Genomic DNA, 144,179 nt, shown 5'->3' with positions numbered 1-144,179 from the left:
CAATGGGGAGATGTCTGGTATCGAGCTCAGAGGAAAAGAGATCACAAAGGTAAAAATCCCTTGGTCTAGCTGTGGAGAAGATACACTAAGTGCATAGAGAATATTTATAAGGGACACAAGGTGGGAACAACTGTATAGACCAGCTAGATGTAACAGATATCTGCAGCCAATATTAACATACTCACTGAACCAAGAAGACCTAAACCAACTAAACAGGCCTATTTCAAGCACTGAAATAGAATTGGCAATAAGACACTTTCTGCCTAAGAAAAGCCAAGGGCCAGATGGATTCACACCTGAATTCTATAAAGTCTTCAAAACAGAGCGCACATCAATACTCCTTAAGCTCTTCAACGACATTAAAAATGAAGGCTCTTTGCCAAACTCATTCTATGAAGCCATTATAACCCTCATCCAAAAACCAGACAGAGATCCATCAAAGAAAGAGAATTATACACCCATTTCCTTGATGAATATTGATGCAAAACTTCTCAACAAAATACTGGCCAACCGTCTACAATAACTCATTCAAAAAAATATACACTACGATCACACAGCATTCATCTCAGGGAGGCAAAGCTGGTTCAAGAGAGGCAAATCAATTAATATAATTCAACACATCAACAGGAGCAAGGACAAGAATCACATGATTGTCTCAATAGATGCAGAAGAGGCATTTGACAAGATCCAACACGCATTTATGCTAAAAGCTCTGGAGAAACTAGGAATCCATGGAAAATTCCTCAGTATAATAAAGGCAGTCTATGCCAAACCCACAGCTAGTATTATACTTAATGGCAAAAAAGCTAAAGCCATTACCACTAAAATCAGGAATGAGATAAGGATGTCCACTCTTTCCACTCCTCTTTAACATAGTATTAGTATTCCTAGACAGAGCAATATGACAAGAAGCAAGCATAAAGGGGATCCAAATAGGGAATGAGGACGTAAAACTATCCCTCTTTGCAGATGACATAATTCTGTATTTAAAGAACCCTATAATCTCCACTCCCAAGAGTGGAGATGCAAGAATCAACATTGTGAAAATGATAGTCTTGCCAAGGGCTACCTACAAATTCAACATAATACCCATCAATATCTCAATGTCATTCTTTAAAGAAAATGAAGAGGAAATCCAAAATTTCATATAGAATAATAAAAGACCCCGTATAACAAAAACACTTCTTAGCAGAAAGAACAGCGCTGGAGGAATTGCAATACCAAACTTTAGACCCTATTACAGAGCTATAATATTTAAAAATCCTGGTACTGGCACAAGAACAGGTCTGAAGACCAATGGAATAGAACTGGGGACCCAGATATTAAAGGAGAGACCTATGGCCAACTAATTTTTGACAAGGGAGACAAAAAAAAACAATAGAATGGAAGAAAACCTCTTCAACAAGTGGTGCTGGCAGAATTGGTTAAGCATTTGCAGAAAACTAAAGTTGGATCCTTCTTTGTCACCCTGCACTATAATTAACTCCAAATGGATCAAAGACCTCGAGGTAAAAGCCAAAACACTGAAAACTTTACAGGAAGGAATATGAGACACACTAGTCCTCCTTCGCACAGGTCGAAACTTTCTTAATAAGGACCAAGAATCACAACAAATCAGAGAAAGGCTGGATAAGTGGGACTGCATTAAACTGCAGAGATTCTGTATGGCAAAGGACATACCTAGTAAATTAGGAAGCCTACAGAATGGGAGAAGATCTTCACTAACCATACAACGGACAAAGGCCTCATATCTAAAATATATCAACATCTCAAAAAATTGAATCACTCCAAAACTGATCTCCAAATAAGCAACCATCCCATCAAAAGATGGGCCAAAGACTTAAAGAGAGTTTTCTCTGAAGAAGAAATAAAAATGGCCTATAGACACATGAAGAAATGCTTCACATCTGTGGTCATAAAAGAAATGCAAATCAAAATAACTCTAAGAATCCACCTCAATCCAGTTAGAATGGCCGGGATTAATAAAGCTAATAATAACAGATGCTGGAAGGGATGTGACCAGGAGGGATCACTACTACACTGTTGGTGGGAGTGCAAACTCATTCAACCACTATGGAAAGCAGTATGGCAGTTCCTCAAAAGACTAACCATAGAACTCCCCTATGACCCAGCAATTCCACTACTTGGCATTTACTCAACCATCCAGAAACAAGGGCATACTAAATCCACTAGTACAACCATGTTCATTGCAGCACTATTTAACATAGCAAAGATATGGAACCAACTTAGATGTCCCTCAGTTGATTAGTGGATCAACAAGGTGTGGTATTTATACACAATGGAATTATTACTTTTCTTATCTTCATATATTTTACCTTATTTTTTTCTAAACTTTGTACTTAACCACTTTACCTTTTCTATCACCTTAGGTCAGCTCTCCTCAAGCTATCCCCTTTCTTCATTACTATATTAATCTTACACTCCTACATTACTCTTTTCTTACCTTCCCAATTATCTTTCATATTATTTTACTATCTCTGGCCTCTGTTTATACTTCAACTCTTATAATGCATGGATCTACAGTTGATGTTTCCTGAGCAATACTGTGTATCAAGGTGTTCAATTATACTCCAGGTCCAGAGTGACTTAAATACAATAGAGAATGTTTTGAGGGGTTTAAGTTTTGGTTATAAAATGGTGATTAGTGGTGGTATTAGATTTATCTGTAATTAAACAAAGAGAAAGAAAGTGTGTTAATACCAATCTAAAATTGTGAACAACTGTTGTTTGGCCAGCTAAAGAGGGCTAGAATGATTATATCTTAAAAATTATAATCTTGTTTATTATTAGTCTTGCTCCCATTTTCAAAAGGGCAGAACAAGAGACTCAAGAAAAATGTCACATCAAGGAATACATCCCAAAATAAACAGGCAATGGAGCAGTCAATGGCAAATCTAGAATCTATGTGCTATACAAATGCAATTGATAAACATCATTAATGAAAAGTGTGAAAACGGACAGAAAAAGATAAGGGAGGAAGCAAAATCTAAACAACAGTAAACGATAAACAAGGTAATATGTGAAAAAAAGGAACCCATAAAGAGGCCATATTAAAGGTTTTAAAGAAAATTGGACGAATTCATAGAATCTACAACAAAAAAGCTGACCAAACTCCAACAAATGTCCAATGAGAGGAAAGCAGCTGAGCTAACCAATCAAATGAAAATCTAGAAGTTAAAGAAGTCCATACATGATCTAAAACAAAAGATTCAAGGCATCAAAAATGAGCAATTAGAAGGAAGGGAGATATAGAACAAAGTAGAAAGTTTTGATAGCAGGATAGACAATGAGGAAGACAGAATTTCTGGGGTTGAAAAAACATAGGTGTTATGAAGAAAGAACAGAAAATAAGTCAAACCAAATATCGGAAATATGAGAGAACGCTTCAGGATGTCCAAGATGTAATTAGGAAGCCTAATTTAAGGATAATTGTATTGAGGAAGGACTAGAGAAACAGGTCAATGGTATTGGAAATATACTTCAGAAAATCATCTCTGCGAACTTCCCAAATATCCAGAATGGTAGGCCCATCCAGATATAAGAAGCTTTTAGAACCCCAAACAGACGTGATCAGAAAAGGACATCCTACCACCATATTATAATCCATACAAGATCAATAGAGACCAAAAAAAGGATCCTCAAACAGCCAGGGAGAAGACAACAATCTACAAAGGAAAACCAATCAAAATAACCACAGATTTGAAAGCAGAGACTATGCAGGCAAGCAGAGATTGGAAAGATATATGTCATGCCCTGAAGCCAAATAACTACCCACCAAGAATACTGTACCCAGCTAAGCACTCATTCATAAGTGAGGAAACAATAACATTCCATTCCAGGGAAAAGCTGCAACATTACATAGCAACAAATCCAACATAACAGAAAATTATCAAAGATGTCCTACACATTGAAAACCAACACAAACTTAATACTCACAAAGAAATGAGACCTAAAAATCACACAAGCTAAGTACCACAAGAAATGTTAAGCCACCGTCACTATGGGAAGCTTTTAAAAATGGCAGGAACTAGTAAATATTTTTCTATCCTAACTCTAAATATCAATGGACTTAACTCTCCAATTAAACGACATAGATTATCTAGTTGGATCAAAAAGCTAGGTCCCTCGTTCTGCTGTCTTTAAGAGACATATCTTACTCCCAAAACACAAATATTTTTTGAAAGTGAGAGGTTGGAATAAACTCTATCAAGCTAACGGCCCCCATAAAGAGGCTGGAGTTGCCATCCTCATATCAGATAAAATAGACTTCAAACTAAAATTAGTGAGAAAAAACAAAGAAGCTTACTACATACTACTAAAGGGATCTTTCCTCCTGGAGGAGATAACCATCCTAAGTATCTACACACCTAATCCTGGAGCTCTGAACTTCATCAAGCAAACTTTACTTTCACTGAAAACATACATAGATCAAAACACAATGATTGTTGCTAATTTTAACACAACACTCACCTATGGACAGATCAACCAGGCAAAAACTCAAAAGAGAAATCTTAGAATTGAACAACTGTTTAGACCAACTAGATGTAACAGACATCTGCATGTTATTTCACCCAGCAACAACACAATACACGTTTTTCATTCTGTAGCACATGGAACATTTTCCAAAATAGACCACATTTTAGGGCATAAAACAAACTGGTGCAGATTCAGAAATACTGGAAGTGTTCCCTGCACTCTCTCAGACTACAAGGGCATCTAATTGGAACTAAACACCCATCTCCACCAATGAAAGCCTTGGAACTCATAGAGATTGAACAACACATTATTGAAACACCAATGAGTCATCAAGGAGATCAGAACAGAAATCCTACAGTTCATGAAATTTAACAAAAAGCAGCACACAAAATACCAGCTCCTTTGGGACACAGCAAAGGCAGTACTCAGAGGAAAATTTATAGCTCTGAGTACCTACAATAACAGATTGGAAAAAATCACAAACCAACAATTAAATGTGTCACGTTAAGCTCCTGGAAAAAGAGCAAGAAACCAATTCTAATGCCAGTGGGAGGAAGCAAATATTAAAATCAAAGCAGAATTAAATGAATTGGAGTCCAAAAAATGTAAATAGAATCATCAATACAAGGAGTTTGTTCTTTGAAAAAATTAACAAAATTGACAGACCCTTAGCAAATCTTACCAAAAAGAGTAGGGATCAAATCGAAATAAACCAAATCACAGATGAAAATGATATCACGACAGAAATTTCCAAGATCCAGAGCATCATGAGGGAATATTATTCAAAATTTTATGCCAACAAATTTGAGGATCTAGAAGAAATGGATGAATTTCTAGCCAATAAGAACCTACCCACACTGAACCACGAAGACCTAAACCAACTAAACAGGCCTATGTCAAGCACTGAAATAGACATGGCAATAAGACACTTTCTGCCTAAGAAAAGCAGAGGGCCAGATGGATTCACAGCTGAATTCTATAAGCTCCTCAAGCTTTGCACGAAATTGAAAATGAAGGCTCTTTGCGAAACTCATTCTATGAAGCCAGTATAACCCTCATCCCCAAACCAGACAGAGATTCAACAAAGAAAGAGAACTATAGAACCGTTTCTTCTATGGATATTTATGCAAAACTTCTAAACAAAGTACTGGCCAACAGTCTACAACAACTCATCAAAAAAAATATACACTATGATCAAACAGGAATCCTCACGGGGATGCAAATCTTGTTAAACATATGTGAATCAATTAATATAATTCTACACATCAACAGGAGCAAGGACAAAAATCACATGATTGTCTTAATAGATACAGAAAAGGCATTTGACAAGATCCAACACATGTTTATGCTAAAAGCTCTGGAGAAACTAGGAATCCATGGAACATTCCTCTATATAAGAAAGGCTGTATAAGACAAGCCCACAGCTAGCATTATACTTAATCACGAAAAGCGAAAGCCATTCCCTCTAAAATCAGGAACGAGACAAGGATGCCCAATCTCTCCACTCCTTTTTAACATAGTATTAGAATTGCTAGCCAGAGCAATAAGGCAAAAAGCAAGCATAAAGTGTATTCAAATAGAGAAAGAGGAAGTGAAACATTCCCTCTTTGCACATGGCATGATTCTGTATTTAAAGAACCTTATAGACTCCACTCCCAAGGTCCTTGAGCTGATTCAAAACTTTGGTAATGAAGCAGGGTATAAAATTAACCCTCAAAAATCAACTGCCTTCCTATATGCCAACAAAGAGTGGAAAGTGGTATAATCAGGAAAGCATCTCTTCACAAGATCCTCAAAATAAAAAAAAGGTACCAAGGAATTAATAAAGAATGTAAAGGACCTTTTTGATGAAAACTTGAAAACCCTGAAAAAGGAAATTAAAGAGAAATGAGGAAATGGAAAAACCTCCCATGCTCCTGTATTGGCAAAATCAACATCGTGGAAATGACAATCTTGCCAAAGGCTAGCTACAAATTCAACGCAATATGCCAATGTCATTCTTTAAAGAAATAGAAGAGGCAATTGAAAATTTTGTATGGAATAATAAAAGGCCCCATTTTGAAAAAAAACCCTAATTAGCAGAAAGAACAGAGCAGGAGGAATTTCAATACCAAAAATGTCTTAATTACAGAGGTGTAATAATCAAAACAGCTTGGTACTAGCACAAGAACAGGTCAGAAGACCAATGGAATAGAACTGTGGACCCAGATATTAAACCACAGGCCTATGCCCACCTAATTTTTCATAAGGGAGCAAAAGAAATAGAATGGAAGGAAAACAGCCTCTTCAAAAAATTGTGCTGGCAGAACATTTTAAGCACCTGCAGAAAACTAAAGTTGGATCCTCCTTTGTCACTCTGTAGTAGAATTAAATCGAAATTGATCAAAGACCTCGAGGTAAAAGCTGCCACACTGAAAACTTTTCAAGAAGGAATAGGAGATACACTAGGCCTCCTTGGCACAGGTCGAAAATTTCTTAATAAGACCAGTAATATAAGAAATCAGAGAAAGGCTCAATAAGTGGAACTGCGTTAAATGGCAGAGCTTCTGTATGGTAAAGGACATAGCTAGCAAATGAACTAAGCCTACAGAGTGGGAGAAGTTCTTCACTAACCACACAACGGACAAAGGCCTCATTTCTAAAATATATCAACAGCTCAAAAAAGTGAATTACTCCAAAACTAATCTCCAAAGAAACAAACATCCCATTAAAGGTGGGCCAAAGTCTTAAAGAGAGTCTTCTTTGAAGAAGAAATAAAAATAGCTTATAGATACATGAAGAAATGCTTGACATCTCTGGCCATAAAAGTAAAGAAAATCAAAGGAAGTCTAAGATTCCGCCTCACTCCAGTTTGAATGGCCAGGATCAGAAAACTAATAACAATAGATGCTTGAAGAGATGTGGCCAGGAGAGACCCCAACTACACTGTTGGTGGGCATGAAAACTCCTTCAACCACTATGGAAAGCAGTAGGGCAGTTCCTCAAAAGACTAAACATAGATTTCCACTACTTGAAATTTCCCCAATTGTCCAGAAGCAAGGAAATACTAAATCCACTAGCACAGTGATGTTCATTGCAGCCCTATTTACCATAGCAATGATATGAATCCAACCCAGATGTCCCTCAGTTGATGAGTGGATCAACAAGATATAGTATGTTTACACAATCGAATTCTATGCTGCTGTCAGAAAGAATGACATCACCCTATTTGTAAGGAAAAGGAAAGACTTAGAAAAAATCATATAAAGTGAAGTAAGCCAGACTCAAAGGAACATAGGCTCAATGTTTTCCCTCATTTGTCCTAATCAGTAGAAACCTTGGGCTCTCCTAGCAGAGATTTGCAATACAACAAAATGTAGACAAATAAGGCCATAGAGTATGATGCTAAATGTAAAGTCTTCCAGGATATAGAAACAAAAGCCATATAGGGAGTGATTGTTGTCCTTAATATACTATGTTATGTCTCATCTCTATTGCTGTCCTTTGGTTATCTCATATTTTTCAATATTTCACCTTGTTATCTGATATATTTTATATGTGCTTAATTGGTTATTTGAAATTGCATAGGGAAAGGGGGTAATAAAGATGAGCGGGACATGGGGAGGAGGGTCAGCAAATGGGGATGAAGACATGAGAAAGGTCATCAATATTTGTGAAGCAATGCACATTCTATATGGTGAATCTAATGTAACCCTTCTATTAATTATAATAAAATATATGAAGGAAAAAAAGGTCGATGTCATTCTTTCTAATGGCAGCATAGAATTTCACTGTGTATAATAATACACGTCTTCATGATATAATTATTTGTGTATAATGATTGGCTCTCCTCTGGCTTACTCTCCACTTGTTCTAGAGCCAATCATCTACTGAGGGGCATCTTTGTTCGTTCCATATCTTCGCTAGGGTAAATAGTGCTGCAGAGAACATTGTTGTGCTAATGGCTTTAGTATGACCTTGTCTCTGAACGTTTGGATAAATGCCAAGGAGTGGAAATCCTGGGTATTAGGTGAGCTGTGTTTTTTTCTATTGAGTAACTACCATATTGCTTTCCATAGTGGTTACAAGTGTTTACACCCCATACCAACAGTTTTGAAGCGAAGACTACTGGCAATATCCCTGCCAGTATCTGTTATTATTAGATTTCTTGATCATGGCCATTCTAACTGGAGTCAGGTGGAATCTCAAAGTTGTTTTGATTTCCATTTCTTTTATGGCCAGAAATATCGAGAATTTACTCTTTTGTCTATTCATATTCATGGGCTCTTCTTATTTTCTCTTCAGAGAAGTCTCTTAGTCTTTGGCCCATCTTTTAAATGGATTGTTGCTTCTTAGAAACTTTTTGTGGAGAGATTCAATTTTTTAGCTGTCACTATATTTTTAGATATGAAGCCTTTGACTGTTGTATGGATAGTGAAGTTCTTCTCCCACTCTGGGCTTTCTATTTAACTTGCGAGTTATGTCCTTTGCATACAGAAGCTCAGCAATTTAATGCAGTTCCATTTGTCCACACTGTTAACTTGTTGAGTCCCTGGGTCTTGATTAAGAAAGTTTCAACCTGTGCCAAGGAGATCTAGTGTAGCTCTTATTTCTACTTGTAAAGTTTTCAGGGTATCTGCTTTTACCTCAAGCTCTTGATGCATTTGTAATTCTCATGCAGGCTGACATAGAAGGATCCAAATTTAGCTTTCTGCAGGTGCTTAACCAGGTCTGCCCGCACCAATTGTTGAAGATGATGTCTTTCTTCCATTCTACATTTTTTGGCTTTCTTATGAAAGATTAGGTGGCCATTGGTCTACTGGTTCCTTTCTGGGTCTTCAGTTCTATTCTCATTGGTCTCTAGGCCTATTCTTGTGCCAGTATAAAACAGTTTTGCTTAGGATAGCTTTGTAATAGGTTGGTATTGATATTCTTGAAGTGCTGTTCCTTCTTAGAATACTTGCTAGAAAGGATCCAATTTACTTCATAGAATAATAATTTTTAACTTTTGTATATTTTGATAATGCACCTTTGTGGCCTGTAGGCCTAGACATTCTAAAGAATGCTGGTAATGATTAATATATCTGAGAGCCTGAGTGTGAATGTTACACCACTCTGTCTGCCTTCACTCTTTCTTCTTCAAAGTTTCCAAAGGAGAAATTGTTATGAATACTGTCCCTGCAATACAAGAGAATGTTGCAGATTTATTTGTAAGTACCCTGACACTTGGATTGAAACAAAAATCTTGTACTTGCATTGCTAACCTATGAGCACCAGGATAAAGGATCCATTACAAAAAATTTAGGCTATCTTCTGGTGAGGCACATAAGGCATGTGACACTGCTCTTACTTGGACAAAATATGAATGAAACATGGGCATGGATATCCTGTGTTCATAGATGGCAGTGTGGTTTTACTGCCTCTGGGAATCTTCTGTATTTCTTGGCTTGAGTTCCCCTGTTTCTGCTACCCAGTCCAGCTCTCCTTCCCTGTTGAATTTTCTCAATTCAATTGCTTTTGTGATTAGCGCACACTTACTCAATGGTAGATAATAGCAACCTCAGTTCTCTTGTCCATAGTTCACACTTTCTGTGTCACCTACCATTTTTTTGTAATTCTATGAATTAGAACTTGGACATTCCCCTGGGGCATCATCTACATACGACATTTGGATATGCTATTTGAAAGTTACTGAACATGTCCATGGAGACATAAAACTTGGATTGCAGAGTTTGCTAGTGAGTTGGGCCGTTACAGATACCTGTGGCTCATTTCTGCTGGGGGCTAGAAACAGCATGAACATCTGAATATTCGTGTAAATATCAAGAATTTAGTCATTGTACCTCCAAATCAGCTGGGTTCTTAATTCCTCCTGTTCCAAGGTTTCAGAACCACAACAGTACTTAGACATGGTTTACAAAAACGGTGGGAATGGGCTTCAGGTAAAGCTCAGACTGTCATGGTTTCTTCATACAGATCAAAACTTTACTGTGCATATTGCATCAAAAAATTCCCAGTTTTTCCTTCCTGTAACTGAAGTTTTATGATATGAGAATAAATTATTTACATAATCTTGTCAATCTTCTCATCTCTCTTATGCAAAATTTTAGGCAAATGAATGAATATTACATATTTATATATATTCACATATATATTCATATATATCCAAAGCTCATGATTTTGCTCATTGGTAAATCTTGGTGAAACGATCTAAAAATATTGAAATTTGCATGCCCCCAAATCTTTTGCCAAAGATATTGCAAGATAAATATTGTAGAAGAAATGTGCAGGTCTGATTTCCTGGTCATGTTGGTATCTAGATTGTGTGTGTGTGTCTACCATCAACATGGCTGTTCATTGCTATATGCCTCTCTGAATGATGTGAGATAACCATGGAAGACAGTTAGCATGCATTCATTCAGCTATCCTCCTCCTCCTGTGTGAATCTCTAGGAGCAGCCTGCAGCTCTAGTGGTTCTGAATCATCAATACCATCCGTGGATGGCAAGAAGACCTTGTGCTTTTCCCCAATATTTTGTTCTTTCTGCTCTAGCAACACAGGATCCTATGGCATTTCATTCCATTTCACATTAAGCCTGAGACAAGCTCTAGATGACTGATAGTGTTTCCATTCCCTACTGCCTGTATAACTGAACCACCATCTCTGAGGGATAAGACATCTGATTTGTAGTGAAAGCTGCTGCCAGCCGTATGTGCCTTTGTCATTGTTGTCTTGTGTGTGGTTTTCCCTTCATCTCTGCCCCTACTGTGTTCAGAAAAGTCAGACGCAGATTTCCTTCAACCTGAAGCTCTTGATTCCTGTCCATGGTGGGCCCATTGTGGGGCCTGATTTTTAGATATGATCCAAGTGAAATTCTTATTACTTAGCTGATAAAACAGTATACCTCCATGTTATATTCAAGGGAGTTTCTCTGGGTGTCAGTCATGTTGATGTTATTCCTACAGGTCTGGGTCACCATGACACACATATATGATACTCAGATCACAAGTGTAATGTGCCATTGGTTCCCCTTGCTGGGTGAAATACTGAGGATAATGACTAAGGATTCAGTGATGTGTGTGGACTATCCTGCATGATCAATCCATATACTGAGAAGGTATTTTTCACCTTACCTGAGCTCCACACCTGGCAGTCTCTGGGACATTTCACAGGTATGCTCTTTTATGTGTATGGAAACACATTGGTTCTTCCTCAGTAGATCTCTGTAGAAACCTGATGACATTTATTCCCAATGGAAATCATTACTTGATGATGATCTATAATGCTAGAACATGATGATGATCTATAATGCTAGAAAAAGAGAAGTGGTAGCAATCACATTGTAGGTGCCAGGTAACACTTACTGAAGTACACTCCTAGTTGGGGTCTCATTCTCTGTTTTCTTGTCATCATTTTTGTGTTCATTCTTTCTGAGTTCTTAACCTTGTTGTCATCCTTGCATTAAACATTTGTTTAGAGTTGAAAATATTTTTAGTGATTTCTGACTATAATTATTTGTATGGTTGTGGATGGATATGCATTTGTGGGGACTGAAGTCAGACTTGGAGAAGACAATTTTCACCTTGATGTCTGGAATTGAGTCTGTCAAATTATTAAATTGAATTGTAACTTACAGATTTGGCAATACTTTTAGAAAGATGTAAATGTTGCAATGAATCCTACATTCACTTTCTGCTGATTTGCATAAGTAAGGCCATCTAAGGAGCTATGATGCTTGATGGCTGTGCATTCCAAAAACCTTTTTGGAATGAGTAACTCATACTACTCCTTCTTTTCCCTCTTGAATGAGTGTAGGACTGTCAGATTAAATTTTCTCTGCCTAAGGATGCATTTGTAAGTAGATGAGGTACATCTATTTTAAAATGTGAAAGATGGATGTGATATAAGGGAAACTGAGGTATACCTGTAGTTCATAGAATCCAATATATCTCCACTAATTCAAGGAAGCCTTGTCCCCCAACCAGCACACTCTAGCAATGTTTCATATGGGAGTGTTGGAAAGAATTGAAGAGTTAATTCCACCCATTCCCGTAATTCCTGATTCTGGAGACATGAAGAACCAGCTGGAACAGGGAGTAGGTTGTCAAGAAAGATGCACTCTACTGCTTCCATCTGTCACGGAAGCCCTAATATACATCTGCCTTCTATGAGTCACAGCAAGCCTCTTTGTCAGCTCTAAGCACATAGACTCGGCTCTCCTGGGGATGACTTCTGTGTTCAAACTATTCTCAAGAAATTATTACATCTTTTCATACTAGATGTTTACGTCAGAGAAAGTTGGAGCACTTTTGGAAATAAACAGACTAAAGGATGAGTAAGTGTGTGTCCTGTTTCTGTTTCCCAGTTCTTGATCTGAACAGGGATAAATTGCATGTTTCCCTATGTATGCAACTAAAGTATTTCATGTTTCCCAGAGTGATCTTATGTGTATACTTAGCTTGATGAATTTATTGGGGATATGTAGTGTGGTATTTTTTTTTATCTCTCATGGGGCTTGAACTATGGGCCTGGGTATTGTCCCTGAGTTCACTTCAAGGCCAGTGCATTACCCTTTGAGTCACAGCGCCTATGGTTTTCTGGTGGTTAATTGGAGTAAGACATTCGTTCCTGGGCTGGCTTTGAATCGTGATCTTCAGCTCTAAGCCCCTTGAGTAGCTAGGATTATAGGCATGAGTCACCAGTACTTGGCTCTCAGGTAATGTTATCAATCCTCAAACTGAATATCCAGGAGAGATGGGCATTGTATAGCTCATGGTGTCATTTCATCTTCCATGATTATGGTCTGTGCATTGATTACCTTTAGATAAGACTTAGTTCTGTAAACATCGGTTGCATGTTTTTCTAATTAATTTGAAGTGCCTACCACAATGCTAGTAAAGAGGTTGGTCTTATAAATGGATCCAGGGAACTACAGGAAGGGGTACCAAGGTGATGATTCTGGTGTCAAGACTGATGCATTAGCCTATTGTTCTTGCTGCCATCAATGGGAATTCTTCCTCTCCTACCAACTATCTGCTGAAGAAGTTATTACCAATAAGAAATCCATTATATCATGTTTGGGTATCTGTGTCAAGAACTCCATGTAAATGACCAAGAAGCTCTTAGTTTGTGTGTATGAAATCTTGAGTGTCTGGGAGTGGGACCTCAAATTCCTTACAAACTGGAAACTTTCCAAACACTGGAGAGCAGGAAGACATTTTTGAGAGTATTCTCTGATTGAGGCATGTTTGGGGGTTCGGCTTTCTCAGAACCCTAAGTGAGCTAAAGTCAGGTTTGGTGGAGTTTGTGGGGGAAGATGCTTTTGAATGCTATCTTAATCTTTGTTTAATAATTATAAAGATTTAGGATGAGGTGCCATTCCTGGAAAATGATGTAGATCTATGTTTTAGATATGTTTTAGTCTACAAATCAATATAGTGTGGAATGTTGATTGAAATGGAACTTGTCATTCAGCACACAGTCAAGCAAGTCTTCCAAACCACTTACAGTTGTTCTTTATGGAGTATTTAGAACTTTGAGTGGATGAATATAAAACTAAACTTTTACTTAGTAGCTCATCATAAATCTTAAATTGTCATAAGAATTCTACATTGTTTTGTAATGACAACAGAGTATAGAACACAGCAAAAGAAGATAAAGCAAATAACACTATGGATATTGGGATCTAATGCTTTTCCATGAAACACTTCATGTTAGATCTCTGCTGCTCAGGATGTTTGTGGCTCTCCTAGAACTGTTGCCTCTGTGAGTGGCACCCCCTAGTGGTGGCAGGATACACCCTTCCTTTTGATATTAGGCTGGAGTTCCCTGCTCAGATCAGTGTTCTCCAGGAAGAGGAGGCTGTTGATGTGTGTCCATGTACCATGTGTGCTACAACTAGGAGGGGGTGATATATGAGGGAGAAGTTGATAGAAAACCTAATACTTTATCATGTGCACTATCTGGGGGTTGATTTACTGTTTTTTGACTCTTTGTTCGATTTCCTCTAACCTAGCTAGGTTTGGCTGGGAACCAGGGTTGGAAGATTAGGATCTCTACTTTCAAAAAATGAGAAAAATAAGCTGGACTCTCTCTCTCTCTCTCTCTCTCTCTCTCTCTCTCTCTCTCTCTCTCTCTCTCTCTTCTCTCTCTCAACAGGCAAGGACTGGGAAAGCAGGTTGTACATAGAGGTGAGGTTGAAGTTAGACTTGTGTGGGGTCTGAGCAAGAAGACAGAAGTGATCAGAATGTCTATTAGTTTTGGGGAGGAGAGGATTTTTGGTTAGGCTCACAGCAGAATGTTTACAGTGAGGCTTAAGTTGGATTGTCTTCCTTGGGTCAAGCTCATCTGTGAATATCTGGTGTCTTGCCTGATATTTGTATGTACCTGGGGTAATAGGGTGGGTGCCAATCCTTCAGATACCTCTGTTGAGCACAGCTGCCTTACCATGGCTAATAGAGCCACTGAAGTTACACTTAGGCACAGACTTTGGATGGTCTTTTGTGAATAATTGCAGGATAAACTGTGTCTGTTGCTCCTTAAAGCTTAGCCCTTCTTCCTGAGACCATTTGTCTTAAACCTTTGTAGACTAGGCATTTCAAATCTATGCAACTGGAACCTAAGTTGTACATCCTTGAATCGAGAATTTGGTGTCTGCCAAGTTATCTATTCATACTGAGTACAAGATGTGCCCAGGAGTATGTCTGACATTGTGACTTGGATTAAAATCATGAAGACAGAGTAGGGACACAACTCTAATCAGCCCAGAAGTAACCATGTCAGTGCTAAGACCCGTGTGGACATGGTTTGCCTGTAGAACAACTATCATGTTTTCATATATTTTATTGTAATTAATAGAAGGGTTACATTATATTCACCAGAGAGACAGTGCATTTCTTCACATACATTGATACCCTTTCTCATGTCTTGGTCCCCATTTCCATCCCCCCACCACAGCCCCTCATCTTGTCTTCCTACCTTCCCTATCTGACTTCAAATAACCAAATACTTATATATATATAATATATATAATATATATATACAATATATCAGATAACAAAGTAAAACATTGTACCAATATGAGATAACCAGGGACAGCAAAACAGATGAGAGATAACATAGTACATTAAGGACAAACATAGTACATTAAGGACAACAATCACTCATTATATGGCTTTTGTTTCTATATCCTGGTAATCCTTTCATTTAGCATCATCCTATATGGCCTTACGAATCTATGTTTTTTTCTATTGTAAATTTATGCAAGGAGTGCCCAAGGTTTCTAATGATTAGGACAAATGAGGGAAACCATTGAACCTATGTTCCTTTGAGTCTGGCTTAACTTATTTAATGATTTTTTTCTAAGTCTTTCCATTTCCTTACCAATGGGGTAATGCCATTCTTTCTGACTGCAGTATAGCATTGCACTGTGTATAAATACCACCTCTTGTTGATCCACCTATCAACTGAAGGGCATCTGGGTTGGTTCCATAAGTTTGCTATGGAAAACAGTGCTGCAATGAACATTGTTGTGCTAGTGGATTTAGTATGCCCTTGTTTCTGGACGAGTGGTTAAATGCCAAGTAGTTGGAATTGCTGGGTCATAGGAGAATTCTGTGTTTAGTCTCTTGAGGAACTGCCATACTGTTTTCCATAGTGGTTGAATGAGTTTGCACTTGATGAGTTGCTGAAGACGGTTGGCCAGTATTTTGTTGAGAAGTTTTCAATCAACATTTATCAAAGAAATGGGTCTATAGTTCTCTTCCTTTGATGAATCTCTGTCTGGTTTAGGGATGCTGGTTATAGTGGCTTCGTAGAATGAGTTTGACAATGAGCCTTTGTTTTTAATTTCGTTGAAGATCTTGAGGAGTATAGGTGTGAGCTCTGCTTTGAAGACCTTATAGAATTCAGCTGTGGATCCATCTGGCCCTGGGCTTTTCTTCGGTGGAAGGTCTCTTATTGCCATTTCTATTTCAGTGGTTGAAATAGGTCTGTTTAGTTTGATTAGGTCTCCTTTGTTCAGTGTGGGTATGTTAATATTGGCTAGAAATTCATCAGTTCTTCTAGATTTTAAATTTTTTGCCATAAAGGTTTGAAAAGTATTCCCTTATGATGCTTTGGATCATTTTAATTTCTGTCCTGATATTGCCATTCTCATCTATGATTTTGTTTATTTGGGTGTGCTCCTTCTTTTTTTGTAAGATTTGCTAAGGGTCTCTTAATTTTGTTAATTATTTCAAAGAACCAGCTCCTTGTTTTCCAGATGATTTCTATAGTTTTTTTTATTTCAATTCATTTAATTCTGCTTTGATTTTAAAAATTTGCTTCCTTCTACTGGGATTAGGGTTGGTTTGTTGCTCTTTTTCCAAGAGGTTCAGGGGAGACATTAAATTGTTGGTTTGTGATTTTTCCAATTTGTTAATGTAAACATCCAAAACTGTAAGTTTTCCCCTGTGTACTGCCTTCGTTGTGTCCCAAAGGAGCTGGCATTTTTTTCAAATAACCAGTTTTTATTTTTTTCACAGTTTATCGAAAGATTTTATTTTAATCGTTCTTATCATCCAAGTAGGATGTCATGTTCTTTTCATCTTGTCTTGGTTTTTATTCATGTATAATTGACAAATAAAAAAGTGCAGATATTCCAAGTATACAATGTGACATTTTGATAGAAGTTTTCATTGTGAAGTGATTATTACAGTCAGGTTAATTATCATATTTTCGCTTCACATGTTTTCCTTTTCTGTGCATGATAATTCTTAAGACTGACTCTCTCAGAAATTATGACCTGTATGATATGTTGTTATTAAGTACAATCATTATTGTATGTACCAGACTCCAGAATTTATTCATAATAGATCTCATAGTAGCAACATAATAATTTTATAGGAACACTGATGTACCAACACAACAGCTGGCCCTCACATACCATAATTAATAGGACATTGGTGTACAGGCTTGTTTTTTTATTAAAGAATCTATTGACATTGATTTTTACATCATATTTCAAATGACATGTTTAACAAATGAGTTTTCAGGGACGGAATATCTATATACAATAATTGGCATCTAGATTTTAGAACATAATCAAAATTAGACTAAGGGTTTGTATATCATACAAACATATTAACTTATGAAATAAAACATTATGTCTATAGAGTCATAGGAGTTTATGTCCATGTAGTAATGTTTATATTTCCAATACAATGCCCATAGAATTGGGTATGCCAATATTGAGACCTCACTCTTGTAGTGTTTGGATATAATAGGCACATATTAAGGATACCATGTGCCTTTTGTTCCTTTGGTCTTGACTTGTCTCATTCAATGTGATTTGCTCTAGATTCATCCACTTCCCTGCGAATGTCATTGTTTCATCTTGTCTGTTGGCTCTGTAGAATTTCATTGTATATATATAAACCACATTTTCTGTATCCATTCATCTGCAGTAGGGCATCCGGTTGTTTCCATCGCTTGGCTATTGTGAATAGTGCAGAGATAAACATAGCTGAGTACATGTCCTTATCGTATCTTGGGTTATGATGTTCAGGGTAAATGCCCAGTGTTGGTATGGCGGGATTGTAGGGAAGATCAATTTTCAGTTCTTTAAGATACCTCCATACTGGTTTCCAGAGTGGCTGGACTAGTTTACAATTCCACCAGCAGTGTAGTAGCGTCCCTTTTTCAGCACAACGCTGCCAGCATCTTTCATTGTCTGAGTTCAAAATCTTTGTCATTCTTGTTGGGGTAAGGTGGTATCTCAGGATTGTTTTTATTTGCATTTCCTTTATGACCATGGATGATTAACATTTTCTCATATGCATTTCTGCCATTTAAATCTCTTCTTCTGACAAGTCTCTCTTTAGTTCCCTTGCCCATTTCGTGAATGGTTTGTTGGGTTTAGGAGGGATTAGTTTCTTCAGTTCACTGTTGATACGGGATGTTAAGCATTTGTCAGATGTATTATAGGTAAATATCTTTTCCCAGTTGGTAGGGACTATGCTTTTATCTAGCAGAAAATTTTTATTTTAATGTAGTCCCATTTATTGAGTCACTCTCTAACCTGTTGTGACCCTGGGATTTTCTTCAGGAAACTTTTGCCTGTGCCTATGAGTTTCAGTGTCTCACGGTTTCTGGTCTGACATTGAGGTCTTTGATCCACTTTGAGTTAATCCTTGTGCATGGCAAAAGGCTAGTGTCAATTTTTTGTTTTCTGCATGTGGCTGCCCAGTTTTACCAGCACCAATAATTGAATAGACTGTGTTTGTTCCACTGTATATCTTTGGCTCCTTTGTCAAATACAAGTTGACTATAGGTATGTCGTTCTATTGCCATTGACCTCCCAGTAATATTTCCTGGAGTTGAAGACCTCGGCCTAGAAGGCGGTCAAGTGCATGGAGTGTGTAGCTGGATTCTCAAGCGCATCTTCATGGGTGGGTCCAACCTCTTGCATAGGAGGAGGTGGCTCATCTTGATTCAGGGCAGCCTCTTGCAAGGTAATGACCATTCAGTACTGGTTGAGTCTCTCCAGTACTCCAGGGACTGGAAGAGCACTGAGCTGTGGCCTCAGAGGGCCAGGCATGAAGGCCAGCACATCCCTACAACTCTCCAGTGTAAAGTCCACAGCCTTGAGAAGTTCCAGGTTTGGCTTCTTGTCTGTCTGGATCAGCTCCTGGTAGGTTTCTCTGAGGTGGCGCCTCTTCTGAATCATCTGGGTCTCCATTTGGCTGAGTTGCCCTAAAGCCTGTCTTCCTTGGCTGAAAAGTCTCTCTGTCGACCAACCGACCAACCGCATGAACAAACGACTGACCCACCAAGTGACTGGATATAAGACCAAACCAAGTTCAACGAGAATGAAAAGAGCAGATCCTACTGCTCTCACATTCAGCTGCGCTATCCAAGCTCCCAAGGCAGATGGTCAAAATGGGGTGGCCCTTTTTGCAAGAGGCCTAAGAAACCTACCAGCTCTCTTATTTATGCTGACATGCCAAAAGGCTTTCTATTCTTACCTTTTAGGCTTTTTCTTGTCTGGTTTCTTTGCTTCCTTGCTTGCTTTGTGGGTTCTGGGGCTTAAACTCTGGGCACCTTCCCTGAACTCTTCAGCTCTTGGCTACTGCCCTACCCCTGGAGCCACAGCCCAACTTCCCATTTTCTAATGATTCCTTGGAGGTGAGAGTCTCAGGTCCTGTAGTTGCCAGGCTGGCTTTGAACTGCAGTCCTCAGATCTCAGCCTCCTGAGTAGCTAGGATGTTCAGACTTGAGACATCCCTCCCCCAAACTGTCTTTAATCCTCCCTCCTCCCCCAACTCATTTCTCTCCGTCTCTTACTTTATGACTTTTCCACACAAGGTGGGCAAACTCGCTGGAAACAAGCATTGTACCTTGTGTTTCCTAAAGATAGCTGAGGGAGTGTATGTCATCGTATTGGGGCATCCTCCTACAATTTACTTTTTTTGTTTGTTTGTTTGTTTGTTTATTGTAATTAGTAAAAGGGTTATATGATATTTGCCAGATAGAAGGTGCATTAATTCACATACATTGATACCCTTTCACATGTCTTTGTACGCATTACCCTCCCCCCCACACCCCCACCTGTCTTGGTTTTCCCCCCTTCCCTATCAAATTTCAAATAACCAAATACAAATAAATTCAGTATATCAGATAACAAAGTGAGATACTGTAACAATATGAGATAACCTACAGTTTATTTTTGGAACTCCTTAGGAACCTCTGTTGGGCAGGGTCTTCGCCCCTTGAGCCCTGCCCTCATCTCACAAGTTATCACCATCCCAACTCAACAGACAGGGAAGAAAGAAGCACTACGGCCCTCGGGGCACTAGGGTCATCTCAGCTATGGGGAAAGCGTGAAAAGGAGGATCTTAGTCAGCTTTGTCTAGTAATGTGGTCCCAAGGAATGGGATCCAGCTAGGCAAGAACTCCATTACACTGGGCCAAACGACCGGAGCCTGTCTTCTCTTGTGTATTTGTAGGTTTCTTTTTGTTGTGGTTACAGTTTTCTTTGCTTTTCCCTTGGTGTTCCTGTTTTTCTGTTTAGGTTTGTGGGGGAGGAATCATTCATTTTTGGTTTTTGGTTTCATTTGGGGTGTGTTGTATTGTTGTTTCATTGTTGCTTTGTTTTTGCTTTTGTTTTTGGAAGAGGCTCTTGTGTTTTGGCATGGTGTCTTCTGGACTGTGATTTTCCTGTTCACCCTTTCCCCATAGCTGAAATGACAGGCCTCGGAGCCCCTGGCTTACCAGTTGGTTGAGTTGGGATGGCGATATCTTTTGAGACGGGTTTTCGGGTGTGGAATTCCCAACACCTGGAAAGGCTCTCCACTCACTGCAATGGGTTGCCCCTGTGAAATACGGGCCTGACCGGAAATTGCAGAGTGCCATTGGGGTATCTCCAGATAAGGAACTTCTTGGCGACATTCCAAAAGCTCACACTCCCACTGTCCAGGTCAAGAAAGACCCCAACTAGGTCCAGAGGCATCTCCATGTAGTGAGACACAAGTGGAGAAGTGGTGAAAAGACTGTCATAGGTATTGTATTTCATAGTTAAGAGGAGAAAGAGGTCCTGAGATTCATCCATGAGGTGCCCTGTCCCTACCACTGAGTCCCTGCAGACTCCTACAGCCCAGGTGGAAGAACCATTGGCACTGAGCTCCCAGTAATGTTTCCCCAAGCTGAAGACCTGGGCCCCGAAGGTGGTAGGGTTGATGGAGTGTTCAGCAGTTTTCCCAGGCATGTCTCCACGGGTGACTCCAACCCCTTGCGGAGGAGCGGGCGGCTCATCTTGATTGCGGGCAGCCTCTGGCAAGGAAATGCCCACTTGGTACTGGTTGAGTCTCTCCAGTACTCCAGGGACTGAAAGAGCACTGAGCTGTAGCCTCAGAGGGCCAGGCATGAAGGCCAGCACATCCTTACAACTCTCCAGTGTCAAGTCCATAGCCTGGAGAAATTCCAGGTCTGGCTTCTGGTACTCTCTGGATCAGATCCTGGTAGGTTTCTCTGAGCTGGCGCCTCTTCTGAATCATCTGGATCTCCATTTGGCTGAGTTGCTCTAAAACCTGTCTTCCTTGGCTGAGAAGTCTCTCTGCGTGCTGCTTTTCCTCCTGGTGGTGTTCCCAATCCAGCATTGCAAAAACCTCCTTGGTGGTCCCTCGGTACAAGTTCACATAGCTAACCCATTGAATGATGAGTCTCCTGTTCTTGTGGATGTTCCCCTGGTTTTCTTGTATCTTGTTCCACATGGTTTGCATCAGCTTGGAAATGGCCTGCTGCTGCTCTTCAGCAGCCCTTTCCACGGGATGGTGGCTGTGAGACTCGTGCTCCTGAGAGCGGGAGCACTGCGCACAGAGCAGTTCCTTGTCGACCTGACAGAAGATGTGCCTTGTCTCCTTGTGTGGGCCACACTTGAGTCCCTCCGAGCTCAGGAATCACCAGAGGCTGGCTTTTCAGGGAAGGGCCACCAGGCTCTTCAGAATGATGTTGGATTTGTGGTTTTAGCTTTTTGTTTGGTTAAGGTGAGTGACAGTTATCGGGTTAGGGTTAGTTTGAGAGTTCAGGTTAGTATTCACATTAGTTTTAGAGTTAGTCCTAGTTTTCAGGTTCAGTTTAGGTATTGGATGACTGTTAGTGCTCGGGTTAGGTTCGCATTTAGATTAGGGTTAGGGTTAGTGTTCGTGTTAGGTTTAGGGTAGGGTTAGGATTAGAGTTCAGGACCAGATTATTGTTCGAGCTGGTGTTATGGTTAGGTTTAGGTTTTTGGTTAGTATTCAGTTTATCTTAATATTGAGGTTGGGTTTAGGCTTTGGGTTAGTTTCGGGTTAGGTTTTGGGTTGAGTTTACTGTTAGAGTTAGGGTTTGGGTTTGGGATAGAGTTCAGATAAGGATTAATATTAGATTTAGGGTTAAATTTACAGTTAGGTGTAGGGATAGGATTAGGGTTTGGTTCAAGTTAGGGATAGGATTAGGATTCTGTGTAGGTTTTGGTTAAGGGTTAGGTTTAGGGTTAGGTTTCAGTTTATGTTTATGTTTAGAATTATGGTTTGGGTTCAGGTTAGGGTTCAGATTAGATTTGGGGTTTGGGTTATAGTTAGGGATATATTTTGGGTTAGAGTTTGGTTAAGGATTAATATTAGGATTAGGGTTAGAATTAGGGTTAGGGTTAGGTTTAACTTTAGGATTTGTTATTGTTCGTTTTAGGGTTCGGGTTCGGGTTCAGTTTAGGTTTTGGGTTAAAATTCAGGTTAGTGTTATGTTTAGAGTTCAGGTTAGACTTTTGATTATGGCTAGTGTTTAGGGTAGTATTAGGGTTCGGATTAGGGTTAGAGTTAGGATAGGGTTTCAGGATTGGGTTCAGACAAGGTTTAGGTTTTAGATTAGGGATCAAGTTAGGATTAGTGCTATGGTTTGGGTTAGGGTTATGGTTCAGATTCTGGTTACGTTAAGGTTTAATATTTGGTTCTGGATATTGTTAGTATTAGGGTTCGGTTTAGGGTTAGGGTTAACCTTGAGTTTTGGTTTAGTCTTAGGCTAAGGGTTACAGGTAGGATTCGGGTTAGTTTTCTGGTTAGAGTTACGGTTAGGGTTTGGGAAGTGGGTTATGTTTGGGTTAGGATTCAAATTTGGTTTGTGGTTAGTGTTAGGGTTCGGGTTAGGTTTACGGTTCAGGTTCGGGTTAGGATTAGGGTTCAGTTAGAGTTAGGATTCTCTTTAGGGTTTTAATGCGGGTTCGGGTGGTTAGTTTCAGGTTCCGGTTAGGGTTATGGTTAGGATTAGGATTTGATATAGTTTTCAGTTTAGAGTTATGTTTAGGTTTTAAATTAGGTTTCAGGTTAGGGTTAGGGTTAGCGTTAGATTTCGATTTCAGGTTTGGGTAGTTTAAGTTTAGTGTTCAGGTTAGTGTTAGGCTCTATTTAGGGTTAAGTTTAGGTTTCAGATTATGGTTATGTTAGGGTTATAGGTAGGTTTCTGGTTAGGGTTATTATTCAGGTTTGGGTTCATATTCAGGTTAGAGTTAGGGTTAAGTTTCTGTTTAGGGTTAGGATTCAGGGTTGATTTAGGATTAGGGTTCAGGTTACTGATAGAGTTCGTGTTAGGGTTAGGGTTAGGGTTTGTTTCTGGATAGGGTTAGATTTTGGGTTCGTGTTAGGTTTACAGTTAGGTTTAGGATTTGGGTTAGGTTTGGGTTTAGGTTTCAGTTTCAGATTTGGGTTAGGGCTAGTGTTAGGGTTCAGGTTAATGTTGGGTTTGGGATTTGGGTTCATGTTTGGGTTAGGGTTAGGGTTTGGGTTAGGGTTACAGTTACTGATAATTTTCGTGTTAGTGTTTGGGTTAGGTTTATTGTTTGGATTAGGATTAGCGTTCAGGTTAAGATTGATTTTCAGGTTTGAATTCATGTTAGGGTTAGGGTAAGCATTTGGGATAGGGTTAGAGTTCAGTTAAGGGTTAGGGTTTGGGTTCATGTTAGGGTTACGGTTCGCTTTAGGGTTCGAGTTCAGGTAGAGTTAGGGTTAGGGTTCAGGCTCAGGTTTGTATTACAGTAAGGGTTAGGGTTAATGTTACGTTTAGGGTTCGGGTCTGGTTTAGGATTCGCTTTAGTGTTTGGTGAAGGAAGGGTTCAGGTTAGGGATAGGATTACAGTTTAGGTTAGGGTTAGGGTTTTGGTTAGGTTTAGGACTACAGTTAGGGTTAGTGTTCTGGTTAAGTTTGGGTTCAGGTTCAGGTCTGATTAAGTTTGGGGCTAGGATTAGGATTTGGTGTAGGTTTCAGTTTAGGGTTAGGGTTAGGACTCAGGTTAGGCTTATGGTTAGGTTTAGGATTCTGGTTCAGGTTAAGGTTCAGGATAGGGTTGAGGTACAGTTTATGATTAGGTTATGGTTAGGATTAGGGTAAGGCTTTGGATTTTGTTAGTGTTATGGTTAGGGTTAGATTTTGGGTTCAGATTAGATTAGGGTAAGCCATAGGTTTAGTGATAGGATTAGAGTATGGGTTCACGTTTGGGTTATGGATAGGATTCGGGGTTGGTTTTGGTTTAGGGTAAGGGTTAAGTTTAGGGTCTAGAATTAGGGTTAGGGCTTGGGTTAGGTTTTGGGTTCAGGTTAAGGTTAGGTTTCATGTTAGGTTAGGATTAGTGTTCGAGTTAGGGTTCGGTTTGGGTTCGAGTTGTGGTTATGGTTAGTTTAGAATTAGGTGTAGAGTTAGGGTCTGGGTTAGGTTTAGGGTTAGGGTTATGTTTAGGATTAGGGTTTTGTTTAGTGCTAGTTTTCGGGGTAGTGTTAGGGTTAGAGCTAGGGTTCAGATTCTGCTTAGGGTAAGTGTTTGGATTAGGGTTAGGTTTAGGTTTAGGATTATTTTTGGGTTAGGGTTAGAGTAAAGTTTACAGTTCGGGTTTGGGTTATTGTTAGGGTTTGGGTTAGGGTTCAGGATAGGGTTAGGGTTAGGGTGAGGGATCAGGTTTGGGTTATATTTCTGGTTCAGGTTAGGGTTTGGTTTTGGGTTCAGGTTTAGGGTTAAGTTCAGGTTAGAATTAGGTTAGAATTAGGTTAGCATTTCAGTTAGGGTCAGGTTTGGGTTAGGATTATGGTTAGGGTTAGGTTTCCGGGTTAGGGTTAGTTTTTGATTTAGGATTTGGGTTAGAGTTAGGGTTTGGGTTCTGTTTAGGGTTAGGATTTGGGTTAGGTTTAGGTTTGTCGTTCAGGTTAGGATTATGGTTCTGTTTCAGAATATGTTTCAGGTTAAGGTTAGGTTTCTGTAAGGGTTAGGGTTAGGTTTGGAGTTTGGTTAATATTAGGATTTGGTTTAGACTTAGGGTTAGAGTTAGGGTCAGGATTTGGATTCAGGTTAGAGTTTGGGAAGTGAGTTATGTTTAGGGTTTGGGTTAGAGTTAGGGTTAGGGTTTGGTTTAGTTTATAGTTATGATTAGGGTTAGGGGTACAGTTTGTGTTATGGTTTGGTTTAGGTTTAGGGTTTGGGTTAGGGTTCTGTTTAGAGTTAAGGTTCAAGTTTGGGTTAGGATTAGAGTAAGTTTTCCACTGATGATTAGGGTTCAAGTGAAGGCTTGGGTTAAGGTTAGGGTTAGTGTTCAGGTTAGGGTTACATTTTGTGTTAGCGTTAGGTTTCAGGTTTGAGTTCAGTTTAGGGTTAGGTTTCAATTTAGGGTTTGGTTTTGGTTTCGGGTCAGGTTAGGGTTTGGGTTAGAGTTAGGATGCTGTGTTAGGATGCAATTTAGGATTACAATTAGGGTTAGGGTTAGGGTTCATATTCGTGTTGTGGTTGGGGTTAGGGTTAGGACTCTGGTTAGGGTTATGCTTAGGTTAGGGTTAGGGTTAGGATTATTGTTAGGGTCGGGTTAAGGTCAGGTTCACGTTATGGTTATGGTTAGGGTTGGGTTCAGGTTCAGGTTCGGGTTAGGGATAGGGGACTGCTTAGGGTTAGGGTTAGGTTTAAGGTTTGGGTTAGGGTTCAGTTTAGGGTTCTGGGAAGGTTATGGTTATGGTTAGGGTTAGGATTAGGATTATGCTTAGGGTTAGGGTCGCGTTTGGGTTCAAGTTCCAGTTAGGGTTAGGGTTTTTTACTGGGTTTGTTTTAGTGTTAGGGTTAGGGTCCAGGTTAGGGTTAGTGCTAGGTTTAGAGTTTGGGTAAGGGTTAAGATTAATGTTAGAGTTAGGATTAGTGATAGTGTTAGGGTTCGAGCTCCTGTTCAAGTTCACGTTCGTTTTAGGGTTAGCTTTTGGGTTCATTTTAGGGTGAAGGTTAGAGTTCATGTTAGGGTTAGTGTTCAGGTTAGGGTTCGGGTTTGGTTTCAGGTTAGGGTTAGGGTTCTGGTTTGGGATCAGGTATGGTTAGGATTCTGGCTATGGTTCGGATTCGGGTTAGGGTTGTTGTTCATATTAGGGATAAATTTCATGTTAGGGTTAGGATTCTGGTTAGGGTTAGCCTTAGGGTTATGTTTAGGGTTTGTGTTCAATTTGGGTTAGTGTTAGTGTTAGGTTTAGGATTAGGTTTTGCGTTAGGGTCAGGTTACATTTAGGGTTAGGTTTCTGGTTAGGGTTAGGATTACAGTTTCAGATTATGGTTAGGGTTAGGCTTAGGATTAGATTTTGGGTTAGATTTAGGGTTAGGTTTCAGGTTAGGGTTAGGGTTACAGTTTCAGGTTATGGTTATGGTTAGGTTTAGGGTTTGGGTTGTTCGAGTTAGGGTTAGGGTTTGGATTAGAGTTAATATTAGGGTCCGTGTTAGAATTAGGGTTAGGATAAAGGTTAGATTGCGGTTTCATATTCAATTTAATATTAGGGTTAGAATTTGGTGTAGGTTTCATTTCAAAGATAGGATTCAGGTTAGCCTTTTTGGTTCAGGTAACGGTTACAATTAGGGTTAGTTTAGGGTTAAGTTTCTGGTTGGGTTTGGTTTCGGTTAGGTTTAGATTTGGGGTTGGGGTTCACACAGGGTTAGGTTTAGAAATAGGGTTAGGGTTCTGGTTAGGGTTAGAGTTAGGTTTAGGGATAGAATTAGGGTTCGGTTTCAAGTTTGGGTTAGGCTTAGGATTCAGTGTAGGTTTTGGTTTAGGGTTAGGTAAGGGTTACGGTTAGGGTTAGGATTCAGTTTAGCTTTCGGATTATGGTTAGGGTTAGGGTTAGCGTTTTGCCTCGGGTTCAGGTTCAGGTTCAGGTTAGGATTAGGGTTAGTGTTAGGTTTAGTTTTGAGGTTATGGTTATGGTTTGGGATATTGTTAGAATTGGGGTTCCAGTTCTATTTCGGGTTACTGTTAGGATTAGGGTTCATGCTCAAGTAGGGTTAGGTTTTCAGTTCCTGTTAGGCTTAATGTTAGGGTTCAGGTGAAGATTGGGATTCAGATCAGGGTTAGGATTTGGGTTTCGATTTGTGTTAGGGTTAGGGTTCTGGTTAGGGTTAGGGAGAGTGTTTAGGTTAGTGTAAGGTTTGGGTTTCGGTTAGTGTTAGGGTTATTCTCACCGACAGTCCAGTAGAGTTTCATATGAGCCACATCCCCACCAGCATTTGTAGTTTTTGTTTCCTGATAAGGGCCATTCTAATTGAAATGAGGTGGAATATCAGTGATTTTTAGTTTGTAGTTCTTTTATTAGTAGAGATGTTGAACACTTCTTTAGGTGTCTTTTGGCCATTCTTATTTCTTTCTCACAAAAACAACCCTCCCCACCATAACCATACCTTGCAACCTCAATACTTCCATTCGATAGTCAAATTTTAACATCTTATTTTCTTATTTTATTTCTTCATTGTCATTGGGGAGTGGACATTTTAATAGTAAATTGGCATAAATTCAGACATGAGATACACTTTGTTCTCCTATAGGAGTCTTTGAATGTAGACATTTAATAGATGCTTAGGCATGTGGAACATAGGTTTACTTGGCAGAATTTAGACAAAATACCAAAGTTTCAGTTGGGAGTTTTTGCTGTCTTTTTTCTTGTGTCTGGAGTACTCATGGAATTTTGTCACTAGTTGATGAGAAAATATAATAAAGGACTTATTCTCTGTAAAAAGCTATTATTTATAAACACATATGTTTAAACCTATGTATTGCAACCTTTTAGAAAACATAAGATTTAAACTTCTTGTGTTTGAAATTCAGTACAAACTAAGCATCCAATCTTTGGCCATATACTCAGTGCTTCTACTGTAAATCTCTTCATTTCATCAAAGGAATCAATAGGGTTGAACATAAATTTCTCAGTAAAAACTTTATCATAATTCAACAATAACTAAAATCTGGGAGAGTAGTGAATGAAATATATTTGAGAGTCTCTGCTTAATACTGAATTATAACTGTTTTTTTGTACTTTAATAAGGATTTTCATGCTTCTCTTCTAAGATGTCAGTGTTCTAGTTGTATTTTAGTGGGGTAGGCTATCACTTGGGAGTAAGTAGAGAAAATACACTCTTCTTCTTCCCTTAAACCTAAAGGGAGAATAATAGAAACAAAATAGGTAAAACTAGCTTTAGTAGTTGTTACGCACAAGCAGATTGATTGCACAATACCAAGAGTGTGTGTCATGGTACTCACATAGAATTATGTCAGAATGTACTATTTAATTCCAGAATACAAGTATAATGAGTAAATTACTTTTACATGTCTATTTTTTAAGAGTTTTGTTTGGTTTTAACTAGAAAAACAAACTTATCACATTGTCTGCTAGTCCTGGGGCTTGATTTCAGGACCTGGGCATTTCCATGAGATTTCTCAGGGTTGGAGCACTACCACTTGAGCCATGGCATTATTTCTGGCTCTTTCTGTGTATGTGGTACTGAGGAATCAAACCCAGGTCTTCATGTATGGTAGGCAAGCATTCTATTACTAGGCCATGCCCCCAACCCTACTTGTCATTTTTTATGCAGGGAATATCTAACAATAACAGGTGTAGGTGTGGGGAGATCAGTATATCCAAGGCTAGCTACATGAAGGGAAATGTGGAAGAATCAGTGAAAGATTGGCTTTCCCTATCTGATGCCTGGAATGGGCTTCACATGCATGTGCACATGAACGCGCTCACACGTGTGTGCGTGTGTGTGTGTGTGTGTGTGTGTGTGTGTGTGTGTGTGTGAAAGAGAGACTTAAAACCAGGGTCTGGGTGCTCTCCTTGATCTTTTTTTTGCTTAAGGTTAGCATTCTGTTTCTTGGGGAGGAATGTGATAGTTAATTGCAGACTTTCTTGCCTACACTGGCTTTGAAACATGATCTTCAGAACACAGCCTCCTGAAAAGCCATGAACCTGATGGATTGTCCTGTTATAGTGCATTGGTGATTTATTCCAGGAAAGAGTATGCATCTACATCAATTATCACTTTATTTCAGTCCTCATGAGTTAGCTGTTACGGTATTAATTCATTTTTACCATGTCTTTATTGTATTGTTTTTCTGTCAGTAGACATTCTGTTATGCTTTCACTTTCATCAAAATTTGCTGACACAACTGCAATATAGGTGTTGGTGGATGGCTTTTCTTGAAGAATAAATGACTAATGAGCAGCATGTTTCCATTCACTTCCACCAACCATCCTCTATCAAATGTGTATGTTGTATAATTTTTACTTAAAAAGTGTGTTTCCCACTTAAACTTTCATTGAATTCTTTTTCTAAAGTCTGTGATTGTTGTTACGGATGTGATAAAATAATACTCTGAGTTGTTGTTTTGTTTTGAAGAACTGGATGAAAAGCTGCCAGTGCTGTAGCACACATTTGCTTAGAGAGCTGAAGCTACATGATGGTCATTCCAGGGCTTTTCTTTGACATTGGCTTCATATAAAGCAAATAGAGGAATGATTTACAAGTATCAGTATCAGAATTTATGCAGCCCAAATTTCAGTAGCCAGGTTAACCTCTAGCAAGGCTAATCTCTAGAGTGGAGTTTTAGTTTTCAGAGTCTATTGGAAGTACCAGCAATCTTCATGGTGTGTTTTGAAATTTGTTTCTCTCTGCCTCCATCATTTCACTGACTTGTTTGTTTTCTGGAGTTTTAGCTTAAGAAACATACTGCTTCTCTGAGTCTTTTCTCTGGGTTGAAACTTGTCCCTGAATGGTTTTTGGCTCAAGGCTTGTATCCTACCACTTTGAGCCACAGCTCTACATCTGGTTCTCTGGTGGTTAAGTGAAGATAAGTTTCTCAGGACCTCCTGCCAGGGCTGTATTTGAACCTCAGATATCAGCCCCTGAATAGATAGGATTAGTATTGTGAGCCACAGAACTCCGCTGATTCTAGTCATTTCCATCAACCTTGATACTAGGGATTTCATTTGAGCTTGACACTCTGTCTAAAAGAGTTGCTGATTTTTATTTCATTTGTTTTTCTTGTGTGCATGGACATATGGCTTTCTGTATCCTCACAACAGGCAAAATAAAGTAAAATTGTGTGACATCATTTAACCCTAAAAGTACCAAATATTTTCTCTGTTTTTGTGCCTCTTATGAAAATAAGATGAGTCAAAGCCTGGGATATATGTTACAAGATTGAGTGGCCAATGAGCCCTCATCTTAGTGAGCAGTAAACTTTTGAATATTCTGTCGTTTTTTTGATGTTTTATTATCACCAAAGTCACCATCAGAACTTCACCTCTCTAGTGACTATAACATTTGCACATCATTCACGGGATATCTAAAGCACCATCTCTCGTGTCATTGTCTTAATTAGATTGATAACCATATTTCCTTTCTGATGGCCAACATGCATACTCACATATGCATAGTGGGTATTGGGGAATTCATGTGTTCTGACGAGTATGAATTAATTGTAACTAAATGGGACATCACTGTTTTACTCGTAAACAATAATCCAACCCAATTTAATAAATTATTAAAATAAATCAGAAATTAAATTTTGAACTTCAATAGAAACTGAAATGTTGTCACCATATATTTAATGAAAATGCTAACAATTTAGAAATATTTGCTCAGTAGTGTGCCATTTGTCTCTCATCTCCTTTGCTGTCCCTTGGTTATCTCATATTGGTATAGTATCTCACTTTGTTATCTGATATATTGAATTTATTTGTATTTGGATATTTGAAATTTGATAGGGAAGGGGGGAAAACCAAGAGAGGTGGGGGGTGTGGGGGGGAGGGAAATGGGTACCAAGACATGTGAAAGGGTATCAGTGTATGTGAATTAATGCACTTTCTATCTGGCAAATATCATGTAACCCTTTTACTAATTACAATAAAAAAATTAAAAAAAATAAAATAAAACAAATATAAACCCAATGGGCTTTTTGACAAATACATTATTATGTTTCCAGTATAAAACTAATATAATAGATGCCTATTAGAAACCCAATGGTGAGGGGAAATGCAATGTGAATAAATGTGTAGTGCAATGTGTGAATGTATGTGAAAAACTGCCATTATGTAATTATATGTGTTAAAGGGTCATATGTTTCTTTAAATAAGTAGAACACAGTAATTCAATATTTTTAAAATAGTAAATGATAAAGTACTGGAAATATAATGTCTTCTTGGTATAAACTGCAACAACACTAATTGATACCACTAATTGATAAAAATGAAAAATAAGTATATCTAATATATATAATTTTACATATATATGTAAAATGATTAAAATAATTTGAAAAATGCATTCAGCCATGTTTAAGCAAGCTATTGTGTGTCTATTCTTTCCTCAGCTATTAATCCATAAACGTAATACATTCTGAGCATATGAAAACATGGAACATCTTTTTTTCCCATATATTTTTATTCTAATTAATAGAAGGGTTACATTATATACACCAGATGGTAGGTGCATTACTTCACAAACATTGATACCTTTCTCATGAATTGGTCCCCATTTCCTCCATCAACCTTTGCCCCTCATTTTGTTTTTCCCCCTTCCCTATCTTATTTCAATTAACCAAATAAGCATGTAAAAAATATATCAGATAACTAGGTAAAATAATGTAACAGTATGAGATAACAAAGGGACAGCAAAAGAGAAGAGAGATAACTTATTACATTAAGGACAACAATCAATCATTATATGGCTTTTGTTTCTATATCCTAGATACCTAAGTTTATAAAGGAATATTGTTAATGGGAAAATGCTAACAAAATATATGTAAGGATTAAACAGCATAGTGAAGTATAGACAGGAAGTTAGTGTAATTTAAAATCTAGAATAATATCTATAATCCTAGCCACTCAGGAAGCTGTTAATAGGTGATCACGGTTTGAATACAACCTGAAAAAAAATTCTTATCTCTAATTACTCAGCAAATAGCCAAAAGTGATATTGGTGGTTAAAGTGGTAAAGCGCCAGCTTTAATCAAACACCCAGGGATGATAGCCAGGTTTTAAGTTTAAACTCCAGGACAAGTAATGAAAACATAAATTTTAGCAAAGAATTATGAAAGAAAAAGTAAAAGACGATGCAACAGTGAACATATATTAGTGGAGATGAACAGATAAGTCTAGACATATTAAAATCATCAAAAATACACAGATTGAAATTTAAATTTTGCTAGTTATGGCTAGAATTATTGAGTGTAACATTACTAGAGAAAGGCATAAGAGTCACATAGTAAATGAAGTGATTCCAAACATATGAAGTAATATTTGATAGAAAAAATCAGAGTAGATTTATTCTAAATCTTCTATACATTTGAATAATTATGTTGGTTTCATATTAAGAATGTTTGTTGCTCCCAGTCCGTGTTTTCCCCTGGAATCCATGCAGACAATTTCTATCTAGTATTCACAAGTTGATGTAGCATTTAGGGGCAAAGATGCAGCTCAGGAGCCCTGGACTAGAGACCAAGATGGAAAAGACCTCTACAGCCACCATAAGCTTTCCCTTGTCACTGTGGTAGACAGGCAGAAAAGTGAGCCAGACACTGCAAAACACCAGCATGCTGAAGGTCAGGAACTTGGCTTCGTTAAAGGTGTCAGGCAGGTTCCTGGCCATGAAAGCCACAGTGAAGCTGGCCAGGGCCAGGGAGCCCAGGTATCCCAAAAGACAGCAGAAACCATTGAGGGAGTCTTTGTTACTCAAGATAATGATGTGCCCACATTCAGAGTGTTTATCTGTGTCAATGAATGGAGGAGAGGTTCCCAGCCAGATTCCACAGAGTCAATTGGATCAGGGTGCAGATGGAAATAATGAAGTTAGGTGCCCCTGATATCAGCAGCCACCTCATCCTTCTCCCAGGAGAAGTGGCATTGAAAGCCATAACTACAGTTAGAATTTTAGCCAAGACTGCAGAAACAGCTACAGTGACTGCAACTCCAAATGTGGTTTGTTGTAGAATGCAGGTGACTGTGTTGGGATGGCCAGTAAAGAGCAAAGAACAGAGAAATCAGAAGATGAGGGAGATGAGCAGGATGTAGTTGAAAGCCTGGTTATTAGCCTTGACAATAGGGGTGTTATGGTATTTCACAAACACCCCAAGAGCAACTGCTGGGAGTGTAGAAAAAATAAGAGATATACTTGCTAAAGCCATCCCTAAAGGCACTCCATGACCCAGGATACTTGTTGCTCTTTGAAAGCACTTGTTTCTCTCTCTGTTGGCATACTGATGATCTGGGCATCTCACACATTGCTCTGTATCTGGTGCAGAAGTCAATTAACAATCAGGCCCTCTTGAAGAATTTAAAAGGAAATTAATAAATCATTATGTAGATATATTTTTGACATGTCAATAATTACTAGCAAAACAATATATTTGCTAAATATTATAAGGTATGCTCATTACTATTGTTATATCGAATATGTTCTCATATTGATTGCCACAATCCAAGTTGAAGTTGTTTACTTGAGATGACTAACATGAATGTTGTTTCATGCATATCTAATAACCTAAAAATAATTTTCGATATTTCTTCATGCTTCCATCATAATTCTCATCCTTTCATGCACAATGCAATGTACTCAACAAGGTGAATAGGAAAGCTTTACTATCCTGCATGTCTGTATGCAATATGAATATTGGCTCTGTGGCCCTTCCTTGCAATTATATTTGTCTCTGCTACACACCTGTCATGCAGTAAGGAACCCAGAACCAACTAATTTATTAAAGGTATAAATTTATGATATGTACAACATTTGTAGCTTCTTCTTACATCAAACCTGACCCAACTCTTGCTCTGTTTTAAGAACATGTCTTCCCAAAAGAAACAAAGCTGTGGAAGATCTGTGTTTCCTTTATAATATAAAAAATATTTTGGAGAGAACTGAGACCTTGTAATTAAAAGGGTTTTTCACATAATATGACAGAGATCAAATTTAAATTATGGTGTAGTTGAATAAACATGAATGCAATAGACTCCAGAAAAGATAATCCTATATGTAATTCAGAACTCAATGTATTTTTCAAAACGCAGTGTCATTCATTATCACAATTAAATTACTAAGTAAAAGAAGGAAGACTGATTCTTAATGAACAACATTTTCACACATTTGCATGGATTTGGGGGGGGCACTAGGCAAGAGTATAAATTTCTCCCAAAGCTGAGAACATACCTGTCTCATTAGCATACTCATTCTCTGAGGAAGGATTACAGTTAAAGCAATAGGCAGCCTTTTCCTTCTGAGAGGATTTCCTGAATCCGGGAGCACAACTCTCACTGAAGGCAGAGTGAGTAGGCTAAAAAAATCAAATGTGTGCCAGTATCTGTTTAGCCTTTTACCTAATTCTCCCAAAATTCTATTATTTGAAATAATTGGATGATGAAACACAGTATTTCTACACATATAAATCCAGTCCCTTAATTAAATGGTGTTATGATTTGCACATCATGTGACCAAAAAAGGCTTATGTGCTATCGGGTTGTTCTCTAGTCTGTTGAACTACTGATAAACATGAATTTTTAAAATATAGAGATTAATATTGAGAATGTGAATCTTTGTGGAGCATCTTGAATTCATATCATTTCATGTCTCCTACTCATCTGTGAAATGGTAAAGGGCAAGGAGGAAGAATCCTCTTTAGAATTAAAAAATATGCTATAAGGTAAACCACAGAGCTTCCTATTTAGGATCATGTGAAACACATATACATATTATGCTATTACTTTTCCAGTATCTGTACTGTGAGAATATTTTTTTCTCACAAATTCAATGATTTCATTCAATGATTCCTTTCTTAAAAATATCTGTTTATGGGCCGGGAGTTTGGCCTAGTGGTTAAAATGCTTGCCTAGCATGCATGAAGACCCAGGTTCGATTCCTCGGTACCACATACATAGAAAAAAAAGCCGGAAGTGGTGCTGAGGCTCAAGTGGTAGAGCTCTAGCCTTGAGAAAGTCCAAGGATGGTGCTCAGACCCTGAGCTCAAGCCCAGGACTGGCAAAAAAAAATATCTGTGTAGCAGACCAACCTAAAATTAAATGAACTTCCACAGAAGAGAGCAAAATAAACCATTCAAACACATAAAGTGATCCAACATACAATTTATAACAACGTTAGAACATGCTAAGAAACATGCAAATTATATTTTTGATAATATTCTAAATAAATATTTAGAAACAACTTACACTTTCTGAGGGGGATGCTGATTCTGGAGCTTGAATTCACGGTCCAGACACTATAATTGACCTTTTCTTACTCAAATTTAGCACTGTACCATTTGACCAAGAGCTTAAGCTTATTTTATTGGTTATATATTGACAGAGTCTCACAGAGTTTGCTATCCTGTTAGGCTTAAAATTCGCCTGTAGTTTCATATCTGAGCAAGGCAACCTCCTGATTAAATAGGATTACAGGCATCAGTCACCAGCACACAGACCTGATATTGTGGTGGTTAAGTTAAGATAACAGTTTTCGAGGTATTCCTGCTTGGATTGACTTCAAACCCGTGATAGTCAGACCTGATTAGATACCATTATAGAAATCACTTGTTCCCATCCAATCAGCTATAAATTTTTTGGCTAAAGTTAACTTCTATATCCTTAAAATATTACCGTTAAATGCAACCCACCTCTGTTGATTCTATGGCTGACTCTATTATATCTTCAGATAAAGACAGTTGATGAACATGTAGAACATTTGGAGAAAATTTTCCTATTTTTAACTCAAGATCAAGACCTTCTGGAAAACTCTAAATGTTCACAATGTCATATTCTGAGACCAATATTCTGTTGTCATCTAAAATTACCAGATATCCACCAGGATTGTAAAATATGATGATTTTCAGAAAATAGTGTATCTGAAAGAGATACATTATTTCATGGTGAAGAATATTCCAAGATTAAGATAGAAAACTGAACTGAGAAAAGTTCCTGATTGCTTTTAATCTCTGATTCAGAATTCACGGATAGAAGAAACATCTAATGAAGTTCTCCACAGGAAAATCTTCGAAGGAGTAAAAATTATCTTTCTGAATCTTGATCACTTGACAAAGGAGTAGAAGGATTTTTTCAAGAGACTCTTATTTCACATAAATAATCATAAATAAGACATTTCTCATATAGCTATTTCAGGTTTGCCACAAACATAAACTCAATCAGTGTCTATAGTGTGATTTCCTGAAAATTGTAATACCTACAGTAGAATGCAACTAGGTCACTTACAAATATCTATCTATGTCTATCTAGTTACTTTTGTTCAGCACAACTTAGAAAACTATAGAGAAATGGATACATTTGGACTTTTTCAAAACATTTACTACAAATATATTGAGTCTATTTGTACCTTAAATAATTTGTAAAACATGGAATTCATTTGGTCCTTGTTATTGGCATGTTCTTCCTTAAGAGCACATGAACACATGTTTAGATTGCCTAACAAACATTTACAGAAGTATAATTTCTTCAGTTTTGGAAAAATATCTGAAATATTTAATGTCATATGGTAAGAAATACCTCTAGGAAGTGATTTGGCTCATAGTTTGAGTCATCCAAAGAGAAGGCCTTACCTGTACAGAGGAAGATACTATCCCTTTCCTATTTCCCAATGTTTGTACTTCTGTTTGATGAAGAAGGAGTCCATGCAGAGCCTGAGCCACAGCATACACAGCATTGTATATATTCTTACTGTGTTCAGACATAATCATGTCAAAAATGTGCCTAGGCAACCAACCCAAGAAAGCTTCCTGAGGACGGTTTTTCCATGTTACACAGTCAGACACAGAATGTGAACAATTACAAGAGAGAGATCACAGCCTAGCAAGGAACAAGTCTTTTGGGTATTTGGAAGGGCTAACTGCCTTGTCAAAATCTGTGAATCCAGTAAGCTCTGGGGAATGGTGTGAAAAAATGTATGGCACATGAAATGAACCTTGCATGAAATATGTTCTCCTTGTGGTTAAATCCAACTGTGAGTTCATGATACAAACTTTGCCTTTTATTAAATACTGCTCAATACACATCATTAAATTTAGTAGCGATTCATTATCAGCATATATGATGAGGACATTTGCTGAAGTATTATTAATCGGGTAATAAAGTGCCATAACTTTAAATGACAGGGTATAGTTTGGGATTGTGTAGCTCAAAGGTTACACAAACTCTGTTGTTGGCCATCTGTTCTTTCAACTCAGGAACAATCTGCAAACCATTCTCATCTTGTGAAGTTAACAATCCAACCCAATTCCAGGTGAAGTGAAGCAATAAGGAGACCACGGCAGTAGCTATCCATGTATCCTTTGAGGCCATCTGATAGAGAGCAGGAAACTTTTGATGGTCACTCAGGGCATGATCAAAAGACACAAAGGTAAGTTAAAGGGAATGAAAATTGGATTATAAATGAATGCGAAAATTTCTATACGACACAAACTCAGTGAAGATACATGTTAAGTAGTGAGTTAAAGTAAGCAAAATTTGGGTTTTGCTTTCAGGTTTCAAAGTCATGAAAAAGTGTTTTAGTTCTACAATATATTACTTTGCATGTAAATTGTCTCTGGAACTTTGTCACAGATTCTGTCAACTCCTTCCTTCTATATCAACCCAACCAATTCCCTGACTTTCATAGTTCCATTGTCACATATGTACATTGAATATTATGTTGTATTTTCCAACATATGTATTTCCTATTCTTCTGACCCCATGCACAACCCATGAGCCCCAACTCCCCTCAGATAAGATATGACTCGTTTATATGGTGTTTGGTTTGTTTTTATATTGTTTGTTATTTGATTGGAGAGATTATGCCCTCGAATTTCACCCCCTATGTAACATACTTTCCACATTAATCATACACATGCATGTGTGTGTGTGTGTGTGTGTGTGTATACCTGTTAATGTAAATTTTATGTTTCTCTGGATTTTTTTCTAGTCCTGGGGCTTGAACTCTGGGACTGGGCACTGTTCTTGAGCTTTCTCAAGGATAGCACTCTACCATTTGAAAAACAGCACCACTTCTGGCTATTTTCGGTGTATATGATACTGAAGAAGTGAACCCAGGTGTTCATGCATGCTAGGCAAGCACTCTACCACTAGGCCACAATCTGGCCCTGTTCTGCATGTATATCCTATTTTATGCTCATGGTTTTTATTTAATATTTACATAATAGGAGCCTGACTTACTGCATGTGCCTCTGTGCCTGTGTGTATGTGTTTCTGTGTGCATGTGTGCACACATGTGTGTCTGTGTTTGCTAGCACAGCTCCACTGACCCTCAGAAACTCATGCAGTTTCTTTGCTTTTTTCCCTCAAAGTTAGAACACAATACAAGGGTATACCACACTTTATTACCTGCTTTTTGTTAGTTAATTAGATAACTCCTTTGTAGCTATGATTACAGGTGTAAGAAACCAGCATTTCTTTATACTTTCAAGCCATTTTCTTTTTAAAGAAAATTATTGATAAGACATAAGATTCCAAATAATCCCTTTGTCTGATCTAAATTTCCAATCCCTTTCCTGCCGGGGCCTACCAGCAGCAAATTGGGGTTCCTGAAATAGGGGGCAGGGACTGGAAAAATTAGAAGAGAGACAAACACATCGGGTCCGGGAGGTCTGCAGCCCAGGCAAAAACTGCAGCGCCCATTTATTCTCAACTCAAAGTTTATATCCCTTCTTGAGACCAGGGCACTGCCAGGTGTTACATCCAGATGGTTAATCAGGGAACTGTTGGGGGTTACATTCACATGGTAAATCTCAGATCAATTGAACAGGAGAAGGCCAAAAAACAATAAGACAATCAAGCAATTATATGATGCAAATCAAAGTACAGTTTGATTCCACTCTTGCTCCCGACATATCCCCCATTTTTATTTTAAAAGAAACACAAGTGCAATTTCTATTCTTTCCACTATCTCTGATATCTCTAATTATCCTGTCTCACTTTCCAAAAATGACTGGTCCCTTCATCTAAAGGCGATTGATGGGCGGAGATTCAGCTTCTGTGACTTCTTCAAGCTGACTCAAGGGCGTTGTCTCTGTGCTTGACCAGGGACCTTAAGAAGCCTAGCCTGTTTTATCAGGGATTGCAAGGATTAGATATCAGGAATAATAATTTGCTCCAAACTGGAGATCATATTTAACATTTAACAACTGCACAAACCATCTTTGGCTACAATAGTGTAGTTTACATAGCACCCATTTGCAAAGGCCTTTTCTTGATTGTCTGGGGAACTAAATTTCTGCAACCTTAACAATGCTTCAGTTCTCAGATCTAAATAGATTAATAGAGACACAAGCCTCAGATCCACAAACTTTTCCTGAATTTGTGGCTGGTGTCAAAAATAAATAAATAAATAAATAAAAATTTCGCTCAATTAGGACTTTAAACTACCCACTATCACAGAAGATTGACAAGTTCCTGCCCAGTTATGAAAGGCACGGGCATTAGTAAGGCATGCTTACAAACTATTCTATGACCTCCCGGCTCTGATTAATTTGATCGGCCAAGCACAAGTGACTAAGATCTGACACCATCTCTGCCATCCAAGCAGAGGCTTTCTGCATCGTGTCCCAGTAGAGTTTCTCCACACAGGGATAAATGTCCCATTGGCATTTCACTTGCTTAGTTGCTGCACTTGAACTCAGGGCCTGGGCACTGTCCCTCAGCTCTCCAGCTCAAGGCTAGCACCCTGCCACTTTTGAGTCCCAAACTCAGGGCCTGAGTGCCGCACCTCAGCTCTGCAGCTCAAGGCTTGCACTCTGCCACTGTGAGTGCCACAGCTTGAGTGCTGTCCCCCAGCTGTTCAGCTCAGAGCTAGCACTCTGCGGCTTCGCGCTCCAAAGCAACTCTGCCTTAATAGCATTCTGCTGCCAGATTAGACACCACAGTCTCACAGGGACTTTGCTTTGCCCGGGGTTGGCTCAAAACTGCAGTTTTCAGATCAGTGAGTCCTACAAAAGGCCACGTTTCTCCAATTAGAGCAACAAGGTGGTCGACACAGAAATAGTCTCTAAGCATGAGCTTACCTAGAACCTGGTAAAAGCCAAAGTTACATCTGAATAAGGATTGCTGTTCTTCTCCAATGGGCTAGCTGGAAGTTGCTATAAGGTAACTTACAAGAGCAAGCTGAAATAGCAATTAAGCAATTACTTTGGTAGTCCTGATTTTCCTTTTTTCTCTTTCTTAAAACATTTAAGACAACTTCACTTTCAAATATTGTTTAGAAACCCATTTCCAATGTTCTTAATAACTTTTACTGATACTGGCTTAAACAATTAACACCTTAGCCTTTATTTGCAATTGAAAAACCTTTAAGGGCACAAAGAACTCCTTCTGCCCTCAGGCCCCCTAGGGCCCAAGGCACTCCTCTTGCCTTTTAGAAAAAAGGGGCTCTTTTGCAGTTTAGATTACTGTCTAAAACTCCAACAACAGTTTAAACTCAAATAACAGTTTTTCCCTAATGCAAGAACTATAGACATCAGTGCACCAAAACCCTAAGTCTGGACTTAGATTCCTCTCCTTTTTAAAATACACCCAATAGCATGGAGATAAACCTTTAAACATTCCTTTAAAATACTAATCACATTATCCACATTTTACCATCAGATTTCTAGTGTCAGTTTGCAAGAAAAGACAGACAGGCAAAGTTTCTGACGTTAATGAACAATTTTACATTGAGATCTCTAATACATGTTTCCAAACTTTAACTTAAAGTGATAAATCCCAAATTCCCTAACACCTCTGTGCTGAACAGGATACAATGTTTACAATGTAAACAGCTGTATGCCTTGCAATAAAATGCAGATTTCAGGATCTAGAAAAATATTTACCAGCTTTTCTTTAAGACAATGCAATAAACCTTTGAGATATAGGAAACATTCAAACCTACTAATTTTTTGAAGTTCAGACTTAGATTTACCCAATTCCCTTTGTGTTTCAAATGAGCTCAACCATTGTTTTATACAGCATGCTGACAATTTAACCTTGAACATGTTCACTCACACCCATTCGCACACACATTCATACTCAAAGATCTTAAAGCGCGCAAAATTAATATCGGCCGTTCATTTTCCGGAAAATTTTAGTATCATGAAGGTTTTTTGCTAATCTTATTCTTGTGGGTGACAACCAAGTTTTAAAACAAAGCCCTTTTTAACAAAGCAACTAGCTAAAATTAAAGACTGAAGTTTGTGTCCTGCCACCAACTGTCTCTAGACTGTCACTTCAGCAGGTTGTAGGAAAAAGGAAACTAGACAAAGACTGCAGCTGCTTTGTCTGGCCTCTGCTCACCTCAGCTGCAGCCAATTGGGAGGGGCCATACCAGGCCCGAGTGGAGCGAAAAACTTTTTACTTCCCAGAAATATTCAAAAAGATAACAAGGATGTGCTTGTGTACACACAGAAAAACCATGTGGATCCATATTTAGAACTGGTACCAATTTTAAAGACAAAACAAAAAAAACCAAAATACCCAAGGAAAATTAAGTAACACCAACAAGACAGAGAAGCAGAGACTTTTAAACAGAATCAGACATTGACATATAACAAGAAATTTGGACTCAATCAGATACACTTAACATAAAAAACATGAGCTCAAATGAATGTTTTCACCAAACAGTTATTTTTAGATTTAGACATGTCTTGCTGGTGGGACTCTCAGGTGTGCCTTGTTATCGACAAGAAACTCAGAAGGGGAGGGGGGGTCAAGGCGTCCCTTGACCACCCAGGCCTCTGTTTTAGGCCCACAGTGCACCTTTTCAAACAAACAAACAAAAATAAAATAAAATAAAATAAAACGCAGACATACAGGGGGGTCGGCCGACTTCTACTTACCTCTGTAGGCCTTTGCTTTTCACCTGGGCATCTTTTACAAAAAAGGTTATTAAGAAGAGGGATGGTAAAGACAAAATAATGTCACATATTAAATTGTGTAGAGTCAATGAATATGTTAAAAGGTCCCTACATAATAGTAAAAGGAGGAGAAACACAGCTCATATGAATGTGTGGAACAAGTGGATCAGTAGCAGTCCCAATTGACATGCACAAATAACTCAGGTCCTTCCCACATCGCAGGATGCAACAGTGGAGGGTTGGGGGTGTAGGCCCAGTGAGTCGCTGCTTGGATGGCCACTGTCACTCTCCACGATCCGAACGCAGCGTTCAGGCAGCCAGCGGCCGTCATTTTCTCCTTGTGAAAAAACACATACATGCCCTCGACCCCATGTTAGAACAGGATCAGGTCCATGCCAAGCACCAGTTAGGGGATCCTTCCACTTTACTAAGGCAAAAGCACGCTGCTCTCTTTTTTCCCAGAATCGCTGAGCAGCAGATAAATTATTTGAATCCAAATTCAAAAAATTTAAAACAAATAAAGCATGATTAAGTATATTCACAGGGGTAGCGGGATACAACTCTCCTTTCTGTATTTTACCAATTTGATATTTTAATAATCCATTAACTCTCTCCACGATACCCTAATCCTTGTCTCTGTGAGTGAGACTGGGGTTGGAGTGGCTCTGGCTCCCCCTGTGCTGCTTGGCCTGGTCCCCTAAAGGGGAGGAGGCCTTGATCAAGTAACTGCTTAGTGACCGCAGCACTAGGACTAAACATATACACTCCCATTTTTTCCATGATATCACGACCCCATAAATTAATTGGCAGATGATCCAGCACAAATGGCTGAAAATGACCAGAGTGCCCTTCCTCATCTCTCCAAGTAAGAATCGCACTGCTCTGCTGTGGGTCAGTTGCATACCCCATCCCCTGTAGGGAAGTCATAGAGGTTGTCAGGGGCCATTGGGCTGGCCAAAGTTTTTTAGATATCACAGACACATCTGCTCCAGTGTCTAATATTCCTTTAAAGGGCTTTTCTTGTATAAATATAGCCATCTCAGGCATCTCTTGTTTTATGCTTTGTACCCAATAGATATCAGAAGATCTAAATCCTCTCTGTCCACATGGGGAATTAGCAGGCTCCCCAGGAGGTAAAGGCACAAGTATTAGTTGTGCTAATTTTTGACCGGCTGGGATCGATACCACGTGTTTCGGGGCAGAGGCCATAACTTTGATTTCTCCAGTAAAATCCTGGTCAATTTTGCCAGGTGTAATCTGTATCCCTTTAAGGGCTGAGCTACTTCGTCCTAACAGCAATCCAGCCACTCCCGGGGGAAGGGGGCTGAAGACCCCCGTGGGGAGGGCTTGTGTCCCCATCTCTGGGGTCAATACTGAGCAGGTGGAGGAACAGAGGTCTAATCCTGCACTGCCTGGGGTGGCACGGAGGAGGCTGGAGACTGATCTTGGGGGGTTGTTAGAAGATGCACTTGTGGCCGAGAAGAGGGAGGGACTGCCCCATGGTTTTGCGGGGCCAGGGGCTGGCCCCTTCTCCAGTTTCCCGAAAACGGGCGGCCATTGCGATCTGTTGCTGACTTGCAATCTTTAGCCCAGTGCTTCCCTTTACCACAGCGTGGACATGTGCCAGGTGATTTTTCTCTCTTTAACCTGGCCTGGCGTGGGCATTGCGTCACCCAATGTCCTATTTGTCCACAAGAAAAGCAACGCCCTGTGGGTCTAGCATCCCGAGAATGCCTCTGACCTCTGTATTTTAGAAATTCAGTAACAGTCTTTTCTTGAGGAGCGGCGGCTAAAGTAAGGCCTTGTACATGGGAGGGTCCAATATCAGCACACAGTGAAATAAAGTCCGTGATTCCTCCCTTATTCCTATGGGGTCTGATAGCCGCCTGACAGGCGGCGTTGGCATTTTCATAGGCTATGTGTCTAACTATAATCCTCCTTGGGTTCTCATCTTGTACTAGGCAGTCTGCAGTCTCCATTAATCGAGACAAAAATTCTAGATAAGGTTCATTCGGTCCCTGTTTAACTTCTACTAGATTTTTTGTAAGATTGGAATTGCGTAACCTTTTCCAAGCCTCTCTCGCTGCAGCATTTATTTGTAAATAGGCCTCCTTTGCATAACCCAATTGATCTTCGGTGTTTTTATAGGTTCCCTCTCCTAAAAACTGATCAACAGGGTAAGGCAGGTTCTTAGACCCATTTGTTTCAATTTTAGCCCGACACTGTGCAGTGAACTCTGTCTCCCATAATAAGTACTCTCCTGCACTAAGGCATGCTCTGGCAAGCCGCTTCCAGTCATTTGGGCATGCAATACCAGCACACGTGGCCTCCAATATTACTTGAGTAAAAGGGGCAGTTGGCCCGTATTGGGAGCAGGCACTTTTTAAATCCTGTAATAGTTTAACAGGAACAGGTTGATGGTATACTTGTTCATCATGATCAACTAAACTAGGGAAGCATCGAGGCCCTGAAATATCTTCCCTCTCTCTAGCAGCCTGAGTCAGGTTTAATTGCGATGCACTGTGCCTGGTTGTGGTGCCCGTTAAGAGGGACTTGTTGCTAGGGCCTTTAGGCTTGCCTAAAGGTTGAAAAAGGGATTGAGGCCGTAAGGCTGCAGCTGGTGGCGGTGGGTGTGAGGGGTAAGGTTTAGAATCAGACACCATAGTGGCCTGAGGGTCATCTTTCTTTCTTACTTCTGGGGGGGCTCTCTGCTCCATCCCCATTTTCGATAGAAAATGTAGCATTTCTTCTAACTTCTTCTCTATCATAGCCACCCGGCCCTCCATTGACTCATCATAACTTTCCTCCTTGATATTCAAACCTGAATTCTGATACTCAATATCTACTGGTTGTTGTTCCCTTTTCAAGATCTCACTTAGACTCTCTTGGGCTGCTGCATATGGCTCAGCCTCAGGTTTTTCAGAAGGGTCTTTTAACTCATAAATTTCCCTTAATTCAAGATTAAGTTCAGCATTTTCATGTAGAGGATCTATGCATTCACTTACTATATTCCATACATCAATAGCCTCTACTGGGGTCTTTTCGGGGCTATATACATTATAATATTCTTGAATTCTTTTTCCCATCCGCTGCGAGGTTTTTTGGAATTCTTCCTCTATAAACCTCGGGCACGCCTCCTCGACAAACTGTAGGAAGCTCTGAAGCACCCCTTTTTCCACCCACGTTCCGTGGGCTTCAAGTAGGTCTGTTAAGATCGGTACAAATGACCTATGGCTATTAACTTGACCCATAATTTTTACTCCTGACTATACACTCTCTTAAGATCCTCTCTTAATAGTCCTACAATGTGTTACTCACCACATCGGGGTCCTCCACCGTCGTCCCAGATTTTCAGGGTCCCTGTTCGGGTGCCAGATGCCGGGGCCTACCGGCAGCAAATTGGGGTTCCTGAAATAGGGGGCAGGGACTGGAAAAATTAGAAGAGAGACAAACACATTGGGTCCGGGAGGTCTGCAGCCCAGGCAAAAACTGCAGCGCCCATTTATTCTCAACTCAAAGTTTATATCCCTTCTTGAGACCAGGGCACTGCCAGGTGTTACATCCAGATGGTTAATCAGGGACCTGTTGGGGGTTACATTCATATGGTAAATCTCAGATCAATTGAACAGGAGAAGGCCAAAAAACAATAAGACAATCAAGCAATTATCTGATGCAAATCAAAGTACAGTTTGATTCCACTCTTGCTCCCGACACTTTCCAAATAATGTGACCATACTCAGCCCATAACCTTGAATACTCACTCTTCGGTATCATAAAATTGCTAGATTTGTAAATCTGGTCCCTTATTTTATCTCTTCTAACACCTGAAATGGCACCAAATCAGACACCTTTAAATATTGTCCCACTCTTCCCACCGTCACCTGTGGAAACATGTAGAGGCCCAGCAGTGTTCCTATCTGTGCAGATGTTAATCCTGATTGTCCTGTAAGTACTGCTATAGACTTGCTGTTGCTCATACAGGAGTAGTTTGGACTATTGTACTTCCCAAAGAGTCAAATGAAGGGATTTTTAAATGCCTTTGGAAATCCAAATTGAATATTGCAGATATGAAATCCCAGAGTCGAATTATGAAGTAGAACAGGGTTTTGGTTGATCTCTTCAATAGCAAATGTCAAGGCCAAAACAAACAGGTAGTTCTTGATGATTAACCTGTGTGATTAGTATAGAAATTTAGGAAAATTTTTTCACAAATTATTATTTTGATGAATAGAATTCTTGCTTCTTTGCCCTGAAATATTAAAACATTACTCCCAATTAAGATCAAATGGGAATGTTGTGTCTTATCCTTGTTTATATGATTAGATAAGGACATGAAGAGAATTTGTCATGAACGGGATTCAGAAAAAAACTTGAGCCAAGAAAGACAGGTTGCTTAGTCCCTGCTACCTTACATTTTACAATAAATCTGATGTGTATTAAACATAAAATAGTCTTTCATGAACAACAATTTTGCCCTGCAGATAATACATTTTTATTTATTTAATGAATTTTACCTTTTATTGTTATTGTGGAGTTGATATGTGGTGGGATTACTTACATGAATCAGGTAGTGAATAGCAAGTATAATTCTTTTTGAACTATCTCTCCCCTTTTGTTGCTCTCTCCTGGTTTGCCTTTCTGTCTCCACCCACAAGATATACATAGTGTCTAGTGAGTAACACAGTTTACTTTTCAACTTTGTTCTACCACTTACGTAGAACAAACACCATTATGTAGAATAAACAAGGTTAAAGGAAATGAAAACAAAAAATAGCAACAATGGCAACTGAAATATCTGTTGTCTCATTTTTTGGAGTTAATTTCATAAAATGTTCTTTTATATGATCAATTGAACATAACTCCTAAGGCTTTTTCAACCACTCCATTAGGTATGATACTTTAGCCTCTGTGTGTGAATGTTTAGAATACTATATAATTCACCAGAGACACCAAATATTCTTTTGTCTTTCCCTTGTAATAAGCAACTCAAGTCTGTGGAAAATCTTTTGTTTTGAATCAAAGTTTATGTTATGTGGTTATATGGCAGCCCAGGCTAATTAACAAATCTTCACTTTTAGAGCAGCTTTCAAAAGTAAAGTATCACTTAAACAAGAGTCTATAGAAAGCTGTACTAGCAGACCCAAATTATTGAACAGCTCTACCTGCCAGATCAACCAGGAAAAGAATTTATATATCAGGCCAGTGAATTTTATTTTTATTTGTCTAATGAAACAAAACACTTTCATCCAACTTTGAGTATTTCCTTATAGAGAAAGGAGCCTCCAACATGTGGGAAGAAGAGAGAATTGTAAGTAAGCTTTACATTGAAATCCCAGTGCCATGGTCACCATTGTAAAATGCAATGATAACTACTGTCTTCCTAATATATTTATCAATTGAGAAACTGGAATGAAAATAATAGATGAGTAAAGGTGATGTAAATATCATTTTTCTTTCCTTCGTCTGTGCAAGGGTTTGTGTGAATACACACACATTATGAAGAAATTAATATTAAATCAAAACACATTTTTAAAGAGGAAACAATGGAGACAAGATAGAAATGCAAGAGAGAGGATGAATTTGCTCTAAACAAAGTGTATGTATATGTCACATTTCAAAATGAATGATCATCATTCTCATGATATATTCCAAGAAGAAGAAAATAGTGAGTGTGAAGAAAAACTAATTGAACATACACATGTGGAGCAGCAACCTGACAACATTATTTCAAAAAGCAAACATTTCTGTTTTGGAGATTTAGTAAATGGTTATGAAAGCAAAAGTTGAAATGATTTTTATTATAAGTAATGACAAAATTCGAAATTCCCAGTGTAGAGAAGGATGCCTATATAACCTGTCTAATGCTGAAAGGTCATCAAGTATTTAACCAAGACATGTACACATCTACAGCAAGGTGCCTTATATGTATACATGTTTAGAAGAGTAAAGAGAGCAATAACAATAACATGCACCTATGTCAGTAACAGCTGGTTCTTCAATAGAAACCACAGAAGCAGAAGAACATTGTAAGACATGTATTAAGATAAAAATAAAAAAATCTATAAGGCAAAACTCTAAGGTAAAATTACAAATTATTCACCAAGATCCCTGTACATAGCAGAAATATCATTTAAATATGAAGGTTAAATGGATAATGATATTCCCAGACAAGACAAGTTAAGAGAATATATTTCACCAGACCTATACAAGATATAAGAAATTATCCTGTCCAATGGCAGAACTGTTCCATTTACGAACAAGAAGAATATACAAGAATGTATCAAACTTACCAGTAAGAGTATGTATACAAGAGAGCTGGGAACACATTAAAATTTTAAATATGCTAGAAAATCATACACAAATTTTTGCAAGCCGTAAATATTAATATAACTATATTGGGACATTTTTATAGAACAGCATAAAATTAAATGTCCAATATTACAAATGATGGGAGGATTACAATGCAATTGCAGATTTTTTTGCCTTTAATGTTTCATCTTAATATCTTAAATGAAAAATTTTCACTGTCACATTTCTGTTATTTACTTATGTATTTGGATTTATTGCTTTTGTGATTTTTTTCTCTTTTTCTCTCATCCCCATTACTGCCTCAGATTAGTATAATTATTCAAAAATAATGTATATTGTGTTGTTGCTGGGTGGAATAATCTGCAGATGTCTGTTAGATCTAGTTGGTCTATACAGTTGTTCAAATCTATGGTTTCTCTGTTGAGTTTTTGCCTGGTTGATGTGTCCATAAGTGAGAGTGGTGTGTTAAGTCACCAACAATCTGTGTTTTGATCTATGTATGTTTTCAGTGAAAGTAAAGTTTGCTTGATGAAGTCGGTGTTCCGAGATTAGGTGTGTAGATATTTAGGATGGTCATGTCTTTCTGGAGGAGAGACCCCTTTAGTAGAATGTAGTAACCTTCTTTGTCTTTTCTCACTAATTTAAGTTTGAAGTCCATTTTATCTGATATGAGGATGGCAACTCCAGCCTGTTTATGGGGGCCATTAGCCTGATAAATTTTCTTACATCCTCTCACTTTCAAAAATGTTTGTTTTTTTTGGGTAAGATGTGTCTCTTGAAGACAGCGGAATGATGGACCTTAATTTTTGATACAAGTAGATAGTCTATGTCGTTTAATTGGGGAGTTAAGTCCATTGATATTGAGAGTCAGGATTGAGAAATATTTATTAGCTCCTGCCATTTTAGAAAGCTTTTATTATGCCCTGTGTCTTGACAGTTCTTGTGGTACTTAGATGGCATCATTTTTAGGTGCCATTTTTTCCTCTGTATTACATTTGTGTTTGTTTTCTAAGTGTAGAACCTCTTTAAGAATATCCTGTAATGTTGATTTGACTGTTAAATAATGTTGAAGTTTTCCCTGGAATGGAATGTTTTTATTGTTCCCTCAGTTATGAATGAGAGCTTAGCTGGGTACAGTATTCTTAGTTGGTAGTTATTCTAATCTCTTCTTGTCAGCAAGGTCTGTGCTGACAAATCTGGGGTTATTCTGACTGGTTTGCCTTAGTTGGTGATTGATCGCTTTTCCGTGGCTGCATTTAGAGTCCTTTATTTGGTCTCTATTGATTCAGTTTGGATTATACTGTGGCGGTGGGATGTTCTTTTCTGGTCAGGTCTATTTGGAGTTCTAAAAGCTTCTTCTATCTGGATGGGCCTGCCCTTCCGGATATTTGGGAAGTTCTCTGAGATGATTCCCTGAAGTATATTTCCAGTACCATTCACCTTTTTCTCTAGATGTTCCTCAATACCAATTAGCCTTAAATTAGGCTTCCCCTAATTGTGTCCTGGACCTCCTGAAGTATTTTCTCATATTTTCTAGATTTGAATTGACTCATTTTCTGTTCTTTCCCTATAACAACTAAATTATCTTCAACCCCAAAAATTCTCTCTTCTCCATTGTATAACCTGCTTTATACTTTATTCTTCAACCCCCTTGCTTCTAATTGCTCATTATTGATGCCTTGCATCTCTTGTTTTAGGTCATGTATGGACTTCTTTAACTCCTTGATTTCCATTTGAATGGTTAGCTCAGTAGCTTTAATTTCTTTCGACCTTTGTTGGAGTTGGGTCACCTTTTTGTTTGTGGATTCTATGAATTCATCCATTTTTCTTTGAAAAACCTTTATTATGGCCTACTTTATGGCTTCCCCTTTTTCACATATCACCTTGTTTATGGTTTCCATTTGTTGAGCTAAGGCTTCCTCCCTTATCTCTTTCTTCATGTTTTCACACTTTTCATTAATGATGTTTATCAATTGCATTTGTATAGCACTTGGAATACTCTCCTCTAGATTTGCCACTGATGGCTCCATTGCCTGTTTATATTGGGTAGGAGGTGCTATTCCTTGATATGACAATTTTCTTGAGTTTCTTGTTCTGTCCATTTGAAAATGGGAGCAAGATTAATACTAAACCAGGTTATAATTTTTCCGATATAACCAACCTGGACCTTTTTAGTTGGCTGACAATAGATGTTCACACTTTTAGATTGTTAATATCACCCTCTCTTTTTTCTGTGCAGTTACATACAGATCTACTACAACCACAGATTACCGATTTATGACCAAAACAATAAGCCCCTCAATCCAATATCTATTGTATTTAAGTCCCTCCTAACCTAGAATGTAATTGAACACCTAGATACACAACATTGCTCAACAACCATCAAATGTAGATCCATGCATTATAAGAGTTGAAGGATGAACAGAGGACCAGAGATAGAAAAATAATATGAAATACAATAAGGGTGGTAGGAAAAGAATAATGCAGGAACGTAAGTTATTATAGTAATGAATAAAAGATATAGTGTAAGGATAATTGACCTAGGGTGATAGTCATGTATAATATGTTTGTTCAAAGTTTAGAAGAACTTAGATTAAATTGAAGAAAATAAGAAGAGTAATAAGAAGAATATATAGAGAAAAGAGGGAGATAGATATAGGAGATTTCAATGATACAAATTTTAAAAAGAAAAGAGAAACAAAACAAAAGGGAACACAAAACAGAAACAAAAAGATTGGGGAACATTCCTCAGTATTGTGAGTTCTTACCCAAGAGATTCTAGGGTTGAGAACCAGGAGATTAAAAAGCAGGTGACAGTATCAATATAGATATCAGTTTTATTCAGACTACACCCAGAGCTGACACTGTGTTTTTAGGAACAACCACAGTGTCAGAAGGAATGCTGGAAAAGAGAAGATAAATAGAAAAAGAAAAAGAAAAAAAAAGGAATGAATCATAACGTTTAATAAAAGGTGTAGGTAAAATGGCAAAGAGAAAATAAGAACTCCTAAAAGTGCAAATGAATAGAAGTAGAAGAACAACAACAATAACAAAAAAGGGTATCCTTCAGGGTTTTTTTGGGGGGGGTTGTGGGCAGGGTAGGAAACTTGTGTCTCCACTAAATTCGGGATCCAACCACTTCACAAAGTCTTTTTCTCTTCTGATTTGGCTTTGCTGTTTTTTGGATCAGATTGCTTGATTAGGAAAAAAAGCTGAAAGATTTGTGGGTGGCTTTGTTTACCAGGTCTGTGGCACAGCTCTGGGGATGGACTTCAGAAGCATCAGGGTCAGATTTTCAGCTAAGGTATCTCTGGGAAATCCTTTGCCAGTTAGAATGGTAGTACTGCCAGCACCACCTCTCAGGCTCCAATTGCTTTGGCCGGGTCTTTGCCAGCAGTCAAGATGGTGCTGCTCTCAGCTGGTGCATGAGGGGGCACCCTCCCAATGCCGTTCTGTGAGCAGAAGTGGAAAATTCTCCTCGGAGGTACTCACAAATTGCTGGATTCTCCAGTTCGGTGAAGCTGGCAGATCCGTGCACGGCCGGGTGTCGGCTCTTGGCTCCCACAGGCTCTGTGTGCCTCTGACTGCATTCAGCAGTTCTGTGTCAATCAATTTTTGGTAGAGAACTATCCCCTAGGGAGCCAGAAATTGTATCTTGGCAGGAGCTCAGAACGACTCACACTGAACTGCCGCCATCTTCGGCCGATCTCCTCCTCATTGAAGTAATTTCTATATTATTATCTAATGTAATTCCAGGAAAGAAATACGGATTAAGTTCAGATATTCTATCACATGACCATTCACATTAGTCATGGAGGCTAGGCTTTGTTCCGCTAGTATGTGCTTTATATTTGAAGCCATGGACAGAATTTCTTTCTGGTCTTAACATGATAAGGTAACATTTTTGGGTAAAGATGCAGCCCAAGAGCCCTGCACTGGAAGCTAAGATAGAGAATATCTTCACAGCTACCATGATCTTCCCCTTGGTGCTATGATATACTGTCAGAAAATTAGCCCAGACACTACAGAACACCAGCATGCTGAATGTTAGGAACTTGGGTTCATTGGAAGCATCAGGTAGGTTCCTGGCAAGGAAAGCTTCAGCAAAGCTGGCCAGGGCCAGGGAGCCAAGGTATCCCAGAACACAATAGAAAGGAGTGAAGGAACCTTCATTGCACACAATGACGATGTGGCCATATTCATAGTGTGCATCTGTGTCAATGAAAGAGGAGAGGCTGTGACCCAGAATCCAGAGATTGCCACCTGGGTAAGGGTGAAGAGGGGAATAATGAAATTAAGAGCCCCTGATAACAACAGCCAGTTTATTCTTTTTCCTAGAGAAGTGACCTTGAATACTTGGACCACAGCCATAGTTTTTGTGAGCACTGTGGAAATTACTAAGGTGAACACAATTCCAAATGTGATCTGCCACAGGATGCAGGTGATTGGGTTGGGATGGCCAATAAACAGAAGGGAGCAGAGGAAACAGAACATAAGGGAGATGAGCAGGATGTAGCTGAGAGCCTGGTTATTGGCCTTAACGATTGGAGTGTTGTGGTGTTTCACTAAAACTCTTAGAACAATATAAGTGAGAATAGAGAATCAAACAGCTATACAGTCCAGGGCCATCCCTAAGGTTTCTCCATGAGCCATGTAACTTACAGATTTTAAGAGGCAATGGTTTCTCTCTGGGTTGGCATATTGATTATCTGGACACCTCACATACTGCTCCATATCTAGTGAGGAATACGAATTTTCATAAGTCTGTGTTCCATAGTTTCCTTTCTTCAAAGGAAATTTGGCAATCACCATTTAGAGGTAAATTTAACATGGCAGTATTTATGATGTTAAAGCAAGAATTCTCAGATACCTCAAGAAATATCTGCTATTCTATTTCTATCCCTCTCTACCACCATAATTCACCTTGATTCCTGTGTTCTATATTTTAGTGTTAAGAAATCTTTTTGGATCTTTATTAAGTGAATAAATAAGCAAGAAGGTAAGCAAAGAAGCACTTACATAAGCAGAAAGGCAGGGAAACACTCAGTCAGAGTTTGGGTGCTCTCAAAGGGAGAGAGACCCCATGCTCTATTTTTTACTTTGTGAATGCAACTCCTTTTTACCTTTAGTTCTTATCATACATAGTGATATTGTGATAGTTTTGTAATTTCTAGTATCTTGATAATAATTATTACAATTTATGATGCTACAATATTAATGTTCTTTACTGTATACACAATTCAGTGAACACTATTCAAAATTATCAATAATAAAACTTATACTTTCCTATGATTTTGGCTAATATTAATAGAAGCCTTTTAGCCCTCTTTTGAATTTAACACATTATATTTCTCACCTCATGTACTGTAGCACAAGAATCAAAGAACACATTAAAGCTCTGTAGTTATGTTATATATGCATAACACTTGTATCTACTTTGTCAAACTAAACTCAGCTTTCTGATCACTTGCTCTGTGGAAACAGCAGTTGTAAGCAGTGGGAATAAATTTTTATGGGTTTTATTGTAGATGAAACCTAATTTTAAAAAACATGGAGACACAATTCTAAATAATAATTCACATTATTATTATTGTTATTATTATTATTATTATTATTATTATTATTATTATTATTATTATTATTGCCAGTCGTGGGCTTGGGCTCAGGGCCTGAGCACTGTCCTTGGACTTTCTCAAGGATAGCACTCTACCACTTGAGCCTCAGAACCATGTCCGGCTTTTTTCTATGTATGTGGTACCGAGGAATACAACCCGGGTCTCTGTGTATGCTGGGCAAGTATTTTACCACTAAGTTAAACTCCCGGCCCAGACATTTTTTTTGCCAGTCCTGGGCTTGAGCTCAGTGCCTGAGCAATGTCCTTGGATTTCTCAAGGCTAGAGCTCTACCACTTGAGCCTCAGCACCACTTCTGGCTTTTTTCTATGTATGTGGTACCAAGGAATTGAACCCGGGTCTTCATGCATGCTAGGCAAGCACTTTAACCACTAGGCCAAACTCCCGGCCTTTCACATTATTTTTGATAGAGGTTCAACTCAACTTGCTGAGTAGAGAGAGGAGAGAATTTCTTGAAATAAACACCTATACATTCAAAACCCACAGTTTGTGCTATTATAAAAAGCAGTTTTCTCAAGTGCCAGTGGCTCAGGACTTATGGAAACTTAGAAAGATATTTTCAAAATGTCAGTTTGAGTTCAGTGGGACAGAAAATTCTGTGAGAATTATACTTAACCACCAAAAGGGCTGTAAGTAGAATTGTGCCTCAAGTGTTAGAATATTAGCCTTGAGTAAAAAAGATTACGGACAGTGCCCAGGCACAAGACACACACACAACACACACACACACACACATACACACAAACACACACAAACACACACAACACACATGCACTCACACAAAGAAGAAATATCATAAGGAAAGAACTATTTTTTTCTATCATCATAATTTAGAAATATTTTATCAAGTTAGATGAACAATAGTGCCTTTCTAGCTTTGGAAAACCTCAAGCATACTGCTCTGAGTTCAAGCTGCAAGACTAGCAAAACAAATTTCAATGTTGAGTAGGACATGATGGCCAAAAGAGAATAGGGAAAAGTAAAACTCTCTCCACAGAAGCAGAGTTTTAGTTTCCCCTCAGGATTTATACATCTAGGAACTCACACCCAGTAAGATTTAATTCTCCAGATATAAACCAAAGTATAGGTGGGCTGAGTCAGGGAAAGTAACCATGACAACATTGGCCTAGCATGTGGGCTTCAGCTGTTCCTTCAGTTTGAATTTAACCAGAAAAAAGGGAGACCAAAACTCATCAATACAGTTGGTTGCTCACCCCCCAGTTGGCCTGGCTCCCCTCCCCGACCCCAACAGGTGGCCAATGATCCCTGCGGTGGTGGGGAGGGGAGAGCAAGTCTGGCAGTAAGCCAGCAAAAATGCTGAATTTTGGGGAGGGCTCCCAACTGTTCAAGGAAGAGCCTGCACTCCCACCTGGCTTTTTTCAGGATCCCACAGAACCTGGATAGGTGTCACACTGAGACCTCCATGATCTGTAGAACTAGTCCTCACAGTACAGTTGAATGGTTTCTATATTGGACGGTGGCTGACTGAGCAGTGTGCTCCTATTCCACCCATTTAAATTCATGCAAAGCCCACCAGCTGGGCTGACTCTGCTACTGTTGCCACCTCTGACTTGGCTCACCGTTTCTTTGGAGAAGTGCTCTGTATCATTATAGCTTCCTTGATGTGGCTCCATAGACTGGAAAGCCTGACGCCAACCTAAAACCCTTCTATGGAGAGTTACTAGTTGCTCATTGGAGACATAATTTCTTCCCTGCTCTTTCCATCTTCTTCTCCTACTTGACATCGAATTTTTTCTCACTCTGATCACGATGTCTTTCAGGAAGTCTAATAACAAATGCTGCAGAAATTAAGGGCAAAGGAAAAATTACACATGATTCATGTAGGTTACACAAGGAAGTATAAAGAGCTTTATGATATTAAGCATGACAACTAACTTGTGGGAATGAGGTCCATTGCACGTATATATGTATTTTTTCTATATAAGCTCTTTGTATGGTTAACTTACATTAATGAAAATTTAAAATATTAAGTGATAGAAAGATCCTATAAGAAACCTCCCCACTGCTTTCCAGAGTGAATTAGTTACAATCCCACCAGCAGTGCAATAGGGTTCCTTTATCTCCACAACCCCGCAAGCATCTGTCATTTTCTGAGTTCAAAATCTTGGCCATTCTTGTTGGGGTAAGATGGTATCTTAGGGTTGTTTTTATTGACATTTCCTTTATGAACATGGATGATGAGAATTTTCTCATATGATTTCTTCCATTTTAACCTCTTCTTTTGATAAGTCTCTCTTTTCTATCCTGAACATCATAACCCAGGATATGATAAGGACACCCGCTCAGCTATGTTCATCTCTGCACTATTCACATAAGCAAAGGGATGGAAACAATCCAGATGCCCTACTGCAGATGAATGGATAAAAAATGTGACATATATGTATTATATATATGTATATATACATATAATGGAATACTACATAACCAACAGAGAGGATAAAATAATGGCGTTTGCAGGTATGTGGATGAATCTAGAGCGAATCATGTTGAGTGATAAGTCAAGACCAAAGGAACAAAAGGTGCATGCTGTCCTTAATATTGGACTATTTGATCCAAACAGAACAAGAGAAGTGACCCCATATTTCCATACCCAATGCTATGGACAAGGTATTAGAAATATAAACACAACTATATAGACATAAAAATTTCTGACTCTAAAATATGATCATACAAAATGTAATGAATAGCCTATTACAAGAGAATGTAATTCTCATTAGAAAGTACAGAATGGGATTACAAGCCTGAAGTAAATCTGTTTTGAAGGGCCATTGAGATGTCTTCATTGAAAATGTGTGTAATATATTTTGATAAGTAAAAATCATACTTAGCTGTAATATTAAGTTTCATAATAAAGAACATTTTCTTTGATTATCACATGTTCTCAGACAAGTACATCATGAAAAAAAACTGATTTGTATGTGTAGAAAGTTCAGTAAAAGTTACCATTTTTGTTGGGGGCTGAGTGTGGAGTCAGACTGAGCTTGCACCTGCAGTGCTGCTTAGAGCTAAGCACACAGGAGATGAGCTGCCATGAAAAACAACTTGTATCCTAATGAATGACGCCATGCTTACCAACTTTGAGCTGTATCAACAGTGTTGTGAACTTTCTGGCTTTATTGCTTCTTGTTGGGGTGCTATGTCTGAAAGTTGCTTGTTATTTTGTATGAAAGTAACCACTGGATGATTCCTGTTTCTAAGATAGTATGTGAGACGAGAACCAAAAATAAATGGTGCTAAAGGGTAAATTTGCAGTCTCTTTAGACTCCAGTCTTAAGCGTAGACCTCCCAACCGCATCTGTTTCATGTGTTTTTCTTCTTATTCTCACCCCCTAAATCAGGAATACTGCCTTGATGCCTGCTGGCTCTGGCACAGTTTGAAGGAGCAATTTCACAATACAAACATGCAACACATTTATGACATTGACTTTATTGACATGAAATTGCTGGTTTCACCAACGTCATTGCTGAATTAGGCAATAGCATATGGCTGCTTTTGTGGAGGCCTCTGTACAATAGCTTGAATCAAATAGTAATCTGTGGATCTTATGGCAATTTGGTGTGCAAATTGACCATCTGTGTATGATGCCCTAATAACTTTGGTTGACATGTCACTGGAAAATAATTTTTTCTAGCCATTTCTATGTGCATCTGATGTAGCATCCTCTGATGCAATCCAGTTACATCATCCTAAATGACTTTTGTGAAAGTAGTTCCTTGGCACAGATGTTGAACCAAATTTATCAAAGTTAACTTCCTTCCTGGGGCCTCACTGTGATTTTGCAGGAAATCCATATCACCTGAGATGAACAAGGAGAATATGAAAACATGTTTTCCAAGTAGTGGTATTCTCCAGGATGCATAGCCACAGCTGCAGAGCCGCAATGAAAGAGTGTTACATATTGTGCCTGTGGCTTCACCAAAGGATTTGGTGGAAGATGAGCTGCAGTGTCAATACAAAGACAAAACTGCACCTATACAAAGATATATGAGCATATGTACCTGAAACTGTGGGCAACTTCTAGCCAGAATTTCAGCTGGACAGATATTTGAGAGATGTGTACTTTGATTTTTACACTCAGTCTTCTCGAGCTTCCCTTTTCTGTCAGGACCTTGGCTGGAACTAGCTGCTTTTCTACAATGAAATATTGAGCATATGTGGAGGGAAATGTGATGATTTCTGGCCTTTTCCTTCTTTACACTGGGGAAACAGATGGCAGAAACAGTGATGCTACCAGGGTTGAACATACAAGCCATTAGTAACTCAATATTTTATTTCAATATACCATTTTGTTCTCAAGATGCAAAGCAGGTGAGGGAAGTCTAGGTACACAGATGATGTTACCCATCTGTACTACTATGACATCCTTGTCCCTGTGCACTGGAAACAGTTTATTTTCATTGTTTTATTTTGAATCTGTTTGTGGTAATATTCTGCCTGCTAGTAGGAGAGCACTTTGGTTTCCTTCCCTTCCACATCTGTAAGCTCCTTACTTCCAGCATTCCTTTATCCACTCCATCCAAGTTGTCATTGCAGGGGATTAAATGATGTTATTACTACCAACCAGAGTCAGAGGCATGAATTCTATACTAAAAGGCTTCAGAAACATTTCCTTCCTCACAGACAAGTGGTCTGAGAAGATCTCTTTGGTAACTTGTATTGTGAGGACATCCATAAAAACTCTTATTGTAGGCTGGTGGCTCATGACTGTTTATTCTTCACTATGCTGGAGGTTGGTATTTGAGGACTAAGGTCTGAAGCAAGCACCAACATAAAAATCCGTGAGACTTTTATCTCCAATTAGCCATCCAAACCTGGAAGGTGAGCTGTGGGTTAGGTGGCAGAGTTCTAGCCTTGACAAAATAAGCTCAAAGGCAGTATCTGGCCTCTGATTTCATGCCCTAAGGCACACACACACACACACACACACACACACACACACACACACACACACACACATTCTCTTTTACTGCAGACAAATAGTTACTTTTACAAACTAACCACTGTAACACTATTTCATATCAGATATGCTTCACGATTCAGGCATGACCAGGTATTGTAAAAGATCTTTTATGATAAACTTTTGTCTGCCCCAGTAAGTTTTGTTTTACTCATGTATGTATATAACCCTGGCTCTTGTCCTGGAACTGAGGGCCTCAGGTATAGATGCCTATACAAATAAAATGAAAGGAAGAGAAGGGAAGAGGAGGGGAGGGGATGCGAAGGGGGAGGCATGAGAAAATGGCTATTTGGAATTCTAAGAAACTCTAACAGCCTACTCTACATGTATTATAAGAAAATATGTCACTGCCTCTATCATTTTCATTATTTTTCAACTGCTTGGGTGACAAGTGGGTCATTGGGTATTTGCCCACATTTGGGAGCTAAAATGGCAGTGATAAACCTTATATATTACATATATGTCTTTATCTTACATGTCACTGATGTTTCCTTATCTTTATTTCTTTTGTGCTGGCCCTGGGATCACAGCACCTGCACACTCTCTCTGAGCTTTTTGGATGAAGGCCAGTACCCTACCACTTGAGCCACAGCTCCACATCTGGCATATTTTGGATGTTAAATAGAGATTGAGTCTCTTAGACACACCTACTGAGGATGGGTTCAAACATGGTCCTCAAATCTCAGATTTCTGAGTAGTTAAGTTTACAGACATAACACATCTTTGCCTTAGCTTATTTTGTTTCTTCACCACTATCTGCCTATGTTTTTATAATTTTCCTTCTCTTAAATTTCCCCAAACATATATTAGTCCTTTTGCACATTAGTGCTAAGATAGACATATTGAGCAGTATAGTGTCAACAGAATGATGTTTCTTATCTATCGGCAGAAATGAAGAAAAGTATGGTCTGGGTTAGATAAAATTTTATGTTTGGTATTGATTACAGACATGAGTATTTATTCATGAAGTTATTCATATAGATAAGTGTATTGCTGCAACTAGAAATTGGTAAGTTAGAGATTTGACTCAACTCTACATCCATTGATGCTCCAAAGTTTTTCTCAATTGCTATACAATAGGGTACTTTTGCCACCTAACTGATTCATACTGTTCTACCTTAGATGCCATGTACTTTGATTGCATTTATGGCCACATTTATACCTTGTCACACATCCTTTTTTCTCTCATATCACTTGAGCCACCCATCTACTTGTGACTTACCATTGGTTAACTGCATATATGAGTGTCTTGGAGACATTTGCAATAAAGCAAAACCTATATACATAAGAATATACAGTATGATGCTAAATGAAAGGACCACTAGGATATAGAAACAAAAGCCAAATAATGAGTGATTGTTGTCCTTAATGTACTATGTTATCTCTCATCTCTTTTGCTGTCCCTTGGCTATCTCATATTGTTACACTATCTCACTTTGTTATCTGATATATTGGATATATTTTTACAGTATCTTGCTTTGTTACCTAATATATTGGATATATTTTTATTTGGTTATTTGAAATTGGATAGGGAAGGGAGGAAAACAAGATAAGGGGTGGAGATGGGGGGAGGGATATGGGGACCAAAACAGGAGAAAGGGTATCAATATATGTGAATTAATGCACCTTCTATCTGCCAAATAAAATTACATGATTGTTGGGGCCTAGCCTCCATCTCTGAGGCCTGATTCTGGCTCAGCTGCAATTAAAGGGCTTTGTCTAGGCATTTGGTCCTTTGCATACCTCCCTTAACGCATCTCTGTGTACGTGACTCGATTGAAACCCCCGCAGTTTCGCGGGTCTCGCAGCAGCTCAAGTCTCGCGCGCTTTCCTGCACCTGTCCTGCCCAGTACCTGAAAGCCCGACCCAGACCCTTAGTGGTAGCACAGAGGCCCTCTTCCTATTGGCTAGCTTCCCAGTGCCCACCTTCTCCTACCCTAACAGTATATAACTAATTGTCTGATGCAATAAAGGCAGGAGAGCATCAGAGGAGAGCATCAGAGAGAACGAGAGATCAGCAGAGATCAGCAGAGAGATCTGATGCGCTTTCATGGTCAACACTGCTTCTGACTCAGCGTGGTTTTTTCTTCCCCGGTGATTGGGGGAGGGCTGGGTCTTCGACACTTACCATCTCGCTCGGCTCCCAGGGGACTACAGGCTGGCCCTGTGTGTCCCTCCCCGTTCCCGTGTTGCTGCCCCGGAGCAGAGCAACACATGATAAATTTTTTAAATTTTTTTTCATATATTTTTATTGTAATTAATAGAAGGGATACATTATAATTTTCTGCTCCAGCTTGTCTTCATTGAGGCTCTTTGGATATCATCCTCTTGGTCAGCTATGATTACAGGAATATATAGTTTTAATTTCTTGAGGTATCCCCAATTTGTAATTTTTACCATCAAAAAAGCTGGAATTCTTTTTTTATAATTTTTATTTTGTCTGTGACAGTACAAATTATATTTTGAAAGGGTTCCACTGTGATTTTTTTCCACAGAAGTGCCTAGTACATTTGGAAGAAATTTACTTTCTAAATTTACCTTCTCCATCATATATTTTATAGTAAAGAAATTAAGCAATGATTTTTATAATCAAGCTCTGTGATCCAGAACATTAGCATGAACACTGACTGATTCATATTATGGAGATAATTCCAGATACAAATGTGCATGAATGACTAGTTGGAGTGTAAATTATCTACCTATGAATATATTTCTAATGTTGTCAATGAAATGAGAAGCCTCTGGTTTTCATGGCATTTGCATGACAAACTTTACCGACATGTAAATAAGCAATGAATATGTAAACTCATACTATATCTATGGGACTCTTTGAGGTACTAATCTGCAAGTTCTCTCCTTACAATTTTATTTCTTCACTTGAGGTTGCAGGTATTTAATTAAAAATTAAATACTATACCAGAAATATATACAACTTAACGTCTACAGCAGAGGAACAGCACTTAAATACACTGTATCTAGTATGCAACTCCAGCTCAGATCATATCTCTTCATTTTTATAGGCTTCATGTCATCATAACATAAACTGGACTGTCTCAAAACAAGATTTTTTTTCACACAGGTACAGCTAGTGACTCCGAGATAATGGTAATAGAATATATGGTATCTGATAACAAAGATATGGAACCAACCTAGATGTCCCTCAGTTGATGAGTGGATCAACAAGTTGTGGTATTTGTACACAATGGAATTCTATGCTGCTGTCAGAAAGAATGACATCGCCCCCTTTGTTAGGAAATGGAAAGACTTAGAAAAAATCATATTAAGTGAAGTAAGCCAGACTCAAAGGAACTTAGGCTCAATGGTTTCCCTCACTCATCATAATCAGTAGAAACCTTGGGCTCTACTAGCAGAGATCTGCAATAGAGCAAAATCTTGATACATAAGGCCATATAATATGAAGCTAATTGAAAGGACCTCCAGGATATTGAAACAAAAGCCATATAATGAATGATTGTTGTCCTTAATGTACTATGTTGTCTCTCATCTCCTTTGTTATCCCTTGGTTATCTCACATTGTTATAGTATCTCACTTTGTTATCTGATATATTGAATTTATTCATATTTTGTTATTTGAAATTTGATAGGGAAGGGGGGAAAACCAAGATGGGTGGGGGGAGTGGAGGGGAGGGTAATGTGAAAGGGTATCAATGTATGTGAATTAATGCACTTCTATCTGGCAAATATCATGTAATCCTTTTAGTAATTACAATAAAAAGAAAAGAATATATGGTATCTACTGAAAGTCCACTCTACTGTTAATGGATGACAGGTTTTGTGGGTGTGCATCTGTAAATAGAGCATTTTCTCTGTTGAAATAAGATTCTGAATCTCATTCATGAAAAATTCTCTTCTGGTCCTTACATAATCCTACATACACTGCATTAATATTCCATTCCCATTGTGGTTCATGTTTATACCTACTCATTGGCAAAGAAGCAAGCATTCAATCCATCAAAATCATGAGCTTTGAAGTACTCCTAAATTTCTATACTCTGTTCACAGATGTATCTTTATTGAAGTACTTCTAAATTTCAGTGCTCTGTTCACAGATTTATCTTTAAGAACTACCAATTTGCGTTGGTCTTGACTTTTGCTATGAAGAGGTCAATGAAAACACTGATCTTTACATAACTTGAGTCTGGGGTTTGATGTATGTAATGTTCAATGTAAGGCTTGGAAAGCATTTAAAAATCCCTTCAACAGCCTCTTGGGGGAACTATAACATTCCAAACTACACCTATATGAGAAAGAGAGAGACCAAATCTCTAGAAGAATTAACAGGACCATCGCGATTAACAACTGCTCAGGTTGAGAAACTTTTGGACCTCTACCGTTTTCCACAAGTAAGGGTGGGAGGAGTGGAGTGATATTGTTTAAATGTCAAGTTTGGTATTAGAAAATTATATAAAGAGACTGGATTTATGAGCATATCAAATTGGTAATATTAAAACATAGGTATTCAAGATAATGGGAAATAATGTCCAATTTCTTGGCAAAGATGTAGGAAAAGTGGAGCATACAAATGGAGTTTTTTGAAGTTTTTAGCTTTATCTATTGTTTTCTTTAAACTACCAGGAGGGGCCGGGACTTTGGCGTAGTGGTAGAGTGCGTGCCTACCATGCACGAAAACCCGGGTTCGATTCCGCAGTACCACATATAGGGAAAAAAGCTGGAAGTGGTGCTGAGACTCAAGTGGTAGAGCTCTAGCCTTGAGAAAGTCCAATGACAGTGCTCAGGCCCTGAGCTCAAGCCCAGAACTGGCACAAAAAATAATAATAAAAAAATGAAATAAAAAATAATAAACTACGAGGAAATGAAAATAGAATATAAAGGCATGTTGAGCTGGTGCTTTTGGCTCACAAGTGGAATCTTAGCTACTCAGGAGATATATTTCTGATTCACTAGCAAAAAGAAAGGGGGAGTATGTGGTTCAAGTGGTACAATGCTACCTGTGTTATTTATTCACAATGGAATTCTATGCTGCTATCGGAAAGAATGACATGCCCCCATCTGTAAGGAAATGGAAAGGCTTAGAAAAAACTCATATTAAGTGAAATAAGCCAGACTCAGAATAGGCTCAATGTTTTCCCTCATTTGTCATAATCAGTAGAAACCTTGGACTCTCCTATCAGATATATACTATAGAACAAAACCTGGGTACATAAGGCCATACAGTATGACTCTAAATGAAAGACTTCCAGGATATAAAACAAAAACCATATGATATGTGATTGTTGTCCTTAATGTACTATGTTATCTCTCATCACTTTTGCTTTCCCTTAGTGTGGTTTCTTTTAAAAGACATCCTCATATTAGACATTTCTTAAAGACATAATACTAATGAATTCACTTCCTTGCTAGTTATTGGGTGTTCATATTTGTAATCATAGTTATTCAGGAGACTGGGATCTGAGTATAAAGCAAGCCCAGGCAGAGAGAATCATGAGGCTCTTATTTACAACTATCAAAAAGCCTACAGCGGAGCTATGGCTCAAGAGTGAAGTACCATCCTTGAGTGAAAAAGCTAAGAGACAGACTTAGGCTCTGAATTCAAGCTCCAGTACTGGCACACACAGACACACAGACACACAGACACACACACACACACACACACACACACACACACACACACACACTTGCACACAAAGACATGTGTTATGGATCTAAAACTAAGAATATGATGTATGTATGAATCCTTCTTCTTTTTTTTAAATTTATTCATGCTACAAATATTTTTATTGTAAAGGTGATATACAGAGAGGTTACAGTTATAGAAGTCAAGTAATAAATGGGTTTCTTTTTTCATGTTTAATAAACAAGTACTCAAGAAGGGATTCTTTTTTCATATATATTATTGTAATTAATAGAAGGGTTGCATGATATTTGCCATATAGAAGGTGCATTAATTCACAGGCATTGATTCCCTTCCACCTGTCTTGGTCCCCATATCCCTCCCCCCATCTCCACTCCTTATCTTGTTTTCCACCCTTCCCTATCCAATTTCAAATAACCAAATACAAATATATCTGATATATTAGGTAACAAAGCAAGATACTGTAAAAATATGAGATAACCAAGGGACAACAAAAGAGATGAGAGATAACATAGTACCTCATGGACAACAATCATGCATTATATGGCTTATGTTTCTATATTCTAGAGATTCTTTCATTTAGTGTCATACTACATGGCCCTTGGTATCAAGGTTTTGCTCTATTGCAAATCTGTGCTAGAAGAGCCCAAGGTTTCTACTGATTACGGCAAATGAGGGAAACCATTGAGCCTAAGTTCCTTTGAGTCTGGCTTACTTCAATTAATATGATTTTTTCTAAGTCTTTTCATTTCCTAACAAATGGGGCTATGTTGTTCTTTCTGAAAGCAGCATAGAATTCTATTGTGTAAAAATACCACATCTTTTTGATCCATTCATCAACTGAGGGACATCTCGGTTGGTTCCCTATCTTTTCTATGGTAAATAGTGCTGCAATGAACATTGTTGTTGTGGTGAATTTAAAATGTCCTTGTTTCTGGATGATTGGGTAAATGCCATGTAGTGGAAGTGCTGCATCATAGGGGAGCTCTATGTTTAGTCTTTTGAGGAAATGCCATACTGCTTTCCATAGTTGTTGAAGGAGTTTGCACACCCACCAGCAGTGTAGTAGTGATCCCTCCTGGCCACATCCCCTCCACCATCTTATTAGTTTTCTTGATCCTGGCCATTCTAACTGGAGTGAGGTGGGATCTGAGAGTTGTTTTGATTAGGATTACTTTTATGACCAGAGATGTTGAGTATTTATTCATGTGTCTATAGGGAATTTTTGTTTCTTCTTCAGAGAAGAAGACCTTTGTCGGTTTTATGGTTGGTGAACATTCATCAGTATAATAAAGGGTGTGTATGACAAACCCACAGCTAGTATTATACTTAATGGTGGAAAGTTAAGCCATTCCCATTAAAATAAGGAATGAGACAAGGATGCCCACTCTCTCCACTCCTCTTTAATATAATATTAGAATTCCTAGGCAGTGCAATAAAGCTGAAGCAAACATAAAGGGGATCCAAATAGGGAAAGAGGATGTAAAACTATCCCTCTTTGCAGTTGACATGATCCTGTATTTAAGGAATCCTATAGACTCTACTCCTGAGCTGCTTGAGCTGATTCAAAACTTTGGAAGGGTAGCAGGGTATAAAATTAACCCTCAAAAATCAACTGCATTCCTCTACGCCAACAGTGAGAGGAATGAGGCAACAATCAAGACTGCAACTACATTTTCAACAGCCTCAAAGGAAATAAAGTACCTAGGAATTACCTTAACTAAGAATGTAAAGGACATTTTTGATGAAAACGTTAAAATCCTGAAAAAGGAAATTAAAGCAGAACTGAGGAAATGGAAAAACCTCCCATGCTCCCTGATTGGAAGAATCAATATCATGAAAACGATAGTCTTGCCAAGGGCTATCTACAAATTGAACACAATACCCATCAATATCTCAATGTCATTCTTCAAAGAAATAGAAGAGGCAATCCAAAAATTCATATGGAATAATAAAAGACCCAGTACAGGAAAAACACTTCTTATCAGAAAGAACAGCTCAGGAGGAATTTCAGTACCAAACTTTAGACTCTATTACAGAGCTATAATTATCAAAAGAGTTTGGTACTGGCACAAGAACTGGCCTGAAGACCAATGAAATAGAACTGAAGACCCAGATATTAAACCACAGACCTATGGCCACCTAACCTTTCACAAAGGATCCAATAATATAGAATGGAAGAAAAATACCCTCTTCAACAAGTTGTGCTGGCAGAACTGGTTAAGCACCTGCAGAAAACTAAAGCTGGATCCTTCTGTGTCACCCTGCACTAGAATTAACTCCAAATGTATCAAAGGCCTGGAGGTAAAAGCCAACACACTGAAAACTTTGCAAAAAGGAATAGGAAATACAATAGGCCTCCTTGGCACAGGTCAAAACTTTCTTAATAAGGACCAAGAGTCACAACAAATCAGAGAAAGGCTGGGTAAGTGGGACTGCATTAAACTTCAGAGCTTTTGTATGGCAAAGTTCATAGCTGGTAAACTAATTAGGAAGCCTACAGAGTGGGAGAAGATCTTCTAAAGATACTTTTGTTCCAATACTGCAGTTTCAACTCAGGGCCTCATGTTTTTAGATTTGTACTCAAGGCATGCAATCTATCAATTGAGCTACACTTCTACATTCACAATTTTGGTGTTTCATTGGAGATAGAATCTCCTGGACTTTCTCACTAAGACTGGCTTTGAAATATATTCCCCATATTGCAGCCTGTTGAGTAGCTAAGATTGCAAGCTTAAGCCATTGGTGCTTGGCTAAAAGAAATCTTTAAAAAGATGAAGTTTGTCGATTCACTGTAACTATGTTGTTTAGGGGCCGGAGCTGAGCCTAGAGGCAGATTCCTTGCCAGCATGCAAGAAGACCCAGGTTTGGTTCCTCAGTAACACATGCATAGAAAAAACCAGAAGTTGTGATGTTGCTCAAGTCGCAGAGCACTAGCCTTGAGAAAGCCTGAGAACAGTGCTCACATCCTGAGTTCAAGCCCAGGACTGGCAAAAAAGGAAAATACATTTGTATTACTTATTATATTTATATGAATAGACACTAGGTGGCGATGTTGTTTCACTGTTGTTTTACAGTGATGATCAGAGGAGAAAGGAGGGAGGGATGAAGGGAGGATGAGGGGGAGAAGGAGGGCAGGAAAAGGAAGAGAATGTGAAGAAGGAGAGGGAGAAAAAGAAAGGGAAGGAGAAGAGAAGAGTTGGGAGTGGAGGGTAAGGGAAAGAGAAGGGAACCATCATAGCCACACTAGAGATAATCTTATGATTTGTTCTTTATAATTAATTAGTGGTTTAAAGTCTATATTTGTTGGGTACTGCTGGGTCTTGCTTGTAATCCTAGCTACTCAGGAGGCTGAGATGTGGGGCTCACAGTTTTAACCTTGGCAGACAAATCAGAGAATCCCTATGTCTAGTTAACCAGTAAAATTCTGAAGTGCATGGGGGGCAGAAGATGGCGGTGGTTCAGTGTGAGATTTACTGAGCTCCCACCAAGATTCAAGTTCTGGCAGTTAGGGTAAAGTTCTTTACCAGAAATTGATCTTAAGTAAGTGTTAGCACCACAGAAATCTCAGTCAGAGAGGACAAAGGCAGAACACCGGCATGAGAAGACAGCATGGAGCCCCGCCAGCTGCGGGGCAGACAGTGCTTCATGGTGGCACAGACCCGCGGGTTGCAAACACAGCCACACAGAACTTGCAGAGCCAGAGCGTACACCCGGCCAAGCCCGGCCCTGCCAGTTTCATGGAACCAGAGAATCCAGCAATTTTTGAATACCTATGAGGAGAAGTTTCCACTTCTGCACGAGGAATGGCATTGGGAGGGAGGCACTCACCCTCCAGCGAGAGCAGCATCATATTGACTGCTGGCAAAGACCAGGTCTAACCAATTGGAGCCTGAGAGGTGTTGCTGACAGCACCATCATTCTTCCTGGCAAAGGATTTCCCAGAGATCCCTTAGCCAAAAATCCCGCCCCAGTGCTGCTGAAGCCTGTCCCCTGCGCCCGCCACAGACCTGGTAATCAAAGCAGCCCTTGGATCTTTTAGCTTTGTTTTACCAATCAAGCAATCTCATCCGAAAAACCGCAAAGCCAAAACACAAGAGGAAAAGACTTCGTGAGTTTTTGTATCCCAAATTTAGTCGAGATACAAGTTTCCTATCCTGCCCCCACCGAAAAAACTGAAGAATACCCTATTTCTTTTTTTTGTTTGTTCTTCTACACCTTTTCATTTGCATTTTTAGGTGTTCTTATTTTTCTCTATGCCATTTTACCTACACTTTTTTGTCTAATGTTATCATTCATTCCTTTTTTTATTTTTTTATGTTTTTATTGTAATTAGTAAAAGGGTTACATGATATTTGCCAGATAGAAGGTGCATTAATTCACATACATTGATACCCTTTCACATGTCTTGGTACCCGTTTCCCTCCCCCCACAGACCCCCCACCCATCTTGGTTTTCCCCCCTTCCCTATCAAATTTCAAATAACCAAATACAAATAAATTCAATATATCAGATAACAAAGTGAGATACTATACCAATATGAGATAATCAAGGGACAGCAACGGAGATGAGAGACAACATAGTACATTAAGGACAACAATCATTCATTATATGGCTTTTGTTTCACTATCCTGGAGGTCCTTTCAATTAGCTTCACATTATATGTCCTTATGTATCAAGATTTTGCTCTATTGCAAATCTCTGCTAGTAGAGCCCAAGGTTTCTACTGATTATGAACAATGAGGGAAACCATTGAGCCTAAGTTCCTTTGAGTCTGGCTTACTTCACTTAATATGATTTTTTCTAAGTCTTTCCATTTCCTAACAAATGGGGCAATTTCATTCTTTCTGACAGCAGCATAGAATTCCATTGTGTACAAATACCACAACTTGTTGATCCACTCATCAACTGAGGGACATCTAGGTTGGTTCCATATGTTTGCTATGGTGAATAGTGCTGTAATGAACATTGTTGTGCTAGTGGGTTTAGTATGTCCTTGTTTCTGGGTGGTTGGGTAAATGCCAAGTAGTGGAATTGCTGGGTCATAGGGGAGTTCTATGTTTAGCCTTTTGAGGCACTGCCACACTGCTTTCCATAGTGGTTGAACGAGTTTGCACTCCCACCAACAGTGTAGTAGTGATCCCTCCTTGCCACATCCCCTCCAGCATCTGTTGTCATTCGTTTTCCTGATCTTGGCCATTCTAGCTGGAGTGAGGTGGAATCTTAGATTTGTTTTGATTTGCATTTCTTTTATGACCAGAGATGTTGAGCATTTCTTCATATGTCTATAGGCCATTTTTGTTTCTTCTTCAGAGAAGACTCTCTTTAAGTCTTTGACCCATTTTTTAATGGGATGGTTGTTACTTTGGAGGTTAGTTTTGGAGTGATTCAATTTTTTGAGTTGTTGATATATTTTAGATATGAGGCCTTTGTCCGTTGTTTGGTTGGTGAAGATCTTCTCCCACTCTGTAGGCTTCCTGATTAGTTTACTAGCTATGTCCTTTGCCATACAAAAGCTCTGCAGTTTAATGCAGTCCCACTTATCCAGCCTTTCTCTGATTTGTTGTGATTCTTGGTCCTTGTTGATTCTTTTTATAGCTTTTTTTGGACTCCAAGTCTTTTAATTCTGCTTTGATTTTAATAATTTGCTTCCTTCTATTGGGATTAGGGTTGGTTTGTTCTGTTGCTGGGTGGAATATTCTGCAGATGTCTGTTAGATCTAGTTGGTCTATATAGTTGTTCAGTTCTAAGGTTTCTCTGTGAGTTTTTGCCTTGTTGATCTGTCCATAGGTGAGAGTGGTGGGTTAAAGTCACCGACAATCACTGTATTTCGATCTATGTATGGTTTCAGTGTAAGTAACCCTTGCTTGATGAAGTTTGGAGCTCCGGGATTGGGTGTGTAAATGTTTAGGATCGTTATGTCTTCCTGGAGGAAAGATCCCTTTAGTAGTATGTAGTAACCTTCTTTGTCTTTTTTTACTAATTTTAGTTTGAAGTCTATTTTATCTGATATGAGGATGGCAACTTCAGCCTGTTTATGGGGGCCGTTAGCTTGATAGAGTTTATTCCAACCTCTCACTTTCAAAAGATGCTTGTTTTTTTGGGTAAGATATGTCTCTTGAAGACAGCAGAACGATGGCTCTTGCTTTTTCAGCCAACTAGACAGACTATGTCATTTAATTGGAGTGTTAAGTCCACTAACATTGAGAGTTAGGATTGAGAGATATTTATTAGGTGCTACCATTTTTAAAAGCTTTTATTTGTGCCTGTGTCTTGACAATTCTTGTGGCCCTTAGATGGTATGCTGTTTAGGTGCCATTTCTTTCCCTATATTGCATTTATTTTGGTTTTCTATGTATAGAACATCTTTCAGAATTCTCCGTAGTGTTGATTTTTTTGCGACATATTGTTGCAGCTTTTCCCTGGAATGGAATGTTTTTATTGTTCCCTCAGTTATGAATGAGAGCTTAGCTGGGTATAGTATTCTTGGTTGGTAGTTATTTGACTTAAGGGCATGACATGTATGCTTCCAGTCACTTCTTGCTTGCATGGTCTCTGCTGAGAAATCTGGGGTTATTCTGATTGGTTTTCCTTTATAGGTTACTGAACCCTTTTCCCTGACTGCCTTTAGGATTCTTTTTTTGGTTTCTATTGATGCAGTTCGGATTACGATGTGGCGGTGGGATGTTCTTTTCTGGTCAGGTCTATTTGGGGTTCTAAAAGCTTCTTGTATCTGGATGGGTCTGCCCTTCTGGGTGTTTGGGAAATTCTCTTAGATGATTCCCTGAAGTATATTTCCAATACCATTGACCTCTTTCTCCATGCCCTCCTCAATACCAATTAGCCTTAAATTAGGCTTCCTAATTGTATCTTGGACCTCCAGACGCGCTCTCTCATTTTTCCTAGATTTGGATTGACTCATTTTCTGTTCTTTCTCTATGATAACTAAATTATCTTCAGCCCCAGAAATTCTCTCCTCTGCATTGTCTAACCTGCTATCAAAGCTATCTACTTTATTTTTCATCTCCCTTGCTTCTAATTGCTCATTTTTGATGCCTTGAATCTCTTCTTTTAGATCATGTATGGATTTTTTAGCTCCTTATTTCCATTTGAGTGGTTAGCTCAGTAGCTTTATTTTCTTTGAACATTTGCTGGAGTCTTTCACTCCCCTCAGGTCTCCGCTGCCGCCTATGTTCTGCGTCTGGGTTCCGCTGCTTGCTCTTCTGGTTCTGCATCTGGATTCCGCTGCTTCTACCATTCGCTGGCCCGGGTCTGTGCTAGTTTCTGCAGCCGTTGGGCTCCCAGCCTGGCGCCCTCCACTGCCACCGCTTTTCGTGGATTAGATCCGGAGCCCACCTCCGCTTTCCCAGCGTGGGGCCGGCACATGCTCAAGCTGCTTTTTGCAGCTTGGTCCAGCACCAGCTGCCACTTTTCGCGGCTTTCCGCGGATTTTGCGGCTTGGATCCGGCTGGGAGAGGTGGGGGAGGGGTCTTCGCATTCCGAATTCTTTGAGAAAGTTGGATGTGAACTTTATCTGGATTTCTTTTCCGGTTTGAGTCCTTGTCCGTTGCTTTTTGAGTTTGTTGTTATGGATTTCTTTAGGTAGTTTGCTCGTGGGACTCTCTGGTTCTCTCTTTTTGTCAGAGAGAGCTAGGCTGCGTCCCTATTGTCTCTCCAATCAACTTTTGGTAGAGAACTGTCCCCTAGGCATCCAGAATTTGTATCTTGCAGGAGCTCAGAACAACTCACCCTGAACCGTTGCCATCTTCGGCCAATCTCCTCCTCATTTAAGTAATTTCTATATTATTATCTAATGTAATTCCAGGAAAAAATACAGATTAAGTTCAGATCTTCTATCACATGACCATTCACATTAGTCATGTAGGGTATGCTTTTTTCTGCTAGTATGTGTTTTATATCTGAAGCCATGGGCAGAAATTCTTTCTGGTCTTAACATGATGAGGTAACATTTGGGGGCAAAGATGCAGCCTAAGAGCCCTGCACTGGAAGCCAAGATAGAGAATATCTTCACAGCTAACACGATCATCCCCTTGGTGCTATGATATTCTGGCAGAAAATTAGCCCAGACACTACAGAACACCAGCATGCTGAATGTTAGGAACTTGGGTTCATTGGAAGCATCAGGCAGGTTCCTGTCAAGGAAAGCAACAGTGAAGCTGGCCAGGGCCAGGGAGCCAAGGTATCCCAGAACACAATAGAAAGGAGTGAAGGAACCTTCATTGAACACGATGACAATGTGGCCATATTCATAGTGTGAATCTGTGTCAATGAAGGAGGAGAGGCTGTGACCCAGAATCCAGAGATTGCCACCTGGGTAAGGGTGAAGAGGGGAATAATGAAATTAAGAGCCCCTGATAACAACAGCCAGTTTATTCTTTTTCCTAGAGAAGTGACCTTGAATACTTGGACCACAGTCATAGTTTTTGCAAGCACTGTGGAATTTGTTAAGGTGAATACAATTCCAAATGTGATCTGCTGCAGGATGCAGGTGATTGCGTTGGGACAGCCAATAAACAGAAGGGAGCAGAGGAAACAGGACATAAGGGAGATGAGCAGGATGTACCTGAGAGACTGGTTATTGGCCTTAATGATTGGAGTGTTGTGGTGTTTCACTAAAACTCTTAGAACAATAAAAGTTAGAATAGAGAAGCAGTCCAGAGACATCCCTAAGGTTTCTCCATGAGCCATGAAACTTACAGATTTTAGGAGGCAATGGTTTCTTTCTGAGTTGGCATATTGATTATCTGGACACCTCACATATTGCTCCATATCTAGTGAGGAATATGAATTATCATTAGCCTGTGTTCCATAGTATCATTTCTTCAAAGGAAATTTGGCAATCACCATTTAGAGGTAAATTTAACATGGCAGTATTTATGATGGTAAAAGCAAGAATTCTCAGATACCTCAAGAAATATCTGCTATTCTATTTCTATCCCTCTCTACCACCATAATTCACCTTGATTCCTGTGTTCTATTTTTTAGTGTTAAGAAACCTTTTTAGGTCTTTATTAAGTGAATAAATAAGCAAGAAGGTAAGCAAAGAAGCACATGGATAAACAGAAAGGAAGGGAAACACTCAGTCAGAGTTTGGGTGCTCTCAAAGGGAGAGAGACACCATGCTCTATTTTTTACTTACTGAATGCAACTCCTTTTTACCTTTAGTTCTTATACATAGTAATATTGTGATACTTTTGTAATTTCTAGTATATTGGCAATATTTATTACAATTTATGATCCTACAGTGTTAATGTTCTTTCCTGTGTACACAAATCAGTGAACACCATTCATAATTATCAATAATAATACTTATACTGTCCTATGTTTTTGGCTAACATTAATAGAAGCCTTTTAGCCCTCCCTTGAATTTAGCACGTTATATTTCTCACCTCACGTACTGTAGAACAAGAACCAAAGAACTCATTAAAGCTCTGTAGGCATGTTATGTATGCATAACACTTCTTTCTACTTTGTTAAGTAAACTCAGGTTTCTGATCACTTGCTCTGTGGAAACAGCAGTTGTAAGCAGTGGGAAGAAATTTTTATGGGTTGTACTGTAGTTGAAACCTAATTTTAAAAAAATCATGGAGACACTATTCTAAATAATACTTCACATTAATTTTGATAGAGGTTCAACTCAATTTGCTGAATAGTGAGAGGAGAGAATTTCTTTTTTTTGCATTTTTTATTGTAATTAGTAAAAGGGTTACATGATATTTGCCAGATAGAAGGTGCATTAATTCACATACATTGATACCCTTTCACATGTCTTGGTACCAATTTCCCTCCCCCCCACACCCTCCACCCGTCTTGGTTTTCCCCCTTCTCTATCAAATTTCAAATAACCAAATACAAATGAATTCAATATATCAGATAACAAAGTGAGATACTATAACAATATGAGATAACCAAGGGACAGCAAAGGAGATGAGAGAGGAGAGAATTTCTTGAAATAAACACCTTTACATTCAAACCCCAGTTTGTGTTATTATAAAAAGCAGTTTTCCCAAGTTCCATTGGGTCAGGCCTTATGGAAAGTTAGAAAGATATTTTCAAGATCTCAGTTTGAATTCAGTGGGACAGAAAATTCTGTGAGAATTATTCTCAAATAACCACCAAAAGGGCTGTAAGTAGAATTGTGCCTCAATGTTAGAATATTAACCTTGAGTAAAAAAATCAGGGATAGTGCCAAGACACACACAACACAGACACACAGACACACACCACACACACACACACACACACACACACACACACACACCATACACACACACACACACACACACACACACACACACACACACACAGAGACACACACACACAGGGAAGAAATATCATAAGGAAAGAACTATTTTTTTCCTACCATTGCAATTTAGAACTATTTTATCAAGTTAGATGAATTGAGAAAAATGTGGAGAGAGTTCGAGAATGACTACATAGGACATATGCTTTCCAGTCACATTAGCAATTTCATTCTCTGGGCAAGGGATGCAATCAAAACAACAGGCAGCCTTTCCGTCCTTGGGTGATTTCCTGAATCCAGATTCACTACTGTGGACTCCAAACTGAATGAGGTATCTGAGAAAAAGAAAGGAAGAAAGATATCAATAGCTATTGAGAAATTATCTAGAAATCACAAATGTTCACCGTTGTGAAATAATTCAATTGTCAAGCATGATACTTCGTGCCTAAATCTAATCATTGCATTAAATTCTAATACAGATTCCAAAATAAAAATTCCACAAAAATCGTATACTACAGTCTTGACATTCACCTTATTGAACTATTGAGGAAAGTGGAGCTTTTAAAGATAATGGATAATGGTGAAAGAGTATGTCTTTCTAGCCAACACTATGAAACTTCCTTGAGTTTATGTCATTATATGTTGTGTCTTGCTCATATGTGAAATACTGAAGGACTATGAGGAAGAACCCAAATTGAAGCTTTCAAAGCATGTTCTAAATCACAGATATCACTTTTATAGTGGTATATGAACCTTAGGCTTTCATATCTTTCTTTATGCTTCTCAGTTACCATGTGATGAGATTATTCTTTTTTGGACAAGAAATCCAACAAGCACTCTAGATATTACCCAGGTAATGGCAGACACAAAAAATCAAGCTCTGTATTATCAGTATCTTCCCCCATAAATACACACCAGGAAGTAGGAAATGAATTTTATTTCTGGTCCTCTGCTCAGCTCTAGGTACAGATGAGACATTGTTAGACCAGATTCAACGTAAGAAAATCCTGTGATCTTCATTAAGACAGACTTCATTAGTGTCTGTGAATTAATGCTCATCAGAGGTCTACTAATTGAGGAGCTTTTGGAATTTCTAAGCCTCTCACATCATTCAGATGTTTCAAATACTATGGATATAATGGTTACATTCTAGATGTGATACCCTGCTTTCTGACCTCACAAAGTATAAACATTAGAATATGGCAACATAAGGAATACAACTCCCATTGGCATGCTCCTGGAATGCATAAGACTTGGCATGTCTCCTAAGAGGTCTGTGATCTTCATGTATTTGTCTGCTGAAGCAGTCACAAGATAGTGCTTTGATTTGACTATTCAGGTCAGCATTAGAAATTTCATTATTGTGTGCTTTAAGTATATAAACTGTCTTGTTTGAATTGGCATCATATATAAATACAAATCCATGTCCCATGCTAGCTAAAAAATGCACAGGTGAAAGGTGATTGTAAGTGACTCATGATCTGCAACATGAATTGCCACATTTTCTGGATTTAGTCTGGACTTTGGAAGTCATACAGTGGCACTGATTTATAATCTAATTCAGAAATCAGTGTCTGTGCTTTGAGTGGATGAAATTGTCAAGTCTGGAATTTGTCTGTGTGCATAAAACTGGTGGCCACTGCTTTCCCTATGGACATATGTGATGGGACTATGTGGCTGTCAGCCAATGCCCTCACCAACACATTCTTCCATGAAAAGTCAAGGAAAACATCAATATGCCCTACTGCTGAGGAGTTCTTCCATTTTTGACAGAGGAATTCATTTTATTTGTTTTCAGGAATTCCAACAAGCCCCCTACATACCATTCAGGTGAAGATATGTACAAAGACAAGCAACATCTTGCCATTACTTTAATTTCTGTCACCACAGATACCCCTTTAACAGGCCAACTAACCACTGAATGACTTGCCTACAAAAGCGATCAAATGAACCTTTACGGTTTATAAACTGATACTCAGGAATATTGTCACAAAGATGGAAACTTGTTAAAGCAGGCTTTCTGTTTGATTATACATCAAAATTCCCAAACTGACTGGTCCTTTCCACCCAAGACTCAAGAATAAGAAAATTTTTGAAATTGGATATACTTAAATGTACAATGGTCGGGCATAAATGAGAAAGAGGGGCATAAATTTCAGATCTTTGCTTACTTCTGTGTAATTGAAATTATGATGATTTTTGTCAAACCCACCTCGGTGCTTCCTAAGGCCCACTCTATCCTATATTCCGATAATGACATCTGATGACAATTTGGGGCATCACTTTACGTTGAAGAACTTCTCGAAAATTCCAAATGTTGAAAATATCATACTTGGCCTTTAATTTCTTTCTTCATCCAAAATATAATTGTTTCCAGCAAGATTGTGAAACTGGATACTCTTTAAAAAAGTGTTCAATTATTAAACCATGTGTGGTGGTTCACATCTGTAATCCTAGCTATTCAGGAGGCTGAGATCTGAGAATTAAGTTTCAAAGCCAGCCTGAGACTCTTATCCCCAATTAACCCAGAAAATGGGAAGTGGAGCTTGGCTGAAGGGTAGGATGATAGACTTGAGCTAAAGAGCTCAGGGGAACTGCCCTGGCCCAGGAGTAGGATGGTAGCCTTGAGATGAAGAGCGCAGGCCACTGATCAACCCACACAGGCTCTGTCCTTTTCCAAGAAATTTTGTTTGCATGGAGTACAGGTATGTCAATGGCCAATAAGGAAAATTTTTATAGCCTATGCCAGCGCGATCAGCCTTAGCATCCATCTGGATGGGCGCTGTAAGACCCTGAGAATTCTTCCCAGCCCTTGACCTGGGAGATATCTTTGATTAAGTATCTGTTGAGTAATTAATTCATTGGGGCTGCACATAATGAGTCCCATCTGAGAAGAATGTCTCTGCCCTATATGTTAACTGGGAGACTGTTGATCACATAAGGCTGCACCGTGCCTTTGTTTCATTCCTCGTCTTCCCACAAAATAATTTTAGAACTTTGAAGAGGGTTAGAAGTCTGTCTTATTCCTTTTAAGTGAGTCATAGCAGGGTTAAGGGGCCAAGCTGAAGGCCAATCCCTATTGGAGATGACAGTAGCATCTGCTCCTGTATCAACTATGCACTCAAAAATCCTTCCCTCTAATTTTACCTTTAATAAAGGTTTCTTATGTGTAATTTCCTGTACCCAATAGGTATCTGAGGAACCAAAATTATGAGTGCCTCTCCTGCGTTCGTGACTGGGGTTATTAGTAATGAGAGGAAGCAATACCAATTGAGCAATCCTCTGGCCAAGGAAAATGGTTATAGGTCCTTGAGAAGCAGTTGCCACTATTTTGATTTCCCCAGTATAATCATTATCAATAATGCTTGGTGAAATATTAAGATCCTAGATGGTGGAGCGTCCGTGTCCCAAAATTAAGCCAAATGTGTTTGGGGTCAAAGGGCCAAAAATTCCAGTGGAAAGGATCTGAGTCCCAGAATCAGGAGTCAATATTGAGTGGGAAGTGGCACAGAGGTACAGTCCTGCACTACCTGGTGTTGCTCGCATGAGGGAGATGACATTAGATGAGCTGGAGATTGGGGGACAAACCTGACAGCCCCAGGGTGCAATCCCAGTGTTGGTTTGGGGCCCTGAGGTGGGACCCTCATTAAGTTTCCCTGCTTTGGGGGCAATGGTTTTCCCTGGTTATTAGTTTTGGACTTACACTCCGAGGCCCAATGTTTTCCTTGTTTGCCTCGGGGACAAATAGATGAAAGGGGAGGCCACTCTGCCTTAGGGGCCAGGCACTCTTTCAAAACATGACCAGGCTATTTGCAGTTAAAGCATGTCTTAACCTTGTGTCCCTGGGTAAAATCTTTGAAGGCGGCTCCAACAGCCAGTCAAATAGTACGTGAGGCTGGGTCCACATCAGCACAAAATCTGACATAATCAGAAAGCGTTTTGCCACGGTGATGAGGATGTATTGCAGCCTGACAGGCAGAATTGGCATTTTCAAAGGCAAGATGTCTAGTGAGTTCATTATCTGTCTCTTTGTGTCCTAAAAATCGCTCTGCAGCCTCAGTAATGCACCCCACAAATTCAATGAATGGCTCCTGGAATCCCTCACGAATTTTTGCTGTAGAAGAAACAGCTGACCCTTGAGGAGGGAGGCTCTTCCAAGCCTGAAGGGCTGCAGGCTGAATTAGAACAAGTGGCCCTGGGCGAAATTTGAGTTGTTTTTGATTGTTATCATAGGGGCTTTGTCCTAATAATTTAGTTATGGTCCCTGTCTTAGATGGACCTGTAGCAGTTATATTGTGACATGCAATGTCCTGATATCTTTCAGCATAATCAGCCTTCCATGAAAGATATTGGCCTCTGCTAAGTGCAGCTTTAGATAGCATTCCCCAGTCATTTAAATTAAGCTGGTCTTCACTCATGGATTCTGAAAGAGAGAGAGTGTAAGGGGGCAACGGGGCCATACATGGAGACAGTGCTTTTAAGTACCTTAATATATTTGAATTTTAAGGGACGATATTTTGGGGCTTTAATAATTAGGGGGTTATTTTCTTCCTCTTCTCCAGAGGTTTCTGATTCTTTACTACCTGGCTCCCTTTCCTCCCCATCCTCTTCCTCCTTTTCTTTCCCTTCACTGTCTCCTTGGTTTTCTGTTTTATTAAGGGGGCTCTTGGCTGACTTTTCCTGAGATGTAGTTATGGGAAAGGCATGAAGAGTTCGTCTATCCTTTGTCTTAGTTTTCAGTGAGATATTGGATGAGGAACTTATTTCTATATCTAGTTCTCAAGCCTGTTTAAGCAAGGCAGACTTTTCCATTTTAATTTGAATATGAGTTTTTAAGAACTGGGCTTCTCTATCAACTCTTACAATGGCTTGTAGGGTAACTTCTGTCAAATCATTTATGGGCACAGAGGCAAGGGCTGGAGTACAGAAGGGAGGGGCTGTTTTATAGGATGGGGGCTTGGTTGAAAGGGAGGCTGTTGGATGCTGATCAGAGTTATGATATTTGGCTGCCTCTTCCTCTAGTGAAGCCTCCTCTTCTGGGGAGAGGACATCATCACCAATATCACCAAAGTCTATACCTGAAAGAACAGGATAAATGGATTTTGGCTTATCGGGCTAAGCACCACTACAATTTGTGGGCATAGGGATGGCTATGGAGGGACAAGGAGAAGCGGGAGGAGGGGTATTCGAAGTTTTGGAAGGTTCTTTTTGAGGAGAAGACTGGCTTCCCTTACATTTATCCTTTAGGAAAGTTTCACCATTTTTCACTAACTCAAAGACATCTGCTTGATAGTGGCAGGCCTGCAGGACCTCATTTAGGAGGTTCCAGTAGGAGAAGGCTTGAACAGGCATCTTTTTAAGAGCCGAAATTGAGGTAAAAGTCTTTAAGACAATCACCTACACGCTGCCATTTGTTTTCATCTATAGTTCCCTCTTGTGGGAAACAAGGACAAAGATCCTCCAGAAACATAAAGAAATCTACCAAATCTTTTTTCTTAACCCTTTTTCCTTGGGCCTTGTGTGAGGTTTTAAGCCCTTGAATAAACAACTCATGCTTACACTTTGTCCCATAATCGTCGCTCTCCCTACCTTACTTGGGCCTGTGCCACAGATGGGTCTCTCTGTGGTGGTCCTTATTCCTGTTCCTGTGTCACAGACGGTTTCTCTGGTGGTCCTTGTATAGGTCTTCTCTTACCTTCCTGGGCCGGTATCTCGGATGAGTCCCTCTGTAGTGGCTGTTATGCAGGTCCTCTCTTACACAAGAGGGCGACCTAAAGAAAACAACCAGCTTTCTAGTGACATTCACCTCAGTTTTCCGTGCCTCGAGCCGCATTTTGGGAGCCACTTGCCCTGGCCTCCAGGGTAGTCAACAAGAGCTCGAAGAGGAGTGGACCAGAATGAGAGACAAACCAGACATGAGAAAGGAGACCAAGACAGTATTCTGATCAAGGTCTCAATCTTTACTTTTGCCCAGCAGAATATACAGGTTTAGCAGAAAGGTGATTGAGGCAAGCAGGTTTACTAGTGATATTGCTGAGTAACCATCTCTATATAATATGTACCTGAAACAAACCTGGGGAGGGAGTCAGGAGGTGGTCAAAGTGTTTGCCAAACAGGATACATAAATCAAGTTTTTTAGCTTACAAAGTATTGCAATTGGGTGGTCAAGGAAGAGGTAGTAGAAACAATAAGCAATTATTTCAGTAACAGAGTCTTACAGTTACTAAGTTCAGCTTAGAGAAACTTATAGTTTCTGGATGTCATAGGAACAGCTGTAGGGTTCCCAGCAATGATGATTCTCCTGTTCTTGTGGATGTTCCTCTGGATTTCTTGTATCTTGTTCCAGATGGTTGGCATCACCTTGCAAATGGCCTCTCCCTGCTCTTCAGCAGCCCTTTCCATGGGATGGTGGCTGTGAGACTCGTGCTTCTGAGAGTGGGAGCACTGCGCACAGAGCAGGTCCTTGTCAACCTGGCAGATGTGCCTTGTCTCCTTTTGTGGGCCACACTTTTGTGTTGCTCAAAGCTCAGGAATCGCCAGAGGCTGGCTTTTCTGGTAAGGGGCACCAGGATCTTCAAAAGGACGTCAGACTTGAGGTCTCCCTGCTGGGAGGGTTCGTGGCAGGCAGGGTAACTTCCTGGGAGGGTCTGCCTTTCTTCCCAGGACAGGCAGGGATAAGGTCGACCTTCCTAGAAGATACCTAGGAAGGTATTTCTGCAGACAGCGCAGCTCAGCTCCTTCTGGAAGGCTTGCAGAGCGTAGCCATCGATCGTTGAAACTGGGGAGCCGGGTGTTGCCTGCTCACACCGCTGATCTCAGGTACTCAGGGGCTGAGATCTGAAGGTCCTGCTTCCCGGCCTGCCTGCGCAGGAATGCGCACCTGACCCACTTCTCTCCTCCCTTCTATCAACCACTCAGTAATCAGCTGCAGCGCTGTGGCACAGTGCTAGCCCAGAGCCCAGCGGATCTCAGGGATAGCCCTCAGGCCCGGGTGCCAGCCCCACAATCAACCGAGACTGACCGACCAAACAATCGAACGAACGAACGAACCAATCCTCCAAGCTATCAGATAAAAGACCAAAGCAAAGTTCGACAACAATGAAAAGAGAAGATCCTACGGCTCTCACATTCAGTGGCGCTATCCAAGCTCCCAACACAGACGGTCTCGCTAGGCTGTCCCTTTCTCTGAGAGGCCTGAAACGCTGACCAGCACTCATATATTTGCTGAGAGAAGCAGTGTCCTTGGAAGGGCTTGCAACAACTCACAGTGTCAGGCAACTTGATTGTCATAACAGTAGGTGCTGGAATTTACATTTCAGCAGCAGGAACACCTTTCAATTCCTTCTTCATGCAAATGGTTCTGACAACTTCTTTCTACCCTGACCATTTCAGGTGAATTTTCAGTGAAAGTGAGATTTGACGCTACAGCTAAATGGTTTCTTTTCTTCCCTTTTTGCCCTTTTTCTTGTCTGGTTTCTTTGCTTCCTTGTTTGCTTTTTGGGTTATAGGGCTTGAACTCTTTACACTGTCCCTGAAATCTTCAGCTCATGATTACTGCCCTACATGCAATCTCCATTTAGTGAGACACAGTTGGAGAAGTGCTGAAAAGACTGTCATAGGTGTTGGATTTCATAGTGAAGAGAAGAAAGTGGTTCTGACATACGACCATGGGGAGTTCTCTCCCCACCGCTGAGTCCCTACGGACTCCTACAGCCCAGGTGGAAGAACCATTGGCACTGAGCTCCCAGTAATGATTCCCCGAGCTGAAGACCTGGGCACCGAAGGCGGTCGAGTCAATGGAGTGTTCAGCAGGATTCCTAAGCATGTCTCCATAGACGGCTCCAACCTCTTGCGGAGGAGCGTGCAGCTCATCTTGATTGAGGGCAGCCTCTCGCAAGGAAATGCCCATTCGGTACTGGTTGAGTCTCTCCAGTATTCTAGGGACTGGAAGAGCATGGAGCTGTGGCCTCAGAGGGCCAGGCACGAAGGCCAGCCCTTCCTTACAACTCTCCAGTGTCAAGTCGACAGCCTGGAGATGTTCCAGGTCTGGCTTTGGTACATCTGGATCAGCTCCTGGTAGGTTTCTCTGAGCTGGCACCTCTTCTGAATCATCTGGGACTCCATTTGGCTGAGTTGCCATAAACCCTGTCTTCCTTGGCTGAGAAGTCTCTCTTAATGCTGCTTTTCCTTCTCGTGATGTTTCCAATCTAGCATTGAATATACCTCCTTGGTGGTACAGGTTCACATAGCGAACCCACTGGATGATGAGTCTTCTGTTCTTGTGGATGTTCCTCTGGTTTTCTTGTATCTTGTTGCAGATGGTTGGCATCAGCTTGCAAATGGCCTCCTGCTTCTCTTCAGCAGCCCTTTCCTCGGGCTGGTGGCTGTGAGACTCATGCTCCTGAGAGCAGGAGCACTGCGGACAGAGCAGATCCTTGTCCACCTGGCAGAAGATGTGCCTCGTCTCCTTGTGTGTGCCACGTTTGTGGTCCTCAGAGTTCAGGAATTGCCAGAGGCTGGCTTTTCTGGCAAGGGCCACCAGGCTCGTCAGAATGATGTAGAATTTGTGGTTTCACTTTCCTGTTTGGTTAAGCTTAGGGACAGTGTTCGGGTCCGGGTTCAGGTTAGTATTCACATTAGTGTTAGTGTTATTCTATGTTTTCAAGTTCGGTTTAGGTATTGGGTAAGGGTTTGTATTTGGGTTAGGTTTGGATTCAGATTAGGGTTAGGGTTAGTGTTCGAGTTAGGTTTAGGGTAGGATTAGGATTAGGGTTCAGAATCAGAGTACTGTTCGAATTGATGTTATGGTTAGGTATAGATTTTTGTTTAGTGTTCAGTTTACCTTAATATTAAGATTGGGTTTAAGTTTTGGGTTAGGTTTTGGTGAGGTTTTGCGTTGAGTTTAGTGTTAGGGTTAGGGTTTGATTGTGGGATAGGTATTAGATAAGGATTAATTATAGATTTCGTGTTAAATGTACAGTTAGGTGTAGGGATAGGATTAGGGTTTGTATTCAAGTTAGGGATAGGATTAGGTTTCAGTGTAGGTTTTGGTTAAGGGTTAGGGTTAGGGTCAGGTTTCAGGATATGTTTAGGGTTAGAATTATGGCTCGCATTCGGGTTAGCTTTCAGGTTAGGTTTGGGGTTTGGGTTATAGTTAGGGATAGATTTTGGGTTAGGGTTTGTTTAAGGATTAATATTAGGGTTAGGGTTAGAGTTAGGGTTAGTTTTAAGTTTAGGATTTGTTTGTGTTCGTTTTAGGGTTTGGGTGTGGGTTCATGTTAGTTTTTGTGTTAAAGTTCAGGTTAGGGTCATGTTTAGGGTTCAGGTTGGCTAGTGTTTGTGGTAGGATTAGGTTTAGATTTAGGGTTAGGGTTACTATAGAGGTTCAGGATTGGGTTCAGACAAGGTTTAGGTTTTAGGTTAGGGATCGGGGTAGGATTAGTGTTGTTGTTCAGGTTAGGGGTATGCTTCAGATTCTAGTTAAGTTAAGGTTTCATATTTGTGTTCTGGATATTGTTAGGATTAGGGTTTGGTTTAGGTTTAGGTTTAAGGATGAGGTTCGGTTTAGTCTTAGGTTAAGAGTTAGAGGTAGGATTTGGGTTAGGGTTCTGGGTAGTGTTCGGGTTAGGGTTCGGGAAGGGGGTTAGTTTCAGGGTTAGGATTCAAGTTCGGTTTGGGGTTAGGGCTAGTGTTAGGGTTAGGTTTATCGTTCGGGTTCTGGTTAGGGTTAGGATTCGCTTTAGGGTTTTAATTCGGGTTCGGGTGGTTAGTTTCAGGTTCTCCTTAGGGTTATGGTTATGGTTAGGATTGATATAGGTTACAGTTTAGAATTATGGTTAGGTTTTAAATTAGGTTTCAGGTTAGGGTTACGGTTAGCATTAGATTTTGTGTTCAGGTTCGGGTGGTTACGTTTAGTGTTCAGGTTTAGTGTTAGGGCTTAATTTTAGGTTTCAGATTATGGTTATGTTGGGTTTATAGGTAGGCTTCAGGTTAGGGTTATTATTCGGCTTTGGCTTCAGATTTTGGTTAGAGTTAGGGTTCAGGTTCTGTTTAGGGTTAGGGGTCAGGGTTGGTTTAGGTTTACTTTTCAGGTTACTGAATGGGTTAGGGTTTAAGTTCTGGTTTGGGTTAGGATTAGAGTTTGGTTTAGGGTTACGGTTGGGTTTGTTTCTGGATAAGGTTAGTTTTTGTGTTCGTGTTAGGGTTATGGTTAGGGTTAGGATTCAGGTTAGGTTTGGGTTTAGGTTTCAGTTTCAGGTTAGGGTTAGGGCTAGTGTTAGGGTTCATGTTAAGGTTGGGTTTGGGGTTTGGGTTCATGTTTGGGTTAGGGTTTGTATTAGGGTTACAGTTACTGATAGTTTTCGTGTTAGGGTTGGGTTAGGTATATCGTTAGTGTTAGGATTAGCGTTCAGGTTAGGATTGGTTTTCATGTTTGGATTCATGTTCGGGTTAGAGTTAGGATTTGAGGTAGGGTTAGGCTTCAGGTAAGGGTTAGGCTTCGGTTCAGGTCAGGGTTACAGACAGTTTTCATGTTGCAGTTCGCTTTAGGGTTAGGATTAAGGTTCAGGCTCACGTTCATATTATGGTAAGTGTTAGGGTTAATGTTAGGGTTAGGGTTTCGGTCAGGTTTAGGGTTCACTTTAGTGTGTGGTGAAGGGTTCAATTTAGGGATAGAATTACAGATTGGGTTAGGGTTAGGGTTTTATTTAGGTTTAGGATTACAGTTAGGGATCCTATTCTGGTTGAGTTTGGGTTCAGGTTCAGTCAGATTAAGTTTGGGGCTAGGATTAGGATTTGGCATAGGTTTCAGTTTAGGGTTAGGGTTTTGGGGATAGGATTAGGATTTGGCGTAGGTTTCAGTTTAGGGTTAGGGTTATGACTCAGGTTAGGGTTATGGTTAGGTTTAGGATTCTGGTTCGGGTTAGGGTTCAGGATAGGGTTCAGGTACAGTTTACGGTTAGGTTATGGTTAGGATTAGGGTAAGGATTTTGTTTTGGTTAATGTTATGGTTAGGGTTAGATTTTGGGTTCAGGTTGGATTAGGGTTAGCCATAGGCTTAGGGATAGGATTAGAGTTCGGGTTCATGTTTGGGTTATGGTAAGGATTCGGTGTTGATTTTGGTTTAGGGGTAGGGTTAGGTTTACGGTTTACAGGTAGGGTTAGGGTTTGGGTTAGGTTTTGCGTTCAGGTTAAGGTTAGGTTTCATGTTAGGTTAGGGTTAGTGTACGGGTTAGGGTTCGGTTTGGGTTCGAGCTATGGTTATGTTTAGGTTTAGAATTAGGTGTAGACTTAGGGTTTGGTTTAGGTTTAGGGTTAGGATTATGTTTAGGATTGGGGTTTTTGTTAGGGTTAGTGTTCGGATTCTGCTTAGGGTAAGTGTTCAGATTAGGGTTAGGTTTAGGTTTAGGATTACTTTTTGTGTTAGGGTTAGAGGAAGATTTACAGTTTGGCTTTGGGTTATTGTTAGGGTTTGGTTTAGGGTTCAGGATAGGTTTAGGGTTAGGGTGAGGGATCGGGTTTGGCTTATATTTCTGTTTCAGCTTAGGGTTAGGCTTTGGGTTTAGGTTTAGGGTTAAGTTCAGGTTAGAGTTAGGGTTAGGATTTGGTTAGCCTTCGGGTTAGGGTCGGGTTTGCGTTAGGATTATGGTTAGGGTTAGGTTTCGATTTAGGATTTGGGTTAGAGTTAGGGTTTAGGTTCTGTTTAGGGGTAGGGTTTAGGTTAGGTTTAGGTTTGTCGTTCGGGTTAGGGTTATGGTTCTGTTTCAGAATACGTTTCAAGTTAAGGTTAGGTTTCTGTAAGGGTTAGGGTTAGGTTTAGAGTTTGGTTTAATGTTAGGATTCGGTTAGACTTAGGGTTAGTGTTAGGGTCAGGGTTTGGATTCGGGTTAGAGTTTGGGAAAGGGGTTATGTTTAGGGTTCAGATTAGAGTTAGGGTTAGGGTTTGGTTTATAGTTATGGGTAGGTTTAGGGTTACAGTTTGTGTTATGGTTTGGTTAAGGTTTAGGATTTGGTTTAGGGTTCTGTTTAGAGTTAGGTTTCAAGTTTGGGTTAGGTTTAGAGTAAGGTTTCCACTGATGATTAGGGTTCAGGTTAAGAGTTGGGTTAAGGTTAGGGTTAGTGTTCAGGGTTGGGTTAGATTTTGTGTTAGCATTAGGTTTCAAGTTAGAGTTCAGGTTAGGGCTAGGTTTCAAGTTAGGGTTTGGTTTTGGTTTCTGGCCAGATTACGGTTTGAGTTAGAGTTAGGATGCTGTGTTAGGATGCAGTTTAGGATTACAGTTAGGGTTAGGGTTAGGTTTCATATTCGAGTTCTGGTTGGGGTTAGGGTTACTCTTAGGTTAGGGTTAGGGTTAGGATTATTGTTATGGTATTGTTAAGTTCGGGTTCAGGTTATGGTTATGGTTAGGGTCGGATTTGGTTTCAGGTTCAGGTTAGGGGTAGTGGACTGCTTAGGGTTAGGGTTAGGTTTAAGGTTTGGGTTAGGATTCAGGTAAGGTTAGGGTTCTGGTTATGGTTAGGATTAGGATTACGGTTAGTGTTAGGGTTAGGTTGGGTATGGGTTCGTGTTCCAGTTAGGGTTAGGGTTTTTTATTAGGTTTGTATTAGGGTTAGGGTTAGGGTCCAGGTTAGGGTTAGTGCTAGGTTTAGTGTTTGGGTAACGGTTAAGGTTAGGGTTAGGATTAGAGTTTGGCTTATGGTTGGGATTAATTTTAACTTTGGTCTTAAGTTAGAGTTAGGTTTTGTTTTTGGGTTATGTTTAGTTTTGGATTCGAGTTAGGGTTCATGTTTGGGTTAGATTAGGGTTAGGTTTCGCCTTTGGATTAGTTTTATGCTTAGAATTAGGTTGAGGAATAGGTTGAGGGTTTGTGTTCAAGTTTGGATAGGGTTAGGACTCAGAGTAGGTTTCTGTTTAGGGTTAGGGTTAGGCTTTGTATTTGGATTAGGATACAGGTTAGAGTTTGTTTTAGGTTTAGAGTTAGGGATCAGAATCAGGATAGGATTAGGGTTCTGGTTAGGGTTAGGGTTAGCATTCGGGGTCCAGTTAGGTTTAGAGTGCGGGTTAAGGTTAGGCTTAATATTCAGATTAAGGTACAGTTTTGGGTCCAGGTTTGTTTTAGGATTAGTGTTTGCATCTGGATTAGGGTATGGGTTAGGGTTATGGATTGGGTTGAGGGTAGGGTTAGGATTTGGATTAGGTGTCAGATTAGGGTAAGGTTTCAGTTTCAGGGTCAGGTTCGGGTTCCGGTTAGGGATATCGTTAGGGTTCTGTTTAGGGTTAGAATTAGTTTGCAGGTTACAGTTAGGATTAGGGTTAGTGTTAGGAGTCAGCTACTGTTCAATTCACGTTCATTTTAGGGTTAGCTTTTGGGTTCGTTTTAGGGGTATGGTTAGGATTCATGTTAGGGTTCGTGTTCATGTTAGGGTTCGGGTTTGGTTTCGGTTAGGGTTAGGGTTCTGGTTTGGGTTCTGGTGTGGTTAGGATTATGGCTAGGGTTTGGGTTAGGCTTAGGGTTGTTGTTCATGTTAGGGGTAAGTTTCGTGTAAGGGTTAGGATTCTGGTTAGGGTTAGCCTTAGAGTTCTGCTTAGGGTTTCTGTTCAGGTTTGGGTTAGTGTTAGTGTTAGGTTTAGGGTTAGGTTTTGGGTTAGGGTCAGGTTAGATTTAGGGTTAGGTTTCAGGTTAGGGTTAGGGTTACAGTTTCGGGTTATGGTTAGGGTTAGGCCTAGGATTAGGTTTTTGGTTAGAGTTTGGGTTAGATTTAGGGTTAGGTTTCAGGTTAGTGTTATGGTTACAGTTTCAGGTTAGGGTTAGGGTTACATTTAGGGATTGGTTGTTCAAGTTAGGGTTAGTTTTTGGATTAGGGTTAATGTTAGGGTCCATGTTTGATTTAGGGTAAGGATAAAGGTTAGGGTTCAGGTTCATGCTCAATTTAAGGTTAAGGTTAGGTGTAGGTTTCATTTGAAAGTTAGGATTCAGGTTAGGCTCTTTGGTTCAGGTAAAGGTTTCAATTAGGGTTAGGGTTAGGGTTAGGTTTCTGGTTAGGGTTGTTTTCAGTTAGGTTTAGGGTTAGGTTTCGATTTGGGGTTGGGGTTCTCACAGGGTTAGGTTTAGAATTAGGTTTAGGGTTGTGGTTAGGGTCAGAGTTAGGTTTAGGGATAGAATTAGGGTTCGGGTTCAAATTTGGGTTAGGCTTAGGATTCAGTGTAGGTTTTGGTTTAGGGTTAGGTAAGTGTTAGGGTTAGGATTCAGATTAGGTTTCATATTACAGTTAGGGTTAGGGATAGCGTTCTGCCTCGGGTTATGGTTCAGGTTCAGGTTCAGGTTAGGATTAGGGTTAGGGTTAGGTTTAGTTTTCAGGTTATGGTTATGGTTTGGGTTATTGTTAGCATTGGGGTTCCAGTTCTAGTTCGGTTTAGTGTTAGGATTCGGGTTCATGTTGGAGGAGGCTTAGGATTTGAGTTCCTGTTAGGGTTACGGTTAGGGTTCAGGATAGGGTTAGGATTCAGATCAGGGTTAGGATTTGGGTTTGAATTTGTGTTAGGGTTAGGGTTCTGGATAGGGTTAGCGTTAGTGCTAAGGTTAGTGTTAGGTTTGGGTTTCAGGTGAGTGTTAGAGTTATTCTTACCAACAGTCCAGTAGAGTTTCCTATAAGCCACATCCCCACCAGCATTTGTTTTTATGTTTCCTGATAAGGGCCATTTTAATTGAAATGAGGTGGAATATCAGTGATGTTTTAGTTTGCAATTCTTTTATGGGTAGAGATGTTGAATACTTCCTTATGTGTCTTTTGGCCATTCTTATTTCTAGCTCAAAAAAAACAACCCTTCCCACCATAACCATACCTTACAACATCAATACATCCATTGGATAGTCAAATTTTAACATCTTATTTTCATATTTTTATTTCTCCATTGTTATTGGGAAGTGGCCAATGTAATAGTAAATTGACATACATTCAGACATGAGATACACTTTGTTCTACTATAGGATATTTGGATGTATACATTTAGGAGATGCTTAGGCATGTGGGAAATAGGTTTGCTTGGAGGAATTTAGACAAAACACCAAAGTCTCAGTTGAGAATTTTTGCCGTCTTCTTTCTTGTGTCGGGCGTACTCAGGATATTTGGCACTAGCTGATGTGAAACATGATTAAGGACTTTTTCTCTGCATAAAGCTATTATTTATAAACACATATGTTTAAATCTCTGTATTGCAACATTTCAGAAAACGTAAGATTTAAAGTTCTTGTGTTTGAAATTCAGTGCAAACTAAGCATCCATTCTTTGGACATATACTCAGTGCTTCTACTGTAAATGATATGAAAGTCTTTGTTTCATTCAAAGGAATCAATAGGGTTGAACATAATTTTCTCAATAAAAACTTCTACAGGTTATGATGAATGAGGGAAACCATTGAGCCTAAGTTCCTTTGAGTCTGGCTTACTTCACTTAATATGATTTTTTTCTAAGTCTTTCCATTTCCTAACAAATGGGGCAATGTCGTTTTTTCTGACAGCAGCATAGAATTCCATTTGGTACAAATACCACATCTTGTGGATCCATTCATCAACTGAGGGACATCTAGGTTGGTTCCATATCTTTGCTATGGTGAATAATGCTGCAATGAACATTGATGTGCTAGTGGATTGAGTATGTCCTAGTTTCTGGATGGTTGGGTAAATGCCAAGTAGTGGAATTGCTGGGTCATAGGGAAACTCTATGTTTAGCCTTTTGAGGCACTGCCATACTGCTTTCCATAGTGGTTGAACGAGTATGCACTCCCACCAACATTGTAGTACTGATCCCTCCTGGCCACATCCCCTCCAGCATCTGTTGTTATTTGTTTTCCTGATCCTGGCCATTCTAAGTGGAGTGAGGTGGAATTTTAGAGTTGTTTTGATTTGCATTTCTTTTATGACCAGAGATGTTGAGTATTTCTTCATGTGTCTATAGGCCATTTTTGTTTCTTTTGCCCCAGGCCAGTGCTCTACCAGTTGAGCCAGAGCTCTACTTGTTGAGGTTTGCTATTTAATTGGAGATAAGAGTCTCCTGGACTTTCCTGCCCAGGATGGCTTTGAACTATGATCCTCTGATCTCAGCCTCTTGAACAGCTAGAATTACAGGTGTGAGCATCTGGGCACCCAGCTTATATTCCAAATTTTAAGCCCACTTGCTCCTTTGACAGATGGAAGGAAACAACACAATTCAGTTCTGATTCTACCAAGAGGATAAACTTATATTTGCTGACAGACACATGGATGTGAACCCATCTCTTCGATCAAGATCTCAGAGGGGGCTCTTGAAATGAGGCCTAAATGCTTTCTCCACATGATTACAAGACACAGATGCATCCGTCACACAAACGCTCCTGCCTATCCCTCTCTGGACACAGAGGCAATGAGAGTAGGTCTGTCCCAGAAAAGATCACATTTTCCCTGCGCAGTCATCATTTTTTTGGCAAGGAAAAGCACGAGATATCGTAGTGTCTCCATTTCTCCAACCAAAGAAAAGGAAACAGATCTGTTCTGCAGCCTTCTGCCATTGTTACGACATATGCTTAGGCTGCTCACCCAAAGCCGAAATCTGATATGAGTTCAAACTTGCTTAGACTTGTGAACTCTGGAGTGAGGAAATGTAATTTGCTTTTTTATGGTGTTAATATCTCCTGCATCAGATCTGGGGTTTCTTTCGGGTACTCACAACTCCAGTCTTTCTTCCCTGAAATGTCTACTTGCTCTTGATTCCACGAACTCCATTTGTATTTCCCAGTTTCAAATATCTACAAGCAATTATAGATAATATCTCACAATTACACAGGCTGGAGGGGTAGAAATGATGTGAGGCTTTGTAATGAGGCCATCCTGCTGGTTGTCAATTCTTATTAGTTGTTTGACCTTAGGCAAGGTACTAAAACTTCTCAGAACCTCTGTTTCTATGTCAAGAAAAGGAGATAATGACTCCTAGTTTGCAAATTGATCGTGAGAATTCATGTTTCAGTATTCTATGTACCTGGCACAGAATATTGGTTCAGTAATATAGGCTATTGTAATCAGTAATTCCTCTGTAAATAAACCATTTGTTGATCTCTTAAAAAAAAAACTTCATCAGAATAGACACCCTTTACCTGAACGGTTTTTGGCTCAAGGCTTGTATCCTACCACTTTGAGACACAGCTCTACATCTGGTTCTCTGGTGGTTAAGTGAAGATAAGTTTCTCAGGACCTCCTGCCAGGGCTGTATTTGAACCTCAGATCTCACCCCCTGAATAACTAGGATTAGTATGGTGAGCCACAGAGCTCCGCTGATTCTAGTAATTTCCATCAACCTTGATACTAGGGATTTCATTTGAGCTTAACACTCTGTGTCTAAAAGGGTTGTTGATTTTTATTTCATTTGTTTTCCTTGTGTGCATGAGCATATGGCTTTCTATATCCTCACAACAGGCAATATAAAGTAAAATTGTGGGACATCATTTAACTCTAAAATTACCAGAGCTTTGCTCTGTTTTTGTGCCTCTTATGAAAATAAGATGAGCCAAAGCCTGGAATATATCTTACAAGATTGAGTGGCCGGTGAGCCCTCATCTTAGTGAGCAATAAACTTTTGAATGTTTTGTCATTTTTTGATGTTTGATTATCACCAATATCAACATCAGAACTTCACCTTTCAAATGACTATAACATGTGCACATCATTGATTGGATATCTAAAGCACCATCTCTCCTGTGATTGTCTTAATTAGACTTGATAACCTTATTTCCTTTCTGCTGGCCAACATGCATACTGACATATGAATAGTGGGTATTCGGGAATTCATGGGTTCTGACCAGTATGAATTGATTGTTACTAAATGGGACATCACTGTTTTACTCGTGAATAATAATCCAACCACATTTAATAAATTATTAAAATAAATCAGAAAATAAATTGTGAACTTCAATAGAAACTGAAATATTGTCACAATTTATTTAATGAAAATGCTAACAATTTAGGAATATTTGCTCAGTAGTGTGCCATTTAAAACAAACATAAACAAAATGGATTGTTTTGAAAAATACATTATTATATTTCCAGTATAAAACTAATGTAATAGATGTCTATTGGAAACACAAAGGTGAGAATAAAAGTACAATGTGAATAAATGTGTAGTGCAATGTGTAAATGAATGTGAAAGACTGACACTATGAAATTACATGTGTTAAAGAGTCATATGTTTCTTCAAATATATAGAACACAATAATTAAATCTGCTTAAAATAACGAATGATAAAGTATTGGAAATATAATATCTTCTTGGTATAAAGTGTAACAACACTAATTGATAACATAAAAAGAAAAAATATGTATATATAACATATATAATTGTATATATATATAAAATATAAAGTGATTAAAATTAATTTGAAAAATGCATTCAGCCATTTTTTCTGTTTTTTTTCTCCTCATATTTCAATTTTATTTTTTTATTTTTACATACATATTTTTATTGTAATTAAAAGAATGGTTACATTATATTCACCACATAGAAGGTGCATTACTTTACAACAATTGATATCCCTTCTCATGTCTTGGTCCCCATTTCCCACCCCTCACACCTGCTGTTCATCTTGTTTGTTTTTTTCTCTCTTTTTTTAAAAATATTTTTCATTGTAATTAATAAAAGAGTTACATGATATTTGCCAGATAGAAAGTGCATTAATTCACATACATTGATACCCTTTCACATGTCTTGGTCCCCATTACCCTCCCCCAACCTGCCCATCTTCTTTTCCCTCTTCCCTATCCAATTTCAAATAACCAAATACAAATATATCCAATATATCAGATAACAAAGTGAGATACTGTAACAATATGAGATAACCAAGGGAGAGCAAAAGAGATGAGAGATAACATAGTACATTAAGGACAACAATCACTCATTATACCGCTTTTGTTTCAATATCCTGGAGGTCATTTCAATTAGCTTCATACTATATGACCTTATGTATCTAGGTTTTGTTCCATTGTAAATCTCTGCTATGAGAGCCCAAGGTTTCTACTAATTATGAGAAATAAGGGAAACCATTGAGCCTAAGTTCCTTTGAGTCTGGCTTACTTCACTTAATATGATTTTTTCAAAGTCTTTCCATTTCCTAACAAATGGGGCGATGTCGTTCTTTCTGACAGCAGCATAAAATTCCATTGTGTACAAATACCACATCTTGTTGATCCATTCATCAACTGAGGGACACCTAGGTTAGTTCCATATCATTGCTATGGTAAATAGTGCTGCAATGAACATTGTTGTTCTGGTGGATTTAATATGTCCTTGTTTCTTGATGGTTGGGTAAATGCCAAGTAGTGGAATTGCTGGGTCATAGGGGAGCTCAATTTTTATCCTTTTGAGGCACTGCAATACTGCTTTCCATGGTGGTTGAACGAATTTGCACTCCCACTAACAGTGTAGAACTAATCCCTCCTGGCCACATCACCTCCAGCATCTATTTTTATTAGTTTTCCTGATCCTGGCCATTCTAACTGGAGTGAGGTAGAATCTTAGTGTTGTTTTGACTTGTATTTCTTTTATGACCAGAAATGTTGAGCATTTCTTCATGTGTCTATAGGCCATTTTTGTTTCTTCTTCAGAGAAGACTCTCTTTAAGTCTTTGGCCCATTTTTAATGGGATGGTTGATACTTTGGAGATTAGTTTTGGATTGATTCAATTTTTTGAGTTGTTGATATATTTTAGATATGAGGCCTTTGTCTGTTGTATGGTTGGTGAAGATATTCTCCCACTCTGTAGGCTTCCGAATTAGTTTATACATATGTCCTTTGTCATACAAAAGCTCTGCAGTCCCACTTATCCAGCCTTTCTCTGATTTGTTGTGATTCTTGGTCCTTATTAAGAAAGTTTCGATCAGTGCCAAAGAGGCCTACTGTATCTCCTATTCCTTCTTGTAAAGTTTTCAGTGTGTTGGCTTTTCCTCCACGTCTTTGATCCATTTGGGGATAATTCTAGGGCAGGGTGACAAAGAAGGATCCAACTTTAGTTTTCTGCAGGTTCTTAGCCAGTTCTGCCAGCACCCATTGTTGAAGAGGGTATCTTTCTTCCATTCTATATTTTTGGCTTCCTTGTCAAAGATTAGGTGGTCATAGGTCTGTGGTTTAATATCTGGGTCCTCAGTTCTATGCCTTTGGTGTTCAGGCCTGTTCTTGTGCCAGTACCAAGCAGTTTTGTTAATTATAACTCTGTAATAGAGTCTAAAGTTTGGTACTGAAATTCCTCCTGCGCTGTTCTTTCTGCTAAGAAGTTTTTTTTTGCTATAGGGGGTCTTTTATTATTCCATATGAAATTATGAATAGGCCTCTTCTATTCTTTAATGAATGACATTGGGATATTGATGGGTATTGTGTTGAATTTGTAGATAGCCCTTGGCAAGATTGTCATTTTCACAATGTTGATTCTTCCAATCGAGGAGCATGGGAGGTTTTACCATTTCCCCAGTTTGCTTTAATTTCCTTTTTCAGGGCTTTAAAGTTCTCCTCAAAAAGGTCCTTTACATTCTTAGTTAAGCTAATTCCTATGTACTTTATTTTCTTTGAGGCTGTTGCAAAAGGAGTTGCTTTCCTTATTATTGCCTCGGTGGTCTCACTGTTTGCATAGAGGATGGCAGTTTATTTTTGAGGGTTAATTTTATAGTCTGCTACCGTTCCAAATTTTGTGTCAGCTCAAGGAGCTTGGGAGTAGAATCTATAGGATTCTTTAAATACAGAATCACGTCATCTGCAAAGAGGGATAGTTTTTCTCCCTCTTTCCCTGCTTGGATCCCCTATATGCTTGCATCTTGCCTTATTGCAGTGGCTAGGAATTCTTATACTATGTTAAAGAGGAGTGGAGAGAGTGGGTATCCTTGTCTCGTTCCTGATTTTAGATGGAATGGCTTTAGATTTTCGCCATTATGTATAATATTAGCTGTGGGTTTGTTATACACAGCCTTTATTGTATTGAGGAATGTTCCATGGATTCCTTGATTCTCCAGAGCTTTCAAAATAAAGGTGTGTTTGATCATGTCAAATGTTTTTTCCGCATATATTGAGACAATCACGTGATTTTTGTCCTGACTCATGTTGATGTGCTGAAATATATTAATTGATTTGTGTATGTTGAACCAGCTTTGCCTCCCTGTGATGAATCCTGTTTTATCATAGTTTATAATCTTTTTGATGAATTGTTGTAGACGGTTGGCCAGTATTTTGTTGAGAAGTTTTGCATCGATGTTCATCAAAGAAAGAGGTTTATAGTTCTCTTCCTTTGATGAATCCCGGACTAGTTTGGGGATGAGGGTTATACTGGCTTCATAGAATGATTTTGGTAAAGAACCTTCATTTTCAAGTTCATTGAAAAACTTGAGGAGTATGGGTGTTAGCTCTGTTTTGAAGACCTTATAAAATTCATCTGTGAATCCATGTGGCTCTGGGCTTTTCTTAGGTGGAAAGTCTCTTTCTGCCATTTCTAATTCAGTGCTTGAAATAGGCCTGTTTAGTTGGGTTAATTCTTCTTGGTTCAGTGTGTGTACATTAATATGGGCTAGGAATTTATCCATTTCTTCTAGATTCTCATATTTGTTGGCATAAAATTCTGAGAATTATTCCCTCATGATACTGTGGATCTTCATAATTTCTGTCATGATATTACCATTTTTGTCTGCAGTTTTGTTTATTTCGGTATGCTCTCCTCTTTTTTTGGTAAGATTTGCTAAGGGTTTGTCAAATTGTTAATTCTTTCAAAGAACCAACTCCTTGGTTTGTTGATTCTTTCTGTAGTTTTTTTTTGGATTTCAAACCATTTAATTCTGCTTTGATTTTAATAATTTGCTTCCTTCTACTAGGATTAGGGTTGGTTTGTTGCTATTTTTCCAGGACCTTAAGGCTACAAATTAACTTGTTGGTTTGCGATTTTTCCAACTTGTTGTTGTAGGCACTCAGAGCTATAAATTTTCCTCTGAATACTGCCTTTGCCATGTCCCAAAGGAGCTGATATTTTGTGTGCTCCTTTTTGTTAAATTTCTAGTGATTTACAGAAACCTGAGTCACAGAGGAAAAATGTAGAAATCCGGCACAAAGAAGACAGCTGGGACTGGTTCCAGGCACTCAGAGTGGCTGTGGAGACAAACTGGCTCTTCTGAATCTGAGCAGAACCGCTGCTCAGTGCCGCAAACCAACCTGCTGCAGACAGAGCTACACAGAGCCTGAGCGAGACCAGAGCCGACACCCGGCTGTGCAGGGACCTGCCAGCTTCACAGAACCGGAAAATCCAGCAATTTGTGAGTACGTCCGAGGAGAAGTTTCCACTTCTGCTCGAGGATTGGCACTAGGATGGAGCCCCTCAACCACAAGCTGAGAGCAGCGCCAACTTGAATACTGGCAATGACCTGGCCAAAGCAATGATAAACTGGGAGGTATTGTTGACAGCACCATCTTTCTTACTGGCAAAGGATTTCCCAGAGATACTTTAGCCAGAAATCCGGCCCCAGCACTGCTGAAGTCCCCTGTGCCAGCCAGAATCCTGGTAAACAAAATCCGCCTGCGACTCTATCAGCTTGTTTTCACAAACAAACAATCAGAACTGAAGAACCTCATAGCCAAATCACAAAAGAAAAAGACTTTCTGAAGTGTTTAGATCCCGAATTTAGTGGAGACACAAGTTTCCTTTCCTGCCCTGACCCCCCCCCAAAAAAAAATCTTGAATAATACCCTTTTTATTTTTTTTATTTTTTTGTTCTTTTTCTTTGTTTTGAGATTTTTTCTTTTTTTTTCTTCCATCCCTTTTTTTATTTGCGTTTTTAGGTGTTCTCATTTTTCTCTTTACCTCCTTACCTACAACTTTTTTTCTCTTTCCTCTCCAGCACCCCTCTGTCACTGCGGTTGTTTCTGGAAACATAGTGACAGCTCTGGGTACAGTCTGAGTACAAACGATGTCTACATTGGTACAGTCACCTGCTTTTTAATCTCCTACTCTCAACCCTAGTATTTCTTAAGTAAGAGCTCACATTAGTGAGGAATCTCCCCCACCTTTTTATTTTTCTTTTCTTTTTTTCATTTTGTTTTTTTTTCTTGTTGTTGTTGTTGTTGTTGATTTTGATTGTTTTTGTGTTTTGTTTCAGTATTTTTCGTTCTGTATGGGTTTTTTTTGTTTTTCTGTGCTTGTTGTTTTTGTCTTACTTTGAATTTTTTTCTTTCTTCCTTTTTAAAATTTTTCATCATTGAAATCTCCTATATCTACCTCCCTCTTTTCTTGATATATTCTTCTTATTACCCTTCTTACATTCATAAGTTTTATCTAATCATTTCCAAACTTTGTACTCAAATACGCTATCTGCTTATCAACTTAGGTCAGTTACCCTTATGCTATACCTTTTCTTCATTACTATAATAATCATACACTCCTACGTTATTTCCTCGTACCTCCCCTGTTCTCTGTCATACTCTTTTTCTATCTCTGGTCCTCTGTTCATCATTCAACCCTTATAATGCATGGATCTACACTTGATGGTTGTTGAGCAATACTGTATATCTAGGTGTTCAATTATATTCTAGGTCCAGAGGGACCTAAACACACTAGAGATTGGATTGAGAGGCTAATTGTTTTGGTCATAAATCGGTTATCAGTGGTTGTATTAGACTGGTCTGTAAGTGCACAAAAAGAAAGAGTGATAACACCAATCAAAAACTGTGAACATCTAGTGTCTGCCAGCTACAGAGGTCAAGGTTGGTTATATCTGAAAAATTATAATCTTGTTTAGTATTAATCTTGCTCCCATTTTCAAATGGACAGAACAAGAAACTCAAGAAAAATGTCAAATCAAGGAATAACATCCCCCACCCAATATAAACAGACAATCACTGGCAAACCTAGAGGAGAGTCTTCCACGTGCTATACAAATGCAATTGATAAATATCCTTAAAGAAAAATGTGAAAATGTAAAGAAAGAGATAAGGAAGGAAGCCTTAAATAAACAAGAGGAAATCATAAACAAGGTAATACGTGAAAAAGGAGAAGCCAGAAAGGAGGCCATAATAAAGGTTTTTCAAAGAAAAATGGATGAATTCATACAATCCACAAACAAAAAGGTGACCCAACTCCAGCAAATTTCCAAAGAGTGTAAAGCTACTGAGCTAACCACTCAAACAGAAATCAAGGAGCTAAAGAAATCCATACATGATCTAAAAGATGAGATACAAGGCATCAAAAATGAGCAATTAGAAGCAAGGAGATGAAGAATAAAGTAAATAGCTTTGACAGCCGTTTAGATAATGCAGAATAGAGAATTTCAGAGGCTGAAAATAATTTAGTTGTTATAGAGAAAGAACAGAAAATGAGTCAATTCAAATCTAGGAAATATGAGAACACGCTACAGGAGGTCCAAGATACAATTAGGAAGCCTAATTTAAGGCTCATTGGTATTGAGGAGGGTCTGGAGAAAGAGGTCAATGGTATTGGAAATATACTTCAGGGAAGCATTCAACCATATTTAAGCAAGCTATTTTTATCTATTCTTTCCTTGGCTATTAATTCATAAATGTAATACATTCTGATCATATTAAAATATGGAACTTTTTTCATATATTTTTATTGTAATTAATAGAAGGGTTACATTATATATACCAGATGGAAGGTGCATTACTTCACAAACATAGATACCCTTTCTCATGTCTTGGTCCCCATTTCCCATCCTCCACCCCTACCCCTCATCTTGTTTACCCCCTTCCCTATCCTATTTCAAATAACCAAATAAGCGTATGTACAATATATCAGATAACAAGATAACAGTATGATATAACCAAGGGAGAGAAAAAGAGAAGAGAGATAACACATTAAGGACAACAATCACTCATTGTATGGCTTCTGTTTCTATATCCTAGATACATGAGTCCATCTAGGAGCATTCTTAAGGGGAAAATGCTAACAAAATGTATGTAAGGATTAAACAGCATAGTGAAGTTAGGCAGAAAGTTAGTGTAATTTAAAATATAGAATAATATCTATAATTCTAGACACTCAGGAAGCTGTTTATTGATAATCACTGTTTGAATACAACCTGAAGAAAAATTCTTATCTCTAATTACCCAGCAAATAGCGAAATGTGATGTTGGTGGTTGAAGTGGTAAAGCCCCAGCTTTAATCAAACACCCAGGGATCATAGCCATGTTTTAAGTTCAAGCTCCAGGACAAGTAATCAAAACACAAATTTTAGCAAAGAATTATGAAAGAAAAAGTAAAAGAAGAGGCAACAGTAAAAATATAGTAGTGGAAATGATGAGATAAGTCCAGACTAATTAAAAAGCATCAAAAATACACAGATTGAAATACAAATTTTGCTATTTATGGCTAGAACTATTGAGTGTAACATTACTAGAGAAAGGCATAAGAGTCACTTAGTAAATGAAGTGATTCCAAACATATGAAGTAATATTTGATAGAAAAATTCAGAGTAGATTTATTCTAAATCTTCTATACTTTTGAAAAATCATGTTGGTTTCATATAAGAGGATTTGTTATTCCCAGTCCGTTTTTTCCCCTTGAACCCATGCAGACAATTTCTATCTGGTCTTCACAAGTTGATGTAGCATTTGGGGGCAAAGATGCAGCCCAGGAGCCCTGCACTAGAGACCAAGATGGAGAAGACCTCTACAGCCACCATAAGCTTCCCCTTGTCACTGTGGTAGAAAGGCAGGAAAGTGAGCCAGACAATGCAAAATACCAGATGCTGAAGGTCAGGAACTTGCCTTCATTGAAGGTGACAAGCAGGTTCCTGGTCATGAAAGCCACAGTGAAGTTGGCCATGGCCAGGGAGCTCAGGTATCCCAGAACCCAGTAGAAAACAGTGAGGGACTCTTTGTTACAAAAGATAATGATGTGGCCACGTTCAGAGTGTATATATGTGTCAATGAATGGAGGAGAGGTTCCCAGACAGATTCCACAAAGAGTCACTTGGATCAGGGTGCAGATGGGAATAATGAAGTTAGGTGCCCCTGAAACCAGCAGCCACCTCATCCTTCTCCCAGAAGAAGGGCATTGAAAGCCAGAACTATTGTTAGAATTTTAGCCAAGACTGCAGAAACAGTTACAGTGAATGCAACTCCAAATGCGGTGTGTTGTAGAATGCAGGTGACTGTGTTGGGATGGCAAATAAAGAACAAAGGACAGAGAAATCAGAAGATGAGGGAGATGAGCATGATGTAGTTGAGAGCCTGGTTATTACCCTTGATAATAGGGGTGTTCTGATGTTTCACAAACACCCCAAGAAAAACTGCTGTGAGTACAGAAAAAACAAGAGATACACATGTTAAGCCATCCCTAACAGCTCTCCATAACCCAGGATACTTGTTGCTCTTTGCAAGTGCTTGTTTCTCTCTCTTGGCATACTGATGATCTGGGCAACTCACACATTGCTCCTCGTATGGTGCAGAACTCAAATAACAATTAGGTAATTTTAAAGAATTTAAAAGGAAATTAATAAATCCTTATGTAGATATATTTTTGACATGTCAATAATTACTAGGAAAAACAATGGTTTTACTAAATATTATAAGGTATGCTCATTACTATTTTTATATCTAATATGTTCTCATATTGATTGCCACAATCCAAGTTGAAGTTGTTTACTTGAGATGAGGAGCATGCATGGTGTGTCTTGCATATCTAATAACCTAACAATAATTCTCTATATTTCTTCAGGCTTCCATCATAATTCTCATCCTTTCATGCACAACTCAATGTACTCAACAAGGTGAATAGGAAAGCTTGTACTCTCCTGTATGTCTATGTGCAATATGAGTACTTGCCCTGTGACTCTTCCTTGCAGTTGTATTTGTCTCTGCTACTCACCTGTCATGCAGTAAGGAACCCAGAACCAAATCATATATTGAAGGTATAAATTAATGATATGTACAACATTTGTAGCTTCTTCTTACGTCAAACCAGACCCAACACTTGCTCTGTTTTAAGAACATATCTGCAAGAACAAAGAAACAAAGCTGTGGAACATCTGTGTTTCCTTTATAATATAAAAATAATTTGGAGAGAAATGAGACCTTGTTATTAAAAGGGTCTTTCACATAATATGACAAAGATCAAATTTAAATTACGGAGTAGTTGAATAAACATGAATACAATAGACTCCAGAAAAGGTAATCATATACGTAATTCAGAACCCACTGTATTTTTTTTTCAAAATCAGTATTAGGGGCCAGGAGTTTGGCCTAGTCGTAGAGTGCTTGCCTAGCATGCAGGACGACCCGGGTTCGATTCCTTGGTACCTCACATATATAGCAAAAAGCCGGAAGTGGTGCTGAGGCTCAAGAGCTCTAGCCTTGGAAAACCCAAGGACAGTGCTCAGGCCCTGAGCTCAAGCCCAGGACCCGCAAAAACAAAGCAGTATCATCCATTGTCACAATTAAATTACTAAGTAAGAGAAGGAAGACTGATTCTTAATCACAACATTCTCACACATGTGCATGGATTTGGGGGGACACTAGGTAAGAGTATAAATTTCTCCCAAAGCCGAGAACATACCTGTCTCATTAGCAGTCTCATTCTCTGAGCAAGGATTACAGTCAAAGCAACAGGCAGCCTTTTCCTTCTGAGAGGATTTCCTGAATCCAGGAGCACAACTCTCACTGCAGGCAGAGTGAGTAGGCTGAAAAAATCAAATGAGTGCCAATATCTGTTTAGCCTTTTTCCTAAATCTCCCAAAGTTCTATTATTTCCAATAATTGGATTATGAAACACAGTACTTCTACACATATAAATCCAGTCCATTATTTAAATGGTGTTACGGTTTGCACATCATGTGACCAAAAAGGCTTATGTGCTATCAGGTTGTTCTGTAGTCTGTTGAGCTACTGGTAAACATGAAATTTTATAATTCAGAGATTAATATTGAGAATGTAAAATTTTGTGTAGCATCCTTGAATTCATGTCATTTCATGTCTCCTACTCATCTGTAAAATGGTAAAGAGCAAGGAGGAAGAATTAAAAAAACATGCTATAAGGTAAAGCACAGAGCTCCCTATTTAAGATTATGTGAACCACATATACATATTATGTTCTTACTTTTCCAGTATCTGTACTGTGAGAATCTTTTTCTCACAAATTCAATGATTTCATTCAATGATTTCTTTCTAAAAAAATATCTGTGTAGCAGACCAACCTACAATTAAAAGAACTTCCACATAAGAGATCAAAATAAACGATTCAAACACATAAAGTGATCCCTCAGATAACTTATAACAAGGTTATAACAAATTTACACTTTCTTAAGGGGATACTGATTCTGGAGCTTGAATTCAGGGTCCAGACAGTATAATTGACCTTTTCTTACTCAAATTTAGCACTATACCATTTGACCAAGAGCTCAAGCTTATTTTATTGGTTATATATTGACAGAGTCTCACAGACCTTGCTATCCTCTTAGGCTTAAAATTCGTCTGTAGTTTTATATCTGAGCAAGGCAGCCTCCTGATTAGATAGGATTACATGCATCAGTCACCAGCACACAGACCTGATTTTGTGGTGGTTAAATTAAGATAACATTGACCAGGTATTTCTGCTTTTATTGACTTCAAACACGTAGTAATCAGACCTGAATAGCTACTGTTATAGGAATCACTTGTTCCCATCCATTCGGCTATACCTTTTTAAGGTAAAGTTAACCTTTATATCCTTAAAACTTTACCGTTAAATGCAAGCCACCTCTGTTGATTCTAGCCACCTCTGTTGATTCTATGGCCCACTCTATCATATCTTCAGATAAAGACAGTTGATGACCTTGTAGAACATTTGGAGAAAATTTTCCTATTTTCACATCAAGATGAAGACCTTCTGGAAAACTCCAAATGTTCACAATGTCATATCCTGCCACCAATTTTCTGCTGTCATCTAAAATCACCTGATCTCCACCAGGATTGTAAAACAATGATATTTTTCAGAAAATAATGTATCAGAAAGAGATACATTATCTTATTGTGAAGTATATTCCAAGGGTCAGTTAGAAAGCCTGAACTGAGAAAAGTTTCTGATTGCTTTTAATCTCTGATTCAGAATTCAAGGGTAGAAGAAAGATCTAATGAAGTACTCCAGAGGAGAATCTTTGAAGGAGTAAAAATAATCTTTCTGAATCTTGATCAATTGGCAAAGGAGCAGAAAACATTTTTCAAGAGACTGTTATTTCACATAAATAATCATAAATGAGACATTTTTCATACAGCAATTTCCAGTTTGTCACAAGCATAAACTCTATCAGAGTCTATAGTTTGAGTTCCTGAAAACTGTAATACCTACAGTAGAATGCAACTAGGTCACTTACAAATATATATGCATACACACACACACTCACACACACACACACATATATATATAGTTACTTTTGTTCAGTAGACCATAGAAACTAATAGGGAAGTGTATACATTTGTTCTTTTTCAAAACATTAGTTACAAATATATTGAGTCTCTTTGTATCTTAAAGAATTCGTAAAACCTGGAATACATTTCGTCCTTGTTATTGGCATGCTTTCTAAAGAGCACATGTTTAGATTGCCTAACAAACATTTACAGAAGTATAATTTCTTCAGTTTTGGAAAAATATCTGAAATATTTAATGTGATATGGTAAGAAATACCTCTAGGAAGTGACTTGGCTTATAGTTTGTGTCATCCAAAGAGGCCTTACCTGTACAGAAGAAGATACTATACCTATCCTCTTTCCCATTGTTTGTACTTCTGCTTGATGAAGAAGGAGTTCATGCAGAGCCTGGGCCACAGCATAAAGAGCGTTGTGTATATTGTTACTGTGTTCAGACATAGTCATATCAAAAATGTGCCTAAGCAACCAACCCAAGAAAGCTTCGTGAGGACAGTTTTTCCATGTTTCACAGTCAGACTCAGAATGTAAACAATTAAAAGAGAAAGATCACAGCCTAGCAAGGAACAAGTCTTTTGGGTATTTGGAAAGGCTAACTGCCTTGACAAAATCTGTGAATCCAGAAAGCTCTGGGGAATGGTGTGAAAAAATGTATAGCACATGAAATGAACCTTGCATGAAATATGTTCTCTTTGTGGTTAAATCCAATTGTGAGTTCATGATACAAACTTTGCCTTTTATTAAATACTGCTCAATACACATCATTAAATTTAGTAGCGATTCATTATCAGCATATATGATGAGGACATTTGCTGAAGCATTATTAATCTGGTTATAAAGTGCCATAACTTTAAATGACAGGGTATAGTTTGGGATTGTTAGCTCAAAGGCTACAAAAACTCTGTTGTTGGCCATCTGTTCTTTCAACTCAGGAACAATCCGCAAACCATCCTCATCTTGTAAAGTTAACAATCCCACCCAGTTCCAGGTGAAGTGAAGCAATAAGGAGACCATGGCAGTAGCTACCCATGTATCCTTTGAGGCCATCTGATAGAGAGCAGGAAACTTATGATGGTCACTCAGGGCATGATCAAAAGACACAAAGGTAAGTTAAAGGGAATGAAAATTGGATTGTAAATGAATGAGAAAAATTCTATACAACACAATCTCAGTGAAGATACATGTTAAGTAATCAGTTAAAGTAAGCAAAAGTTGGGTTTTTCAGGTTTCAAAAAATATGAAAAAGTGTTTTAGTTCTACAATATATTACTTTGCATGTAAATTGTCTCTTGAACTTTGTCACTGATTCGGTCAACTCCTTGCTTTTATATCAACCCAACCCATTCCTGACTTTCCTAGTTCCATTATCACATATGTACATTGAATATTATGTTGTATTTTCCAACATATATATTCCCTATTCTTCTGACCCCATGCACAACCCATGAGCCCCATTCCACCTAAGATATGACTCATTTATATGGTGTTTGGTTTGTTTTTAAATTGTTTGTTATTTGATTGGAGAGATTATGCCCTGGAATTTTACCCCATATGTAACATACTTTCCACATTACTCATATACATACATGTGTGTGTGTGTTTGTGTATACCTATTAACGTAAATTTTATGTTTCTCTGAATTTTTTCTAGTCCTGGGGCTTGAATTCTGGGCCTGGGCACTGTTCTTGAGCTTTCTCAAGGCTAGCACTCTACTATTTGAAAAACAGCACCACTTCTGGCTATTTTCGGTGTATATGATACTGAAGAAGTGAACCCAGGTGTTCATGCATGCTAGGCAAGCACTCTACCACTAGGCCACACTCTGGCCCTGTTCTGCATGTATATCCTATTTTATGCTCATGGTTTTTCTTTAATATTTACATAATAGGAGCCTGACTTACTTCATTCAACCTAATAACTTGTACATGTGCCTCTGTGCCTCTGTGTGTGTTTCTCCGTGCATGTGTGCACACATGTGTGTTTGTGTTTGCTAGCACAGCTCCACTCACCCTCAGAATCTCATGCAGTTTCTTTGCTTTTTCCCTCAAGTTTAGAACACATTACAAGGGTATACCACACTTTATTACCTGCTTTTTGTTAGTTAATTAGATAATTCCTTTGTAGCTATGATTACAGGTGTAAGAAACCAGCATATCTTTATACTTTCAAGCCATTTCCTTTTAAAGAAAATTATTGATAAGACATAAGATTCCAAATAATCCCTTTGTCTGATCTAAATTTCCAATCCCTTTCCAAAGAATGGGACAATACTCAGCCCATAACCTTGAATACTCACTCTTTGGTATCATAAAATTTGCTAGATTTGTAAATCTGGTCCCTTATTTTAATTCTCTTCTAGCCCCTGAAATGGCACCAAATTACCCATCTTTAAATATTGCCCCACTCTTCCCACCCTCACCTGTGGAAACATGTAGAGGCCCAGCAGTGTTCCTATCTGTGCAGATGTTAATCCTGATTGTCCTCTAAGTACTGCTATAGACTTGCTGTTGCTCATACAGGAGTAGTTTGGACTACTGTACTTCCCAAAGAGTCAAATGAAGGGATTTTTAAATGCCTTTGGAAATCCAAATTGAATATTGCAGATATGAAATCCCAGAGTCAAATTATGAAGTAGAACAGGGTTTTGGTTGATCTCTTCAATAGCAAATGTCAAGGCCAAAACAAACAGGTAGTTCTTGACGATTAACCTGTGTGATTAGTATAGAAATTTAGGAAAATTTCTATGGGAATGTTGTGTCTTATCCTTGTATATATGATTAGATAAGGACATGAATAGAATTTTTTATGAATGGGATTCAGAAAAAAAACTTGAGTCAAGAAAGACAGCTTGTTTAGTCCCTGCTACCTTACATTTCACAATAAATCTGCTGTGTGTCAAACATAACATAGTCTTTCATGAACAGCAGTTTTGCCCTGCAAATAATACATTTTTATTTATTTAATGATTCTTACCTTTTATTGTTATAGTGGGGTTGATGTGTGGTGGGATTAGTTACATGAATCAGGAAGTGAATAGCAAGTATAATTCTTTTTGAACCATCTCTCCCCTTTTGTTGCTCTCTCCTGGTTTTCCTTCCTGTCTCCACCCACAAACTATACACTTCACTACCCACATAGTGTCTAGTGAGCAACACAGTTTACTTTTCAACTTTCTTCTACCATTTATGTAGAAAAAACATGGTTATGTAGAATATACAAGGATAAAGGAAATGAAAACAAATAATAGCAACAATCGAAACTGAAATATCTGTTGTCGCAGTTTTTGGAGTTAATTTCATAAAACATTATTTTATATGATCAATTGAACATATCTCCTAAGGCTTTTTCAACCACTCCATTAGGTATGATCCTTTAGCCTATGTGTGTGAATGTTTAGAATACTATATAATTCACTAGAGACACCAAATATACTTTTGTCTTTCCCTTGTAATAAGTAACTCAAGTCTGTGAAAACTCTTGTGTTTTGAATCAAAGTTTATGTTATGTGGTTATATGCCAGGCCAGGCTAATTAACAAATCTTCACTTTTAGAGCAGCTTTCAAAAGTAAATTATCACTTAAGCAAGAGTCTATAGAAAGCTGTACTAGCAGACCCAAATTATTGAACAGTTCTAACTGCCAGATCAACCAGAAAAAGAATTTATATATCAGGCCAGTGAATTTTATTTTTGTTTATCTAATGAAACACAACACTTTTATCCAACTTTAAGTATTTCCTTATAGAGAAAGGAGCTTCCAACATGTGGGAAGAAGAGAGAATTGTAAGTAAGCTTTACATTGAAACCCCAATGCCATGGTCACCATTGTAAAATGCAATGATAACTACTGTCTTCCTAATATATTTATAAATTGAGAAACTGGAATGAAAATAATAGATGAGTAAAGGTGATGTAAATATCATTTTTCTTTCCTTCATCTGTGCAAGGGTTTGTGTGAATACACACACATTATGAAGAAATTAATATTAAATCAAAACACATTTTAAAGAGGAAACAATGGAGGCAAGCTAGAAATGCAAGAGAGAGGATGAATTTGCTCTAAACGAAGTGTATGTATATGTCACATTTCAAAATGAATGATTACCATTCTCATAATATATTCCAAGAAGAAGAAAATAGTGAGTGTGAAGAAAAACTAATTGAACATACACATGTGGAGCAGCAATCTGACAACATTATTTCAAAAAGCAAACATTTCTGTTTTGGAGATTCAGTAAATGGTTATGAAAGCAAAAGTTGAAATGATTATTATTATAAGTAATGACAAAATTTGAAATTCCCCGTGTAGAGAAGGATGCTTATATAACCTCTCTAAAGCTAAAAGGTCATCAAGTATTTAACCAAGATATGAATACATCTACAGCAAGGTGCCTTATATGTATACATGTTTATGGAAGCTTCTCTAGATTAGAAGAGTAAAGAGAGCGATAACAATTACATGCACCTATGTCTGTATCAACTGGTTCTTCACTAGAAAGCACAGAAGCAGAAGAGCATTGTAAGACATGTATTCAGATAAAAATAAAAAAAATATAAGGCCAAACTCTAAGGTAAAATTACAAACTATTCAACAACATCCCTGAACCTAGCAGAAATATCATTTCAATATGAAGGTTAAATGGATGATGATATTCCCAGACAAGACAAGTTAAGAGAATACATTTCACCAGACCTGTACAAGATATATGAAATTATCCTGTCCAATTGTACAACCATTTATGAACAAGAAGAATATACAAGAATGTATCAAACTTATTAGTAAGAGTTTCTATACAAGAGAGCTGAGAATATTTTAACATTGTAAATATGCTAGAAAATCATACACAATTTTTTGCAAAGGGTAAATATATTTGAACATTTTTATAGAACAGCATAAAATTAGATGTCCAATATTACAAATGATGGGAGGATTATAATGCCATTGCAGATTTGTTTGCCTTTAATGTTTCATCTCAATAGCTTCAATGAAAAATTTTCACTGTAACATCTCTGTTATTTACTTAAGTATTTTGATTGCTTTTGTGATTGTTTTCTCTTTTTCTCTCATCCTCATTACTATCTCAGATTATTATAATTATTCAAAAATAATTTTCTGTACTCCTAATTACCAGAACATGTATAATGTAGAAATTAAAATTCCCAATTCAGAAATCACCACATTCATAGAAAAAAAGCCAGTAGTGGTGGTGTGGCTCACGTGGTGGGATTCTAGCCTTGAGAAAGGCCAAGGACAGTGCTCAGGCCCTGAGTTCAGTCCCTACGACTGGCAAAAAATATATTCCCCCAAGAATACACACTGCTGGGTGTCGGGACTGAGTGCCAGCCTGGATAACAAACGTTCTTATTTGTAATCCATTCACATTTGTGCTGAATCTACATCTGTATAAAACCAAACAGCCAATTTTCATGCAAAAGTTCTGTAAAACAGAGGTAGATACTCAAAATCACAGCTAGATTTCTTTAGTCGAAAATCTATGAAAGAGGAGGCAAATTTAGTTTAAATGTAGTTTGCACATGTATAGAATATCAGAACGAACTACTTCATAATGTCATTTGTAGTAAGTTAAATATAAGATAAAAATTTTAAGAATCCTCTATTTCAATAAAGAATGTCCTTGGGATTTTGATAGGGATTGCATTGAATTTATATATCAATTTTGCCAATATAGCCATTTCCACTATGTTGGTTCTCCCTAGCCATGAGCATGGGATGTCTTTCCATTTCCCAGTGTCCTCTTTAATTTTTTCGTTAGGCTTTTATAGTTTGCATTGAATAATTCCTTTACATCTTTGGTTAAGTTTATTCCTAAGTATGTTATTCTTTTGGGGGCTATTGTGAATGGGTTCATTTCCTTGATTTGGCCTTCCATTTGTGAATTGTTGGTGTAGAAGAAGTCTACTGACTTCTGAAGGTTAATTTTGCAACCTGCCACTTTGCTAAAGTAGTTTATTAATTCTAGGAGTTTGGGAGTGGAGTTTGTTGGGTGACTCAAGTAGAGGATCAGTGTATCTGCGAATAGGGATAGTTTAATTTCTTCTTTCCCTTTGTAGATACTTTGATATCCTTTTCTTGCATTATTGCTCTGGCTAAGGGTTCCAACACTATATTGAACAGAAGTGGAGAGAGTGGGCATTTCTGCCTAGTTCCTTATTTTAAGGTAAATGGTTCCAGTCTTTCACCATTTAGTATAATACTGGCTGTATGTTTTTCATATATGTCTTTAACTATTTTGAGGAATGTACCTCTTATTCCTATTTTTTCTAGTGATTTCAACATGAATGGATGTTGTATTTTGTTTTCCTCCCTTCCCTATATGATTTCAAATATCCAAATGTGCATATATACAATATATCAGATAACCAGAAGAAACCAAGGGACAGCAAAGAGATGAGAGGTAACATAGGACATTAAGGACAACACTCATTCATTAGAAGCCTTTTGTTTCCACATCCTGGAGGCCCTTGAATTTAGTGTCATACTATATGGCCTTATGTATCTAGGTTTTGTTCTATTGTATATCTCTGCTAAGAGAGCCCAAGGTTTCTACTGATTATGACACATTTAGCATATGTTCCTTTGAGTCTGGCTTACTTCACTTAATATGATTGTTTTCTACGTCTTTCCATTTCCTAAAAATGGGGTGATGTCATTTTTTTCTAATAGAAGCATAGAATTCCATTGTGTACAAGTACCACATCTTGTTGATACACTCATCAACTGAGGAACATCTGGGTTGGTTCCATAGCTTTGCTATGGTAAATAGTGCTGCAATGAACATTGAGCCCATGGATTTACTATATCCTTGTTTATGGACAATTGCGTAAATGCCTAGTAATGGAATTGCTGGGTCATAGGCGAGCGCTATGTTTAGTCTTTTGAGGAATTGCCATACTGCTTTCCATAGTGGTTGAATGCATTTGCACTCCTAGCAACAGTGTAGTAGTGATCCCTCCTGGCCACAGCCCCTCCAGCATCTGTTATTAGTTTTCCTGGCCATTCTAACTGGAGTGAGGTGGAATCTTAGAGTTGTTTTGATTTGCATTTCTTTTATGATCAGAGATGTTGAGCATTTCTTTGTGTTTCTATAGACCATATTTGTCTCTTTTTTAGATAAGACTACCTTTAAGTCTTTGGCCCATCTTTTAATGGGATGTTTGATTCTTTGGGGACAATCATGTGATTTTTGTCCTTGCTCCCGTTGATGTGTTGAATTATATGAATTGATTTGAGAATGTTGATCCATCTTTGCCTCCCTGTGATGAATCCACTTTCATTAGAGTGTATATTTTTTTTGCTGAGTTGTTGTAGACGTTTGGCCAGTATTTTGTTGAGAAGTGTTGCATCAATGTTCATCAAAGAAATGGGTCTATAGTTCTCTGTCTTTGATGAATCTTGTCTGGTTTGGGGATGAGGGTTATAGTGGCTTCATAGACTGAGCTTGGTAAAGAGCCTTCATTTTTAATTTCATTGAAGTGCTTGAAGTGTATGGATGTGTGCTCTGCTTTGAATACCTTATAAAATTCAGCTTTGAATCCATCTGGCCCTGGGCTTTTCTTAGGTGGAAGGTCCCTTATTGCCATTTCTATTTCAATGCTTGAAATATCCCTGTTTAGTTGGGTTAGTTCTTCTTTGTTCAGGGTGTATATGTTAATATTGGCTAGGAATTCATCCATTTCTTCTAGATTCTCAAATTTGTTGGCAAAAAGTTTTGAGAAGTATTACCTCATGATGCTCTGGATCTTGGTAATTTTTGTCGTGATATTACCATTTTTGTCTGCGATTTTGTTTATTTCGGTATGCTCTCTTCTTTTTTTGGTAAGATTTGCTAAGGTCCTGTCAATTTGTTAATTTTTTCAAAGAACAAACTCCTTGTTTTTCATTCTTTCTACTGCTTTTTTTGGACTCCAACTGATTTAATTCTGCTTTGATTTTGATAATTTGCTTCCTTCTACTGGAATTGGGGTTGGTTTGTTCTGCTTTTCCCAGGAGCTTAAAGGGACACATTAAATTGTTAGTTTGTGATATTTTCAATTTGTTATTGTAGGCACTGGGAGCTATAAATTTTCCTCTGAGTACTGCCTTTACTGAGTCCCAATGGAACTGGTATTTTGTGTGCTCCTTTTTGTTAAATCTCAAAAATGGGTGGATTTCTGTTCTGATATCCTCGATGACTCATTGGTGATTCAACAATGTATTGATCGGTCTCCATGAGTTACAGGGTTTTCATTGGTAGAGATGGGTTTTAGTTCCAATTTGATGCCCTTGTGGTCTGATAGAGTGGAGGGAAAAATTTCAGTGGTTCTGATTCAGTCCAGGTTTGTTTTATGCCCTAAAATGTGGTCTATTTTGGAAAATGTTCCGTGTGCTCCTGAAAATACATATATTGTGTTGTTGCTGGGTGGAATAATTTGCAGATGTCTGTAAGATCTAGTTGGTCTATACAGTTGTTCAAATCTATGGTTTCTCTGTTGAGTTTTTGCCTGGTTGATATGTCCATAAGTAAGAGTGGTGTGTTAAGTCACCAAAAATCTGTGTGTTTCGATCTAGGTATGTTTTTAGTGAAAGTAAAACTTGCTTGATGAATTCGGTGTTCCGAGATTAGGTGTGTAGATATATAGGATGGTTATGTTCTCCTGGAGGAAAGACCCCTTTAGTAGCATGTCTTTTCTAATTTAAGTTTTACGTCCATTTTATCTGATATGAGGATGGCAACTCCAGCCTGTTTATGGGGGCCATTAGCCTAATAAATTTTCTTCCAACTTCTCAATTTCAAAAATGTTTGTTTTTTGGGTAAGATGTGTCTCTTGAAGACAGCAGAATGACGGACCTTGATTTTTGATCCAACCAGATAGTCTATGTCGTTTAAATGGGGAGTTAAGTCCACTGATATTGAGAGTCAGGATTGAGAAATATTTATTAGTTCCTGCCATTTTAGAAAGCTTTCATTAGGCCCTGTGTTTTGCCAGTTCTTGTTGTACTTAGATGGTATCAGTTTTAGGTACCATTTCTTTCTCTGTATTATATTTGTGTTGGTTTTTTATGTGTAGAACATCTTTAAGAATTTTCTGTCATGTTGATTTGGTTGCTATATAATGTTGAAGTTATTCCCTGGAATGGAATGTTTTTATTGTTCCCTCAGTTATGAATGAGAGCTTAGCTGGGTACAGTATTCTTAGTTGGTAGTTATTTAACTTTAGGGCATGACATATATCCTTCCAATCTCTTCTTGCTTGCATGGTCTCTGCTGAGAAATCTGTGGTTATTCTGACTGGTTTGCCTTTGTAGCTGATTGATCCCTTCTCCCTGGCTGCCTTTAAGATCCTTTCTTTGGTCTCTATTGATCCAGTTTGGATAATACTGTGGCAGTGGGATGTTCTTTTCTGGTCAGGCCTGTTTGGAGTTCTAAATGCTTCTTATATCTGGATGGGCCTGCCCTTCTGGATATTTGAGAAGTTCTCTGAGATGATTCCCTGAAGTATATTTCCAGTACAATTGACCTTTTTCTCTAGACCCTCCTCAATACCAATTAGCCTTAAATTAGGCTTCCTAATTGTATTTTGGACCTCCTAAAGCATTTTCTCCTATTTCCTAGATTTGAATTGACTCATTTCCTATTATTTCTCTATAGCAACTAAATTGTTTTCAACCCCAAAAATTCTCTCTTCTTCATTGTATAACCTGCTTTGTACTTTATTCTTCATCTCCCTTGCTTCTAATTGCTCATTTTTGATGCCTTGCATCTCTTGTTTTAGATCATGCATGGATTTCTTTAGCTCTTTAATTTTCCTTTGAGTGGTTATCTCAGCAGCTTTATTCTCTTTGGACATTTGCTGGATTTCGGTTTCCTTTTTGTTTGTGGATTCTATGAACTCATACATTTTTTTTGAAAAACCTTTATTATGGCCTCCTTTATGGCTTCCCCTTTTCCTCTTGTTTAGCTATGGCTTCCTCCCTTATCTCTTTCTTTATGTTTTCACACTTTTCATTAATGATGTTTATCAATTGCATTTGTATAGCACTTGGAATACTCTCCTCTAGATTTGCCACTGATGGCTCCATTGCCTGTTTATATTGGGTGGGAGATGCTATTCCTTGATTTGACAATTTTCTTGAGTTTCTTGTTCTTTCCATTTGAAAATGGAAGCAAGATTAATACTAAACAGGTTATAATTTTACGGGTATACCCAACCTTGAACTTTTTGGTTGGCTGACAATAGATGTTCACACTTTTAGATTGGTAATATCACTCTCTCTTGTTGTGCACTTACATACAAATCTATACAACCACAAACTACCGATTTATGACCAAAACTGTAAGCCCCTTAATCCAATCTCTATTGTGTGTGAGTCCCTCCTAACATAGAATGTATTTGAACACCTAGATACACAGCATTGCTCAACAACCATCAAATGTAGATCCATGCATTATAAGAGTTGAAGGATGGGGGCCAGGAGTTTGGCCTAGTGGTTAAAGTGCTTGCCTAGCATGCATGAAGACCCGGGTTCGATTCCTTGGTACCACATATATAGAAAAAAAAGCTGGAAGTGGTGCTGAGGCTCAAGTGGTAGAGCTCTAGCCTTGAGAAAGTCCAAGGATAATGCTCAGGCCCTGAGCTCAAGCCCAGGACTGGCAAAAAAAAGAGTTGAAGGATGAACAGAGGACCAGAGATAGAAAAATAATATGAAATACAGTAAGGGAGGTAGGAAAAGAATAATGCAGGAATGTAAGTAATTATACTAATGAATAAAAGGTATAGTGTAAGGATAATTGACCTAGGGTGATAGACAGGTATAATATTTTTGTTCAAAGTTTAGAAGAACTTAGATAAAACTTCAGAAAATAAGAAGAGTAATAAGAATATATAGAGAAAAGAGGGAGGTAGATATTGGAGATTTCAATGGTACAAATTTTAAAAAGAAAAAAGAAACAAAACAACAACAAAACAAAACAAAAGAGAACACAACAAAAAAGGAAAAAAAGGATTGGGGAAAGGGGAACATTCCTCCGTATTGTGAATTCCTAGCCAAGAGATTCTAGGTTTGAGAACCAGGAAATTAAAAATCAGGTTCAGTATCAAAATAGATACCATTTTTATTTAGACTACACCCAGAGCTGTCACTGTGTTTCTAGGAACGACCGCAGTGGCAGAAGGAATGCAGGAAAAGATACGAGAAAAAGAAAAAGAAATAAAAAAGGAATGAATCATAACATTAATAAAAGGTGTAGGTAAAATGGCAAAGAGAAAATAAGAACTCCGAAAAATGCGAATGAATAGGGGTAGAAGAACAACAAGAACAACATAAAAGGGTATTCTTCAGGTTTTTTGGGGGGAGGGGTGGTGGGCAGGGTTGGAAACTTGTATCTCCACTAAATTCTGGATCCAAACACTTCAAAAACTCTTTTTATCTTCTGATTTGGCTTTGCTGTTTTTTGGATCAGATTGCTTGATTGGGAAAAGAAAGCTGAAAGATTTGCTGGTGGCTTTGTTTTTTTTTCCAGTCGTGGGCTTGAGGTCAGGGCCTGAGCACTATCCTTGGAGTTTCTCAAGGCTAGAGCTCTACCACATGAGCCTCACCATCACTTGTGGCATTTTTCTATGCATATGGTACTGAGGAATCGAACCCGGGTCTTCGTGCATTCTAGGCAAGCAATCTACCCCTAGGCCAAACTGCCAGCACCTTGTGGGTGGCTTTGTTTACCAGGTCTGTGACTCAGCGCTAGGGACAGACTTCATAAGCACCAGGGTCTGATATCCGGGTAAGGTGTCTCTGGGAAACCCTTTGCCAGTTAGAATGGTTGCACTGCCAGCCCCACCTCTCAGGCTCCAATTGCTTTGGCCAGGTCTTTGCCAGCAGTCAAGATGGTCCTGCTCTCAGCTGGTGCATGAGGGGGCACCATCCCAATGCTGTACTGTGAGCAGAAGTGGAAAATTCTCCTCAGAGGTACTCAAAAATTGCTGGATTCTCCGGCTCCGTGAAGCTAGCAGCTCCGTGCACGGCCGGGTGTCGGCTCTTGGCTTCAGCAGGCTCTGTGAGCCTCTGTCTGCATTCAGCAGTTCTGTGCCAATCAATTTTTGGTAGAGAACTGTCCCCTAGGCAGCCAGAACTTGTATCTTGGTGGGAGTTCAAAACGGCTCACACTGAATCGCCGCCATCTTCATTCGATCTCCTCCTCATTGAAGTAACTTCTATATTATCATGTAATGTAATACCAGGAAAGAAATACGGATTAAGTTCAGATCTTCTACCACATGACCATTCACATTAGTCATGGAGGGTAGGCTTTTTTCTGCTAGTATGTGTTTTATATCTGAAGCCATGGGCAGAATTTCTTTCTGGTCTTAACATGATGAGGTAACATTTGGGGGCAAAGATGCAGCCTAAGAGCCCTGCACTGGAAGCCAAGATAGAGAATATCTTCACAGCTAACACGATCGTCCCATTGGTGCTATGATATACTGGCAGAAAATTAGCCCAGACACTACAGAACACCAGCATGCTGAATGTTAGGAACTTGGGTTCATTGGAAGCATCAGGCAGGTTCCTGTCAAGAAAAGCAACAGCAAAGCTGGCCAGGGCCAGGGAGCCAAGATATCCCAGAACAGAATAGAAAGCAGTGAAGGAACCTTCATTGAACACGATGACAATGTGGACATATTCATAGTGTGAATCTGTGTCAGTGAAGGAGGAGAGGCTGTGACGCAGAATCCAGAGATTGCCACCTGGGTAAGGGTGAAGAGGGGAATAATGAAATTAAGAGCCCCTGATAACAACAGCCAGTTTATTCTTTTTTCCTAGAGAAGTGACCTTGAATACTTGGACCACAGCCATAGTTTTTGCAAGCACTGTGGAATTTGTTAAGGTGAACAGAATTCCAAATGTGGTCTGCTGCAGGATGCAGGTGATTGGGTTGGGACGGCCAATAAACAGAAGGGAGCAGAAGAAACAGAACATAAGGGAGATGAGCAGGATGTAGCTGAGAGCCTGGTTATTGGCCTTAATGATTGGAGTGTTGTAGTGTTTCACTAAAACTCTTAGAACAATAAAAATGAGAATGGAGAAGCAAACAATCATACAGTCCAGGGACATCCCTAAGGTTTCTTCATGAGCCATGAAACTTACAGATTTTAGGAGGCAATGGTTTCTCTCTGAGTTGGCATATTGATTATCTGGACACCTCACATATTGCTCCATATCTAGTGAGGAATATAAATTATCATTAGCCTGTGTTCCATAGTATCATTTCTTCAAATGAAATTTGGCAATCACCATTTAGAGGTAAATTTAACATGGCAGTATTTATGATGGTAAAAACAAGAATTCTCAGATACTTCAAGAAATATCTGCTATTCTATTTCTATATCTCTCTACCACCATAATTTACCTTGATTCCTGTGTTCCATTTTTTAGTGTTAAGAAACTTTTCTGAATCTTTTTTAAGTGAATAAATAAGCAAGAAGGTAAGCAAGGAAGCACTTACATAAGCAGAAAGGCAGGGAAACACTCTGTCAGAGTATGGGTGCTCTCAAAAGGAGAGAGACACCATGCTCTATTTTTTACTTTCTGAATGCAACTCCTTTTTACCTTTAGTTCTTATCATACATAGTAATATTGCGATAGTTTTGTAATTTCTAGTATCTTGACAATAATTACTACAATTTATGATGCTATAATATTAATGTTCTTTACTCTATACACAAATCAGTGAACACCATTCAAAATTATCGATAATCAAACTTATACTTTCCTATGTTTTTGGCTAACATTAATATAAGCCTTTTAGTCCTCCCTTGAATTTAGCACGTTATATTTCTCACCTCACGAACTGTAGAACAAGAACTAAAGAACTCATTAAAACACTGTAGTCATGTTATGTATGCATAACACTTCTTTCTACATTGTTAAAGTAAATTCAGCTTTCTGATAACTTTCTCTGTGGAAACAGCAGTTGTAAGCAGTGGGAATAAATTTCTGTGGGTTTTATTGTAGTTGAAACCTAATTTTAAAAAAATACATGGAGAAACTATTCTAAATAATACTTCACATTATTTTTGATAGAGGTTCAACTCAGTGTGCTGAATAGAGACAGGAGAGAATTTCTTGAAATAAACACCTATACATTCAAACCCCACAGTTTGTGTTATTACAAAAAGCAGTTTTCCCAAGTGCCAGTGGCTCAGGCCTAATAGAAACTTAGAAAGATATTTTCAAGATCTCAGTTTGAATTCAGTGGGACAGAAAATTCTGTGAAAATTATTCTCAATTAACCACAAAAAGGGCTGTAAGTAGAATTGTGCCTCAAGTATTAGAATATTAAACTTGAGAAAAATAGATTAGGGACAGTGTCCAGGCAGAAGACACACACACCACACACACACACAAACACACACCATACACACACACACACACACACACACACACACACACACAAACACATATACACATACAAAGAAGAAATATCATCGCGAAAGTACTTTTTTTTCTTACCATCATAATTTAGAAATATTTTATCAAGTTAGATGAATTGAGAAAAATGTGGAGAGTTGGAGAATGACTACATAGGACATATGCTTTCTAGTCACATTAGCAATTTCATTCTCTGGGCAAGGGATGCAATCAAAACAACAGGCAGGGGCCAGGAGTTTGGCCTAGTGGTTAAAGTGATGGCCTAGCATGCATGAAGACCCGGGTTCGATTCCTCGGTACCACATACATAGAAAAAAAAGCCGGAAGTGGTGCTGAGGCTCAAGTGGTAGAGCTCTAGCCTTGAGAAAGTCCAAGGACAGTTCTCAGGCCCTGAGCTTAAGCCCAGGACTGGCAAAAAAACAACAAACAAACAAACAAACAAACAACAACAAAAAACAACAGGCAGCCTTTTCGTCCTTGGGTGATTTCCTGAATCTTGATTCACAACTGTCACTGCAAACTGAATGAGTTATCTGAGATAAAGAAAGGAAGAACGATATCAATAGCTACTTGGAAATCATCTGGAAATCCCGAATATTCACTGTTGTGAAATAATTCAACTATCAAGCATAATACTTCATGCCTAAGTGTAATCATTGCATTGAATTCTAGTATAGATTCCAAAATAAAAATTCCACATAACTTGTATACTACAGTCTTGACATTCACCTTATTGAACTATTGAGGAAAGTGGAGCTTTTAAAGATAATGGATAATGGTGAAAGAGTATGTCTTTCTAGCCAACACTATGAAATTTCCTTGAGTTTATGTCATTATATGTTGTGTCTTGCTCATATGTGAAATGCTGAAGGACTATGAGGAAGAACCCAAATTGAAGCTTTCAAAGCATGGTCTAAATCACAGATATCACTTTTATAGCGATATATGAACCCTAGGCCCTTCATATCTTTCTTTATGCTTCTCATGTGATGAGATTGTTCTTTTTTGGACAAGAAATCCAACTAACACTCTAGATACTACCCAGGTAATGGCAGCCACAAAAAATCAAGCTCTGTATTATCAGTATCTTCCCCCATAAATACACACCAGGAATTAGTAAATTAATTTTATTTCTGGTCCTCTGCTCAGCTCTAGGTACAGATGAGACATTGTTAGGCCAACTTCAACGTAAGAAAATCCTGTGATCTTCATTAACAAAGGCTTCATTAATGTCTGTGAATTGATGCTCCTCAGATTTCTACTAAGTGATGAGCTTTGGGAATTTCCAAGCCTCTCTTGTCATTCAGATGTTTCAAATACTATGGATATAATGGTTACATTCTAGATGTGAAATCTTGCTTTCTGACCTCACAAAGTATAAACATTAGGTTATGGCAACATAAAGAATAGAACTCCCATTTGCATGCTCCTGGAATGCATAAGACTTGGCATGTCTCCTAAGGGGTCTGTGATCTTCATGTATTTGTCTGCTGAAGCAGTCACAAGATAGCACTTTGATTTGACTATTCAGGTCAGCATTAGAAATTTCATTATTGTGTGCTTTAAGTATATAAACTGTCTTGTTTGAATTGGCATCATATATAAATACAAATCCATGTCCCATGCTAGCTAAAAAATGCACAGGTGAAGGGTGATTCTAAGTGACAAATCATCTGGAACATGAATTGCCACATTTTCTGGATTTAGTGTGGACTTTGGAAGTCATACAGTGGCACTGATTCATAATGTAATTCAGAAATCAGTGTCTGTGCTTTGAGAAGATGAAATTGTCAAGTCTGGACTTTGTCTGTGTGCATGAAAATGGTGGCCACTGCTTTCCCTATCGACGTATGTGATGGGACCATCTGGCTGACAGCCAATGCCCTCACCAACACATTCTGCCATGAACAGTAAAGGAAAACATCAATATGCCCTACTGCTGAGGAGTTCTTCCATTTTTGACGAATTCATTTTATTTGTTTTCAAGAATTCCAACAAGCCCCCTACATACCATTCAGGTGAAGATACGTACAAAGACAAGCAACATCTTGACATTACATTAATGTCTGTCACCACAGATACCTCTTTAACAGGCCAACTAAGCACTGAATGACTTGCCCAAAGAAGCGATCAAATGAACCTTTCAGCTTTATAAATTGATACTCACACTTGTATCATCCTAGCTATTCAAGAAACTAAAATATGAGAATTGAAATTTGCAGGCAACCCAGTCAAAAAAGACCCTTTGAGACTCCTATTTCCACGTAACTACTCAATAACTGGTAGTGAAAGCTGTGGCTCAAAATGGTAGTGCTCTAGCCTAGAGGAAAAAGAGCGCAGGAAAAGTATCCAGAGTTCAAGCCCCAAGACTGACAAACAAAATAAAAAGAAAAGAAGCTGCTTTTGACCTTTACAAAAAATGATCTGAAAGTACTTCATTTAATTCTCTATAAAATCCCCTTACAGAATGTTGTGGAAAAGTTTGAACCAATACAAACATGATACTCACTACACTCTATGTTAGAAATGAAGTTTACAATTTTGGGAGAGGACAGTAGGAATGGAGGAATAGGGGAAAAGGAGGTGGGGTGATACTTTAAAAAAATAAATGTACTAATATATGATCTTTACAATAAAAATTTAAAAATAAAAATAAAGCATAAATTAAAAGCTAAAGTATTTACCAGAAAACAGACCAGAAATTAAAAAAAATGTGACTTTGCAGTTCCAACAAAGGGAATTACCTGTGTAGGGGAAGGCAGCATCCCTTTCCCATTACTCGTCAGTGTCAATTCTTTTTGATAAACAAAGGATTCATGGAGGGCGTGGGCCACAACACACACAGAATTATATATGTTGTAACTCGCTTCAGACATGGCCATGTCAAAACTATGCATCGACCACCATAAGGAAGGATAAGTAAGAAAATTCTCCCATGTAACACAGTCTGGCTCAGAAACTGAACATTTAAATAAGAGAAACCACAGCCTTGCAAAATAAAAATTTCAAAAGCAGCACAACAGAAATAAATATAATCAAATATACCAGCACCATTAAAGGTATATATTTTCTATACCAGGGAAGAGAATAATTTTTAGCACTGCCACTTTTTCTTCAAACTATGGGAGGCAATCTCAGGATACACTTGTCAATCAATCGTTTGAGAAGAATGAAAATGTAGAGGCAATGACATCTTATCCTTAATGAGAGATATTTATTACAGTTTATGTCTATATTGTGAAGCATATCTGACATAAAATAATGATGCAATGTTTAGTTGGAAACAATGATTACTTGCCTATAATAAAGTGTGTGTGTGTGTGTGTGTGTGTGTGTGTGTGTGTGTGTGAGAGAGAGAGAGAGAGAGAGAGAGAGAGAGAGAGAGAGAGAGAGAGAGAAAGAAAGAGAGAGAGAGTATTTTTGTAAGTGTGTGTGTTCTAGAGCATGAAATGAGTGGCAAAATGTTCTTTGTGAGTTTATTGTCTCACGGCTAGGATTTTGGCACTTCAGTTACAGGTCTCCTTCCATATTTGAGTGTTTAATTGGAGATAAAAGTCTCATAGGCTGGCTATAAACCTCAATCATCAGACAGAAGCCTTCTTACTACTTAGGATCACAGTCATAAGCCACCACCCTACAGTAATAATTTTATAACTACCCACAATGTAAGTATTAGCAAATAAATCTCAGACCACTGGTTATCACAGAAGGAAATGTGTCTGCAGCCTTTTAGTACAGAACTCGTGCCACTGATTCAGTTTGTTTATAATAGCATTACTTCGTATTCTACATTGACAGCTGGTATGGAGGAGATAAAGGGAAACTGGAATAAAATGTAGAGGTTACAGCCCTGGAAAGACAGCAAACCCCCAAATCCTCTCCTAACACCAGATAGAAAATTACTCCACAGTCCCCCTTATCCAGCTTTTCTCTGATTTGTCGTGATACTTGGTCCTTATTAAGAAAGTTTCAACCTGTTCCAAGGAGGCCTAGTGTATCTGCTATTCCTTCCTGTAAAGTTTAAAGTGTGTCAGCATTTACCTCCAGGTCTTTGATCCATTTGGAGTTAATTCTAGTGCAGGGTGACAAAGATGGATCCAACTTTAGTTTTCTGCAGGTGCTTAACCAGTTCTGCCAGCACAATTTGTTGAAGAGGCTGTCTTTTTTCCATTCTATTTTTTTTGCTCACTTGTCAAAGATTAGGTGGCCATAGGTCTGTGGTTTAATATCTGGGTCCTCAGTTCTATTCCATTGGTCTTCAGGCCTGTTCTTGTGCCAGTACCAAGCTGTTTTGATAATTATAGCCCTGTAATAGAGTCTAAAGCTTGAAATTGAAATTCCTCCAGTGCTGTTCTTTCTGCTAAGAAGTGTTTTTGTTATATGGGGTCTTTTATTATTCCATATGAAATTTTGAATTCCCTCTTCTATTTCTTTAAAGAATGACATTGGGATATTGGTGGGTATTGCATTGAGTTTGTAGATAGCCCTTGGCAAGATTGTCATTTTCCCAATGTTGATTCTTCCAATCCAGGAGCATGGGAGGTTTTTCCATTTCCTTAGATCTGCTTTAATTTCCTTTTTTAGGGTTTTAAAGTTTTCATCAAAAAGGTCCTTTACATTCTTAGTTAAGCTAATTCCTAGGTACTTTATTTTCTTTGAGGCTATTTTGAAAGGAGTTGCTTTCCAGATTATTGCCTCGTTATTCTCACTGTTGGCGTAAAGGAAGGCAGTTAATTTTTGAGGATTAATTTTAGAGCCTGATACCCTTCCAAAGTTTTGAATCAGCTCAAGGAGCTTGGGAGTAGAGTCTATAGGATTCTTTAAATACAGAATCATGTCGCCTGCAAAGACGGATAGTTTTACTTCCTCTTTCCCTACTTGGATCCACTTTATGCTTGCTTCTTGCCTTATTGCACTGGCTAGGAATTCTAATACTATGTTAAAGAGGAGTGGAGAGAGTGGGCATCCTTGTCTCGTTCCTGATTTTAGAGGGAATGGCTTTAGATTTTCGCCATTAAGTACAACACTAGCAGTGGGTTTGTCATACACAGCCTTTATTACATTGAGGAATGTTCCATGGATTCCTTCTTTCTCCAGAGCTTTTAACATAAAAGGGTGTTGGATCTTGTCAAATGCCTTTTCTGCATTTATTGAGACAATCATGTGATTTTTGTCCTTGCTCCTGTTGATGTGTTGATTTATATTAATTAATTTTGTGTATGTTGAACCAGATTTGCCTCCCTGTGATAAATCCAGTTTGATAACAGTGTATAATTTTTTTGATGAGTTGTTGTAGACGGTTGGCCAGTATTTTGGTGAGAAGTTTTGCATCGATGTTCATCAAAGAAATAGGTCTATAGTTCTCTTTCTTTGATGAATCTCTGTCTGGTTTGGGGATGAGGGTTATACTGGCCTCATAGAATGAGTTTGGTAAAGAAACTTCATTTTCAATTTTGTTGAAGAACTTGAGGAGTATTGGTGTGAGCTCTGCTTTGAAGACCTTATAGAATTCAGCTGTGAATCCATCTGGCCATGGGCTTTTCTTAGGTGGAAGTTCTCTAATTGCCATTTCTATTTCAGAGCTTGAAATAGGTCTGTTGAGTTGGCTTAGTTCTTCTTGGTTCGGTGTGGGTATGTTAAAATTCGCTAGGAATTCATCCATTTCTTCTAGATTCTCAAATTTGTTGGCGTATAGGTTTGAGAAGTATTCCTAATTTCTATCGTGTTAGTACCATTTTCATCTGCGATTTTGTTTATTTCGATATGCTCTCTTCTTTTTTTTGGTAAGATTCGCTAAGGGTTTGTCAATTTTGTTAATTCTTTCAAAGAACCAACTACTTGTTTTGTTGATTTTTTCTATAGTTTTTTTGGATTCCAAATCATTTAATTCAGCTTTGATTTTAATAATTTGCTTCCTTCTACTGGGATTAGTGTTGGTTTGTTGCTCTTTTTCCAGGAGCTTAAGGAGATACATTAACTTGTTTATTTGTGATTTTTCCAACTTGTTGTTGTAGGCACTCAGCACTATCAATTTTCCTCTGAATACTGCCTTTGCTGTGTCCCAATGGAGTTGGTATTTTGTGTGCTCCTTATTGTTAAATGTCATAAACTGTTGGATTTCTGTTCTAATCTCTTCGATGACCCATTGGTGATTCAACAATGTGTTGTTCAGTCTCCATGAGTTACAGGGTTTTCGTTGGTGGAAATGGGTGTTCAGTTCCAATATGATGGCCTGTGCTCTGAGAGAGTGAATGGAATAAATTCAGTGTTTCTGAATCTGCCCAGGTTTGGTTTATGGCCTAAGATGTGGTCTATTTTGGAAAATGTTCCATGTGCTGCTGAAAAAAACATATATTGTGAGTTTGTGGGTGGAATATTCTGCAGATGTCTGTTAGATCTAGTTGGTCTATATAGTAGTTCAGTTCTAAGGTTTCTCTGTTGAGTTTTTGCCTTGCTGATCTGTCCATAGGTGAGAGTGGTGTGTTAAAGTCACCAACAATCACTGTGTTTCGATCTATGTATGGTTTCAGTGAAAGTAGAGTTTGCTTGATTAAGTTTGGAGCTCCGGGATTGGGTCTGTAAATATTTAGGATCTTTATGTCTTCCTGGAGGAAAGATTCCTTTAGTAGTAGGTAGTAACCTTCTTTGTTTATTCTCACTAATTTTAGTTTGAAGTCTATTTTCAATGAAATGAGGATGGCAACTCCAGCCTGTTTATGGGGGCCGTTAGCTTGATAGAGTTTATCCCAACCTCTCACTTTCAAAAGATTATTGTTTTTTGGGGCAAGATGTTTCTCTTGAAGACAGCAGAATGATGGATCTTGCTTTTTGATCCAACTAGACAGTCCATGCCGTTTAATTGCATTAAACTGCTGAGCTTTTGTATGGCAAAGGACATAGCTAGTAAATTAACTAGAAAGACTACAGAGTGGGAGAAGATCTTCACCAACCATACAACGGACAAAGGCCTCATATCTAAAATATATCAACAGCTCAAAAAATTGAATCACTCCAAAACTAATCTCCAAAGTAACAACCATCCCATTAAAAAATGGGCCAAAGGCTTAAAGACAGTCTTCTCTGTAGAAGAAACAAAAATGGCCTGTAGACACATGAAGAAATGCTCAACATTTCTGGTCATAAAAGAAATGCAAGTCAAAACAACTCTAAGATTCCACCTCACTCTAATTAGAATGGCCAGGATCAGGAAAACGAATAATAACAGATGCTGGAGGGGATGTGTCCAGGAGGAATCACTATTACATTGTTGGTGGGAGTGCAAACTCGTTCAACCACTATGGAAAGCAGTGTGGCAGTGCCTCAAAAGGCCAAACATATAGCTCCCCTATTACTCAGCAATTACACTACTTGCCATTTACCCAACCATCCAGAAACTAGGGCATACTAAATCCACTAGCACAACAATGTTCATTGCAGCACTGTTCACCATAGCAAAGATATGGAACAAACCATGTTGTGGTATTTGTATATAATGGTATTCTATGCTGCTGTCAGAAAAAACAACATCGACCCATGTGTTAGGAAATGGAAAGACTTAGAAAAAATCATATTAAGTGAAGTAAGCCAGACTGAAAGGAACTTAGGCTCATTGGTTTCCCTCATTCGTCATAATCAGTAGAAACTTTGCGCTCTACTAGCAGAGATTTGCAATAGAGCAAAATCTTGATATATAAGGCCATATAATATGAAGCTAACTGAAAGGACCTCCAGGATATTGAAACAAAAGCCATATAATGAATGATTGTTGTCCCTAATGTACTATGTTATCTCTCATCTCCTTTGCTGTCCCTTGGGTATCTCATATTGTTACAGTATCTCGCTTTGTTATCTGATATATTGAATTTATTTGTATTTGGTTATTTGAAATTTGATAGGGAAGGAGGGAAAACCAAGACGGGTGGGGGTTGGGGGAGAGGGTAATGGGTACCAAGACATGTGAAAGGGTATCAATGTATGTGAATTAATGCACCTTCTATCTGGCAAATATCATGTAACCCTTTTATTAATTACAATAAAAAAGAAAAAAAGAAAATTACTTCACAGTAGATAGAAGATAATACAATGAAAGTAATCTACTTCTTGTGCATAGGGATGGGATTTCAGGGTAGAGAACACAGAACATTCACATGTGCACTTGGAGTTCTCACAGCTATAGGTCATACTGAAAACCAAACAGTACATGAAAAGGCAACATTGAGTTTCTTACGGCTTGTTTTCTTCATGGCTAGAAGCATCACTGGTACTGCCTTCTGTTCCCAAAATGTGGAGAGGGAAAAACCCAGAAATCATCACATCTCCATCCATGTGTGCTTGGTATTTCATTGTAGAAAAGCAGCTAGGGTCAGCCAAGGACCTGACAGGGTGTGAAAGCTGGAGAATAATGGGGGTGTAAATCAAAAGGCACATCCCCGAAGCATCTACACAGCTGAAATTCTGGTAGAAGTGAGGCCCATAATGTCAGATATGTATATCAATATACACTTAATTCTAAAATTCTCAACATATGTCATTAAGACATGTGCATGTCTGTGTGCATGCAATGGGAACTCAGACCACAAAAAATATACTTTCTTGTAAAAAATCCATACCAATTTCCTTAGCGCATGCATTAACTTGCATTAACCATGTGCTGGTTTCCCCTTTACCTTTATTTTTTGCAGCATATATTCTTAGTCTTCTTCATAGAGATTGTCACTGGAGTGAGATAAAAGACAGTGCTGAGGTTTGGTAGGGTGACCTAGTTCTATAGTGCTTACCTAGTATGCACAAAGCCCTGGATTTGAGTCCTTGGTGCCACAGTGAGGGATCAGGATGAACTACTTTAATTCATCTAGCTTTCCTGTGAAGCAACATAGCTGCAAAACGTGTTGCCATGACATGCTGTAAATTTGCAAAGAACAAAGAACTAGGCTCAAGCCTAAGTTCTTCCCTGCCAATGAGTTGCATTTCCATAAAGTCCTCTGCCATACCATAATATAAGGTCCCCCAGCAACAACCACAGGAAGGCAGAGAATATGGGCATAAAACAACAGTTTGAGGAAGAATTCGGAACCAATCAAAACACAAATGATCTTTTTGTTCAAATTCTATCCATCCAGGGTATAATGTGATGGGATCTCCCCTAACCTCCTACCATCGCAAATAATACTACTTCCCCTGTCTTTTGAGATTCACTCCCAGCTGGCCCTGCTACTTTAGGATGTGCTGGTGTGAGTCCAGGCTGGAGCTTGCCCTGCAATAAAGATCCTTTTGCTTTTTGCACCTGTGCTGGTCTCCTGGAGTTCTTTGAGGATATCTCAATCTGGACATTTCAACGGAAACAGAAAAATCTGGAAGTAGTGTTTTGGTTATGTATATTATTTATACACAATAGATTTCTATGTTTCTATCAGAAAGAAAGACTTTGCAAATTTTGTAATTAAATGGAAAGACTTGGAACTTTTTTTTATTATGATCAGTAAATGAGACCCAGAGATAACAGTAGTGAATCTCTAGCTTTGGAAAACCTCAAGCATACTGCTCTGAGTTCAAGCTGCAAGACTAGCAAAACAAATTTCAATGTTGAATAGGAGATGATGGCCAAAAGAAAATAGGGAAAAGTACAACTCTCTCCACAAAAGCAGAGTTTTAGTTTCCCCTCAGGATTTATACATCTAGGAACTCACACCAAGTAAGATTTAATTCTCCAGATATAAACCAAAGTATAGGTGGGCTGAGTCAGGGAAATTAACCATGACAACATTGGCCTAGCATGTGGGCTTCAGCTGTTCCTTCAGTTTGAATTTAACCAGAACAAAGGGTGACCAAATCTCATCCATATAGTGGGTTGCTCATCTCCAGCTGGCTTGGCTCCCCTCCCCGACCCCAACAAGTGGCCAATGACCCCGTGGTGGTGGGTAGGGAAGAGCAAGGCTGGCAGTAGGCCAGCAACAATGCTGAATTTTTGGGAGGGCTACTAACTGTTCAAGAAAGAGCCTGAACTCCGACCTGGTTTTTTTCAGGATCCCACAGGACATGGATAGGTGTCAGAAGTGGGTGGAGAATTGTAGGAGAGCAGACTTGGAAGATAAAACACTTCATCAGGTAAATACACATGATTCACACTGAGACCTCCATGATCTGTAGAACTAGTCCTTACAGGACAGTTGAATGGTTTCTATGTTGGACTGTGGCTGTCTGAGCAGTGGGCTCCTAGTCCACCCATTTAAATTCATGCAAAGCCCACCAGCTAGGCTGACTCTGCTACTGTTGCCACCTCTGACTTGGCTCACAGTTTCTTTGGAGAAGTGCTCTGTATCATAATAGCTTCCCTGATGTCACTACATAGACTGGAAAGCCTAATGCCCACCTAAAACTCTTCTATGGAGAGACTAGTTGCTCATTGGAGACATAATTTCTTCCCTGCTCTTTCCATCATCTTCTCCTACTTGACATCAAATTTTTTCACTCTGATCACAATGTCTTTCAGGAAGTCTAATAACAAATGCTGCCGAAATTAAGGGAAAAGGAACAATTACACATGATTCAAGTATTTTACACAAGGAAGTATAAAGAGCTTTATGATATTAAGCATGGCAACTAACTTGTGGGAATGAGGCCAATTGCACGTATATATGTATTTTTTCTATATAAGCTCTTTGTATGGTTAACTTAACATAATGAAAATTTAAAATTTTAAGAGCTAAAAAGATCCTATAAGAAACCTCCACACTGCTTTCCAGAGTGGCTGAATTAGCTTACAATCCGACCAGCAGTGCAGTAGTGTTCCTTTATCTTCACAACCCTGCAAGCATCTATCATTGTCTGAGTTCAAAATCTTCGACATTCTTGTTGGGGAAAGATGGTATCTTAGGGTTGTTTTTATTGGCATTTCCTTTATGAACATGGATGATGAGAATTTTCTAATATGCTTTCTGCCATTTTAACCTCTTCTTTTGATAAGTCTCTCTTTTCAATCTTGAACATCATAACCCAGGAAATGATAAGGACACCTGCTCAGCTATGTTCATCTATGCACTCACAATAGCCAAGGGATGGAAACAATCCAGATCCCCTACTGCAGATGAATGGATAAAACATGTGATATACATATGTAATGGAATACTGCATAACAAACAGACAAGATAAAATAATGGCATTTGCAGGAATGTGGATAAATCAAGAGTGAATCACGTTGAGTGATCTAAGTCAAGACCAAAGGAACAAAAAGCACATGCTGTCCTTAGTATTTTACTATTTGATCCAAACAATACAAGAGCAGTGACTCCATGTTTCCATACCCAATGCTATGGACAAGGTATTAGCAATATAAACACAACTATATAGACATAAAAATTTGTGACTCTAAAATATAATCATACAAAATGTAATGAATAGGCTATTGCAATAGAATTGAATTCTCATTAGAAAGTAGAGAATGAGATTACAATCCTGAAGTAAGTCTGTTTTCAAGGGCCATTGAGATGTCTTCATTGAAAATGTGTCTAGTAGTGATCCCTCCTGGCCACATCCCCTCTAGCATCTGTTGTTGTTCGTTTTCCTGATCCTGGCCATTCTAACTAGAGTGAGGTGGAATCTTAGAGTTGTTTTGATTTGCATTTCTTTTACGACAAGAGATGTTGAGCATTTCTTCATGTGTCTATAGTCCATTTTTCTTTCTTCTTCAGAGAAGAGTCTCTTTAAGTCTTTGGCCCATTTTTTAATGGGATGCTTGTTACTTTGCAGATTAGTTTTGGAGTGATTGAATTTTTGAGCTGTTGATGTATTTTTAGATATGAGGCCTTGGCTCGGACGTATCACTACTACACTGTTGGTGGGAGGGCAAACTCGTTCAACCACTATGGAAAGCAGTATGGCAGTGCCTCAAAAGGCTAAACATGTAGCTCCCCTATGACCCAGAAATTCTACTACTTGGCATTTACCCAACCATCCAGAAACTAGGGCATACTAAATCCACTAGCACAACAATGTTCATTGTAGCATTATTCACCATAGCAAAAATATGGAAGCAACCTAGATGTCCCTCAGTTGATAAGTGGATCAACAAGTTATGCTATTGGTACACAATGGAATTCTATGCTGCTGTCAGAAAAAAACAACATCGCCCCATTTGTTAGAAAAAATAATATTAAGTGAAGCAAGCCAGACTCAAAGGAACTTTGTCACAATGGCTTCCCTCATTTGTCATAATCATTAGAAACCTTTGGTTCTATTAGCAGAGATCTATAATAGAGCAAGATCTTGGTACATAAGGTCATAGAGTATGAAGCTAATTGAAAGGACCTCCAGGATATTGAAACAAAAGCCATATAATGAATGATTGTTGTCCTTAATGTACTATGTTATCTCTCATCTCTTTTATTGTCCCTTGGTTATCTCATATTGTTATAGTATCTCACTTTGTTATCTGATATATTGGATTTATTTGTATTTGGTTATCTGAAATTGGATAGGGAAGGGGGGAAAACCAAGATGAGGGAGGGGTGGAGGGGAGCATAATGGGGACTAAGATATGTGAATGGGTATCAATGTATGTGAATCAATGAACCTTCTATCTGGCAAATATCATGTAAACCTTTTATTAATTACAATAAAAAATATAAAAAAACAACATGAGGGGTGGCAGGGGAGGGAAATATGGACCAAGTTATGTGGAGGAGAATCAATTTATGTGAATTAATGAACCTTCTATCTAGCAAATATCATGTAACCCTTATATTAATTTCAAAAATATATGAAAAAGGAAGGAAGATGGCGCCAAGACAATACAGACGCTGCCTAGCTTTCTCTGACAAAAAGAGAGAACCAGGGAGTCCCACGAGCCAACTACCTAAAGAAATCCACAACAACAAACTCAAAAAGCAACGGAGAAGGACTCAAACAGGAAAAGAAATCCAGATAAAGCTCACATTCAACTTTCTCAAAGAATTCAGAACGCGAAGCCCCTCCCCCACCTCTCGCCCAAAGCCGCGGAAAGCCATGAAAAGCGGCAGCTGGCGCGGGACCAAGCCTCGAAAAGAAGCTTGAGCTGGTGCAGGCTTCACGCGGGGAAAGCGGCGGCGGGCACCGGCTCTCATCCAAGAAAAGCGGCGGCAGTGGAGGGCGCCAGGCTGGGAGCCCATCAGCTGCAGAAACCAGCACAGAAAAGGGCCAGTGAACGGCAGAAGCAGCAGAACCCAGACACGGAACCAGAACAGCAAGCAGCGGAACCCAGACGCAGAACACAGGCGGCGGCAGAGATCCGAGGGGAGTGAAAGACTCCCCATCACCGTGGAGCACCCACAGACGGACGCAGACGCGTGAGTAATACCACACATCCCCAAACACATCGGGAAAGCAGAGCAGGTGCAAGCAATAGAACTTAACTCAGACCCCAACACCCCGCCTGAGAAAGACTGGTGGGAGCAGGGGGGCAAGGAATTTAGAATCCTGCCCCTTCCCTCAACAGCCCCCTCCCTCAGGCCATTGAGGGGAGATTGACAGGCGGGCGGACCCTAAGACTCAGCACCCCATCACGGGAGGTGGAGCTGTCCCAATTCCCACCCGCCCACCAGGCTCCTCTCCCAGGCCACTGGATCTGGAGAGTGGAGGGCGTTGGGACCCTGCCTTACAACACTGGGTAGGGGTGCTGGTAAATAGGAGGCTGCATCTGCCCCCCCCTCAATTCTTGAGCGGGGCATACTCCAGCTGGGAATCCAGAGCAAGACACCACCGATTGCCCCCCCCACAGTCACAGACTCTGACAAAGCATTGGAAACACAGCAGGGATCTGAAGGACCAACCAGCAGCCAAGCTCACCTTCTGAGACCCAAAAAGGCGCGGCTCCACCCTTGGAGCCCATGTCCCCAGCTGGGCTCTGCCCCTGGGAACAGAGGGGTCTCCTACTGGTCCTGCTGAGAGCCCCTGAAACTCTCAATCCCCAGACCCTTGGCTTGGGGCCACCCCTGGAAACAGCACAGGAAAACGCCCACCAACCTCGCTCAGACAGAAGCTCGCAGATCCATCCCATGGTCCACAGTGAGGCCACTGGTTGGGCTAAGAGCTAGTCGTGCAGAAACACATAAGTTTTATTCTAATACTTTCCAAACTTTGTACTCAAATATGCTACCCACTTACCCCCTGACCTCTCTCATTCTATTTTTCTATCTCTGGACCTCTGCTCCTCTTTCAACCCTTATACTGCATGGATCTACACTTGATGGCTGTTGAGCAACAATGTATATCTAGGTGTTTACTTATTCTCTAGGCTCAGAGGGACTTAAAGACAATAGAGATTGGATTGAGAGGCTTATTGTTTTGGGTATAAATCGCTTATCAGTGAATTATTAGACTAGTCATTAACTGCACAATAAGAAAGAGTGATAACACCAATCAAAACTTGTGAACATCTAGAGTCTGCCAGCTACAGAGGTCTAGGTTGGTTATAGCTGAAAAACTATAATCGTGTTTAGTATTAATCTTGCTCCCATTTTCAAATGGGCAGAACAAGAAACTCAAGAAAAATGTCAAATCAAGGAACAACACCTCCCACCCCCCCACCCAATGAAAACAGCCAATGGAACAGTCACTGGCAAACCTAGAGGAGAGTCTTCCAAGTGCTGTACAAATGCAATTGATAAACATCATTAATGAAAAATGTGAAAATATAAAGAAAGAGATAAGGGAGGAAGCCATAGCTGAAAAAAAGGAAACCATAAACAAGGTGATAAGTGAAAAAGAAGAAGCCATAAAGGAGGCCATAATAAAGGTTTTTCAAAAAAGATGGATGAATTCATAGAATCCACAAATAAAAACGTGACCAAACTACAGCATATGTCCAAAGAAAATAAAGCTACTGAGCTAACCACTCAAAAGGAAATCAAGGAGCTAAAGAAATCCATACATTATCTAAAAGAAGAGATACAAGGCACAAAAATGAGCAATTAGTAGCAAGGGAGATGAAAAATAAAGTACATAGCTTTGATAGCAGGTTAGACAATGCAGACGAGAGAATTTCCGGGGCTGAAGATAATTTAGTTATTATAGAGAAAGAACAGAAAATGAGTCAATCCAAATCTAGGAAAAATGAGAGATCGCTCCAGGAGGTCCAAGATATAATTAGGAAGCCTAATTTAAGGCTAATTGGTATTGAGGAGGGCGTGGAGAAAGAGGTCAATGGTATTGGAAATATACTTCAGGGAATCATCTCAGAGAATTTCCCAAATATCCAGAAGGGCAGACCCATCCAGATACAAGAAGCTTTTAGAACCCCAAACAGACCTGACCAGAAAAGAACATCCCACCGCCACATCGTAATCTGAACTGGATCAGTAGAAACCAAAAAAAGGATCCTAAACCCAGCCAGGGAAAAGGGTTCAGTAACCTACAAAGGAAAACCAATCAGAATAACCCCAGATTACTCAGCAGAGACCATGCAAGCAAGAAGTGACTGAAAGCATATATGTCATGCCCTTAAGTCAAATAACTACCAACCAAGAATACTGTACCCAGCTAAGCTCTCATTCATAACTGAGGGAACAATAAAAACATTCCATTCCAGGGAAAAGCTGCAACAATATGTCGCAACAAAACCAACACTACAGAGAATTCTGAAAGATGTTCTATACATAGAAAACCAAAATAAATGCAACATTGGGAAAGAAATGGCACCTAATCAGCATACCATCTAAGGACCACAAGAACTGTCAAGACACAGGCCCAAATAAAAGCTTTTAAAAATGGTAGGACCTAATAAATATCTCTCAGTCCTAACTCTCAATATCAATGGACTTAACTCTCCAATTAAACGGCATAGGCTGTCTAATTGGATCAAAAAGCAAGAGCCAACGTTCTGCTGTCTTCAAGAGACACATCTTACCCAAAAAAACAATCATCTTTTGAAAGGGACAGGTTGGAATAAACTCTATCAAGCTAATGGCCCTGATAAATAGGCTGGAGTTGCCATCCTCATATCAGATAAAATAGACTTCAAACCAAAATTAGTAAGAAAAGACAAAGAAGGTTACTACATACTACTAAAGGGATCTTTCCTCCAGGAAGACATAACGATCCTAAATATTTACACACCCAATCCCGGAGCTCCAAATTTCATCAAGCAAACTTTACTTACACTGAAACCATACATAGATCGAAAATACAGTGATTGTCGGTGACTTTAACCCACCACTCTCACCTATGGACAGATCAACAAGGCAAAAACTCAACAGAGAAACCTTAGAACTGAACAACTATATAGACCAACTAGATCTAACAGACATTTGCAGAATATTCCACCCAGCAACAACACAATATACGTTTTTCTCGGCAGCACATGGAACATTTTTCAAAATAGATCACATCTTAGGACATAAAATAAACCTGGACAGATTCAGAAACACTGAAATTATTCCATGCACACTCTCAGACCACAAAGGCATCAAACTGGAACTGAACACACATCTCCACCAACGAAAACCCTGTAACTCATGGAGACTGAACAACACATTGTTGAATCACCAATGGGTCATCGAAGAGATCAGAACAGAAATCCAACAGTTTATGAAATTTAGCAGTAAGGAGCAAACAAAATACCAACTCCTTTGGGACACAGCAAAGGCAGTACTCAGAGGAAAATTTATAGTGCTGAGTGCCTACAACAACAAATTGGAAAAATTGCAAACCAACAAGTTAATGTGTCACCTTAAGCTCCTGGAAAAAGAGCAGCTAACCAACCCTAATCCCAGTAGAAGAAAGCAAATAATTAAAATCAAAGCAGAATTAAATGATTTGGAATCCAAAAAAACTATAGAAAGAATCAACAAAACAAGGAGTTGGTTCTTTGAAAGAATTAACAAAATTGACAAGCCCTTAGCAAATCTTACCAAAAAAAGAAGAGAGCACATTGAAATAAACAAAATCACAGATGAAAATGGTAATATCACGACAGAAATTACCAAGATTCAGAATATCATGAGGGAGTACTTCTCAAACCTTTATGCCAACAAATTTGAGAATCTAGATGAAATGGATGAATTCCTAGCCAATATTAACATACCCACAGTGAACCAAGAAGAACTAAGCCAACTCAACAGGCCTATTTCAAGCTCTGAAATAGAAATGGCAATTAGAGAACTTCCACCTAAGAAAAGCCCAGGCCAGAAGGATTCACAGGTGAATTCTATAAGGTCTTCAATGCAGAGCTCACACCAATACTCCTCAAACTCTTCAACGAAATTGAAAATGAAGGTTCCTTACCAAACTCATTCTATGAAACCAGTATAACCCTCATCCCCAAACCAGACAGAGATTCATCAAAGAAAGAGAACTATAGACCTATTTCTTTGATGAACATCGAGGCAAAACTTCTCAACAAAATACTGGCCAACCATCTACAACAACTCATCAAAAAAATTATACACTATGATCAAACTGGATTCATCACAGGGAGGCAAAGCTGGTTCAACATACGCTTATCAATTAATATAATTCAACACATCAACAGGAGCAAGGACAAAAATTACATGATTGTCTCAATAGACGCGGAAAAGGCATTTGACAAGATCTAACACCCCTTTATGTTAAAAGCTCTGGAGAAACTAGGAATCCATGGAACATTCCTTAATGTAATAAAGGCTGTGTATGAGAAACCTACTGCTAGTATTACACTTAATGGTGAAAATCTAAAGCCATTCCCTCTAAAATCAGGAACGAGACAAGGATGCCCACTCTCTCCACTCCTCTTTAACATAGTACTAGAATTCCTACCCAGTGCAATAAGGCAAGAAGCAAGCATAAACGGGATCCAAGTAGTGAAAGAGGAAATAAAACTATCCCTTTTGCAGATGACATGATTCTGTATTTAAAGAATACTATAGACTCTACTCCCAAGCTCCTTGAGCTGATTCAAAGCTTTGGAAGCGTAGCAGGCTATAAAATCAACCCTCAAAAACCAACTGCCTTCCTTTATGCCAAAAGTGAGAGGAACGTGGCAATAATCAGGAAAGCAACTCCTTTCGCAATAGCCTCAAAGAAAATAAAGTACCTAGGAATTAGCTTAACTAAGAATGTAAAGGACCTTTTTGATGAAAACTTTAAAATCCTAAAAAAGGAAATTAAAGCAAAATTAAGGAAATGGAAAAACCTCCCATGCTCCTGGATTGGAAGAATCAACATTGGGAAAATGACAATCTTGCCAAGAGCTATATACAAATTGAATGCAATACCCATTAATATCCCAATGTCATTCTTTAAAGAAATAGTAGAGGCAATCCAAAATTTCATATGGAATAATAAAAGACCCCATATAGCAAAAACACTTCTTAGCAGAAAGAACAGCGCAGGAGGAATTTCAATTCCAAACTTTAGACTCTATTACAGAGCTATAATTCTCAAAACAGCTTGGTACTGGCACAGGAACAGGCCTGAAGACCAATGGAATAGAACTGAGGACCCAGATATTAAACCACAGACCTATGGCCACCTAATCTTTGACAAGGGAGCCAATAAAATAGAATGGAAGAAAGACAGCCTCTTCAACAAGTTGTGCTGGCAGAACTGGTTAAGCACCTGCAGAAAACTAAAGTTGGATCCTTCTTTGTCACCTTGCACTAGAATTAACTCCAAATGGATCAAAGACCTGGAGGTAAAAGCTGACACACTGAACACTTTACAGGAAGGAATAGGAGATACACTAGGCCTCCTCGGCACAGGTCGAAACTTTCTTAATAAGGACCAAGAATCACAACAAATCAGAGAAAGGCTGGATACGTGGGACTGCATTAAACTGCAGAGCTTTTGTATGGCAAAGGACATAGCTAGTAAACTAATCAGGAAGCCTACAGAGTGGGAGAAGATCTTCACCAACCAAACAACGGACAAAGGCCTCATATCTAAAATATATCAACAACTCAAAAAATTGAATCACTCCAAAACTAACCTCCAAAGTAACAACCATCCCATTAAAAAATGGGACAAAGACATAAAGAGAGTCTTCTCTGAAGAAGAAACAAAAATGGCCCATAGACACATGAAGAAATGCTCAACATCTCTGGTCATAAAAGAAATGCAAATCAAAACAACTCTAAGATTCCACCTCACTCCAGTTAGAATCGCCAGGATCAGGAAAACTAATGACAACAGATGCTGGAGGGGATGTGGCCAGGAGGGATCACTACTACACTGTTGGTGGGAGTGCAAACTCGTTCAATCACTGTGGAAAGCAGTGTGGCAGTACCTCAAAAGGCTAAATATAGAACTCCCCTATGACCCAGCAATTCCACTACTTGGCATTTACCCAACCATCCAGAAACAAGACATACTAAACCCACTAGCACAACAATGTTCATTGCAGCACTATTCACCATAGCAAAGATATGGAACCAACCTAGATGTCCCTCAGTTGATGAGTGGATCAACAAGTTGTGGTATTTGTACACAATGGAATTCTATGCCGCTGTCAGAAAGAATGGCATCGCCCCATTGTTAGGAAATGGAAAGACTTAGAAAAAATCATACTAAGTGAAGTAAGCCAGACTCAAAGGAACTTAGGCTCAATGGTTTCCCTCATTCGTCATAATCAATAGAAACCTTGGGCTCTACTAGCAGATATCTGCAATAGAGCAAAATCTTGATACATAAGGCCATATAATGTGAAGCTAATTGAAAGGACCTACAGGATATTGAAACAAAAGCCATATAATGAATGATTGTTGTCCTTAATATACTCTGTTGTCTCTCATCTCCTTTGCTGTCCCTTGGTTATCTCATATTGGTATATTATCTTACTTTGTTATCTGATATATTGAATTTATTTGTATTTGGATATTTGGAATTTGATAGGGAAGGGGGGAAAACCAAGACGTGGGGGGGTGTGGGGGGGATGGAAATGGGTACCAAGACATGTGAAAGGGTATCAATGTATGTGAATTAATGCACCTTCTATCTGGCAAATATCATGTAACCCTTTTACTAATTACAATAAAAAAATCAAAAAAATATTTGAAAAAAAGAATAAAAAATCATATTTAGTGTAGTAAGACCCAAAGGAACATAAGCTCAATTATTTCCCTCATTTGTAATAATTAATACAAATCAAAGACTCCTTTTGTCAGAGGATTACAATAGCTCAGAACCTATGTACATAAGCTCATATAGGATGAGACTAAATTAAAGGAACTCTAGGAAATGGAAACAAGAACTTTCTATTATGTGATTGTTGTTCTTAATATACTATGTTATTTCTCTTCTCTTTTGTTGCCCTTTGGTTAAACAAATGTTGTTACTGTATCTGACTTTGTTACCTGGTATATTGTATATGCTATTTGTTTATTTGAAATAGGAAAGAGAAGGAGGGAAAACAAGATGATTGGGAGGAGGTTGGGGGGGTAAAGTGGGGATAAAACATGAGAAGGGGTAACAGTGAGTGTGAAGTAATGCATCTACTACCTGGTAAATGTATCCAAAATCCCTCTATACATCACCCCTCAATAAAAAATAAATAAATTTAAAAAAGAAAATGTGTCTAATATATTTTGACAAGTAGAAATCATAGTTAGCTATAATATTAAGGCTTGTAATAGAGAACTTTTTCTCTATTATCACATGTTCTCAGACAAGTACATCATGAAAAAAACTGATTTGTGTGTAGAAAGTTAAGTAAAAGTTACCAGTTTTGTTGAGGGCTAAGTGTGGAGTCAGTCTGAGCTTGCATCTGCAGTACTGCTTAGAGATAAGCACACAAGGAGATGACCTGCCATGAAACACAACTTGTATCATAATGAATGATGCCATGTTTACAAACTTTGAGCTGTGTCAACATTATTGTGAACTTTCTGGCTTTATCGATTCTTGCTGGGGTGCTATGTCTGAAACTTGCTTGTTGTTTTGTATGAAAGCAATCCCTGGTTGGTTCCTGTTTCTAAGACAGTATATAAGACTAGAACCAAAAATAAATGGTGCTACAGGGTAAATCTGCAGTCTCTTTAGACTACAGCAAGCTGTTGACCTCCCGACCACATCTGTTTCTTGTGTTTTTCTTCTCATCCTCACCCCCTAAATCAGGAATCATGCCTTGATACTGGCTGGCTCTGGCACAGTTCGAAGGAGCAATTTCACAATACAAACATGCAACACATTTATGACAATGACTTTATTGACATGAAATTGCTGGTTTCACCAACGTCATCGCTGAATTAGGCAATAGCATGGGGCTGATTTGTGGAGGCCTCTGTACAATAGCTTGAATCAAATAGTAATCTGTGGATCTTATGGCAATTTAGTGTGCAAACTGACCATCTGTGTATGATGCCCTAATAACTTTGGTTGACATGTCACTTGGAAAGAATTTTTTCTAGCCGCTTCTATGTGCATCTGATGTAGCATCCTCTGATACAATCCAGTTGCATCATCCTAAATGGCTTTCGTGAAAGTAGTTCCTTGGCACAGATGTTGATCCAAATTTATCAAAGTTAACTTCCTTCCTGGGGCCTCATTTTGATTTTGGAGGAAATCCATGTCACCTGAGATGAACAAGGAGAATCTGAAAACATGTTTTCCAAGTCCAGGATGCATAGCCACAGCTGCAGAGATGCAATAAAGGAGTTTTATTTATTCTTCCTTTGGCTTCACCAATGGATTTGGTGGAAGATGAGCTACAGTGTCAATACAAAGACAAAACTGCACCTATACAAAGATATATGAGAATATGTACCTGAAACTGTGGGCAACTTCTAGCCAGAAGTTCAGCTGGACAGATATTTCAGAGATGTGTCCTTTGATTTTTACACTCAGTTTTCTCCAGGTTCCCCTTCCTGTCAGGTCCTTGGCTGGAACTAGCTGCTTTTCTACAATGAAATATTGAGTATATATGGATGGAAATGTGAGGATTTCTGGGTTTTTCCTTCTTTACACTCGGGAAACAGATGGCAGTAACAGTGATGCTACCAGGGCTGAACATACCAGCCATAAGTAACTCAATATTTTATTTCAATATACCATTTTGTTCTCAGATAGGAAGCAGGTGAGGGAAGTCTAGGTACACAGATGATGTTATCCATCTGTACTACTATGACATCTTACTCCCTATGCACTGGAAACAGTTTAATTTCATTGTTTTATTTTGAAGCTATTTGTGCTAGTAGGAGAGCACCCTGGCTTCTTTCCCTTCCATATCTATAAGCCCCTCACTTCCAGCATTACTTCATCCACTCCATCCAAGTTGTCCATGCAGTGGATTAAATGATGTTATTACTACCAACCAGAGTCAGTGGCATGAGTTCTATACTAAAAGGCTTCAGAAACATTTCCTTCCTCACAGACAAGTGGTCTGAGAAGATCTCTTTGGTATCTTGTATTGTGAGGACATCAATAAAAATTCTTATTGTAGGCTGGTGGCTCATGACTGTCTATTCTTCAGTATGATGGAGGCTGGTGTTTGAGGACTAAGGTCTGAATCAAGCACCAACATAAAAATCCATGAGACTTTTATCTCCAATTAACCATCCAAATCTGGAAGGAGAGCTGTGGGTCAGGTGAAAGAGTTCTAGCCTTGAGAAAATAAGCTAAAGGACAGCATCTGGCCTCTGATTTCATGCCCTAACACATACACACACACACACACACACACACACACACACACACACACACATATTCTGTTTTACTGCAGACAAATAGTTACTTTTACAAACTAACCACTGTAACACTATTTCATGTCAGATATGCTTCACAATCCAGGTATGACCAGGCATTGTAAAAGTTCTTTAATGATAGACTTTTGTCTGCCTTAGTAACTTTTGGTTTACTCATGTACGTATATATCCTTGGCTCTTGTCCTGGAATAGAAGGCTTCAGTAATAAATGCGTAAACAAAGAAAATGGAAGGGAACAGAAGGGGTGGGAAGGGGATGGGATGGGAGGGAGGAGGCTTAAGAAAATGGCTATTTGCAGCTCTAAGAAACTCTAACAGCCTCCTCCACATTTATGGAAAGAAAAAATGTCACTGCCTCAATCATTCTCATTATCTTTCAACTGCTTGTGTGACAAGTGGGTCATTGGGTACTTGCTCACATTTGGCAGCTATTATGGCAGTGATAAACCTGATATATTACATATATGTCTTTATCTTATATGTCACTGATGTTTCCTTATCTTTATTTCTTTTGTGCTGGCCCTGGGTTCCCAGCACATGCACACTCTTCCTGTGGTTTTTGGATGAAGGCCAGTGCTCTACTGCTTGAGCCACAGCTCCACATCTGGCATATTTTGGATGTTAAATAGAGATTGAGACTCTTAGACACACCTACTGAGGATGTGTTCAAACATGATCCTCAAATCTCAGATTTCTGAGTAGTTAAGTTTACAGACATAACACATCTTTCCCTTAGCTTATTTTGTTTCTTCACCACTATCTGCCTATGTTTTTATAATTTTCCTTCTCTTAAATTTCCCCAAACATATTTCAGTCCTTTTGCACATTAGTGCTAAGGTAGACATATTAAGTAGTATAGTTTCAACAGATTGAAGTTTCTTATCTGTCTGCAGAAATGAAGAAAAGTATGGTGTGGGTTAGGTAAAATTTTATATTTGGTATTGATTACAGACATGAGTATTTACTCATGAAGTTATTTATATAGATAAGTGTATTTCTGCAACAAGAAATTGGTAAGTTAGAGATTTGACTCAACTCTACATCCACTGATGCTCCAAATTTTTTAATTGTTATAAAATAGGGTACTTTTGTCACCTAACTGATTCACATTGTTCTACCTTAGATGCCATGTACTTTGATTGTATTTATGGACATATTTATACCTTGTCACATATCCTTTTTTCTCTCTCATATCACTTGAGCCATCAATCTACTTCTGGCATACCATTGGTTAACTGCTTAAATGTCTGTCTTGGAGAGATTTGCAATAGAGCAAAACCTAGATACGTAAGGCCCTATAGTGTGATGCTAAATGAAAGGACCTCTAGGATATATAAACAAAAGCCATATAATGAGTGATTGTTGTACTTAATGTACTATGTTATCTTTCATCTCTTTTGCTGTCCCTTGTATAGCTTGTATTGTTACACTATCTCACTTTTTTATCTGATATATTGGACATATTTGTATTTGGTTATTTGAAATTGGCTAGGGAAGGGGGGAAAACAAGATGACGGAGGGGTGCGGGGAGGGAAATGGGGACCAAGACAGGAGATAGGGTATCAATATATGTGAATTAATGCACCTTCTATCTGGCAAATATAATGTATCCCTTCTATTAATTACAATTAAAATACATGAAAAATTTTTTAAAAAATTAAAAAAGATAATATGGAATTTTCTGCTCCAGCTTGCCTTCATTGAGGCTCTTTGTATATCATCCTCTTGGTCAGCTATGATTACAGGAACAAATAGTTTTAATTTCTTGAGGTATCCTCAATTTGTAATTTTTACCATCAAAAAAGCTGCAATTGTTTTTTCATAATTTTTATTTTGTCTGTGACTTAGTTCAAATTATATTTTGAAAGGGTTCCATTGTGATTTTTTTCCCACAGAAGTGCCTAGTACATTTGGAAGAAATTTACTTTCTAAATTTGCCTTCTGCTACATATATTTTGTATTAAAGTAATTAAGCAATGATGTTCAGAATCAAGCTCTGTGACCCAGAACATTAGCATGAACACTGAGTGTTTCATTTTATGGAGATAATTCCAGATACAAATGTGCATGAATGACTAGTTGGAGTATAAGTTATGAATATATTTTTAATATTATCTATGAAATGAGAAGCCTCTAGTTTTCATGGCATTTGCATGACAAACTTTACCGACATGTAAATAAGCAATGAAAATGTAAACATACTATCTCTATGGGTCTCTTTGAGGTAGTAATCTGCAAGTTCTCTCCTTACAAGGTTATTTCTTCACTTGAGGTTGCAGGTATTTAACTAAAAATTAAATAATATACCAGAAATATATACACCTTAATGTCTACAATAGAGGAACAGCATCTAAATACCTTGTGTCTAGCATGCAACTCCAGCTCAGATCATATCTCTTCATTTTTATAGGCTTCATGTCATCATAACATAAAATGGACTGTCTCAAAACAAGATTTTTCACACAGGTAGAGCTTGTGACTCTGAGATAATGGTAACAGAATATATGGTATCTGCTGAAAGCCCACTCTATCATTAATGGATGACAGGTTTTGTGGGTGTGCATCTGTTAAAAAATAAGTTTCTGAATCTCATTCATGAAAAATTCTCTTCAAGTCCTTACATAATCCTATATACATTGCATTAATGTTCCATTCCCATTGTGGTTCATGTTTATACATACTCATTGGCAAACGAGCAAGCATTCAATCCATCAAAATCATGAGCTTTGAAGTACTCCTAAATTTCTATACTCTGTTCACAGATGTATCTTTATTGAAGTACTTCA

General features: G+C 38.8%; 3 pseudogenes; all 3 read right to left on the bottom strand.

The window, feature by feature from the left end:
* Nucleotides 1-32,697: 32,697 nt before the first annotated feature.
* On the bottom strand, nucleotides 32,698-36,991 carry LOC150042548 (vomeronasal type-2 receptor 116-like; annotated as a pseudogene).
* Nucleotides 36,992-52,244: 15,253 nt separating this feature from the next.
* On the bottom strand, nucleotides 52,245-106,840 carry LOC150042547 (vomeronasal type-2 receptor 116-like; annotated as a pseudogene).
* Nucleotides 106,841-116,609: 9,769 nt separating this feature from the next.
* Nucleotides 116,610-121,648, bottom strand: LOC150042546 (vomeronasal type-2 receptor 116-like; annotated as a pseudogene).
* Between the last annotated feature and the right edge of the window lie 22,531 nt (nucleotides 121,649-144,179).

The sequence above is a fragment of the Megascapheus bottae genome, chromosome 35 (genome assembly GCF_031878675.1).
Source record: "Megascapheus bottae isolate mThoBot1 chromosome 35, mThoBot2.hap1, whole genome shotgun sequence".
NCBI lineage: Eukaryota > Metazoa > Chordata > Mammalia > Rodentia > Geomyidae > Megascapheus > Megascapheus bottae.
Note: the sequence above shows the minus strand (reverse complement) of the source record. Positions and strands in the feature narration are given on the sequence as shown.